The sequence below is a fragment of the Sarcophilus harrisii genome, chromosome 5 (genome assembly GCF_902635505.1).
Source record: "Sarcophilus harrisii chromosome 5, mSarHar1.11, whole genome shotgun sequence".
In the NCBI taxonomy this organism is placed as follows: Eukaryota; Metazoa; Chordata; class Mammalia; order Dasyuromorphia; family Dasyuridae; genus Sarcophilus; species Sarcophilus harrisii.
Window position 1 is genome coordinate 83,612,208 of NC_045430.1, and position 104,728 is coordinate 83,716,935.

At 38.4% G+C, this 104,728-nt stretch overlaps 4 protein-coding genes across 6 annotated transcripts; 3 read left to right on the forward strand and 1 right to left on the reverse strand.

Annotated features, from left to right (window-relative positions):
* Positions 1 to 808: 808 nt before the first annotated feature.
* ZBTB39 (zinc finger and BTB domain containing 39) lies at positions 809 to 10,603 on the forward strand. The gene is made up of 2 exons (XM_031941137.1): positions 809 to 840; positions 2,270 to 10,603. The coding sequence occupies exon 2, from the start codon at positions 2,366 to 2,368 to the stop codon at positions 4,508 to 4,510; it is 2,145 nt and encodes a 714-aa protein (XP_031796997.1). The 5' UTR covers positions 809 to 840; positions 2,270 to 2,365; the 3' UTR covers positions 4,511 to 10,603.
* Positions 10,604 to 10,941: 338 nt separating this feature from the next.
* GPR182 (G protein-coupled receptor 182) lies at positions 10,942 to 13,270 on the reverse strand. The gene is made up of 2 exons (XM_023505414.2): positions 13,159 to 13,270; positions 10,942 to 12,080 (listed from the first exon to the last, which is right to left on the reverse strand). The coding sequence occupies exon 2, from the start codon at positions 12,070 to 12,072 to the stop codon at positions 10,954 to 10,956; it is 1,119 nt and encodes a 372-aa protein (XP_023361182.1). The 5' UTR covers positions 12,073 to 12,080; positions 13,159 to 13,270; the 3' UTR covers positions 10,942 to 10,953.
* Positions 13,271 to 33,721: 20,451 nt separating this feature from the next.
* Positions 33,722 to 44,357, forward strand: RDH16 (retinol dehydrogenase 16). 3 transcript variants are annotated; one of them, XM_031941139.1, is made up of 5 exons: positions 33,722 to 33,841; positions 35,249 to 35,565; positions 39,620 to 39,878; positions 40,425 to 40,588; positions 41,653 to 44,357. In XM_031941139.1, exons 2-5 carry the CDS (start codon positions 35,253 to 35,255, stop codon positions 41,868 to 41,870), a joined length of 954 nt encoding a protein of 317 aa, XP_031796999.1. In that variant the 5' UTR covers positions 33,722 to 33,841; positions 35,249 to 35,252; the 3' UTR covers positions 41,871 to 44,357. The 3 variants fall into 3 exon arrangements, with proteins under 3 accessions (XP_031796999.1, XP_031797000.1, XP_031796998.1); XM_031941140.1 differs by lacking the exon at positions 33,722 to 33,841 and adding an exon at positions 34,790 to 35,144; XM_031941138.1 differs by lacking the exon at positions 33,722 to 33,841 and having other exon boundaries at positions 35,162 to 35,565.
* Positions 44,358 to 63,936: 19,579 nt separating this feature from the next.
* SDR9C7 (short chain dehydrogenase/reductase family 9C member 7) lies at positions 63,937 to 84,352 on the forward strand. The gene is made up of 4 exons (XM_003772358.2): positions 63,937 to 64,604; positions 68,746 to 69,004; positions 70,478 to 70,641; positions 79,903 to 84,352. The coding sequence occupies exons 1-4, from the start codon at positions 64,304 to 64,306 to the stop codon at positions 80,121 to 80,123; spliced, it is 945 nt and encodes a 314-aa protein (XP_003772406.1). The 5' UTR covers positions 63,937 to 64,303; the 3' UTR covers positions 80,124 to 84,352.
* Positions 84,353 to 104,728: the final 20,376 nt, after the last annotated feature.

Below are 104,728 nucleotides of genomic sequence, written 5' to 3' on the forward strand. Positions count from 1 at the left end.
CACACGGTTCCGTGCACACACACACCCTCATCGTGAGAGGTGAAGAAGTTGGGAGGGGGAGGATGCGGGCCGCAAAGCAAATCAAAACGGAATTAAATAAAAACAAAAATGCATTTCTCCTCCTCTCAGTTAGACTTTAAAGATGGGACTGCTGCGGAAAATGCGGCTCCTCGTATCTTCATCAAGGATACCACCAACGCACACATAGACCATCCCCGTAATGATTCTGTTGCAGCTAGAAAGCAGGCAAACGCGAAGGTAACGCTTTTTAAGAGAGGGGGCGAGCGCAGCGCCGAGCCCGGGGGTGGTTCCGTCGGCGCATGCGCGAGGGGAGAGGACGCCAGACCTAGGAAAGGCCTTCGCCTCGGGCCGGGCCTGGAGGGCGGGAGGAGCGGCGGCGCTGAGTCTCTGGGCTTCCGGGGAGGGGCGCGGTGGAGGGGGTAGCTGGTGCTGGAGCGTCCCTCTTCCCCCTCCCTCTCCGCCTCGGGCCAGGCCTTTGGTGCGGAAGGGGGCGCTCTCTCCTCCGGTACAGCTGGGGGCGCTGCGGGCCTGGCGGCGGGCGCCTGCCGCTGCTGTGGTCGCTGCGGCCGCGGGGGCTGAGCAGGGGGGAGGGGGCGCTGCCTCCTCCGGAGCGGCGGGGGGCGCTGCGGGCCGGGCGGCTGGGGTGGCCCGGGCCGGCACCGAGCTCGGCGAGGCGGATGGAGAGTCTGGCCGAGGCCGGCGGTGCCGCCTCCTCGTCGGGCTGGGTACGGCGGGCCGAGGCCTTTGTGTGAGGAGGCGGCGGCGGCGGCGGCGGCGGCGGCGGCGGCGGCGATGGTGCACTGGGACCCCCGGAGCCAGGTAAGCGAGTCTGGGCCGAGGCCCAGCCCCGACCCCGCTCCCGCCGGGGCCTCCCTTCCCACTCGTGCCCAGCTCCTTGGGTGCTGAGAACGGCCGCCCCCGACCCCCTTCTCAGCCGGAACTCTGCCCCCCGGACCCGTGACCCACGCCCCCCCTCCCCCGCCCCCCGCTGCTTTGTGCCTCCGCTGGGCCGGTCGCGGCCGCGGTTCGTTTTGTTAGTGTCCTTTAGAGAAGGTGCGCCCCCCCCCCCTCCCGCCCATCTCCCTCTCCCTCCCCTCCCCCCTGTGGGGCTCCCCAGGAAGATGCTCGGGCCGGCGCCGCTGCATCACGCTTGGGCCCAGGAAAAGTTGGGAGCCCCCCCCAGCTGCGGGCACGGGGAATATCGGTGGGAAGAGCTTCCTCGGGAGAGATGAGGCTGCTCTGCGAAGTGAGCGGTAAAGGGAGGTTCTGGTGAACAAATACAAAGAGCGCATCCTTCGGGGCCGGGGGGATGCACGCAGGAGAGGAGGAAGGATGTGGGAAAAGTTTTTTCTAGACCGTCTCTTCTGCTAAACTGAGATGTGTATGCGTGTTAACGGCGGCTCGGAAACCCGCTGGACATGCCCCGGGAATGAGGCTGTAAAGAGGGAGATTAAGTCTCTATTTTTTACCAAACGGAGATGATGCTGAAGTTAAGTCAAACACCCAACTCCATTCTGGTTTTGTTTGTTTTCTGCCCAATATTGGTCTTAGTTTTAACAACATCCACAAAAGGCAAGGAGATTAGTGTCCAGATGGTAGAGAGAAACAGAAGTTTTAATAGTTGTTAGAAGTTTAGCATGGTGGGAAGAGCGAAAGGAATTCAGGAACTAGGAGGAGCTTATCATAGGGGCTGAAGGGACACAGCTGAGACAAATCCAATAGAAGTAGTTTTCCTTAAATAATAACTTATTGTGCTAAAGTTTTTTTAAGGTAGTAAGTAATATTAGAAATAAAGTAGTTTAGTGAAACAAAAAAAAACCTTCTTTAGGAGAATATGGGATGAATTAATAAGAAAAATGTGAACTTAATGATCTGGGATGAAATTAAATATTGTTTTAGAAGGATATTCTTGATTGATTCTTATGAGATAGTTACCTGAGAATCTTCAGTCTTGGCCTTTATTTGACTAAGCCTGATAGACTTGCCTTAACAACTCTATAAGGTATACTTCCTATATCTTTCCCAACAATTGTTGGATTTTTGTCATGGCAAGCAGCATCATAGCAGTCTTTTGTCATTTTCACCATCCCTTTTTCTCTAGTGGACTGCATTCCCCTCCATCGCCCTGCCAACACTTCATACACAACACACACACACACACACACACACACACAATCTCTCTCTCTCTCTCTCTCTCTCTCACTTGCTTTGAAGTGATGAGATTGATTTGTGATATTTTCTTCTCCAGAGTCTATTGCCCTGCAGAGGTTTGGAAATCTATCTTCTCATGCTGTCCACAGATTAATGGTGCTGATAAGATCGAAACTTTATAGGATCTGCTAAGATGGGCATGAGGATCAAACTGCACAGCACGAATCACCCCAACAATCTACTGAAGGAGCTCAATAAGTGCAGGCTCTCAGAGACCATGTGTGATGTTACCATTGTGGTAGGAAGCCGCTCATTCCCAGCTCACAAGGCTGTGCTTGCCTGTGCAGCAGGTTACTTCCAGAACCTTTTCCTGAATGCAGGGCTAGATGCTGCCAGGACCTATGTAGTAGACTTTATCACCCCCGCCAACTTTGAGAAGATCTTGAGCTTTGTGTACACATCTGAACTCTTCACTGACTTGATCAATGTGGGTGTCATCTATGAGGTAGCTGAGCGCTTGGGCATGGAAGATCTCCTCAAGGCTTGCCACTCTACTTTCCCTGACTTGGAGAGCACAGTTGTGACGAAGCCCCCAACTAGTTCCAGTGAGGGCCGCTCTAGCACCCAAAGCAGCACATCTGCGGAACCAGCTCATTCCCTTGGAGAACTCCGAAGTGTTGGAGACCAGTTTGGTCCAGATAGGAGCTATATCTTGCATAGTGATGTTGGGATAAGCTACAAGGAGGAGAGAAACCCTTCCAGTGACAGCAACCACAGCCTGCCTCTGTTGCACCAGCCACCACCGTGCAAGACAGATGAACATGATGCCCCCATCCCGTTCCCTTCAGTTACTAGCATGGTAGCTCAGCCAGGCCTTGGTACTCTCGGTATAGGCACACCAGCTAATTCAGGCTCCTTCCAGCCTTTCAAGGTTCAGAGCAATGGGGACTTTGGCAAAAACAGCTACTTTCCTCCTGATAACCCATTGGATATCTCCACAGGGAGTAACTCCTGCCCAAGCAACAGCGACCACTCCAAAGATCAGGGGTTTGGGCAGATGGATGAGCTGCAGTTGGAGGAGCTGGGAGAAGATGACCTGCAATTTGAAGACCCTGGAGAAGACCTCGTTCCCACAGATGAAGTGATAGAGTTGAGTGATGACAGTGAGGAAGAACTAACATTTGGGGAAAATGACAACCGAGAGAGTAAGGCCATGCCCTGCCAGGTTTGTAAAAAAGTGCTAGAGCCCAACATTCAGCTGATCCGGCAGCATGCTCGGGACCACGTGGACCTGCTGACAGGCAATTGCAAAGTCTGTGAGACCCACTTTCAGGACCGAAACTCAAGGGTTACCCATGTTCTGTCTCACATTGGTATTTTTCTTTTCTCCTGTGATATGTGTGAAACCAAATTCTTCACCCAGTGGCAGCTGACCCTTCACCGCAGGGATGGAGTATTTGACAACAACATTATTGTTCATCCCAGTGATCCACTACCTGGGAAGCTTGGTCTCTTTGTGGGGGGAACTAGCCCAGAGCTAAAATGTGCTGCTTGTGGAAAGATTCTGGTCAGAGATTTTCACATGGTCCGGGGTCACATACTGGACCACTTAAACTTGAAGGGCCAAGCCTGTAGTGTTTGTGACCAGCGCCACCTTAGCCTCTGCAGCCTAATGTGGCACACTCTTTCCCACTTGGGCATTTCTGTCTTCTCGTGCTCTGTCTGTGCCAATAGCTTTGTAGACCGCCACCTCTTAGAGAAGCACATGGCTGTTCACCAGAGCCTGGAAGATACGCTCTTCCACTGCCACTACTGCAGCCAGAGCTTCAAGTCAGAGGCCGCATACCGATACCACGTCAGCCAACATAAATGCAGTGGAGGGAGCAGCCTTGACTCAAGATCTAGTTTTGGAGATCGATTACAGCATCCAGCTTTTCAGAAGCGGAAGTTGCCCTCAGATGAGTTCCTGAGTGAGGAGCTGGCTCTGCAGAGTCAATCTGGGAATAGCAAGTATAGTTGCAAAGTTTGTGGCAAGAGGTTTGCCCACACGAGTGAGTTCAACTACCATCGGCGGATACACACAGGAGAAAAGCCCTACCAGTGCAAGGTGTGCCATAAGTTCTTCCGTGGCCGTTCGACCATTAAGTGCCACCTGAAGACACACTCGGGTGCCCTCATGTACCGCTGTACAGTCTGTGGCCACTACAGCTCCACCCTCAATCTCATGAGCAAGCACATAACTGTGCATAAGGGCAGCCTTCCACCCGATTTCACCATTGAACAGACATTTATGTACATTATCCATTCCAAAGAGGCGGAGAAGAACCTGGACAGCTGATTGGGCTACATTGGACCTGAGGGTCTGGTCCCAAAAAAGTAGCCAGGATGATGCTTTTCCAATGGCCTGTTGGCCCTTGACTGAAGTTAAAATTTGCCTTGCTAGGAATTCCAATTCACGTGTTAAAGGAAGAAAGGAAAGAAATAGCACACAAACTGAGAAATCATTTTTGAGAAGCAATGACCCTACCATGTTTACCTCCACACCTGCTCGTGGCCAGCAGTGGCCATGTTTTTGGTTCTTTGGGGAGCTGGGATTGTGATCTAGTAACAGAGACAGGAATTGATTTCAACTAGGTCCTTATTCCCCAGACTCTCTAGTTTTAGTTCACTGTTAGATTTTTTGCTGCTAAGAATCCAACCCACAGCCTCAATGAAAAGGGGAGGTGAGAAGAAGTCTTCAAACTGCTATTTAGTTTCACTGTAGGCATTACCACAGCTCTGTGGCTTCCAGCAGGATTAACCAGTTCCAAAGATGATCACAGTAATATGATCATTCAGAGTCCAATTAGTCAGGGCAGCCCACTTCACGTTCTGAGTTCTAGTTTTTAAGGTGTTGGTGCTAGCCTGCCACACAGATTTACCCAAAGTTCCCCTATAAGTGTTAAAAAGTAATTGGATAAGGTAAAGATCCTTTGAATTGAAGTGAGGGCTTTGTATTTAGAAAAAGGAGGAAGGCAGAAAATTTAGAGATGGTGAAGCCTAGCCCAGAAGTAGTTATCCTGCAGAGCCATTTGAAATTGGGTGTAGGTGTAGGCAGTAAGGTGGATTTCTTCCCTACTCATTTCCAAAGAAAAATGTTTTGAGGGCACGCCAGCCAAGACTTTTAGGACTTCCCCAAGGGGACAGGGATAGTGAACCACCCTATTTTAGACATATCTTACCCTGGGGGTCCCCTCTATCCAACCACAGGTATGAGAGGATGAACCTTGGGCACCCTGGGAGAGAGGTTGCAACATTTCTGTCAGCAGTAACCTTGCCTTAATTTTCACCCAGTCTCCTGCCCATAACTGTATGTCTTGGCCCATAATTAAGATGGGAAAGAAACCCTGTTTTGATGAAGTGGTTGGTCCTATAAGTCCTTCAGAGTTGATGGAACCAGTTAATAATAGTGATGGGGTGTAAGTTTTTACTGTCTGTTTTAATCAGGTGACACATTTTTTGTTTTGTTTCTTTTTACATGCACTAACAGGCAGAAGGCAAGCTGTGCTTTAGCAGCCTACCTTTTACTTGCTGGAATTCATCCTGATCTGTCCTTGTGTCACCCCTAGGGGGTACTATTGGATGGACCTAAGCAGTCCACACACAGGAACAGGCTGATCCTCTTTTTATTTTGTTTATGAAAGGATCATGCCCAAAGAAAGAGGAGGGAGGAAGAAAGGGAGGGATCCCTCAGAACTTGATCTTGCATGTTCACAAGGTAGCACCCTCATCCAGAGTTGCCCTCAGTAACTCATACTACCTCACCCAGAGCAAATGCACTGGGAGTTCACAGCCACAGCCCCACACACTGCCATCTGTGTGAACTTGGCAACGCCCAGTGCCATTTCACAAGCAAGTGATTTTCATTAACCCTCAAAGCCTTTTTAAAGTTTAATATTTATTATTTTTGTATACAGATCATCCGGCATCTGCTTTATATGACAGATTTCAGGAAAATGAGGTTCCCAGCAGTGAGTGACCACATCCCAGGAAAATAGTTCTGATCCAGGGATGTTGGTGACAGGCACAATCCAGGAGAGTACAAGCCAAATAGGTCCTAACCTAACTTAAATTGTACTGAGAGGTGCCCTCCTCCCACAAATAGGGGAAATCATTTCCCATTCCCCAAATAGATTCCTCACTAGGGTTATGATCCTAGAGAGCACTTTCAATAATGGCCTAATCTTCTAGGAGACTGGGAACAAAGAACACCTTAATAATGGAAACTTGTGAACTCCCTAATTCTTTCATCTCTCTTCCCAAGTCCCCAGACAGCTACTTGAGAGGATTTTAAGGAAGTCAAGGGACCAGAGTTATTAGGCCAGTGATTTCTTGGTGGAAAGCTTTGAACCTCTTCCTAAATTAGGAAATTGTCATTTCTCTTTTAATAAATAGCAAGATGGGCAAGCCAAAGTTCCTTATTGACTTGCTGATTCTTTGCTTCAAGGTGCTATTTGTTTATATGTGGAGCCCCTTTTCTATCACCAAAACAGCAAAAGCTGTATCCTACTCAGAAATAGTACAGTTGTGCTATGAAGATACTATGGTATCTTCAGGCAGATGTGGTGCTGAGGGGACATGAATAGGAGCCATTGTAGGTCCACTATCTGCCATCTACCATCATCCTGCTAGAGTCTTACTTGACAGACTGTGAAAATTGTACTGATCCTAAGACAATGGTGCCCCTTTGTTATTGACTGACCATTCCTTTCCCTCTTTTCCATCATTATAAATATAAAAGATTAACGTGATATAAAAGGATGATAAGGCATCCACCAAACTTGCCTATATTGAGTTTCTTTCCCTGGAGTGTCCTACCTCTTTCCCCAGCCCCACTCCTAACTCCCAGCCTAAATTGGAAAGTAGGTGATTAATAGATGGCAGGATTTAGAAGAAGCAATACTAAGTAGGGCCTAGTCAAAGGGACATGTTAGAGAAATCCATTTTTTTTTTTTTTTGTCTAAGCTCTTTGGGTGCTGAGTGTTCTGTGAATTTAATAAGCTGTGAAGTTGTTTGTTTGTTTTTTTAGTAAACCAAATAAAAACACACCCCAGAAGCTTTTCTCCTAAAACACTAAGCAAAAGACTGTAGTCCCTTTTTCCTGGCCTCAAGCTAGGAGGAAAACCATCCCCACAGCATTCCTCCCCTATTGAAAAGGTGGTATGTGTGTGCTCAGCCCCAGTCAGACATGTAGCAGCACCAGTAGCTAGTGAGGCTTCTTAACCAAATCCCTGTGCTCTATACTTACCCATGTTCATTCTTGGACCTCTTCTTTTTATGTTGGGGCTTTGTATTTCCTCTGCCTTTCAACTCGCCTTGTTCTAAACTGGTTCTCTCATAACACTATAGTCTTGTAGCAAGTGATACTGTAGTAGACATTTTTTTTTTAAATTTGGTGTCTGTTTTACAGCTTTCTAATTAATTTGCCTTTTTTATTCCTCCCTCTCCTCCCTTTCTTGTAACACAGTATTCTACCCTCATGTGCTGTCTAGTCTCTCCTTGACACTAAGTCTTCTCTGTTGTTCTTATCCCTGTCCTGCCAACCCAGAGTCTGTATTCAGAATTTAAGAAGTCTCCTCAGTCCCCAGAGCTGGTTGGGAATAGAGGCCCGGCTGAATCAGGCCCTTTTCTGGGAGAAAGAGGCCTCTGGAGAGTTTGGAAGAGGATCAGCATTCTTCTTGACTTTCCTGAAATGTGAACCTATGCTCCTGTTCTTGAGATAAAGCTTATAATACCAGGTACCTTCCCATCAACAGTTTTTTTTTGTTTTGTTTTGTTTTTTTTGCTACTGATAAATCTCCCCCTGCTATTTTGCCTGGCCTCTGGTTTCCTATTCCATGGGTGCTCAGCTTTAGAAGTTAAACATGTTATTTAAAGTTATTTATGTAGATGGACACACTGAATTTTCTAGATGGGGGCAAGGGATCCCAAATGACATGGAAACCCCCACAACAGTTCTTCTGGCTCTGTCCCTAAATCCTGTATGGAAAGGAGCACAGATAGGAAATAGCAACTCAGTGTTAGTTTCCATGTAATTATCCATTTTAAAGTCAACATCAGGATGAAAATGAAATTGAGTTTTGATTTTGATGTTTCCTTAAAATCTTTCCCTTTCCCAATCCATCCTTCCTTTCTCCTATATCTGAAGGCTCTTATAAAACAGAGAAGAGTTGTCATTGACATCTAACCCCTTTCATTAAATTAATTGTAGGTACTGACCTTCTAATATTTAAGTGTTTACTATCTATTGCTGTAAAGTTTTGTATATTTTGTAAACTTTTTTTCCCAAATAGTAGATGTCTAAAATCGTTGTACATCTGATTCTTTTATACTCCATTGTTCAGCACAAAGTGTGGTTTTTATTTAGAATAAAAAAAAGAGAAAATTTGGGATGTACTTGTGTCTTTCCCTTAATGTTTGAGAATATTCCCATACTTCTGAACTTGGATTTTGTGGGCTGGATACTTCACCACTGCAGTCATACTTCCCTAGATGAAAAGCTAAAGTGTTTTCAAGTCACATGTTTCCTTTTCTGGGATTTCCTATTCGGTACTGGGATGAACTTGCTATGTTAACCAAATGAGAAATGAAACAAACCAGTTTTGCCTTCAAGGGATCCTTAATTATATCTTTTACCGGACCAGAGTTAGAATTTGTATCTAGAAAGTTAGCTGCATTACACAAGATCAAGTAATGACTGGGGAGAAAATTAGTACTGTTTAATTCTCTATGGTCTTGAGTTATATGCAGAAATAGAAATTAAACACACAGGAAATAGAGATTAAACAGGAGCAGTAAGTGTAAAATTCCATGAAGTTAGTAAAAATGAATTTCTATTAACAAGGAAACTTGTACCTTCCCTTTTGGTGTTAAAGTATATCTTGGACAACTTGGGATCAAAACTAGAGAAATTTAAGCAAAATGAGCCTTTCTTGTATCTGCTATCCCATAAAATGGAAAGATTACCCTAATTAATCATGTTATCTGAATGACAGCCAGTTGCTATTGGTGCTGTTAGACTAGCAAGGTCTTGAGAAATAGTCTGTGTTGATAACCTTAAAAAGGATTGAGAGGTGTTTATTGGGTCAGCCAGCAGGACCCCAACTTAGAGAAGTAATGACATTTTCTAAGAGACCAGAAGTCTTTTTCTGGAAATATGATTTGATCAAATCCTAAGCATTTGGCCTATAACCCGAGATCATTTTGGGCAAACACAAAGTACACTTATTATAAAGTCCTGGCTACAGATTATCAACCATCCTTCTGGGATGAGACTTAAGTATATTTAATCACATTGGGGTACATGTTTAATTCATCTGGTTCAGCTTTCTAGGAGTTAGGATACAAATCCAAAATACAAGGATGGTTATTTTAGATAACAGATTCTTAACCTTTTTTGTGTCATGGACCCCTTTGGCAATCTCTGAAACCTCTGAACCCTTTCTCATAATAACATTTTTAAATGCATAAAAAAATACATAGTTACAAAGGCAATCAATGATATTAAAATACATTTATCAAAATACTTTAGAAAACAAGTTCATGGACTTCAGAATACAAACTCTTGTTCTGGAAGAGATATTCTATGCCTACTGATTGCTTTAATCAGGGGGAATAGGTGTGTAAATAGGGTATGTACCAGACATTAAGTTTCCCATTTGCTTACTCTTTCCTGAGGAGAATTATGAATCCAGGACTTGCCAAAGGCAACAGAGACAGTCTTATAGTTTCGATTAGCCTAAAAATCGCCCATTAATGCTGAAACGGTTCCTCAACTAGCCTTTTCCCCAGGCTAACTGCATATATAAGTTATTGATACATCTACATAGAAAAGTAAAATGTACATTTGATTCAAAAGAAATACAAAAAGGAGAACAGAATTGAAATGGATGTTATAACTGGCCAGTAGGTCCCAATACTGAACTTTTCAAAGCCATGTCAGGGGAAGGCTATTTCCAGTAGTATTGGGAGTAGAAGTGCAATCTTGATCCAGCTTCTTATCTCTCCTACCTCTGCCTTACTTACACTTACACTAAAGATATATACTCTTGAGTTCAAAACACCGGGGCCTTAGGGATATCCTGCTTGTGGCCTCCCAGCCCCTTGGCCTCTAGCATCCTGTCCTCAGATCAGGACAATTCAGGGAGTTCAATATATATGGGGGGAAAAAAATCTGAGGCTACTGCCAAGTTTGTCCTGGTCAGGGTGATTTATGATGTTTCTAGCTTGCTTTGCTGAATCTCCATCTCCCTGTCCTTCCCTCCTTCCCCTTCTGAAGTGTCAGTTATTCCAAGCTAAGGTGTCCAGATGATGGCCACTTTTGTTCTCTTCTCTCTGACCTTTAAATAGATACTTCTGAAGAATCTTTCCTGATTTCAAATTCACAGACAAATTGAATTGGAAAAATAGTCATAATTCTGTGTGTCTGCTCACAATTTCAATATGTACTACAATTAACATGCTGCTAATCACTGGTCATAAGCGTCTCATCTTTTGCCTTCTCCTTCTTTGTTTTTTAGTGTTGTGTCCACCTTTTTGTCATCCGATTTGCTTTTTTGCATTCCTTTTAAGTCTGGAAAACTATCACTTTTCAGTAGGAAAGTCTGAAACACAAATCCATGAGGGCTGGACATATGAGATTGAGGGATGGGGAGAAATGGGGTGTTTAGGATTAAGGAAGATGAGACAAATTTTTGGAAGTTGTCGACTCAGGTTTGGGGGGTTGGGAGGAGAGGGTCCTGTCTAGTTGACTTGGGCTCCCTCCTTAGTAATGATGATCGAATGCTTGGTGGTAGAGGAGGAGGAGGAAGCCCTGTCTTTTCTGGTCTGGTCCTTAGGAATATAGTGGACCACTGCACCCATCAGCCGGCTACGGAAGCTGGGACTAAGAAAGTTGTAGAGGATAGGGTTAGCCACACAGTGCAGCATCGATAAACAATCGATGACATCATAGAAGAAGTAGAGGACGTGGACCAGGTAGCAGTGGAGGAAGATGTGGTTCCCATGTAATGTGAGCAGCAACAATGTGACATGGTAGGGCACCCAGCAGACCACAAAAACAGCCACATAGGCACAAACCAACAGGCCGTGGCGCCGAGCCTCTGGCCGTCCTGCCTGATGGAGCTTGTAAACAGTCAGTGCATTAAAAACTATCATAAGCGGAAAGGGTAGTAGGAAGCCCAGGACTATGGTGGAGAGGGTGACCGCCAATGCCCAGGAACTGTATGTCTCAAATGGGGCCAAGAACAGACACATTGGATCCATGGCTTCCACCAGATGGATGTGAGCCACCTCCGGCAGTGGGATGAGGGCAGAAAGGACCCAAATGGCTGCACAGAGACCTTTCCGTACCCGGTGCTGATGGTGCTGCCAGAAAAGGGATGAGGAGGTGAGTGTGATGTAGCGGTCTATGCTGAGGCAGGTTAGGAAAAAGATGCTGCTGTACATGTTGGCAAAATAAAAGTAGTGTGTGAAGCGGCAGAAGAAGCTACCCCACAACCAGGTGTAGTCCAGGGTGACTTCTAGCATCCACACGGGCAAAGACAGGATGATACCCAGGTCGGCCACAGCCATGTTGAAGACATAGAGATTGAGCAGTCTCCCTTGGCCCAAGCTTCGCCAGTTGACATAGATAACTAGCAGATTCTCCACTAGTCCAACCACAAAGATGGCCAGGTAGAGTACAAAAAGGACCACCCGCTTGGCATTTTCATTGAGCTTGACTTCACATTCAGAAAAGGTTTGATTGAAGAAATGTATCAGTTCTGTCCAGTTATGGAGGTCGTCCAGATCACTGAAGAGCATTGAGGAAGGGGTCTCAGAGGGGCTAGGCCCCATCATGGAATTGGGACTGGTTGACATAGAGGTACCTATAGGGAGTGTGGTGGAGAGAAAAGGGAGAAGATCTTAAGGGTAAAATCAAACAGGATAAAAACAGTAGGGACAGAGCAGAGATGGGGAACTTTTTTTCCTAAGGGCCATTTGGGATATTTATAGCATCATTCACCAGGGCCATGCAAAATTATCAACTGGTAGAACTCAAGCAGCAGGAGGTTGTTCTACCTAGCTTTTAGCTCTCCAAAGCCTGTGGTTGATTATGCAAATGATTTTCGTGGGCCTTATAGTGCCTGCCAGCTGGAGGTTCCCCTCCCCTGACAAAGAGGATCGGAGTTGGTAGGATTTCAGAGTTTAAGAGAGGAGAAAGGGAAGGAGGAACCAGAAGAAGGGAAGAATCACACGCTATAATACGTTATTATTTTAAATTATTTGATTTTGTTCCAAAAGCTAAGATGCTTTCATTAACAGGGCTATAAGGCTAGGAGTTCCCAAGGATAATGTGTGTCCCAAAAAACAGTGTACTCTTCCCATAACCTTCCCTTTTTAACACCCCTCTGGCCTCCCTGGATTCCTATTAATTTGAAGTGCCCTTAAATGCTGTTGCCCTTTCAAACATCACCCCATCGCTAATCTGTTCCAGGACAAACATGAATTATTGAATGAAAGCAGGGCTATTTAAAAGCCTTGAAAAGGGGTTAAGAAATTTTTTTGTGAATTTTGGATCGGTTTGGTAGTCTCTGAAGCCTCTCAACCCCTTGTCAGAATAATGTTTTTTTTTTTTTTTTAAATCATAATGAAAAGAAATGTTAAATTTCAGTTAGATCTTAATAAAAATAAAAGGCTAATTTTTTTCCTATCGAATTCATAAATCTCCTGAAATCACTCTGTGGATCCCAAGTTAAAAACCACTGGCCCAATAGACTCTCAGAATATTAGAATCTAAAGATCATCTAGTTTAACTTTCTCATTTTACAAATAAAACAACTGAGGCCCAGAGCAGGGAAATGACTTATCAAAACTGAGCTAGTATCTGGTTATCCTGTTTCCCTAGTTCAGGGCGCTTTCCACTTTCTCCCTCTTCCAGAAGGGCCCGATTTGGGGGTCACTTACCTAAACCTTAGCTTGTTTATCTGGGGCTGCAAGGGTGTGTCCTGTTCGGAGAGTCCGAGAAGAGCCAGAGAGGTTATGGTAATGGGGGTGTGGGCTTAGCCGATCTGCTGCTCTTCTCAGTGCCGCCCTCCGTACTCAGGAAACAGACCTCACTGGCTGACATTCTGTGGGAGGGGGCCAGGGGCTTTCCTGCATTCATCCATTCAACCCGAGGGGGGAAGAGATGGATAAAAGATAGCAAAAGGATCAGGCCCTTTTGTGGCTTCTTTCACTTCCCTAATCTTTTTTTTTTTTTTTTTTTTTTTCACAAATGTACGTGGAATCCCCATTCTTAACTGCCTGCTAACATGGAGGCTGAAAAGAAATCAGATTGTGGGAAAATCAGTTGTTTTTTAATGTTTCTGGTTCTCTTTCACACTCGCCCTTCAGTGTCTCCCAGAATTGTAACAGCTGGGATCCCTGCTCTTTTCTCCCTCTTTACTAAAATATAGACTTTGTTTTTTGATCTGAGGATGGGAAAAAGGCCATAGTTGAGGCAGGAAACAGGGCAAGAAGGACGTTAGACCTAAGGGTGGCCACAGGATGTCTTTTTTCTCTGGAGATTAGCATTGTGGGATGGAGGAAGGGTATTTGATAGGAAGGTCCAGATGTCTGTGATTTGCTTTTTCAGCACTTTTCTTTAGGCTATCTGCATACCAGAAGTGGATTGAGTGCTTTAACTTACATTAAGATCATAGGATTTAGCGCTGGGAGGAATCTGAGGTGCCTCAGCTCTGGAAAAGGCCAAATGCCCCTTACAGTTTTTAAAAACAGAGACAACAGAGTTGGCAAACTACTGTCTGCTGAGCTTTCCTTTGGATCCTTGGCATAATCCATTTCAACAAACATTTATCAAGTGTTTGTTTTATGTGAAGCATAGATGAATGACTTGAAAAGTACAGCAGTAAAAATAATTTTGATGATATTGTGGTTAGAAGTATCAGGCAAGGCATATAATAAAGAGATGTATTAACTTGCCAAAGAAATTTGCCACTATAACAACCGATTGCAACAAGCCCTTAAATGTTGCCAAGTGATCTAAATTCATAATTACTCAAAAGAGTCTGGCCTAAATATCTACACTGGAAAAACCAAGCGATTGAAGGTTTGTTTTCTGGACTTTGATATGCAATTGTATTGGCAGAATATATTAACAGAAAGCTAATCCATCAACATACATATCTTGGAGATATATTACATATGGAAAATTAACTGAATTTCAAAGGAATAAGAGATGTATTGTATTATAAAAGCTATATAAATACTTTTATTGACCCATTTTAGCTGGGAGGAAAAAAGATACAACAAAGGCCAAGTAGATCCCCTGAGAAAAAAGCAGCGTTGGGGAGTACAGGGCACAGAAAATTGTCAACTATAAGTACTCTGAGCCTTGGAACCCAGCAGAAAGCTGTATCTGTACCCAAATGAAACATTACAAGGGGACCCTATGAAGGAAGAAGAGGATTTCAATAATCAAGAGCTATGGTCTCCCTTTATGGCATGTTCTCTATACATGTACCTCACTACATTTCTACTTTACATTTGAGTCCCCTCTCCCCAGTAACTTGTGTATTCAGAGAGATGGTATATTCTGATTTGGGTTGCATATTTTGTCCTGCCTATCTTTCTATACATGCATAGTAAATTGCATTTATAATAGTTATTTGACACTACTAACTGATAATCAGTAGGATAGTTCAGTAGTAGGAGTTCTTGAGTAACAGGACAGAAAGCCCAGTCTGTCAAAGTTGCCTTAAATCCCTGAAGGGTAGTAACATCTGTCTCATTGGGGACCCCATACTCTTAAAGTAAGTGAGAATTAAATGAGTAAAGCCCAGAGGCGGTGTTACATAAAAAATAAAGATTCTAGGAGGAGATCTAGAGGGAGTACATGGGGCAATAGCTTGTGAAAAATTCACAAAGATTGCATACCAAGGTCAAGAAATAGCTAATAATACAGAATAATACGAAATGAGTCTAAGATGGTAGTTTGGAGTCAGATAGTGAAGGGATGATCAATATATGTTAGGCTGAGGAGTTTGTATTTTTTTTTCAGAGACAGAGCCACCAAAAATGACTAATGAAGCTTTTGACAAAATCTCTGATATTTTTCTTTTGGCCAAGGTGGAGAGATATGGGCCACACTGTAGTATAGTTTAAGTAGATTTAGAAGGGATTGGATAATGGGACCTAAAGAGTAGTTATTAATGGGTCAGTGTGATTTTGGGGGAAAGTTCTAGTGGAGAGCCCTTTGATCCTTTGCTATTTCAAAATAATCTATTTGCCTCTTTAAAAAAAACAGATACCTTTTTTAAAAACATATTTCACCTTCAAGAGATCCATCCCTTATAACAAAGAAAGGGGTAAAAAGTTACTCTAAACTAAAAATGCATCAACCAATTTGACATTATGTGCAGAATTCCTTATCTAGTATAGAATAGGCCTAACCCAGATTGGGTACTTTATAGGACAACCAACACTTGACAAAAAGATAACCTAGTAAAAAAATAACCTAAAAAGATACTCAAGGATACAACACTGATTTTATTCAATAGAGTTAAATATAAAGTCCTACCCTTGGATTTTAAGAAATCAAATTTGCAATCATAGAATGGAGAAGTGATGACTAGTAAAAAGTTTGTGTGCAAGAGATCTAGGAGATTTTAATGGACTGCTAACTCAGTGTGAGTCAACTATCTGACATGGGAGGGAGAAAAGCTTCACTGAGAGACAAAGTATCCAAAATAAGGGAGATAATAATTGATATTTTATTCTGATTCTCCTCTTCATATTCGCCCTCCAGTGTCTTCCAGAAATGCAACAGCAGGGATCTCTACTCTTCTCTTCTTCTTTACTAAAAATCTAGATTTTGTTTTCTTATCTGTGGAGATCATTTTTCATATTTCATCTGGAGGATTATGTAGTGGTCTGGATGCTGCATTTTAGGACAGACATTGATAAGCTGAGGCATTTTTGGAGAAGGCTGATCAGAACTAGGAGACGACTTGAAAAACAGCCCATATGAAAGAAGGACTGCAGGAACTGAGGATGTTTAACCTAGAGGAAGAAAAAACAACAACCAGCTTTTTCTAAGTATTTGAACTATTATCATCTGGAAGAGTCATTAGACTTGCTCCAGATAAAGCTAAAGGGTAGCTAATGAGCATTTGTTATTTGCCAGAAACTGTGCTAAACACCAAGGAAAGACAAAACCAGTCCCTGAACTCAAGAAGCTCATATTCTAATGGGGAGGCAAGATGCAATAATTTCTCTCTCTCTCTCTTTTTTTTTTTAATTAAAGCTTTTTATTTACAAAGCATATGCATGGGTAATTTTTCCAACATTGACCCTTGCTAAACCTTTTGTTCCAAATTTTCCCCTCCTTCCCCCCACCCCCTCCCCTAGCTAGCAGGTACTCCAATACATGTTAAATATGTTGAAATACATGTTAAATCCAATATATGTATACATATTTATACAGTTATGTTGCTGCACAAGCAAAATCAGATCAAGAAGGAAGAAAAAGAAAAACTGAGAAAGAAAACGAAATGCAAGCAAATAACAGAGAGAGTGAGAATGCTATGTTGTGTCAAGATAAAGTAATCTCAAAAGGGAAGGCTCTCACATTAAGGGATACTGGGAAAGGCTTTTTGGAAAAGCTGAGATTTTTTTGCTCAGAATTGAAGGAAGCAATGGAGGTGAGAAGGGAGAGAGCATTCCAGACAAGGACGGACAATGAAAAACAGGGTGTCACTGGATCTCAGAGTATGTACAAGGGAGTAAGAAAGCTGAAAAGTTAGGAAGGGGGCAGGTTATTATATAGGGCTTTAAATGCCAAACCAAATTTTACTTTGATTCTGGACATAAGTCATTGGGATATATTGAATTAAGTTGGGAAGGGGAGAATTTAATAGGGCCAGACTTATACTTTAGGAAAATTGGTAGCTTAATGAAAGGCAGAACAATGTTCCACACAAATAGATTTAACAGAAACTGCTTTCCACAAGGGAGAGCTATCCAAAAGTGGAATGGGTGGTCTTGGTTGATAGAGTGCTTTAATGCAAAGTCTGGAGGAACTCTTATTTATCGGGGATCATAGGTCTAAAGCCGCCCAGGGGGGTGTCACAGGGGCAGGATTTGAACCTGGCTATCTAATTCTAGAGCCAGCCCCTTTTTCCATTGTACCCTAATAAATATTATGGAAGGGCTGCATGCTCAGATTGGAATTGGACTAAATGGTAGGTGAAGCCCATTCTAATTCTAAGATTCTCTAGTCTAATTCCCCCCACCATTTTAACAATGAGAAAACTGGGGTCTGCTAAAAGGAAGTCCACAGCAGGAACAGCACAGTCAGGATTCAAACTCATATCCTTTCCTCCACACCAGGCCAGGCTACCTTAGTAATCCTTGTGTAGTGGAACTGGCCAAGGTTGGGGGGCAAAGCGGGAACCAAGTCCTTCCAGCCACACAGTTTTCTCTCTGCCAAGCAAAAGGGCATTCTTACTTAAGTGAGCTTACTTATGGGAGTATGCAATGCCACCTAATGGAGGGCCCTGGCCCTAATTCAGTTGATATACACGTATTCTGGCTTTTCTGTTTCCTGTCTGTGTACTGCATCTTCCTCACAGGGCTGAGCCAATGTGTGAAGTACTTTGCAAACCTTAAAACTCTATTTTAAAAATGCTAGCCATTGTTATCATCCCAGAAGTGGGCCCATCAAGTTCCTTATATGGGTGGCAGCAGGCAGAACCACAAAGCCAGAAAGCCCGGCCTTATTGTCCAGTCCTCCATTCCACTTGCACTGTGGAACCCAGAGGGCAAACTGGTGGATGGCAGCCGGACCCTAGAGACCAGCCAACCCACCCCTCTTATTTTTATGATGATAAAAGTGAGCCCAGAGAAGGAATGATTTCTTTAGCTTTTGTTTCCATGATCTCATTTCATCCTTATGATATCCCTGAGATGGGATGACAGAGGTTGTTATCCCTGTTTGGCTAGTGAGGAAACTAAAAGCCACAGAGGTTCCTGCCTCACACTCAGTGCACACAAACCACATCTGAAAGTTGCTGGCTTTGATTCTGGGATCCCTTAAACCTCCCCATTTTCCCTCTAGTGCCATATGGGCCATTAGTGATGAGAAATGATGATGATGTCTCCTTGGGCTTTTTCACAAAGATTCCCACATTGTTTGGAGGAGGGGAATGAGACCTCTCCCTTACTCATTCCCATCCCTCCGATGGCCCGTTCCTCAGTACTCCTCTTCATAAGAAACCGTAACTCTGGCTTTCCTTGGTCCTTCATGTCCCATCCCTTTCCAGAGGAGGGAAGATCTTTGGATCTGACCATTTTAGCTGTTTGCAACGTCTGGGTCTTCTGACCTATCTTAGGGATTCTTCCCTTCTATTTGGAAATCCACTATATCCATGGTCCTGTCTGGGTATATCAACAGAGGTGCCTGATGGAGTCCTTTAGACAGCCAGCTACAGAGTTTGCTCCATCAGCAGAAGATAAGTGATGGCAATGCAGTTTTTTTCTTTTTTTTTGGGGGGGGGGAGGGATGAGGGGAAATGTAGGAAGAGGGGGAGGGGGTGGAGGAAGAGCAGATTGGCTCCTCACCAACCAGGAGGGGCAAGCAACTTTGCCCCAAGCAGTGACTGCGAAACAATTCCTGGAACTCTCCCATCTTTTTTCCCTTTTTGTCAAAGTGGACAAGACATTCTGATCAACAATTACAAAGGAAGGAAGGTACCAGGGAGGAGGGAGTGAGAGGTACAGATAAAGGCAGTCAGTTTTAGGAGGTGGGGGAAGGGAATGGGAAATTCCTGTTCTGGAGCTCTGGAGAATCCCAAGAGAAGAAAGGATTTATCTAAAGAGACACCCCCTACCATCACATATGAGAGACAACCCAACGGGAGAGGAAATGGGGAAAGACACAGGAGTCAGACCCCTCCCCCACCAAGAGCTCAGATTCATCCAGATGACCCGAGGTTAGAGAATCTGAGTCAGTACTAACTGTAGGATGTCCAGGTGTGGGAACACCAAAGATGCTGCCCGGTTCATTCTGTCCCACACAATAAGGGTCTCTCCAGTGCCCCATAAAGAACATTCTACAGGTGTCCCCAAATCACTCTTGTGTACCCTCATCGCATTCCTAATTACAGAAGGAGGCATCTTCCTCTTCCTCATCCTCTTCACAGGTCTCTGTGCTAGGTACCAAGCTAAATACCTCACAGATATGCTTATTGGATCCTCACGGTCCTGGGAAATTATTAACCTATTTTACAGTTGAGAAAACTGAGCCAGGATTTTAAGTGGCTTGCCCAGGGTTGCACAAGAGTTAAGTGTTTGAGGCTGGATTTGAACTCAGCTTTTCCTGATTCCAGACCCAGCACTCTACCCATCACAGCTTTATGGAAGGCAGGAATGGGACAAATAAAAGAAGGTGGAGGCATTTACTTCTCTATTTTAGAAAAAAAAATCTCTTAACAGCATAGATGGAGGAGCCAGGGTACTAGAAAATGATAGCCTGTGGGAGATCGGGGGAGAGGGAGGAAGAAGAGATGGGAGGAAGGGAGGTGTGGGGAGGAGGGGCTTGGATTCTCTTGCCATGCTTCTAGCTCTTCCACAGACAAGCTCAGCTGAGGTAGCTTTCAAGCCCCCGCCTTATTCCCATGTCTGCTGAGACCCTGAACCTCTCCTTTCTGCTACTTTGTGAAAGAGAGATCCAGGAAGTAAGAAGTGATACTTTTCTGCTGGTCCTAGCTGTTCTGTCTAGATTTCCTTACTCTTCAGGTTTTAGAAGTTCTGATACTCTGCCACTCCTGTGATTGGCCACTAGGAGCTGCACTAATTCACTGTTGCTAATTATCTTTTATTTTGATTTCATTCACCACCACCAATTTTCTTTCTCCTTTTTTCTCTTCCTTCCCTTCTTTTTTTTCCCCTTCCTTCCTTCCTTCCTCCCTCCCCTTCTCTCTCCTTTCCTTCCTCCCTCTTTCCTCTTCTTTACCTCTCCCTTTCTCTCTCTCCCTCCCTCCTCTCTGTCTTTCTGCAATTTTTAAAATTTTAAACTTAAATACAAAATGAGAAAAGAAAAGAAAAACATTGTCTTGTACACAGCAGATTATAAGAGAGAATTCAATATAAAACAATACATTTCTATTTCAAGAAAACCTATATAAGAAATACCTACCCATTGTTTTCAAAGCTGCCTAGCTTTTCTTCGAATTCCTGTTGGTTGTCTTTTGTTCTCTGCTGTGCAGTTTTTACTTTATTTTTTTTCTCCTCCACCCTAAAGGAGGCTATAATTAAAGTGAATATACATACACACACACACATATATACATATATACACGTATATAGATATCTATAAACAGTTATACAAATATGTGTAAGACCATACTTATTTCCTCTTGTCATCTGTCTGATAGCATCTTCCTTCATAAGTCTTTCCATGTTTTTCCAAATCATCCAATTCATTATTTCCTACATCACAGCAATATTCCAAGCCAATTACATCGTGTCTGAGAGATTGTATGAAAATTCTCCCCCCCTCTCCCAGCAATTTTCTATAGTCCTTTTATTCTTGGCTACATGGGTTTTGTTAATACAAAAAGATTTTAATTTAAAATAATCGAAATTATCCTTTTAAGCTTCTACAATGCTCTTACCTTATAATAGAGTTTAAGTCTGATACTGTTAAATCTACTTCCTTTACATCTTTTTCCCCTGGTTTCTTTGAAATTCCTGACCTTTTGTTCTTCCAAATGAATTTTGTTATTTTTGCCTAACTCAGTAAAATCATTGTTAGCAATTTAATAGGAATGACATTTAATAAATTGGTAAAATGTCATTTTAAAACATATTGGTTTTACGTGCCCATGAACAATAAATATTTATTTCAATTTTTTAATATCAATTATTTAAATCTGAGTTTATTTGTATAAAAAGTGTTTTATATTTATGTTCATATGTTTACCATGTATTTTGATAGGCATATGCTCAAAGCACTTTGCACTGTCTAGTTATTTCAAAAGGGTTAAAACAATACTGAATAATATTTCTGACAGTATAATTTCTTTATTTTTCACTTCTGATTACATTTATTTTAACTTTGAGATTGTGATTACTATCTCTGCTTTTTTTTTTTAACATATTAAATTCTATTCCTGTCCTATAGTTTATCTTTATGTGTCTCTCAGTTTTATATTTCCTGAAAACAGCATATTGTTGAATTCAAATTCTTAATTTGCTATTCGTCTCCATTCACTATTCATCCCATTCACATTTTAAACTACAATTACTTTCTGTCTTTTCCTTCTTCCTATTTTTCCTCACTATCCTTCTTACCCTATTTACCTTGTCCCTTTTCACTCTTCTGTTTACTTCTACCCATCCTCCTATTTCTTAACCTACCTACCCTTCTAAGAATGCTTCTCTTATTCTCTCCCCCTACTTTATCCCTTTCCTTTCTTATTTCTTTCTGAATTTAGAAGTTTTTTTATACTCTTCTAGATATTTATATCTATGTCTATCTATATAGATTATACATGTGTGAACAACAGTTCCCTTTTTAACCTATTCCCAATGACAGTAAGGTTCCAACACTACCTACCCTCTCCTCTATAGCTTCTTTTTTTTTTTTTAATTAAGCAGTAAATTTCTTTTTTTTCTTTTTTTCTTTTTTTTTCCTTTTTTTATTTTTATTTTTTAATTTAATAGCCTTTTATTTACAGATTATATGTATAGGTAATTTTACAGCATTGACAATTGCCAAACCTCTTGTTCCAATTTTTCACCTCTTACCCCCCACCCCCTCCCCTAGATGGCAGGATGACCAGTAGATGTTAAATACATTAAAATATAAATTAGATACACAATAAGTATACATGACCAAAACATTATTTTGCTGTATAAAAAGAATCAGACTCTGAAATATTGTACAATTAGCTTGTGAAGGAAATAAAAAATGCAGGTGGGCATAAATATAGGGATTGGGAATTCCAATGTAATGGTTTTTAGTCATCTCCCAGAGTTCTTTTTCTGGGCATAGCTGGTTCAGTTCATTACTGCTCCATTGGAAATGATTTGGTTGATCTCGTTGCTGAGGATGGCCAGGTCCATCAGAACTGGTCATCATATAGTATTGTTGTTGAAGTATATAATGATATCCTGGTCAAGCAGTAAATTTATTTAGATTTTTACTTAATTTGGTACAGGAAAAACAAAGGAAGGCAAAATCATTTTTGCCCTCAGTGATCTCACACTATAATGAGTAAAATTACATATAAACAGGTAGAAATGTACCTCTAATATTACAAAGGTAAAACACTGCCAACTTTAAGTTATGTATGTAACTTGAAAGTAGAAAGAGCATTATTTTAATTGTTGGGTCTCTTTCCTCACCTTTTGCCTAGCATAATACCTGGCACATAGTAGACATTTGACAAAATCTGTATGTTGGTAAGTTTATACACTTTTAAATTTATATTTGTTTATATGCATATAGCATTATATCTACATATGTGAGTAGCTACAATATGTATATATATGTAGCTGCGGGTGGTATAGCTTCTTTTGTATCAATTTTTTTTCATGCCTCTTTGTTTTTTTTATTTTTTTATTTTTTTTATTTAATAGCCTTTTATTTACAGGATATATGCATGGGTAACTTTACAGCATTAACAATTGCCAAACCTCTTGTTCCAATTTTTCACCTCTTACCCCCCCACACCCCCTCCCCTAGATGGCAGGATGACCAGTAGATGTTAAATATATTAAAATATAAATTAGATACACAATAAGTATACATTTCATGCCTCTTTGTATGAAATAATCACTCCATTTTATCTCTCCCTACACAGTTTTACTTTTTTAGAATCAACTATCATACTCAGCTCAGTCCATGCCTTTCTTTCAAATTATCCAAATAATGCTAACAATCATAAATTTGCTAATGTTTTCACTATATGAAGTAAATAGTTTTGACCTTATTGAGTCTCATAATTAGTCTTTAATTTTTACCTTATTTCTCCTAGATACTATTTGTCTAATTTTTCCTTAAGTTCTGAGGTCTTTGTCACAAAAACCTGAAAGTCTTTGAGTTTGTTAACTATCCATTTTCTTCATTTAGAATTATACTTAACTCTGCTGGGTAAGTCATCCTTGATTTTAACTCATTTATTTTAGTCTACAGAATATAGTATTTTAAGACCTTCAGTCTTTCAGCATAATAGTTGCTAGATCTTATATGATCCTTTTTTGTAGCTCCACGATATTTAAATTGGTTTTTTTTCTTGTTACTTCCAATATTTTCTCCTTAACCTGGGAGCTTTGAAATTTGTCTGTGATATTCCTATAAGTTTTCATTCTGGAATCTCTTTCAGATAGTGATCAGTAGATATTTTCTGTTTCTACTTTGCCTTATTGTTCTAGAACTTCATGAAAATTTTCCTTGATAATTTCTTGTAATATTACTTCAATATTAGTTTTTTAATTGTAATTTTCAGGTAGGCCAGCTATTCTTATATTATTTCTCCTTGATCTATTCTCCAGATCAGTTGTTTTTCTGATGAAATGTTTTACTTTCTCTTCTATTTTTCAATTTTTAAAATTTTGTTCATAATTCCTTGCTGTTTTAGAATGTCATTAGCTTCCCCTTGCCCAATTCTAGTTTTCAAAAAATATTTTCTTCTTTAAGTTTTTTATTATCTCTAATTGGTTGATTTTCTTTTCATGATTTTCTTGGATTGCTCTCTTTTTTTCTGATTTTCCCTTAATCTCTCTTTGCTTTTTTAAAGAAGATTTTTAAAATTCTTTCAAGAACTCTTTTGGGCTTGGGACCATTTGATGTTTTCCACTGAAAAAGGAATAACTTTTTTTTAGCTTCAATATCTTCCTTTGAATATGATCCCAGATCTTCTCTATCCTCATAGTAGCTATGTGTCATTGGGTTCTTTCTCCTTTGCTTACTCATTTTTATTTATTTATTTATTTAACAGCTATTAGCATAATCTAGTTGTAATCCTGAGACATAGGATTGATACTCCCAGCCTCAGGTCCTTTTTACCATTATCTTCTGCGGTTCATCTGGAGCCCAACCTTGGGCTCTCCGTTTTACTCCCAAGCCACAGCTAAGGCCCCCAGCCACAATGTCCTGCAAATGATCTTGCTCCTTCTGGTAGCTGCAAAGTACAGCTGTCCTCTGTGCCCTAGAACTGAAACCAGGGATTCTGCTTTCCTGCAAGTGCCCATGGCCAACAGGGTCCCTGGCCCTTGATCACTACCAGTTTTCAAAATATTCAAAAGGAATTTTTACTAAGAAACACAATAATAGCAACAATAATATCAATAACTGACATTTCTATGGCACTTTAAGATTTTTATCTCCTGGTCTATTCATACATGTCCTTGAATATCTTTTAAGGCACTTCATGTCCATAAATCAAGATTGGTCACATTTCTACTTAAACCTCATCTAGTATATCTTCTTTGTCCTTTGGTCACTAAGTTTTGATTCTGCTGAGATCGACTTATTCTTTGACTTGCAAATATATGGCTATCCATACAAAAATACAAATGTTCTCATAAGATGGCTTTTTTATCAATGATCAGCTTAAAATGACTAAAAATTCTATATTAAGAAAATAAGGAAGGGGTAGGCAACTTGAGTAAAGAAAGAAATGGAAGAGTTTACAGAATTCAGTTATCTGTTTCTAATTTAATAAATGTCTAACCTTAGATGGACTTGGAAGATGAGGGTGGATCTTTACTAACTCTTCAATCTTGTCCCTAACTCTTTTTTTTTAATTTATTTTTATTTTTTTTTAAAGATTATTGATATACTGAAGCACCGAGCAGAGAATTTATTCTCTACATGTGATTAGGATTAAGCATTTGGTGGGAAGGGAGTTAGGTCTTTCTTCCCTACTAAGGGATAGCATTCAAGAGAACAACTTGAACCTAGAAATGATTTCTTGTAAACTAATGATATTTAGTTTACATCTGTAAACACTGTTACACCTGTACAACTTAGCCCAGTATCCTCTCTCTTTGAGAACAGCCTTATGGTTCTAATCTTTTGCTTCCTTTCTAGTGGGAATCAACGGCTCCCTTAGAGAAGGGACAGTGAAAAGAGTCTCTAGGACTAATCTATTCATGCTTCTTTGCAAGCAGAGTCTAGCTAAACCAGTGTGGACTCTTTTGGATAACACATATTCCCTTTATTGACCATGGTCTCTACACTGGCACCCTTATCCAGACTGTCACCTTTTTTCAGTGTCACTCCTCCAACCTGAACTCTCAGAAACAGTTTGGGTCCTGAGATGGCAACTGCTACCTCAGATTGGAGGAGAGGAGAGGAAATGACCCTCTGGTCAGCTACCTCCAAAACTAACTCTTGAGTTCCCTTCCCCTTTGCTCTCCATTAAATGATCAGCTAGTAACCTCATTTAGAGTTTTTTGTTGGTTTTACCCATGTCACCAAAAAACCCCAACCAGTAATCAATAATCAATAAAGATTAAGCACCTTCTGTGTCTCAGTCACTGTGCTAAACAGTAGTTAGAAAATAATACTCCGATTCTGCACTTTCCCACCAATAACACTGGGACTTGATGAAAATGCTCATAAACTTGGAAATGGTAGTGAGGCGCATAAGTGGAGATTGCCTGTGGCAGTGGAATACCTCCCAATTCCTGGCCCTTGGAAGTCTTTTTCTCTTTTTGAGGAGCCCTTTTGCAACTCTTCTTCTCTTGAACATCTGTTGTGCCCCAGGGATTAATGCTCTTCCACTCCTCTTCACCACAAGCATCACTCTACCTGAAAGCCATCATCCGGATCTCTCAACTTCTGCCTCTGCCTCTTGCACTGTAATGGTAGCAGGAAAACCGCTAGATGGCAAATTGGATAGCAGAGTGCTGGGCCTAGTCAGAGAGACCTGGGTTCGAATGTAGTTTCGCTCAACTCTTCCTTAGAAGCCCCTGAGTTATTACTTTTGGCTCAGCAGCCAATTAGGGAACTTTAAAAAATTATTATAGTATAAGCCCCTGACTCACACATGACCAAAAGACATGAACAAAAATTTAGGAAAGGAGACTGAGAAAGAATAGATCGATAGGTAGCAGGAGACAGGATAGAGTAGTGTCATGGAAACCTAGAAAGTAGAGAATATCAACAGCCTCAAAGCCTGCAGAGAAGATGAGCAGAATGAGGATGGAAAAAAGCCATTAAAATTGGCATTTAAGAGATATCATTGATAGTTTTGGAGAGGGCAGTTTCTGTTCAATGATGAGGTTGGAAGCTAGCCAGTAGAGTTATAGAGTGAAGAGCAAGGAAGTTTGGGTTTAACATTCCAGAAGACTCACCTCTCAGTTCCTTCTTGGACCGTTTCCCCACCAATGAACAATATTTTACCTTGAATTTCAAAAGGAAGACTTGATCCATAGATGGGTCATGAAACCAATCATTTTAGGTGGGGAGGCAATGATCTTATAGACCAGAGTAAAGTTTGATTATCACCATAACCCCTTTTCAAAGGACAGTTTTGGGTTTTGTTTTGTTCTTTCTACTTTTCTAAAGGAAAGAGTCTGGTATCTGTTTTAGATTAGAGAAAAACAATTCCTAATTATTTCTCAAGAAACTAAAAAGGAAATTTTTAAATATGCTTCCATATATCCTTGGAAAGAATGGGCACAAATTTAAAAGATATTTAGAAGACAAGACACAAGGCACATAGGGAGGGAAACACAGGTTGGGTAGGCAATCCACTTCTCCAACACTGCAGGACCTTGGAGTCATTTTTTTTTACTGTGAGGTGTGAGAATGAGAAGAATAGCCATACTTTTTTTTTTCCTAAGCAAAGACTGGGGATGGGAACTAGAAGTCTGAAAACTCTGAGAGATAGAGACAGAAACACACAGAGAGAATAATTTCTAAAATTAACAATCTTCCAGAGTGCATAAGCAGAATACATACCTATAGATGTGTAACTCTGAAACTTTTCCTTTTGAATCCAGTATGGAAACTCACTAATGGCAACTTGATGTAAATTACCTGAGGGTATCTTTTGATATTATATACTGTGGCAGTTTTAGTTTGTAGCCTTGTCCCTGGCACTCAGAGACTTTTTATTTTTATATTCTTAAGAACTGATGCTCAATTGGTGACATACTACCCCTTGTAGTGGACCACCTTTCACCTCCAAATATGTTCAAATTCATTGTTATGATGTAGTGACATCTCATTACATTGACTGCCACAATATTTAACTATTACCAAATCTTATCTCTTCAGCCCCCTTTGCCCCTGGAATCTCTCCTTCCTTCTGATTGGAGAGAGATTCTGATTCTCCACTATTTAAGAAGGGCTTTCAGGGAATTCACTTCATTATTTTCCACCCTGTTGCTTTCCTTGAACTTAAAGATGTCCAGAAATTCATCATTCTGAAAGATGATATCAACTCTGAAATACTCACCTCCTCAGATCATTTCCCTCCCTAATATTAGTTCTTCATCATGTCCCTGTGATAGATAAATTCCTTTCCCAATACTTAGGACAGTGCTTAACACACAGTAAGTGCTAATAAATATTTACCACCATTACTAATAGCTAATATATGTATAGTAGTTACTGTATGCTAGATTCTGTGCTAAGTGCTTTATAGTTATCATCTTACTTGATTCTGACAATGCTAGGAAGTAGGTGCTATTATTATTCCCATTTTACAGATAGAGAGACTGATGCAAAAAACTGCCTTGTTCAGGGTTATGTAGTAATAGGTGCCTGAGGCTGGATTTGAATTAAATTCTTCCTGACTCGGGCTCAATATTCTCCAAATGGAGAATTTGGAGAATGAACAATTAAGAGTTTAACAAATAGAAAAAGAAGAGCATTTTCTATTATAACATCAATATTATAAAAGCAAACAAAATTTAAAACTTCCATAAACTGATAAAGAATGAAATGAGCTGAATCAAAACAATTTATTCATATACATACACACATATGACAACTTTAAAAATTGAAAGAATTCTGAATGAATCCTGTGACCAGCTATAAATTGCAGAGGTCCAAGGAAATGTATTAGTACCACCAGACACTGAGGTACAGAAATATAAATTTCTGTAGACATACAATGAAGGAAGTTTTGCTTAACTACATATTTGTTACAAGGAATCAGTTTTAATTTTCTCTTTACTTTCCTGATTGAATAGAAGAGAAAATAGACTTTGGTTAATTAAAAATCTTTTTTAAAAGTAGAGAAGTGGGGAGAGGTTGCTACAGATGAAATGTTGCATGTACTTTCAAATTCATATAATTGTTTTACTTTGTGATACTAGCCTTCTCATGGAGTAGGATAATCTGTAAATGGAAAACAAAATTCAAAATACTCACAAAACTTTTTTTTTTGATTCAATAAATGGGTGGAGTAATGAGGCATAAATGAACTGATCTTTAAAGTTCCTTCCCTCTTAAAAATTATTTAGCTATACATTTATGAATACTCAAGCCCTACAAGATTCCATTTTATATAGTTCCTTTCCTTGATCCCTTTATTTCCATACTCCTACAGATTTTCCCTTCAGTATCCAATACTTCTGGGCTTAGCTATTCTTAAACTTTTCAACTTTCAGAGAAAGTTTTAAACTTTATTTTTCTTGTCTCTTTCTAAACTTGGCTAATATAGAAATATGTTTTCCATGACTGTACATTTATAATCTATATCAAATTGTTTGCTTTCTCAAGAAGAAAGGGATGGAAGGAGATAATTTGGAACTCAAAAAATGTATGTTTATTTTTTTTTTTTTTTTTTTTTTTTTTTTTTTTATTTAATAGCCTTTAATTTACAGGATATATATACATGGGTAACTTTACAGCATTAACAATTGCCAAACCTCTTGTTCCAATTTTTCACCTCTTACCGCCCCCCCCACCCCCTCCCCTAAATGGCAGGATGACCAGTAGATGTTAAATATATTAAAATATAACTTAGATACACAATAAGTATACATGACCAAACCATTATTTTGCTGTACAAAAAGAATCAGACTCTGAATTATTGTACAATTAGCTTGTGAAGGAAATCAAAGATGCAGGTGTGCATAAATATAGGGACTGGGAATTCAATGTAATGGTTTTTAGTCATCTCCCAGAGTTCTTTTTCTGGGTATAGCTAGTTCAGTTCATTACTGCTCCATTAGAAATGATTTGGTTGATCTCGTTGCTGAGGATGGCCTGATCCATCAGGACTGGTCATCATCTAGTATTGTTGTTGAAGTATATAATGATCTCCTGGTCCTGCTCATTTCACTTAGCATCAGTTCGTGTAAGTCTCTCCAGGCCTTTCTGAAATCATCCTGTTGGTCATTTCTTACAGAACAGTAATATTCCATAATTTTCATATACCACAATTTATTCAGCCATTCTCCAACTGATGGACATCCATTCAGTTTCCAGTTTCTAGCCACTACAAAAAGGGCTGCCACAAACATTCGTGCACATACAGGTCCCTTTCCCTTCTTTATAATCTCTTTGGGATATAATCCCAGTAGTAACACTGCTGGATCAAAGGGTATGCACAGTTTGATAACTTTTTATGGAACTCAAAAAATGTATGTTTAAAATTGTTATTAGGTAGCAGAGCCAAGATAGTGGATTAAGGTAGCCAGCCAGCCGAATTTTCCCCACATTCCCCTTCAAACAACTTTAAAATAATGCTTCAAATCAATTTTGGAACAACAGAGTCAACAAAAAGTTGAAACAAGATATTTTTCCAGACTAAAAAAACTTAAAAGCTAGGCAGGAGAAATCTGTAACATAGAATGGAGGTTTGATGGCACCTGTCTGGAGCCCATATATGCTTCTGTAGCAAGTGTCCACAACAACAGCAGCAACTTTAGGTGCTTTCAGCCCAGGGATAGTAAGGAGGTTGGACAACTGCTCACAAAGAGATTATAAAGAACCTCTTGCAGGCACCTGGTTCTAGTTGGCAGTGTTTGGCAACTCAATTGCTCACATGTAGTTAAAGGTCAACTTTCCAGCGTAGAGAAGAATGCTAGGCATTGGTCACAAGGGAGCAGGGGTCCTGGTCACAGTGCCAAAGCAGAGAGGAGTGCTAGTAAGTATATCTTCAGGAGACCAGAGATCTTTCCTTGGTAAAGACCAGAGGGCAAACCAGGAGAGCAATGACCACACCTGTCCCAAGATCACACATCTTAGAATCTCCAACTAGTTCTGAAAATAGCATCATGAAAAAACCTGAAGCTTGGGACAGTATCTCCCACCTCCAGGTGAGCTGTCTAACTTTAACATAAAGTTTCAAATCAAGAAATAGGTTGGAAAAATGATCAAACAAACATTAAAAAAAAAGAATTTAACCATAAATAGCTATATAGTAGCAGAGAAAATCAAGACACAAACTCAGAAGGACACAACAATGTGAAAGCACTTATCCAAAAAAAAAAAAAAAAAGCCTCAAAGAAAAGTTCTAATTGAACCCAAACCCAGTAACAATTTCTGGAAAAGTTAAAGAGATCAGAATGATAGAGGGAAAACTGGGAAAAGACATGAAAGTGATTCAAGAAAATTATGAAAAGTAATTTAAAAGTTGGTAAATAAACACCCAAAATACTGAAGAAAATAAATTCTTAAAAAGCAGAATTGACCTATGTAGGTGAAAGAGGCACAAAAATTCACTGATAAAGATTCCTTAGAGAACAAAATAGAACAAATGGAAAAGGAAATACTGAATGTCACTGAAGAAAAGAATTCCATAAAAATGCAGAATTGGCCAAAAAGAAAAAGAGATACAAAAGCTCACAGAAGAAAATAATTCCTGAAAAATTGAAATTGGTCAAGTGGAAGCTAATGACTCCATTAGACATCAAGAAACAAAACAAAATCAAAAGAATGGAAAAAAACTGAAAAAAAAGAGAAATATCTCATCAGGAAAACAACTGGTCTGGAAGAATAGATTGAGGAGAGAGCATTTAAGAATTATTGGACTAACTGAAAGTCATGATCAAAAAAAGAGATCATATTTCAAGAAATTTTCAAATTTCCGTGATATTTTAGAATTAGAGAGTAAAATAGAAAATTTAAAAATCTACTACTCACTTCCTGAAAAAGACCCCAAAATGATAACCCCAAGAATAATATAGCCAAATTCCAGAAATCCCAGGTCAAAGAGTAAATACTTCAACCAGCAAGAAAGAAACAATTCAAATATTGTGGAGATATGGGATCACACCAAATTTAGAAGTTTCACTTTAAAGGAGTGGAGGGCTTATAATATGATATTCTAGAAGGCAAAACAGCTAGGATTATAACTAAGAATCACCTACCTATCAAAACCGAGTATAATCTTTTGGGGGGAAATATATATTTAATGGAGTAGAAGACTTTCAGATATTCCTGATGAAAAGACCTGAGCTAAATAGAAAATCTGACATTTAAAAATAAAAGAGGGATGCACTGGGAGAAAAGAAAGGGAGAGGCTAAGTGGGGAATTTTTTTTTTTTTAATCTAAAAGGAATATGCAAGGAAGTTTTTATCAATGGAGGGAAAGATGGAGAAAGTGTGTGGCAAGCAGTGCTTGAACATCATTCTCTTTTAATTGTTTTAAAGAGGGAATAATATACAACCTCAGATGGGTATAGAATTGAAACTTGCCCAAAGGGAAATAGGAAGGGAAGGTGATAAGAGAAAAGGAAGGATAATAAAGGGGAGTATGGATTAAGGAGCAGTGGTTAGAAGTAAAATAGACTTTTGAGAAGGAGAAAAGAGAGGAAGAAACAAAATAAAATAAGAGGAAGGAAAATACACTGTAATCATAACCGAATGTGAATGGAATGAGCTTACCCATAAAACAGATTCAGATAGCAGAATAAATTAGAAACCAGAATTGAACAATATGTTGTTTACAAGAGACACACTTGAAACAGAAAGACATATACACAGAGTTAAAATAATGTGCAGAATCAGTTATGTTTTGGATAAGCTAAAAAAGAGATAGGGGTTGTGGTCATGCTTTCAGACAGCAAAAATAGACCTAATTAAAAGGGATAATCCTAATTCTTATTAATGAGACATTACAATTTATCAAAAGGTATTATAGACAATGAATACAAAAGAATTTACAGTAAATTTCTCTGGTGAAGACCTCATTTCTCAAATACATATATCTCAAATTTATAAAAATAAGAGCCATTCCCCAACTGATAAAAATCAAAGAATATGAAGACAGTTTTCAGGAGAAGACATCAAAGCTACTTATAGTTATATGGAAAATAAATACTCTAAATCACTATAGATTAAAAAATTCAAATTAAAACAAGTATCTGAGAGAATCACCTCACACCTATCAAAGTAACAAATGCTGGAAAGGATGAGAGGAAAAATAGATACACTAATAAATTGTTGATGGAGTTGTGAAATGGTTCAACCTTTTTGGGAAATAAGTTGGAACTAGGCCCAAAAGGCTAATAAACTTTTTGACCCAATAATACCACTACTAGGTCTGTATCCCAAAAAGATAAAAGGAAAAGAAAAACGATCTATATATACAAAACATTTAGAGTGGCTCTTTTTGTGGTGGCAAAGAATTGGAAATCAAGGGGATGCTCATCATTCGGGGAATGGTTGAACAAATTGTAGCATGTAATTGTTATGGAATACTATTGTGCTTTGAGAAATGATGAATGGCTTCAGAAAAACATGACAAGACCTATGTGAATTTATGCAAAGTGAAATTAGAACAGCCGGAACATCTTTGGGCACAATTAACAGCAATGTTGTAATAATGTTCAGTTGTGAAAGACTTAGCATATTCTGATCAATACAATGATCCAAGAGAACTTCAAAGGATTCATGATGAAAAAAAATGCTTACCCATCTCCAGAGATATAGAGAGTTGATTAAATAACTTTGAGTGCAAATTGAAGTATGTTTTTCTTGCTTTTTTGCAATATGGTTCAATGTTGTAATAATGTTCAGTTGTGAAAGACTTGGCTTATTCTGCTCAATACAGTGATCCAACACAATTTCAAAGAATTCATGATGAAAAAAAAAACTGCTATCCACCTTCAGAGACATAGAAAACGGATGAACTTTGGTTGGAAATTGAAGTATAGTTTTCTCATTTTATTTTTCTTGCTTTTTTGCAATATGAGCTAATATGAAAATGTTTGGATAATATATATGTATAATTGATATATTGCTTGCTTTCTTAGTGAGTGGGAGAAGGAATGGGAGGAAGGGAAAGAATTTGAATCTCAAAATTTTAAAAGAAAATGTTAAAATAAGTTAGTCTTTTAAAAGTGGTTATTTGGGAAAAATAAAATATTCACTTTTTCATTTTAAAAATGAACTCCTGCATCTCAGACTACTTCCCTTCATTCTACTGAAATGTTTTTCTCCACTGCAGGACTTTGTTCCATCTCACCCCCACTGCACTCCTCCCTACCCCCCAGTCGGAATCTCTTTCCCAATCACTACTTGATTTCCTTTCCCCCATCCCTTCCCCCCAAGTTCAAGGCAGAGATCATCAGGGCAACTGCTCCAGGAAAGAGGAGGGGCTTCAGTTCTTCTGGGAGGATCGATCTTAAATTCAGATAATTGCAGATCCAGACCCGGACACTTTTAAATCAGGTAATGTTTCTTCCCTGGGATTGGTAGAACAATTGATTAATTAGCCCTTCCAGTCCTTGATCTCCCCCCTTTTCCCCATCCCCAATTCCTCTGGTCACCCTCCAGCCTGAAGAGCTGCGGTTTGGAACAAAAAGACTTTTCTCCTGCTTACCCACCATTTTTCACACACTACGTCTCTAGAGGACCGGGAGACTAGCACTGACATGGAAAAGAGAGGCTACTGCTGAGAAACTTCTCCGTTTCTCTGATTTGCATCTGACAAGTTCTGCCTCTTCTGCGGTCCCGCAAGAAACGGAAGAGCAGTTGCCATCTTCTAATACTCTTTAAAAAACAAAACCACAAAACCCTAATTCTTTTTAAATTCTTAAAAAAATCCTTTATCAACAACAATAACTACTGTTTTTATCTGCATTTGAATGAATATCAAAGGAGAACAAAATTGCAGGAGAATTAACAGCAGCAGCTGGGAACATTTTATAAAATACTTTAACGGCTGCAAAAAAAATTGTCCTCAAAGGATCCCAGGGAAGTTACCCTCCTTACTCTCCCACTCTTTTCTTCCTATTTTTTCCTTTTTTCCTCCCCCTTTTCCAGGAGAATTCTTATCTCAAGTTGAAGGGTGGTACTATGGAGAATTTAAGAGGACTGAGTTAATTGGGAAGGAGTGAATGGGACTTCTAGCTTTAGAGTAGAATTCCTCAGAATTCATTTAGACCAGTGTGTTGATTTTATTATAAAAGAACCAAGGAGCTGATATGGATGAAGATCAAGGTCACTTAGTTGTGGGATGTCATAAGTAGTAGGAGTGGTTAGCATTTGAATGCAGGTCCTCCGATTTAAGTTGGCATCCTTCCACCAGCTTACCACAAAATAGAGAGGGAGACAATGCTCAAAGGATAAAGTGCAGCCAATTCATTTTTATACTTTTTCCCTAGATCTGGGTAATGGGTATTTATTCCTTGCCACTGAAAAGTCAGTTTCTGTTGAGCAAAAATTTACCAAGTCCTACAGTGCAGAGTGTTGGAGATTCAAAGCTGAGAAAACACTCCTCTCCTTGAAGAACTTTTCAAACTGACAATTTAAGGGAAGTCTGTTGTATGTTGCAGTATTTAGTAACCTAAGTTATGGCATAGGAATGAATTTTCAGAGAGGATTTTAGTCAAGAGAGATTACTGTGGGGGAGAAGAGGAGAGGGTGGGGTTTTCTCTCTGGATGGTTGTCAGGAGACTTGACTTTGAGTAGAGATAACAAATCACAGAAGGAATAATCAGGTCAATGAAGCCAGCCTGTTTTATAAAAAAAGGTTAGTGTCTCATGGCAAGGAATACAACCAGAGCTACTCAGAGGGATAAATGTTGCACTCCTTCACTGACCCTGTTTCATGGTGTTCTGCTTTCTGTCTCTTAGAAACATGTGGCTCTACCTGGCCTGCCTCATTGGTCTTTACCATCTCTTTCGCCGGTACCAGGAGAGGCAGGTGGTGAGCAATCTGGAGGACAAATATGTCTTCATCACCGGCTGCGACTCTGGATTTGGGAAACTGCTGGCCAAGCAGCTGGACCTTCGAGGTCTGAGGGTGCTGGCAGCCTGTCTGTCAGAGAAAGGAGCTGAGCAGCTGAGGCATGAGACTTCAGACAGAGTAGAGACAGTGATCTTGGATGTAACCAAGACGGAGAGCATCACAGCAGCTGCCCAGTGGGTGAAGGAGCATGTGGGAAATAAAGGTATAACCTAGATTTCTTCATTCAGTTTGTTTCTGGAGAAAAATTCAATTTGACATTTGAAAACTGCCTATTATGTGTAAAGTACTATGCTGAGTAAAATAAGATGCAATTTTACTTTTAATGAGCTTTTACAATCTCCTATGGAGATTACAAAAACTCAAATAATTTATTATAAAAAGAATCATGAAATAAGTTCAACGGAGAGAACCAAAATCTCTTTAGGAAATGTTTAAGAGGCTGTAATCATTTTTAGCTAGGGTAATCAAATAAGTTTTCATTAGGGAGAGATTTCAACAGGAAGATGTTGGGAAGGAGGTAGTCCATTTCAGATATGGATGGGCAAAAGTAGTATGAGCTAAACAGATAACTGGACATAGTTGGATGAGAATGAAGACTCAGTAGTCAAGGTGAGCTAGAAAGTTGAGTTCCCAAGATAGAAGTGTGGGGGGCAATACTGTGGAGAAACTTGATGAATAGGATCAGTAGTTTATATTTGTTTTGAAGGCAATGGGGAACGGCTAAAGATTCTTAAGCAGAGGAATAACTTGATTAGATTGTTGCTTTGGGGAGGGAAAAATCGAAGGGAGACTTTTTTTTTTTTTTTAAATAACCTTTTATTTACAGGTTATATGTATGGGTAACTTTACAGCATTGACAGTTGCCAAACCTCTTGTTCCAATTTTTCCCCTCCTTTCCCCACCCCCTCTCCCAGATGGCAGGATGACCAGTAGATGTTAAATATATTAAAATATAAATTAGATACACAATAAGTATACATGACCAAACCGTTATTTTGCTGTACAAAAGGAATCAGACTCTCAAATAGTGTACAATTAGCCTGTGAAAGAAATCCAAAATACAGATTGGCAAAAATATAGGGATTGGGAATTCAATGTAATGGTTTTCAGTCATCTCCCAAGACTTCTTTCACTAGGCGTAGCTGGTTCAGTTCATTACTGCTCCATTAGAACTGGTTTGGTTCATCTCATTGCTGAGGATGGCCAGGTCCATCAGAATTGGTCATCATATAGTATTGTTGTTGAAGTATATAATGATCTCCTGGCCCTGCTCGTTTCACTCAGCATCAGTTCGTGTAAGTCTCTCCAGGCCTTTCTAAAATCATGCTGTTGGTCATTTCTTACAGAACAATAATATTCCATAATATTCATATACCACAATTTATTCAGCCATTCTCCAGTTGATGGGCATCCACTCAGTTTCCAGTTTCTGGCCACTACAAAGAGGGCTGCCACAAACATTTGTGCACATACAGGTCCCTTTCCCAAAGGGAGACTTCTTATGAAGCTATTTTGTTAGTCCATCAACAAGAGTGGTAGCAGAAGAAAGGTGGAAGCATATCTAAGAGATGGACCCTATTCAGATAATTAGGATGATTTTCTTTATGTTCTGATCTTTCACTTTACTTTCTGCTTTTTTTCATTTCTATAAATTGGAAAGTACAGAAATTTAAGTTGCTCCTGAATTTGGACAATGGTAGCAAGTCAAAGAATAGAAAATCAGGTGACATCAGTATGATAGGGCCAATTAATTCAGTTCTTGAATTGGCAGAAATTTTGTATCATGTAAATTGACCATCTAGCAAATACTCCATTGCCTATTATTTAATCCTAGATTGGGCCTGTTTTTTTGAATCCAACCCTTAGAAATTTGCATTTATACTGATGGTGTGTCTTTTTTGATACTCCCCTCCTGCAGAAAATTGTTCTGCTGCCACAAGCACATTTTCAAGGAGCTTACAATATAGTGAGAGAGACAATAATATGTACAAACTTCTCTCAAGGATTCCTTTCCTGACCACTCTTAAATAGTTCCTTTCCCCAAACATCCTCTGCTCCCTGAAAACTTCTGTTTTGAATTGAGCTGGGGGGGAGGGGGAAGGAGAAGGAGGAAGTTAACACAATTACTATCTCCCAACAGAAAACCTTTAAATGTTCCTTAACAACAATAATGATGTCCATTAATATGGGATCTTTTGGTTTCCATTGTGGTTTCACATGTATGATTTCAGTACATTTGGTACTTTCTGATTGATGAGACCTCACTATCCTTCGCTGCTGCAAATATGATTATACAGTTTAATAGATAGAGAAACTGAGATTAGCCCAGTTACACAGCTGCTAGAAAATAGAACCCAGATCTTCCTGATTCCAATAAAAAGATTCCACTTCACCAAGATCACATTTTCTAGGTGCCCTGAACAGTGCTAGATAGGGTGGGTGACAAAAAGTCCATAAGCCATGATTCTCACATTCCAGAGGAGCTTGGAATGGGAAATAGCAGAAAGTTTGGGGATGGAAATGGGGATTGACATGTTTTAGGAATGGTGAGGAAACTGGGTTGGATGGACAGGGCACTCCTTAGTAGAAGCTAAGGTTGAGTCAATAGTGGGTCACCTGCCAAGTCTTTCAGAAAGCTTTGGTTAGCAGTAGGAAAACAAATTCCTATGGAGAGAGGAGGGACAGAACTAACTTCTCAGGGCTCAGTTTTGCCAGAAGCCTCAAGGACCAGTCCTACCCTCAATCTCACTAATTTCTTTTCCCTCACTCACTTCTATCTCTTGTCTCTGTTGATCCTCTGCTTGGGCCTAATGGGCCTTCTCCTTATCTAAATCTCTAGAATCCTGTAAACAAAACAAGACCCCACAGCTCCTGGTGCTACTTGAAAAGAGTAAAGGCTAAAAGAGGTAGAGCAGGGAAGGCCAAATGGTGGTAGAAGTAAAGACTCCAGACTTCGCAGACTTCTATGTTTGAAGGGTAGTTATCTTATCAGGTCTAAGGAGGTGGCTTTTCAAAGATTTGACTTTGCTAAAGGAGGGAGAAGGTATCCTCTTCTTTAGAAATCTTCATTTGAGAGATCAATTGCACTGGAAAAGGTGGTCAGACATTTGGAAAGACCTTCTATTTCCTAGGGAATAAAGGGACCACAGGTGATTTCAAGAGCAGTGGAATGTTTTTCCTGGACATCATGGAAAAATAATATTTAGAGCTATAAAGGACCTTGAAGATCATTTAGCAAGAGTTCTTAGCCTAGACACTGTATTTTTAATTTGTTCTTTTTCTAGCTTTCTTAGTTGCATGCCCAATTCATTGATCTTCTCTTTCTCTATGTAAGTAAGCATCTAGAGATATAAAACTTCCCCTAAGAACTGCTTTGGCTACATCTCATAAATTTTGGTATGTTATCTCTTTTATTGGGTCTTAGGTATTTTTTTTAAAATTTGGATAACCATTAATATTGATTTCCTTTGTATTTTATTTTATATGTTTAAAAACGTCACTTTGAAAAGTGGTCCATAGGTGTAATCCAAAGGGCTCATGGTGCAAGAAAAATCAAGATCCTCTGATAGTCCAACCCCTTCATTTATAAATGACAAAACTAAGGCCAGAAGGGTGAGCTCCATTTCCTAGCTAATAAACTATAGTCAGGATTTCACAGGCGCATAGATTAATCAATCAGCAGGCTTTTATTAAGTGTCTATCCTGTGAGGTTACACATACAAATGAGATGATCCCTTCTTTCAAGGAATTTACACAAGTCTTTTGAGGTTTCTTTGAAATCATTCCCTTCATCATATTAGCATGATCGTATTCCACCATTTCAATGGACTCTCCTCCTCTATGGAGTCTCCCCTAGTTAAGCCCTTCATAGCTTGTCCTTGCTTCTGAATTTACATGGGACTTTCAGTAAGTCCCCATGCTCCCCTCAGAATTGTTTTATGTGGAAGCATGTTTAAGGAGAGGCAACAAACCATTTTTGTGACCGTGGATGAGCCTGTATTATTCTCAGTCTTGATTTCCTTATCTGAAAAATGAGGAGTTTACAGATGATGATTTCCCAGGGGTTTTTTTAGGCTTGTGATTTCAAATCTTCTCTTTCCCAACTGGAGTGCAAGCTCTTAGAAGGGAAGAGAACTGACTCCTCCTTCCCAGAATCTAGAAAAATGCCCAAGATGGGTTTCCGGCAGGTGTGAACTGAAGCGAATTATGGTGCTGGTGCTTGCTAACCCCTCAGTAGAGACTTCTGCTCTTCTCAGGGCTCTGGGGCCTGGTGAACAATGCCGGCGTCTCCTTGCCCTCGGCCCCCAACGAGTGGCTGAACATAGAGGACTTCCTGAAAGTGCTCAATGTGAACCTCATTGGACTGATTGAGGTGACCCTGAGTCTGCTTCCTCTGGTGAGGAAGGCCCGGGGCAGGATTGTCAGCATGTCCAGCGTGATGGGCCGCCTGTCTGTCTTTGGGGGTGGCTACTGCATTTCCAAGTATGGGGTGGAAGCTTTCTCCGACAGTCTCAGGTAAGGCCCTTCTCCAGCTGAAACCTTCCCCCGAGCCAGAGGGGGCTTACAGGCCCTTCTCCTTTACACTCCCTTCTCCATGGTTTCCCCAAGTCCTTGTATCATTCCTTTTGTCCTAGTCACCTCCCACTGCTAATAAAATCATAAAAATGGTGATAGTGTTAATAATATGTTTGTATATTTCTTTTGAGCTATTCAGAGTACTTTCCTCATAGTGACCCTGTAAAATATGATAAACATTATTCAGAAGCGGTCAGGGGATGTGACAACAGTGCACCGGGTGCTCAGAGCCCTTTGGCAGACAAGATTTTTCCAGCTTTCCCATCACAGAGGCAGTTTAAAGGGTATGTGAGTCTGAGCAAGTCACAAACTCTCAGAGCCTTGGTAGCATCATCTGTAGAATGGGGCCAACAATATTTATAAGATCTACCTTACAGAGGAAAGTACTCATAAACATCCCAACCTCTCCCATCCCCTCCCTCCTTGGTCCCCAGCTTCTTCTTTCAGAGCCGTTCAGATCATGCTCTGGTTCTGTCCCTCCCATAGACGGGAACTCTACCACTTTGGGGTGAAGGTGGCCATGGTAGAGCCTGGCTTCTTCAAGACCAACATCACCAACGAGAAGATTTTTTCCCAGAGCTACCACAAGCTGTGGGATCGCTTGGACCCTGAAGTCAGGCAGTGTTACGGCCAGAAGTTCTTGGATGCCTGTGAGTTGTCCCCTTCCATGAAGGGCCCTGGACTGGCTGGAGGAGGGAGAGAGAAAGGGAGATCATCTCCCTCCATACCAGCAAGCCCCATGGGCACCAGAGCTAGAGGAACTGAGCCATGTGAAGCCAGAAGAAATGAAACAGGGGGGCTTAAAGGAGGAATATCAGAGGTGTCGTGGAAACCATGGAATCCAATGTTTTATAGATGGGGGAAAGGAGGCTCTCTAAGAGACTAGGTGGCTCCCAGTTATAAACAGAGGTAGGATTAGAATACAGCACTCCTGACCTCTCGTATAATCACACAGAAGTGCTCCATCAGGCAACAAGCATTTATCAAGCACCTGCTGTGTGCTAGGCACTGTTAAGAGGAGCAGAAAAGGGAATAAGCATTTATATGGTACCTATTACTTACCAGCTCTGCGCTGAGAGGATTTTTTTTGCTTTTTTGTTTTTTGTTTTTTACAAATACTAAATCCTCACAACACCCCTGCAAGGTAATAGCTAACTTCTCCCATTTATATCTCATTTACTGTTTGCTAAGCACTTTATCATTATCATCCCTTTGTGTGCTTACAGTCACCCTGGGAGATGAGTGCTACTGTGATATTCATTTTCTAGTTGAGGAGACTGAAGCAAACAGAAGTTACTAGCCCAAGCTTGCAGAGCCAGAGAGAGTCTGTAACCAAACATGAACTCCGGACTTGCTGGCTCATAACTCAGGATTAGATTGTGAACTCCTCATGGCATATAGATATAGATATATAGATAATGAGATATATATAAAATGATAGTGAAAATTATCATTATATAAGAGAAGCTTTCCCCTTCTCTTGGTTGCACACCAAGGAAGCTGAGTGTTAAGTACACAGTCTGGGGAATGCGGGTTCACTTCTGGGCCTGAGCTATGGGAGGGAATGTGACTTCTGCCAATCTAAACAAGGACTAGGATTTTGTCACCTTATTCCAAAGGTCATGCAAAAGCAGAGTGAAGGGAGAAGAAGAATGCTGGGTGGTACAATCCAAACAGAGTTAACCATCCCCTTTTCATTCTCTTTCTCTCACAGTTCTCCAATCTACTCATGACATACAGAATTTCTGCCAACCAGACCTCTCCCTGGTGACCAACTGTCTGGAGCATGCCTTGACTTCTCGTCATCCACGTACCCGCTACTCAGCCGGCTGGGATGCCACTCTGTTCTTTATTCCCCTATCCTACTTGCCCACTAGACTAGTGGATTACATTATTTCGTGGAATTATCCCAAGCCTGCCTGTGCCTTGTGATGACATGGGGAGACGGAAGGAGTAGCAAATGATAAGGCAAGAGGAGAAGCAGTTTGTAAGTCAGAGTTTGGTGTGCAGGAGGCAGAGGAGGAGTCCTAGAGAGAATAAAATCCAGTAAGCATCTGTTGAGTACCTATTATGCACAAGATTCTATGCTAGGCACTGGTGGGAATGCAAAGATGCATAAGACCTGGTTCCTACCCTTAGTAATAATACTACTAATAAAATAGCATTTGCAAAATACAAATATTATCTCATTTAATCATCACAACAACCGGGGGGAGAGATAGATTGTATTATTATCCCCACTTTATAGATGAAGAAACTGAGACTAGGTGATTTTCCCAGGCCACACAGTTTACAAGCTCCTGAAGCTTGATTTGAATGTCGATCTTTCAGACTTGGGTCCAACACCTGATACACTGAGCCATCTAGCAGCCTTGAGGAGATTAGCAGAATAGGAAAGACACTGACATAAATAACTGTGATACAAGGCGGAATGATGGTAGAATCCCAGAGGAGGAGGAAGTGGATGAATGTTCCCAGAAGAGAAAGCACAGGTGTTTAGAGAGCAGAGTGGGATAGCCTATCTGAGACCGACTAATAACTTGTTATTGGTGGTTCTCCCCCTCAAGAATATGCCTTCTCTTTTTCCTTCTCTTCCTACATTCTCTTACTTGGGAACCTCATTTACTCAGAGTGGCTGTTGTCCTCTCTGTCCAGCTGACTTGCAATGCTCAGAGACTCTCTCCACTGATCTTTCACATGACCAATTTACTGGGATGACCTAATAGCACCTCAGATTTAGCCGCTCTAAAATGGAATGAATCACCTTGCTCCCTGAAGGCAGATCTCCAAACTTAGTTCAGTGTCTCACAAATAGTGTGGGTGCTTACTAAGTACTAAGTGATTGACTGATTGATTGGAGCTTTCCTGTAGACATCTAGTACTGAATGTCCTGTGGGCTGTCCAGTTGTTTTTCAGTAGTATCTGACTGTGACATAAATGTCAGAAGCTATATTATCCTTTAAGGTTTGCAAAGCATTTTACTTACTGATATTATTTAGCCCATGATTCAAGGACCCTTAAAGCCTTGAATTCAGACAGGCTGGGTTTATTCATCATGGGGATTAACCCCTACCCACTACTAACATCAAGAAAATGGTGATTCCATCTTCAACCCAGGGCTTTCCCCAGCACTCAAGAATTGATTTATATCCAGGCTACCCAACTCCAGCACTTCATCTACTCCAGGTCTTCCCTAGTCCTGGCAGAGACCATAAACCCCCAGCCAGACCTAGACCCCAACAACTACGTGGGGACTTGAGCCTTGAGAGACAACTATGAACAGTCTAATCTTCTGTTTCTGGACTCATTCTCACAGGTTCAAGTGATTCTCTAGTCCAGTGATTCTAAATCCATGACTGCCTATGTAGAAACTCTTTTCCCCATCTCTAACTACCTACTTCCTTATTCCCATCCTCCTATTCTGTTCTCTTCTTTCACATATTTATATAACATCTGACTCTAGACCTTCCTGGATTCTGCTGAGACCTGTGGAATGCCTGTTCCATAATTAGCTAACTTCCTTTCATCATTCTTTCTCTTTCTATCTTCTGTCAATCATTGAAATTTAGCTCCTTTCTGATGGCATTCGATCCTTGCCAATACTGGTTTCACTTTAACTAATGTTCCCTGAGTCATTTAGTTGGAAAACTCCTTGCTTCCCATTGTCACTTTCAAATTCTCTACCACAATTCCAAATCAGCTTCCCTCCTTTGAGGTTTATGCTGTCCAAATTTGTCAGATTCTAATAGCCTTTATCTAATGACCACTTCCAGGATAATCTTCTTTCCTGGCTCATAGTTTTTTTGTTCTCAACTGTCCTCACACTAGGAGAGTGTCAGCTCTCCTTAGTGCCTCAATTTCCTCAGCTGCCTTAATTTCCAAGACCTTCCATCTCATAGCCTACTTTTCCACTGGGCCTCACAGAGATAGTCATGCCTTTAATTTTAGTATTAATTACAAATATTGCACTTCCTTGTTCACGAGCTCCTCATTCCTTTATTTGCTCATAATCTTTTATCATTCTTTTCTTCCCTCCAGGTTCTTAGCAAATCTTTTTTGTACCCCTAAACCCAGGCTTGCATCTTTCCCTATGCCTTAAGATCCTAACTTTGTTCTTCATTGTCACTGTGACCTGAAATCCTTCTGTCCCTCAGTTCTTTCCAGTCCATCACTCCTTGGTAAATCAGGTCATTAGTTTGACTTTACATTATTCTCTGCACTTGTATTCCTTGACTTCCTGTCCTTTTACTGATCATACCTTGCCAAATCCTAACCTTCAGTTAGTCCCACCATTCACCACTTTTTCTTCTCTTTAAATGCTGTTGAATGGAGTTTACAAAAATAACAAAACCATGTTAATTGTGGTCCACTAAAATTTTATGTTACTTAACCAGGCTTTTTTTTTATCAGATGGGCCAATAATTTTTAAATTGTCTCTTCTGGATCTATTTTCCAGATCAGCTATTTTTCCAGTGAGGTATTTCATATTTTCTTCCATTTTTTCATTCTTTTTAGTTTGACTGAATTGTACTGTCTGAGTCATTACTTTCCATATGTCCCATTCTAGTTTCTAATGTGTGATTTCCTTCAGTTAGCTTTCGTATCTCTTTTTTCCATTTGGTTAATTTTATTTTTGAAAGTGTTGTTTCTTCAATAGATTTTTTTTTTTTTTTTTGCATTTGGCCAATTATATTTTAAGGGGTTGTTTTCTTCAGTTTTTTCCCCTTCTTTTCCCAAGCTGACTCTCTCATTCATACCTCTCATTTCTTTTTAGCCTTTTAAAGTCTTTAATGAGCACTTCCAAGAAGCCTCTTTGGGCTTGAGACCAATTCATATCACTTTTTGAGATTTCTCCTATGAACATGTCCTCATCTGAGTTGGTGTTTTGGTCTTCTCTGTCACCATAGTAGCTTTCTATGGTCAAGGTTCTTTTCTGTTTCTTGCTCGTTTTCTTTCCTTTTTTTGGTATTTCCTCTTTTACTTTTATAGTTGACCTCTGCTCCTGAGGTATAGGGAGCGCCATCCCAAGCTTCCTAGCTTTGGCTTTGAGCACAATGCCTTCTTGTGTTTGCAAGGGATAGCTTTGCCTGCTCTGTTCAGGAAACAGCCTGGTTACCCAGAGTTTGCTTTCTGAGCTGGGACTAGAGGCTGCCCCACTGACTTTCTGCTCTACTGAGCCAGGACTGAGGGTCTTCTGGGTCTATATCCAAAGAGATCATAAAAGATGGGGAAAGGACCCACATGCGCAAAAATGTTTATAGTAATTCTTTTTTTGTAGTGGTTAGAAACTGGAAATTGAGGGATTCCCCAACTATTAGGGAATGGTTGAATAAGTTATGGTATATATATGTAATGGATTATTATTATTCTATAAGAAATAATTGTGATGACCGCATTAGCACCCTGGATACCTTAGAATCAGCCAGAGTCAGGATAAGCAAAAGTCCTTGGTCTTTATTCTTGATCTTTAAAGGTAGAAGTGAATTGGATGGATGCAGAATCTCCACAACCTCCTTCTTCCTTGTCTACTGCCAAAGTGACTCTGGCTAGTCTTACTCCACCTCCTAGATCCTGCTACAATTCTCTGTATACACCAATTATTGAGCCGGCACAGAACAGTGAGAAGGGCCATTTTCCAAGCATATGCTAATAGAGTATTGTCCAGTCGGTAGTTAGCCTTAAGTGCTCGGTTGTCCGAACCTCAGTGCATGAACTCAAGAGTTTCAGCCCTTTACAAATAATAATTTCAGAAAAGCCTAGAAAGACTAAATGAACTGATGCAAGTGATGTGAACAGAACAAAGAGAATATTGTGCATAGTAACAACAAGATCAACTCTGATGGACTTGGTTCTTTTCAGCAATGAGGTAATTCCAGACAAGTACCATTACTGAGTCTATCCCAAGGAAAATTTTTTTTTTTTTTTTTTTTTTTTTGCTGAGGCAGTTAATTTGCATCTCTCCAATCAATAGTGATTTAGAACATTTTTTCATATGACAAGAAATGGCTTCAGTTTCTGCATCATACCATTTCATATATTTGACCATTTATCAATTCTTATAAATTTGACTCAGTCCTGTAGTCCTTTCTAAAAGCACTAGCTGTAAAAATTTTTATTTTATTTTTAAAAAACAGAATAAGAAAAAAGAAAAACAGAAAAGGCATATAAAACAAAAGAGAACATTGTTATATGCCCAGTAGAATACTGAGGAGGATTCAAAATATAAACAATAAGTTACCAGTTCAAGAAAGTATATATATATATATATATATATATATATATATATATATATATATATTAGTAGAAGAAATTTTATTCATGAGTGTCCATCTTTTCTTTACTTCCTTGTAAATTGTTCTTTTGTTCTCTGCTGCATACCTTTTTTACTTTATTCTTTTTTGCTCCTGTCATCACCTCCTCCAAGCAGGTGATAGTTAAGAAAGGATATATTTATGTATACATATGTATATATATACACACATACATACATACATACACACATCCCTCTCTCTCTCTCTCTCTCTCTCTCTCTCTCACACACACACACACACACACACACACACACACACACCTTTCCTATCCTTATTGACTATGCTTTAATTTTGACCCTTAACTTGCCTTACTATTATTTAACTTCCCTCATCCATGGGTCCCTCCCTTGTCTTCTTCACTCATCTATTGTTTCCCTGTCTACCTATCCCTCTCCCGTTATTTCTTTATAGATTTTGGAGAGTGCTATATCCTTAATGGTATACATATAGGGTTCTTTATTTAACCCATTCCAGATGTGAGTAGGTTTTCATAACTACAAACCCTCCTTCCCCCTCTAATGGCTCTGTGTCTATTCTTCATTTGCACCTCATTTGTATAACCTGATTAGTATTTTTACCTCAACTCTGCCTCAGTTTTTGTTTTGAGCTACCCTATTATTGATGTCAATTTTGGTATACATTTCCCATGTCAAAAAACATAAACAATATGTCTATATTGAATTCCTTGAAATTGATTTTGATATTGGCTCTTATATGTTAAATTTTCTATTAAGTTCAGGTTTGGTTGATAGAAAGTCCTAAAAATCTGCAAGTTCATGTCTCTTTTTTTCTCATTCCATATTATAGATAATTTTGCTAGAAATGATAATTTTGGCCACAGGCCTAGCTTTTTTGTCAATAGATATGATTTCAGGACCTGTGGTCTTTTATTGTGGCTGCTGCTAAGTTTTATACAATTCTAATTGTAGCTCCAGCATATATGAATTGTTTTTTCTTGTTTCTTGCAAAACTTTCTGTTTGATCTGGGGATTTAGAAATTTGGTAATAATATACCAATACCAATAATATACCAATACCAATATTGGTAATATACCAGAGTTAGCCCAGAGGGGTTTGCACTTCATACTGGGTAATCTCCTGCCCCCAGTCTTTCTTCAGATCTTTTCAAGGTACAACAGTACCTGGACAATCCCAGTTCTGCTCCAAGTCGTCTTGATTTTTCACCAGTCTGTGTTTGCTCTGCAAATTTGTTCTATTTGTGAGGGAAATCTGGAGCGCTTGAAATTTACCAACCTACTCTGCCATCTTCCCAGAATCCTCCCCTCTCCTTGTGTCCTTTTAACAAGGAATCAGTGCATATGTTTACCTTGAGTGTGGGAGTAGAGGAGGTAGATACTTCCAAACAAAGGACACCATTTCTTTTAATTTCATCAAACTGATTGAAGAAACTCAGAACAATCCAATGAAATTTATTCCCATTTAACAGATAAGGAAACTGAGACTCAGAGAAGTTAAATGACTTGCCCATAGCCACATAGGTATTCTTAGAGATTGTCTTTCTGATTCCATGTCCTTCATTCTTTCTATTTGCTATACTACATGGTTAAAACATAAATAATTTTTTATTTGTTATGACCAAATGATATCCAATGTATAATCAAATTAATTTAAAATGACATTGCATCAAATCACCTTTCAAAAAATATTGTAGCCTGTGACAAGGACGAAAGAGGAGTCATAATAATAGGTATTTATAATTAACTAGCATTTTTAAATTAAGGTTGGCATAGGATTCCAAATTCCTTTGAAATTTTTCAAGTTTGGCATTCCAAACTACTTCTAATAATGCTCTAACCCTCCCCGCCCCAACATCTTCCTTCATTTTCTTTTTAGAGTTTTTTTTTTTTAATTTTGAACTTAAACACCCAATAAAATGGGTATTTTCATATACATAATGGAATACAAAAGATAGTGAATGAAACTGAAAAATCTCTTAAAGCTTGTTTTTCTTTTTAAAATACATAAGAAATCCAATTGGCAACTTTTAAAACTATTCTGCTTTTCTGAGATTCACACAGATTAATCAGAATTTATCCGATGACCTCATATTATAATGAGAAGAAAACAATTTATATTAGAAAGCACTATGATACTAAAAATATATCCAATAATGTGAACTACATGATATGTAACCATAATTATCATTTCAAATCTCTTCTTCCCACGATTCCCATTTTTACTTGTAGCACTTAAGTAAATATGGCTACAAGTCCATAGTCTCTAACTGTAATACTATAACTATACTATATACATACACAAATATTTTTATATACATATATAAAATAGAACTATTTGTAATATATTTATATAACTATATTTACATATATGTGTACATATATAAATATATATATATATATATATATATATATATGAATTATTTTCAACCTATGGAGATAGAGATAGATGTATTGGGACTTGCCACATTTTCTTCATCCTAATATCTGGGCTAGTGGCATTCCAGGGGCCCTGCACTTACATGAGCTTTGGATGGTATCATTGAGGTTCTAACATTACACCTGATGTCAGTAGAAGGGTCTAAGTCTCATTGGATTACCAGTCAGTTCTAGAATTTATTGTAATTAGAATAATTGTAATTGTAAAAAATGTAATTTATTATAATTATAATTGGGAGATAATCAAGAATTCCAGTATAAAATGAAAACTTCCCTTTTTTCACCCTACTCCTATCTCCTTACTGTTTTCTCCCTTCATCTTGACTCTTCTCATTCTTGACCATGTCACATTTCTATTCAGTCAACTCCAATTTACAACTTGAAGGATCAAATATCACATCCTCTCTTTAGTGTTCAAAGCCCTTTGTAACATTCTCCCTAACCTTTTACCTTTTCAGTCTTACATATATTCTTTAATCCAATAACACTGGTCTTGCACAATACACTCCATCTCTTGACTCTGGGCCTTTTCACTGGCTACCTTCCGTGCCTAGAATGCCCTTCTAGTTATTTCCATTTCTTGGTTTCCCTGCTTCTTTGAATACCCAGCTTCTTTCTGCAATTCAGTAAAACCTCAGAGATGTGCTAATCACATTTAGCTCTTCTAAGGAAACATTACAAATTATTATTCCTATTTGTAAATGAGAGAATTGAGGCTCAGATATTAAACAATTTACAGCTAGTAAATTATCTGAGAAGGTTTCATCTGACTCCAAGTTCAGCAGTCTATCTACTATATTAGGCTGCCCTTAAACAGAATGAGACTGAAGACTGAAGGGTCTGAAAGGTAGAAGTGTTCCCAGGGGAAGGAGGTTGCCAGGGGAAGAAGAGAGGCTTTGAAAGAAAAAGTAGCATGGCCCTCCAGATTGATTTCACTTTTATAAGATTTTGGGGGGAGGTTATGTCACTTAAAAGCATTGTATAGCATCCCCTTGTGCATCCATGATGGGCGACTTCCCTTCTTGCTCCCTCACTTCAGAACAAGCACAAATATTCAGTGACTATTCCATGTCTTTCATAAGAACATTTCTAATTTGCTCCTAGGTCAGAACTCTCTCTATATATACACAAGAGAATCTCCTATTCCTCCATCCCCTATTTCCTGTTGACCTTGAAGTATAAAGATGTCTCTCTGAGCTCTGGATGTCTTGTAGACTCTTTTCTTTCAAATGGTTTCTCTCCCAAGGGGCAGGTTTTTTTTCCCTCCAAAGACCGATTTACTCAAGAGCTCAGGGGACACCAGCTGCCTTTTGAGATCTTACAAAATGCTATCTAATGGAAAGAGGGGACTAACAGAAGGTATACATACACATGCACGCCACATAAAATTGCATGCATGTAAATTCTAACATGCAATGTATGTGCATGTACATGCATGTATTTATATGATATATGTTCATATGTGTAGATATATACTTGCATATAGCTTCAATGCTCACACACTATGGAATATTTATGTACACACCATGTCTACTAGTCGTACTAGCTAGAAAAGGTAGTTTCATTTGGGTGTGAACCCCAGCTATGGAGGAGGCTTGAGGAGGGTAAATCTTTTGAGCTCAGGAGTTCTGAACTGCAGTGGTCTAAGCCATTCTGTGTGCTCACTAAATTAGGCACCTAGAAGGGTGTGTGTGTGTGTGTGTGTGTGTGTGTGTGTGTGTGTGTATGGTAGAAACTAGGCTGTCTAAGGAGGAGCAAAATGACTTAGCTGGGAAATGGAGCTGGTCAGAGTTTCTGATCCAATCAATATTGGGACCAAGCCATGAGCAACCCCTGCATTCCCAGTTAGAACAAGATGAAGAGACTCAGTCTTTAAAAAAAAAAATAATTGCAGGGGTAATAAGAATGCCATTAACGCCACTATTATTGGATGTAGTGTTGGAAATGCTAGTTATCCCAAAAAAGCTAGATAAAAAAAAATTGAGCAAGTAAGAATAGACAAAGAGAAAATTGTAAATTTTTGCAAATGATGTAATCGTTTACCTAAAAACCCTTAACCAGCCAACTAAAATTAATTGAAACAATGAATAATTTCCAGAAAATAACAGGACACAAGATAAACCCCCCAAATCATCATCCTTTCTATTTATTACCAACAAAGCCTAGAAGGAAGAGATTGTTTTTAAATGAATTACTTTAAAAAAAAAAAAAAAACCAACCAAACTACAGAATGTTTAAAATATCTGGAAGTCCATTTACCAAGACAGATATAAGAATTATATCAATACAGGTACAAACATTCTTTACAAAAATAAACAAATAATTAGACATTAATTGTTCATTGTTGGGTCAAGTCAATATTATAAAACAAAAATTAATATCTAGATTAGTTAATAAATTGTGATAGGAACAATGAAAATTTGGCTAGTAAAAGGAATTGAGATCATCTTAAGACTTGGTTGGATGGCCATTACTTTCTTATCTTTTGAGTAGCTCTGAATCTCCTCCAGAATGCTTAGCACCAGCATTGTATGCTACTCAGGGAAGCTAGCTTCACTCAGGGGAAGTGTGTCCTCAAAAACTATTCTTATTGGGTATCTCTCTCCTGCTCTAGTGAAATAACTCTTCCGTTAACTGTTGAATGATCTATGGGTTTCATTTTATTCTAATATCAAACTTAAACTACCAGGTAGCCAACTTGACTGAGGTCTTCCTTTACAAGTTGTGAGTCTTTTAGGACTGAAATATAATCAGCTCACTGAAGTGGACCATACCACAGGAGATAAGCCTGGTTGGACCTTCATATTTCAGGGGGTGCTTTGGTGATGGTGGTTAGTGTGTGCTTCATTCTGAGGTACCCTGTGATAGGACCACTATCCTCTCAATTCAGATTAGTTTTCCTTAAAAGGCAACAAAGCTAGGGACCAGATTGACTTATACCTTCCTTCCAGAGCTAAATGCATTAAGGGGGAAAAAAGGTCCCCTAAAAGCATAAAAAGTCCCATCTATGTAAGTCAGGGGACCATGTGACTTGATAGATCTCTGAAGGCCTTTAAAATCACCATGTCCTGCTTTGATGACCACACAACATTTTCATATGGAGACTAGGGACGAGGAGAATAGACAAATTCAGAGATGTTAGATAGTGTTCTTATTGTATATCTTTATTGCATGTTGTAAAATCAACTTTTTGTTAACTACTTAATGACATGTAAGTACCACATTTCTTTCCAAGGTCAACTTCAGCTCCCAGGATGCATCTGGCCAATTCCTAACACACTTCTAGGAAGTTAGAGAGTAAACTGCTTATAACCATCTAGCAAGTAGAAACTGATACGCCTAAGCTTTGGGGTGGATTTCATCAGAATTCGATTCATCTTCAAAGCAGCTCAGAGGGATTATATATATATATATATATGATATAATATATATATATATATATATATATATATAAAATATATAAATATATATATATATATATATTTAGGTTGAGATTTTTCCCTGATTAGAAAAGGGCAAATTTAACATTTGGTTTTTTAAAACTTCTTTAAAATATTTTCTTTTTTGGGAGGTGAGGTAATCGAAATTAAGTGACTTGCCCAAGGTCATACAATTAGTAAGAAGCAAATATCTGAGGCTGAATTTGAACTGAGGTCCTTTTGACTCCAGAGCCAGTGCTCTATTCACTAGTTTTTTTCCCCAATTACATGTAAAAATCATTTTTAATATTTTTGTTGTTCAATCATATCAATCATGCCTGACTCTTTGTGTCCCTATTTGGGGTTTTCATGACAAAGATAGTAGTTTGTTATTTATTTCTTCAGTTCATTTTACAGATGGGGAAACTGAGGCAAACAGAGTTAAGTGACTTGCTCAGGGTCATATAACTAGTAAGTATCTAAGACTTGATTTGAACTCAGATCTTCCTGACTCCAAGCCCAACACTCTTTACTTTGGACCACCTAACTATTTTGTTTTTAAGGTTTTTTTTTTTTTTTTTCAAATTTTGAGTTCTAAATTCTCTCCCTGAGAAGGCAAGCAATTTTATATCCATTATTCATGTTCAGTCATGTAAAACTCATTTCCATATTAGTCATATTGTGAAAGAAAACTGACAAGAAATGAAAAATAAAGTTTTTAAAAGTATGCTTCAATCTACATTCAGACTCCAACACTACATTTTCTGGGAGAATTTTTTCATTTTGTATCCTTTGGAATTATCTAGGATCATAGAATTTTTGAAAAGAGTTAAGTCATTCACAGTTGATCATTTCACTTTCCATATTTTTTCTGAAAGTATTCTGATCATGGTTTCTTATAGCACAATAGTATTTCATCACTATCATTCATATGTTACAACTGTTTCAGCCATTCCCCATGTATGAAATGGAGGTAAAGTGAAGAACTTTCAGAAATGTTTAAATTCCTTTTCTATATTTTTGTTTTTCCTTATTTCTATGTCTCTGTGACCTGCATAAGTATGTTGTGTATTAGCCAATATTTACTAAAACTTTAGATATATTTACTTAGCCTGAACTGATGACATTTATCACTATTCAGTGTCATCAATATTTAGACTATCAGTTGAATGTTGCTAGCTTAGTAATCTAAATTTTGAAGGTCTGTTGGCACCCATGTCTAATATTCAATTAAGGGGAGAGGGCACCTATTTTCTTAATGCTCCCCAACCTATGATGTAATCCTTTGTAATCAAACCTATAAAAACTGTATATCTTTCCTAAACCTTTAGCCCTTCTACCATGAGCTTTCTCCCTTTCCCTCCTCACGGTGGAATTCCTCATTCTCATGAGAATTTATTAATAAACAACAACTTTTCTGCTTTTTACTTCGAGAAGTCTCTGAGTAGTCATTTTGGGTAAGGGTCTTCTATATCCCTCACACCCAGTTGATGAGCATTTCCTCCATTTCCAATTTTTTGACTCCACAAAAAGAGCTGCTATATTTTTGTACATATACATCCTTTAGAAAAGGACAACTTTACTCTGAACTGAGAATGGATATTTTTGTGTTGCTCATGGATAGTATCATCCAATTGCCCTTGAATGTTTTTTTTGGGGAAAAAAGTAGCTGAGATATGAATCAACAAATATTAAGCTTCTACCATACACACTAAGTCCTGGGGATGCAAAGAAAGGCAAAAAACAATCTCTGCTTTCTAGGAGACAGTAGCTGCTCTTGTGGTTTAATGGGGAAGACTACATTCAAATGACTAGATACAAAACAAACCCAGTCTTTGTCAACTTTTGACACCCTAATATGTTTTACCACAAATCTCTTGATATCCTATCTCTATCATTCAAGCCAGAAAGCTGAGATAATAAATGAGAACATTCCAGTGAGCCTACTCAAGTCACCCTGTTTGTCTCAGTTTCCTCATCTGTAAAATGAGCTGGAGAAGGGGAAATGGCAAAGACTCTAGTATCTTTGCCAAGAAAACCCCCAAATGGGGTCATAGAGGCAGATATGGCCATACAACATGGGATGTTCAGTTCAGATATCTAATTGACAGAGATGGAAGATTGAAGGTAGGCAGGAAAATTAGGGCTGGAGAAGTACATTCAATAATTACCTTCATAGAGATAAATGAATCTATAAAAGGTGATGAGATCACCAAGTGAAATAGTAGAGAGAAGAGAAGAGGTTCCAGGAAAGAGTTCTGTAGAAGATATGACCTGGATGAAGATCCAGCAAAGGAGACAGAGAAGAAGCAATTAGAGAAGCAGGAGATCTGAAAATGTCAAAAAGGGAGAATTAAGGAGGACTGACGATGTTAATGGCTTCAGAAATGTTGAGAATGATGAAGACTGAGAAATTACCGGTCATTGAGAGTTTTTTCAGTTGTGTGACTATAGCAAATTAAGAAAAGAATGAGCAGAAAGGAAATGAAGACATTGGTTTAACATGGCCTTTTCAAGGAATTTAATCATGAAATTAAGGAATGATACAGGATGGTCACTAGTGAGGATCACCTCAGCGGTTTTTGAGAATGAAGGCAACATGAGCATGTTTGTAATAATATAGTAGCTAGCATTTGTAAAATGCCCACTATGTGCCAGGCACTTTACAATTTTATTTCATTTTATAGCAACTCTGAGAGATAAGTGTATTATTCTCCCCAATTTACAGATGAGGAAACAGAGGCAATCAGTGCCTAGGGCCACGTAGCCAGTGAGTGTTTGAGACCAGATTTGAACTGGAAACCTCCTGACTCCAAGCCCAGCTCTCTTTCTATTGCACCACCTGGAAGTAGAGAAAAGCCCAGTAGACAAGAATGAAAGAAGAGGAAAGCTTCTGGAGAAGATGGAACAAAATGGAGTCATTTCTTCATGGAGAGAAGCTTACCTTGGTGAAGAGAAAGGCATCTCTTGTTGCAGGCAAAGGCACAGACAATGTCAGATGGGATCTGGGTGATTTGAGATGAAGAGAAAGGGAGAAAAGGGACTTCTCAGTGAATGACCTCATGTTTTTTTTTTAGTGAACCATGAACCAAGTTTTTCCATTCTGGGGTGGGGGGAGATGTGAGAGGTTTAAGGATAAAAAGATTCGAAAAAATTTTTGTGGTGAGTGGGATAATGAGTCATTTAGGGAGATGTAATGGGATTATCTTGTTGCAGTGAGGGCCCAGGTGAGGTATGTAATAAAAATCTGTAGTGAATCCACTCAGCATAGTTTTGTGATTTTCTCTAGCTCATCCAGAAGTACAAGCATAGGAAAGAATCAGGGGGATGATGGGAGCACCAGGGCTAAGACTTAGTGGGCAAAATCAGCAATACAATAAAGGAGTGAGAGACTCGAGAAAATAATAGCATCAAGTAGAAATGGTTCACCAGTGGGCAGCTAGGTGGCTTGGTGAATAGAGCACCAGCTGCGATGTCAGGAGGACCTGAGTTCATATCCAACCTCAAACTTTCCAGCTGTGTGACCCTGGGGAAGTCATTTAACCCCAATTGCCTCAGCAAAAAATAAAAAATAAAAAAGTTTACCAAAGAGTTAGGATGGGTAAGGGAGGAGAGTGTAACTGGTACAGCAATGGTGGTCTGCCAAAGAACTAAGGGACAGGAATGAAAGTCATGGTAAGGATCAACAAGAGGGGACACGCATTGTGAAGTAGAGGGAGAGATGAAATGATAACAGATTGCAATCAGATAAGGGAATTTCAGAGTACACAAACATGGAAGTCGTGCATTTGTGCGTCATGGCATAATTAAGCATTCCTGAGTCCCACATTTGTGCTAAGTAAAGTCAGCCATTATGGTCTGAATGATCTCAGCAGTGACAGAACAAATTCTGATTGCATAACAACCTAACTGAAAGAATCTTTTGAGTATCATGTGTTTGTTTTAATTTGGCATTTGAGAGACCAATCTCTATTTGCTAGACTTTATTATACTTATTTGGTGCAAGTCATTGGGGAGGGCACTTGAAAGAACACCGCTTATCTCTGCCCCAGATCCTCAGAGACATTCCAAGAATTGGGGATATGGACAAACATGCCAATTGTACCCTGATCTAGTTAGCTGAAAACAAGCAGGGATACTATATCAGTTCCACAAGTTTCTACTCCCATTCCAAGTCATGAAGCGCTCTCTCTCTCTCTCTCTCTCTCTCTCTCTCTCTCTCTCTCTCTCTCTTTTTCTCCCTCCCTCTCTCCTTGGAGCTTCCAGGAAGGCTTCTGGGAGCTCAAACCCCAAGTTCATTCCTCTAAGAGACTAGAAGTTTCTATTGCTTGGACATAGAAAATAAATCCATTCACTGGCCTAGAGAAGTCCCTGGTTTTGTGGTGTTTGTGTTGCTTTGCTTTTGAGCACAGGAGCCTAATCTTGGCAGCAGTCTTGTGAATTTGAGATGGGTTCCTCAATGGAGAGTGACCAGAGACAGGAGGAATTTACTGCCCCTTATAGGAAGGGAACCAAGTCCTGGTATGACTGGCCAGTTTGCTAAACTCTTCTATGTGGTGATCCCTGATCTCATCAATTCTGTGGAACCAATCAGGAGCTAGGGAACTTTGTCCTTAAGTGTCCAGCCCCAGAAGAGGAGAGCAGTCAGCAGCATCCAAAATACTCTATTGGGTGCAGGAAGGCAGTAGCAACACAGGAGACTGCGTAGGGTGGAGAGTGGATGTAATGGGCTGAGGTTTGAGTTGATGCACTGAGGTCCCAAGTACGTGAGGCTAAATAGTAATTGGGCTATACTCTATTAATATACATGACTGGATAAAGAATGGTCCCTGCCCACTCTCAGTGCAAGTCCTGATGTGTTGTATAGGAAATGACGATTTTGGTGGGTGGAGGCAGAGAGAGGAGAGGAAGAGAAGCTGGGAGAGATTGGGCCTGGGTTCCATACTCCTAGCTGCTGGTCGTGTGGCTGCGGGTCTAGCTAGCTTCTTGACTCAGCTGCACACATTGCTATCGCCGATTCTCTTCCACCTCCGATCCTTCTTCACTGAGAATAAAGACTGACAGTTTTCCCCTAACCTGAATTCCTGACTTCTGCTGATTTAAAAACACACGATCTTCACAAGCGGAGGCCACAATGGCAGCACAGCTCAGGCCTTTGGGAACATTGTCCCAGTGTAGGACAGAAGAGCTCAGATCCTAGAATGGGTATGAGTATTTATTAAGTGCCTGATGTGTTCTGGGCACTGTGCTTAGTGTTTTACAAATATTATCTCACTTGGTGCTCATAGCAACTATGGGAACAAGTTTTGTTATTAGCCTTATTTTACAAATGAGTAAACTGAGGCAGACAGATTATTGACTTGCCCAGAATAACTGAACTAATAACTGAGACTGGATTTGAATTCAGATCTTCCTCATTCTAAGCTCAGAGCTCTGACTATTGATCCACCTAGCTGTCCATTTCTCTAGCCATGAATAAAAAGTCAAGAATATCAAGGCAGCTACAGGAAAACAAAGTAGGAAGGAAGCATAGTCTATTAGTACTAGGACTTCACTACAAAGCACAATCATCAAAACTCTCTGGTTTTAAAAAAATTCAAAAATGAAAGAGATCAGTGGAATAGATTAGTTACACAAGGCCCAGAGTCAAACACAGTAGTAGTAGTAGTAGTAGTAGTAGTAGTAGTAGTAGTAGTAGTAGTAGTAGTAGTGATAATGTTGTAGTAATAGTAGTAGTAGTAGTAGTAGTGATAATATTGTAGTAATAGTAGTAGTAGTGACAATGTTGTAGTAATAGTAGTAGTAGTAGTAATAGTAGTGATAATGTTGTAGTAATAGTAGGAGTAGTGACAATGTAGTAGTAGTAGTAGTAGTAGTAATAATGTTGTAGTAATAGTATCAGTAGTGACAATGTTGTAGTAATAATAGTAGTAGTAGTAGTGACAATGTTGTAGTTATAGTAGTGATAATGTTGTAGTAATACCAGTAGTAGTAGTAGTGATAATGTAGTAATAGTAGTAGTGATAATATTGTAATAATAGTAGTGATAATGTTGTAGTAATTGTAGTAGTATTAGTAGTAATGATAATGTTGTAGTAATAGTAGTAGTAGTAGTGATAATGTTGTAGTAGTAGTAGTAATAGTAGTAGTAGTAGTAGTAGTAGTAGTAGTAGTAGTAGTGATAATATAGTAGTAGTAGTAGTAGTAGTGATAATGTAGTAGTAGTAGTAGTAATAGTAGTGGTAGTAGTAGTAGTAGTAGTATATAGTAAAAACAGAGATTCCAACTAGTCATTCATTCATTTAATTAGGCAGCAAGTCTTTATTAAAACTCATTAGATAGAGAATCATTATTTAATACAATCTTTTGGGAAACTGGAAAGCAGTCTGACAGAAACTAGATCAGACCAGAATTTCACACAGTATGCCATTATGATCTTCAAGTGGATGCAGAACTTAGATTTAAAAGATTATATCATACACTAACTAGGAGTAAGGAAGAAAGTACTTTTCACAACTCTAGACAGTAGAAGAGAGCTTGACTAAACAAGGAAAAATTTAGGAGATAAAATGGACAATTTTGATTGCATAAAATAGACATTTTTTTTCACCAAAAAAGAGTTAAAACTAAATGGGGGAAAGTGGTATAAATTAGTGGATGAAGGTCTGATTCCAAAATAGATTGAGAATTGAGTAAATGAACAAAAACAATAGGCGATAATGGTGTCATTATACAAAATCCACAGAGCATAACCAAGTCCCTCAATTAGTCTCAACAAACTTTCTATTATATCACTCCAGTTCATACAATGGCCTTCAAGGATTTTTAAACTGATGAAGGATTTTCTAACGCCAGAAACTGAGTGATTCAAAAGAGAAATATATAAACCTAGTTCAGGCATCTATACTAGTTAGCTGTAACCTGGGGGGGGGAAATTATCTGAGAAGGATCTGATTCCAAAATATATTGGTAATTGACATAAAAGCACAGAAACAGTAGCCCTTTTTATAATACATAAATGCTCAAAGCACATGAATAGCCATTTTGCAAAAGAAAACCAAAATATCAACAATCATATGAAAATTGCTTCAATCCAATTATAGTCACAACAATAGAAATTCAAATTTAAACAACCCACAGTTCTACATATTAGATTGGCAAAATGCCAAAAGAGGAAAATGACTATTGTTGGAGGGCCTTGAGAATGTTGTTATCATACTGGTCCCCTATAATCTTTCTGACCATTCTTTCTTTGTCTCCTTTGCTAATTGTCTTTTTATTTGTAGCTCAGTAGATGTCGTAGTATGTCTCTTCCTCAAAGATCTTCTCCATGATCCTCCTTTCAGTGGTCACCTAAAATCACAGAATCTCAGCATTGATAGAAACCTCAGAATCATCTAGCCATTTATATAAGGATATGGGTCCATCATGCCAATCAGTTTGCATTATAGCTTTATTGTAAGAACACATCTAGATTGAATCAATCAATCAGATATTGGAACTAGTTATGAACAAGGCCTGTACATTTTTCTTTTGTATCAATCATCCTTTAGGTTTAGATTTGTTTAATTTAGAAGTCCTTGAAGACCATTGTATGAACTTGATATTTTCATGTTGAGACTGATTGATGGACTTGTTTTTGCCTTGTGGGTTTTGAATAATAAAATCAGAGATTACTTTGGCATCCTCCTCACCTTCTTTGAAAAGAGGAGGACCTTATGAATTTTGGGGTTAATCATCAACTCTCTCTTTCCATTCTGGAGAAGTAAAGTGTAAAGTCTCTTCAAACCTTTCCCTGTAGATATGAGAAATTCCTCTCCCTACCAGTACAAATGTTGAACTATGAACACATGTAGTTGTTACTAAAGTATGTGTTTTGACTTTGCCTGGGCCTTGGACCCATAATCAACTTTTCTAATTTCTGTTTCTTTGCCAAGTATAGATAACTGAACAGCCATCCTGAAATGGAATTTTCCAGTCTTTCAGGCAACCTCCTGAGTCTGAGAGATCAAGAAATCCTGAGTTCTTTGCCTGGCAGCAGGAAGAATTTCTTCTTTCAAAAAGATGGGCTCAATCTCTGGCCTATTATGCTAGAAGATATGAATTTGAAGGAAACCATTTGGACTGTCCAGAATCAAGGAGAAAGTGAACTGATGATTCAATAGTCCCACAAAATGCTTCATGGTTTGACATATTAAGAATCAGTCTCCTAGAATAGTATAACAATAATTATTTCTGGTGTTTGTTGTCATCCACATGCTTATGAATATCTTATGTATGTATGTGTATATTTGGTGAGGAAAAAGATAAGTGTCCTAAACTTGATTTACACAGTACAATTATCCCTTTTACATAGCAGGCATTAGGGATACCATGTTCTGTGATCTGGATAATATGTGTAAAATTTTTTGGTTCTCCCTTCATACCTGAGAAGAAATATGAATTATTATGGTATTAAAAGATAAAATATGTTGATATTATACAATACTATACATATACTTCATATATTTCTGAGTTTCTAAACTTTTTCTATGTAGTCTGGCCTTCAATATCATCTGTGGCTTCCCCAAAAATTCCCATTTAATTTCTTGGGATGGCCTACAATATATTGAAGCTGCAATGGTTCCCTATTGCATTGTGAAAGGGGTTGATGTACAATGAATTTCTCTTTACATTCTTTTTTTGGATACTCTAAATAGGAACTAAGCTTTAAATCATTCTTCCTAGAACCCTAAAGTTAAGCCAGAGAAAAAAGATTTTGACCTCATTTTCTGAGTGGCAAAGCTGGGCCTAGCAGCAGTTATGTGTTACATAGAATAATTTGTTACATAAAATAATATACTTATGTTTTCATAATTATTTATAATTTATATACAGGTATGACTGTACATCCATAATTATGCACATTAGAAAACACCCAAAACCATAATTTTTAAAGGGATGCTATTATTGAGACATTTCAATTATATCTGACTTTCTGTGATTCCATTTGGAGTTTTCTTGGCAAAGATACTGAAGTGTTTTGTCATTTTCTTCTTCAACTCATTTTTCAGATGTAGAAACTGAGGCAAATAGGATTACTTTCCCAGGGTCTTAGTAAATGTAGTAATAAATGTCTAAGGTTGGATTTGAATTCAGGTACTCCTGACTTCAGGGCCAGCTCTCTATCCACTTCCCCATTTATCTCAAAGGGATGAGTTGTAGATAAAGCAATATTTGATCCTAGAATTAATTGGAAACCATTGGAGTTTATTGAAAAGAAACAAGTGACATAGACTTTTGCTTTAGAAAAAAAATACTTTGCTGTTGGATGGAAAAAGGGAGAAATTTGAGGTAGGGAGATCAATTAGGAAGATATTGAAATAGTTACCATAATATATTGCTCATATTCTCGAAGAGAATCATGACCTTAGGGAGGTAATGCTATGGCCCACAATTGAATTGGATTTAAGGGAGGGAGGGCTGTGCAAAATCACCTCCCTTACTTTCCCTCCAGAGCCATCTGGGTCCAGTGGCCAGACATAGATCAGGATGACTGGAGATGGCTCTCGATGAAATGGGAGAAATTGGCCTTTTTAAGCCAAGGTCTTTAACAGTTCTTAGTTTGACTGGGGCTGCACATATTCAGTGATTAAGTCTAGGTAGCAATTAAGGCCCCAATGAGGGAAGTATCTTTGTGAAGGAGATAAACGTGAGAGATGTAGTATAAAACCGTTCAAGACTTCACAACTGCTTGTAGGTGTGAGGTGAGAGAGATCAGTGGAGTGGAAGATAACACGGAACTTGTGAATTCATGTAGAAAGATGGTAGTGTACTTGATAGGAAAGGGGATATTTAGAAAAGTGGTGAATTTAGAGGAAAGATAGTGTAATGAGACCTGTCATAAAGACTGCAATCCATTCATACTCATACTGTTCGTTCATACTGCTCATCCTGTGCAACTCTGTCCCACCCAGAATAAAAAGTGGGGAGGCAGGATTCTTAATTATCAGTCATTGCCCCAGCTCTTAGAGTCTGCCCTCCAAAAGGGGCCTCTCATAGACTCAAGGAATACTTGAGGACAAGAGATAGGTATACCAGGACAGAATTACCCCAACATCCCCTGCCCAATTGTACATTTCTTGTACATAAGTGAGTTTTCATATGTTGTCCATCTTCCCTCCTAGAGGAAGCTCCTGGAGGGCCGATGTTCTGGTCTGGCTATGAATTAGAGCAATCCCTTGCTATTATCAAATCCCATAATCATCAAAGTCCAGTGGCAGGACAAAAAAAATCAAGAGATTGGTGAGGGCCTGGGATGCAGTGATTAACCTTGGTTTCTTTGCAGTCTGACCATGCTCTTGGTAGCCACAGAGCTTGCTTCAACCACTTTAATGGCTATTGGAACAAATTAATCTCATCTACCCATTTGATTGGAGAAATTTTTCATGTATTTGGGGTAGACATCCCTTTAATTCAACAATAGGTTTGAATCTGGTGGTTACTCATCTGCCATGACAATTTTATCTAGGTGTGACCACTGTACAAGCTACAGCTTCTTGCAGTCCCAGGTGAGAGTTGAGTGAAAGGGGGATGCCAAAAATGGATAAAGACCCAGCAAACCATCATGCCAGAAGTATCAGGTTTTACTTGGACAACTTATATAGTTGCCTAAAAAATGCTTAGGGATTGATTACTTTAGACTTGATTTAAAAAAAAAAAAAAAAGACCTTTCTGACAGTTAGAACTAGGCAAAAAGGGAATGGGCTGTCTTTGGAAGACTTAATTATGTAGTAAAGAAGAATATCTTGATGTTGTAAGGAAATATATCTTATTCAGATATATGTTGAATTATATAGCCACTGAGTCCTCTTCTGACTTTCTGATTCTGTAATCATTATCTTTCCCTTAATGGGGAAAATTTGTTGGCCCTGATGATTTTCCCCCTATTTCCTCCTTTTTATTAATGGATTTGTCTTCTCCCAATCACCTAGGCTAGAAACCTGACTCACCTTTAATTCTTTCCTTTCCCCTAACTTCCCTTCTCCACTCCTCCCTACTTTATTCAGTTAGTCACAAATTCCAACTTTCCTTCCTGTTGCCTGCCAGCACCCTAATTAAACTCATTAATAAAAAATTATTTGACAATGTACCATGTGCCATCTCTTCTACTAACAAGGAGGACTTATCTCCAAGGCAATGGAGAGAGAACAGTAGTGGCTGAAGTCCCTGGAAAGTGATTCATTCTTGGTCTCCTTAGAGAGCCTTAATCTATCCAGAATGTGGCTACAAAGATCCAGTACAGGCCCATTGAGACCTTTTATCTGATCATTAGCTCTTTTCCCTTTAATAGGAACAAGGGTAATTTCACTCAGTCACTATGAACTTCTGTCTCTCAGCCCTACATCTTCTATTTCCAACTGGACCAGAAGAGTGAGCCAGAATGACATAAATACAATTATTCTTCTATTGTTTTGTAATAGAGGAGAACTAATGCATAAGTAAGTCTAGAGAGCAGATGATCCAAAAATACTTTCAAATGGACCTTGGGATGTACAATTTAAATCTTCTTTTCACTAGTAGATTGACTTTGATAATTACTTGCTCATGATGATGGTACCGAGGTCACACCAGCTGGATGTGGCAAACTTTATGCACACTTTTGCTCTAGTCATTCCACAAGGGTAGAAAGCCTATACCAGGGGTCCTCAAACTACAGGCGCGCAGGCCAGATGCAGCAGCTGAGGACGTTTATCCCCCTCACCCAGGGCTATGAAGTTTATTTAAAGGCCCACAAAACAAAGGTTTTGTTTTTACTATAGTCCGGCCCTCCAACAGTCTGAGAGACAGTGAACTGGCCCCCTATTTAAAAAGTTTGAGGACCCCTGGCCTATACATTCATGGCGTAACCCAAGCTGCCTGTCATCACTAATGTCCCAATGAGGACAGATAGAGAGAGATAGAGATAAGGAGGAAGCTGCTATTAGAAGTGACAGGGCTTCAAGTCAGACTTGAATTTCTTGCATCAAAGTTAATTATCAATGGTACCCGCCTATTAAAAAAAAAACCCAACCATGTTTGGTCCTGCCCAGTAGTACCTGTTGCAAGGAAGTGAAAGAGAGGGTAATTTTTTGTCTTCTCAGTTTTTTGTCTTCTCAGAGAGCTTGGGGTGAGCCTCCCTGGGTCAGAGCCTCCAGCTGTCTCAAGAGCCTGGGGTCCCCTCTCCTTCAAACCCTGGCACCATGGGTGGCATTATGGACATTTCCTTCATGTACCGATGGTTTAAGAATCTTAATCTGGTCCCAAACCTCTCCGACAAGTATGTATTCATCACTGGCTGTGATTCTGGCTTTGGGAACCTCCTAGCTCGGAAACTGGATCAGCGAGGGATGCGAGTGCTGGCTACCTGCTTCACTGAGGAGGGAGCCCAGGAACTTCGAAGGGCATGCTCCCACCGGCTTCAGATCACCTTTTTGGATGTCACCAAGACAGAGAGCATCAAGGCAGCGGCCCAATGGGTGAATGCCCAAGTGGGAGATCGAGGTGTGAAGGGCTCCAACTTCTATTTTTCATCCCTCTTTTCCCCTCCTCTCTCTTCTCCTCTCTCCCCCTCTTCTCTTCACATTAGGAATCCTTTTAGCAGCTCTGTGGGGAAAGGGAGGGTCATCAAGTGAAGGGAGGAATCAGTATGGACATTCAAACTTTGGTTCTTATAGAAATATTTCTAGAGCTTTCAAGGGACTGGTTTTTAGTTATGTTCTTGGTAGCAGAAGCAGAGGGAAACCTGAAGAGAATAAATCACCTTTCCTTGTGCTTCAGGCTGGGCTCTGGTTCAGGAGGTAAAAGAGGTGCTATGTGGGGCAGGATGAAGGGACTTTAGAGATCATTTACCTCATTTTACACATTTTACATTGAGGTCCAAAGAACTGAAAGATCTTATCCAAACCAATGGCTCACGAGTTCCAGAGTAGGTACTCCTCCCATCCCTGAGACTCTGACAGCCTTGACTGTGAAATACTTTTTTCTGGGTGGCTAATCCCATTTTCTTCCTACAGTTGCAAACATAATTCTTTTTCTGGTGGAATTGAGCAGCAGCCAGAGAGGCAAGTTCTGTGTGCCTCGGATGAGAGGACTGATGGAGTTTTATTTCTTCTTATCCATACAGAGAGAGAAGGAAAGCCTTGTTCTGGATGTAGGTCAAAAGGAACAGATACTTGGCCCGGTTTAGAAATTAAGTGTTTTAGGGTTAGGGTAGTGGTTAGAGCTCTCTATGGGGAGTCAAGAAGATCTGAATTCAAATCCAGCCTCAAGCACTTACTAGCTGGGGGACCCTAAGCAAGTTACTTAACTTTTAACTGCCTCAATTTCCTCAACTGTAAAATGGAGATCAGGATAGCATCTATCTCCCAAGATTGTGAGGATCATGAGATAACACTTGTAAAGTGCTTAATACTGTTCTTGGTACACAAAAGGCACTTCTTCCTTTCCTTCCTGTCCCTCCTGGAGGAACAAGGAAGGCAATTATCAGGTTTGAGTTGCCCAAGAAGGAGCATCCTGTGTGAAAGCAGGGGGAGAGGTGACAGCTTCCTGAGTCTCAGAAGCTAGAAGGCTAAGGGGGCAATGTGCCATGTGCCACCCTGCCCCTCCAAGAGGCCGGTACGACTCTGCTGGTGGTTAGCACTAGTGTCGAATGACCAACAAACAAGACTTGGAAGCCTTGCTTTCTGGGTGCTTCTTCTACCTCTGCTTGTGACTCATGACTAGACAAACCTCTGTCACCCTCAAATTAAATAAGGTCTCGTCAGCCTGCTCCCACCCTGCCTCCTGGCACTTACAGTAATGCTTAACTCTGTCAAGTCTGAGAAATATTATGTACCCCTTAAGTCTCACTATGCTTTCTTCTTATCACTGTGGGGGAGAAAATAAGGCTTGCTGATGACAGGCTGGCTCCCTTAGCCCCAGAGATTAGGAGAGGGCAGCTGAAAATGAGGATCTCTTATAACCTGAAATAAGCCAGTCAAAAGAAATGTGGTTCATTTTCCAGACTGGTCTTTCTAGGACTCTCTCCCTTGGAGACTCTCAGAGAGAGAAAAGTATATGTTAGAGATGGGATAGTTTAAGAGGAATGAAGTTTATGTGGGAACAGGCACACTGTCCCACACAGCAAGCTAATTCACCTCTCAAAGTTCCTTTACCTGAAAAGTAAGAATTATTTGCTATTAACTTCACAGGGTTATTAGGAAAGCATTTTGCAAATGTTAAGGCAATACCTAAAACAGATTTTTTATTTTTTTAAGGAGGCATCTAGGTGGCTCAGTGGATAGAGCACTAGACCTGGACTTGGGAAAATCTGAGTTCAAATCCAGCCTCATATACTGGCTGTGTGACTCTGGACAAATCATTTAATTTCCATTTGCTTTCAATATCTCTGCCAAGAAACTCTACAGACAATATGGTACATGGGGGTCCATGAAGACACAATTGAACAACAACAAAAACATATTTTTCACATAAATTATTTTGTTTTGTATCTGTGTTTTTCATTGATGCAAAGGATTTCCCATGAGGAAATGGCTTCTCTCAAAGCAGATCTCCACTTATTCTAAATGCAAGTATCCTAAAAAAATTATCTTGATTTCAAGAACCAGTTGTCTCTTCAACTCTGCCACAGTCTCTCATTAACATGACTGTGTCATCCATTACATTAACAATAATGATGACATCTGCATCCTCAAAGGGACCTAGTAGGACTTAGCCACTTTTCTGCCTAATCAGTGAGACAGTAGAAATCATCCTAAGTGGGAACACTCACTCTGTCCCCCAAGCATAGATTCCCTTCTCCTCAATAGGTGGGCTGAGGTGTTAGGAACCAAGTGGGAGGTGGAGGAGGCCTTATTCATTTTCCTGTAGGTGTGAAATCAAGAAGTGGGAACAAAAGACCCAAAGTCTTGGTTCTACCAAGTGTGATCCTAGAGACCTTTATTCTATCTCCTTCCCTGTCCCAAAAAAGTGGCCTTTCATTTAATATAAAGTTCAGTCCCAAAGTTCTGGTATCTCTGCAATAACAGTAATAATAATTCAATGTTAATAAACTTTCCTTATAATAATCAGTTAAATCATTTAAATTTGTATCATGAAATTTAAAAAAAAAATTTATTTTCATTTTCTTGAGGAGGAAATGACTCCCATAGTCAGACAGCCAAGATGTGAGAAAGTCAAGATTTATACTTATATCTTCTGACACTAAGTTCAGTCCTCTTTCCTCTAAGCTTGCTTAGTCTCCATTGCTTTAATTTTAAAAATATTTATCTTTAGATTTAAAAAATATATTTCCTCCTGCTTCCATTAAAAGCAACAAAAATTAAAATCTTTATTACAAATATGCAAAATACATTCCCACATCGGCCATGTCCAAAAAGTAGGTTTCTCATTCTGCACCTTGACTTTTTCAGTTTTCAGTCAGGAAATAGATAGAATGGTTTCTCATGAGTCCTCTGGAATCATGATGGTTCATTGCATTGATAAAGAGTTCTTAAGTCTCTCAAAGTAGTTGGTCTTATGTTGTTGCTAATTTTTGTTTGTTGGTTTGGTTTTGTTGGTTTTATTTTATTTTGAGGAGGCAGAGTTAAGTGATTTTCCCAGAATCACACAGCTAGTAAGTATCTGAGACTAGATTTGAATTCAGGTCCTCCTGAGTCCAGGACCAGTTTTATATTGTTGTTACTATGTAAATTGCTGACCTGGCTTCTCTCAGTTCATTCTGCATCAGTTCATTCAAATCTTCTCAGGTTTCTCTAAAACTGCCTCTTTTCCATTCATATGCCAGAATTTTTAAGCCATTTCTTAACTGATGGGCAGCCATTTTCAGTGGGATGCCCATAGTTACTATGCACTGTTGAACTTCTAGGTAGTGCAATGGACAGAATACTAGGCTTGGAATTAGGAACACTCCTCTTCCTGAATTCAGATCTGACCTCAGACACTTACTAGTGTCTACTAGTCACACTACTACTAGTTTGTGTGACTCTGGGCAAATCAACTGTTTGCCTCAGTTTCCTCATCTGTAAAATGAGCTGGAGAAGGAAATGGCAAACCACTCCAAAATCTTTGCCACTAAAATGGGGTCACAGCAGATACTGCTGAAATGACTGATTAATTCATGTCACAGAATTATGGCAAAGAACAAATAAGATATTGTTTGAGGAAGTCTTTTATAACCCTAAAGTAGTAAAAATGTGAGTTTTTGTGGGGAGCTGCTAGAGATCAGAGAGTCATGAGATATTAATTTATTAGTGTACAAATTCATATCTACTAGGAAGAGCATGGCCTCTGGGGCTGGGATCTGGATTTAAATCCCCAGGCTGCAATTTTCTCATTTGTAAAATGTAGATATAAAAAGGTAATCTTAGAAGTCCTGTTCGCTCTAGATTACAGTTCTATGATGCATTAAGAAAGAATCTTGGGCTAGGAATCAGGAAGATCTGGATTCAGATCTTCCCTCCTATATGAGCCATATAACTCTAGGCAAATAATTTAATCTTTATGCATTGCGGGTGACTCCCTACACTAATCTATTAAGTAATAGCACAGATTGCTAAGAATTTCCTTATACTGATGAAATCACGGCTCTGTTTGCATTTTCCATAAACATTTTTCTTCTCTTTTTATTTCTCCCTTCCCTCAGGGCTCTGGGGCCTGGTGAATAATGCTGGAGTGGGCCTACCCAGTGGCCCCAATGAGTGGCTGACCAAGGAGGACTTTGCAAAAGTGATAAATGTGAACCTGATAGGAATGATTGAGGTGACTCTGAACATGCTTCCAATGATCAAGAGAGCCCGGGGCAGGGTCGTCAACATGTCCAGCAGTGGGGGCCGCGTGGCAGTCATTGGCGGTGGTTACTGCGTCTCCAAGTTTGGTGTGGAAGCCTTCTCTGATAGCATCAGGTGAAGGGACCCCATTCCTTTTACCCAACCTAGTTTATCCCCTGCTCTGTCCTTCATTAAGTGGAAAAAAGCAAGTTCCCCTCAGGGTTGTCAGTCCCAAACTGAGGAAAGCTTTCCAGTCTGGAAAGCTCTGAAAGATGAATGTGGTTCATTGTTTTCTCCTTGTATAGGACGATGTCAGAAGGGGAAGGCTTGCATTTGGATCTTTCTTTTTAAGAAATAGATCTTTATTGATTTTTCTTGTGCAGCAAAATAATTGTATAAATATGTATGCCTATATTTGATTTATGTATATTTTACCATGTTTAACATAAAAAACCACATGTGAAGTTATGCAAAACATTTCCATAAAAGTCAATTCTGAAAGAAAAAAAAATAGATCTTTATTGAATATCTCTTGTTTTGTTTTATTTTTTCATCACTTAGATTTCACCCTGTATCCTTTCTCAGTAAAGAATTTTTCAATGTTTATTTAGGAACAGAAATAGGAATAGGAAGTTGAGGAGACTTGAACTATCTTTTTCTCTATAGATGCTCCAGAATAGAAAAGAACTCCATCTGATAGAAGGTCTAGCCACCATATTGAGAAGATCAAGCTTCAGTCAATTAGTAAGCACTGATTTAGCAACGATTTAGTGCAGATACTAGTGATTCAAAAATCAAAATGAAACAGTCCCTGCTTTCAAGGAACATACATTCTACCAGACAATATAACACATATGATAATGGTCCTTAGGGAAAGTTTGGTAAGTCATTATGAGGGGGAGCCATATATAATAACGTTTCATATATTTTCCAGTAGTAATGGTGATAATGATTGTTACTTTTTTTCCTGAGAAAGAGATAAAATGCTAAAGAATAGGAGGGCACTGTGGTATGAAACTAAGGGGCACAGACCCAGATGCCCATGCTGGCTAAGCCCTGGCATCCTGGCAGATGGCTAAAAGGGAGGAAGCATAGTAGGAGAATCTGGTGATAGCTAGATAAAGTGGGGGTGTGGAGTAAGGATTGTCTGACTGATCCTTAAATAGGTGCTTTGGAAGGTGAGCATTTAAGGTCTCTGAAGATCTTATTCCTATAAGGACCTAAGAAAGAACACTCCCACAATTCTGTCTTTTCCCAATCATCTCTTTCTAAACTCTGAAACTGGAAGGAAGTTGGGTGTAGGAGGCCTACTGTGGGTGGCTGGATGCAGTAGCTAATTCTTATTCCTGATGGCCCTACCCATTCTAATTGCTAGTAATGGTTAAGCACGGAAAGGATCATTTACATGAGTTTCTTCCTGTGTCTGTGTGTCTATGTATGTGTGTGTTTGTTAGGAAGTTCCCCAGGTACAAATTCTGCTGATTGGAGAACATGGGTATCAGGAAGTAGATGAGACACCCCTCTCCCACACACAATTGTCCCTGTTAAAATCTAGAAAGTCTTTGGAACTGGGAGTATATTAAACTAAGTTTATGACTTTCCTAGTAGGAGGGAGCTCTATTATTTTGGCGTGAAAGTCTGCATCATTGAGCCTGGAAACTACCGGACCGCCATTCTGGGCACGGAAGACATAGAACAACGCATGAGATACCTGTGGGAGCGGCTCCCGCAGGAGACAAGAAATAGCTATGGAGAGCAGTACTACTACCTTTGTAAGTGTCCCCTCCCTACATGGTGGGGGGAAGAGGGAGGAGCTGGGGCAGGACTGGAAGGAAGGTGAGCAGGGTCATCTCCAGGGGCTTCTGAACAGTACCAATCACTCAGCTCTCCCCCACCATTTTTAAACAAGTATAGGAGAGAGGGATGGAAAGAACTTGACACAATGGCCTTGAAGAGGAAAGGAAGTTATAAATGGGTAGCCTGTGTTGCTCACATGTAATCTTGTCCCTGGACTTCATGTTTGTCTATTGTTTATATCAGGATATAAACTGGCTGATATAAACAACCAGGGGATCCTTCGTACTCCATAAAGAGAAAGCATGATATAGTCATTTTAATTATCTGTCTTCCCTCCCCCCCTCATCCCCTTCTGGGAGGGCTTGATTATAGGATGAAGATAGAGCTGAGGAAATAGTTCAGTGCTCCCAGGACATGAACACATAATAGGTGCTTATTGACTGACTAGTCAGATGGTCTAACAAAATCATTGATTGAGGATGTCTTGTGGGAAAAAGATCTATTCTATAAGTGAGGGAAAGTTACAAAGAGGTAATTTAGGCTCTATGGTCTGCACAAACTTAATAATAATTAGTTCTCCAAAAGGGGAGTTAGCTGTCTCCAAGAAATGTTAGGATCCACTTTCTTGGAAATTTTCAAGCAGAGAGTCAAGTCAACAAATACTTATAAAGCACCTACTAATTGCCACGCACCTGTACCCAGCTCTGACAAAAAACAGTCCCCACTCTTAAGGAACTCACAGTCTAATAAAAGAGGGGGAGAAACAAGCAAATAGTTATATACATATAAGATATATGTGGAATAGATGGAATAAGATAATAGGAATTTGGGGAGGGGAAAACTAGGAAAGGCTTATTGCAGAAGGCAGGTTTTGAGCAGTCTTAAAGGGAACCAGGTAAACCAGGAGGCAGGTGACAAGAGAGAGAGCACATACCAACAATATGGGATGACGATGTCAAAGGCATGGAGTTGAGATACAGAGGGTTTTGTATGCCTAGGCTAGTGTCCGTGGAGGTGAGTGAAGTATGAGATGGCTAGAAAGCAGGAATGGAGGCAGGGTGGGAAGGATTTAAAATGCCAAATGGAGAGTTTTGTATTTAATCCTGTAGGTAATAGTCACTGGGATTTATGGAGTTGGAGGAAGATGTGATCAGATCTAAGCTTTAGAAAAACCACTGGCTACTGAGTGGAAGATAGATCAGAATGAAGAGAGATGAAGCAGGGGACTAATGAGAAGGTCATGATAGTGGTTCTAATGGGAGATGATGGAGGACATGTCCCAGGGTTATAACTCTGTGAGTGACGAGATAGGGAAATAAATGAAAAAAGTTCGAAAGGTAGAAATGACCGTATCTGACAACAGATTGGTTATGTCAGGTTAATGAGTATTAGACACTGAGGATGCCATCCTGAGTCAATGAGAGCAATAGGAAAGTTGGGAAGAGAGAAGGGTTTGGGGGGAAATATTTTGTTTTGAACTTGTTGAATTCAAAATTGAAATGTTCAGATGGTGGCTGGTGATACAGGACTATAGCTCCAGAGCAAGAGGATTGGCCATATGGATTAGTGAATCATTTGCATGGAGGTGATAATTGAACACCCGAGAGCTGATGAGATCAAGTGAGGCAGTATAGAAAAAAGTAAGAAAGCCCCAGAAGAGCCTTGGCAATTCAAACAAAAACAAAATCCAATACACACACTCTCTCTCTCTCTCTCTCTCTTTCTCTCTCTCTCTCTCTTTCTCTCTCTCTCTCTCAACAAGACTCATATATTTAAAATACTGTGGTTGCATAATTTGTTGAACATAGCAGAAATCAAAGGAAATAGGTCAAGTATTCCTCTATGGAGCTATCCGCCTACAACCATATCTGATAACATTTCCTAATTGTACTTTGGGATATGTATGGGGAGGAGGAAGATTCCTTGCAAGATAAGCAGCCCAAAAAGATCCAGAAAGGGGATCTATGCAGAATCACAGACTATAGCAAGAGAAAAGTAGAGGGAGAAACCAGTCCCCATGCCCAACCCCAGCTTACCAGCCCAACAAGAATCACGAGAGCTGCCAGTCTCAAGACTTGGAATCTTCCAGCAAAGTGGTTAAGTGATTAGAGAGCCAGGCTTGGAGTCAAGAAGATGTGAATTCAAATTTAACCTTACTTAATCTTACTACCTGTGTGACTGTGGGAAAATCTGTTTGCCTTAGTTTCCTCACTTATAAAATGGAGGTAAAATTAATACCTATCTTCCAATATTGTTGTGAGAATGAAATGAGATAATAATTATAAAGCACTTAGTATGGTATCTAGCACATAGTAGGAGCTATATAAGTATTAGCTAGTATTATTAATCTACTATAGTCATGTTTTTGCTCCAGTATCTGGACCACTTGGGTAGTGTTTAGCTTCACCTGTCACATTGCAGGCTATTCTGGTCTTAGGGAAAAGAAGCAAGATCAAAACCAAGGGTAATCGTAGCCCACCCTCTGTCACCTGCCTGGTCACAAGGGAGTCCCATTCCCAAGGGCAGGAAGCTGCAAACCTTGGTCAAAGCAGACAGAGCTTATCATTTTCTACTCCAGAGCATACTTGAGGCAATACAGCTTCCCTGTCATCTCCTTGGCCTGGAGAATATGGTGTGAAGTCTCATTTCTCTTTTGTCTGTTTCCCTCTGTGGAAGACTCTGGGGCTCTCAGCTTCCCACAGAGATGAAACCAAAGTGAGAAAGAGACCCAGTGATTCCCATTTAGAATTGAAAGACACTTCTGATGTCACAGCATCAGAGAATCCCAGAGGCCCCTCATTTTATACATACTCAGATCAAGGTCACACAAGTCATAAAGAATAGACAGGATTTAAACCAGGTCCTCCTAATGAGCTACAGTGTCTCAACTCAGGTGATTCTATATTCTAAATATTTATTTTAATAAGACACTCTCCTACATATTCCATGTTATTCTCTCTCTGTACCAAATATGAAAATGACTGCCACTCACACAAATGAAATGAGTCATAGAGATTCGATAGCACAAAAGCACTTTTCCATTATACAGAAATGGTCTCCCTTCTTTGTGGAACAAGCCCCAGGTTATAAATCTGAATAGCTTGATAACAAATTGGAGGATGGGAAGGACTCTTGCTAAAACTAGAGATGCTGTATTGAAATTCAACAACACAAAGGCACTTTTCCATAAAGTGACAAAAGGGCAATCTTGGAACACCAGACAGATTACAAGTGTGAAGCATGAACAAAAGAGATTTCATAAAAAGAGATGTTCTGCCCCTTTCCTGCCTCAATCTCCTACCATTTTCATTGCATCAAGAACTCTAATCCCAGGATAGATTGGATTCTATTCAACTAGGTTCCAAGTGCAATATTTTTAGAATTTAGATTTCCTCTGAAAGTCATCTATCATCATGTCATGTTCAATTATAGCACAGTAAATATCTTCAATGAAGGAAGGAATGCTTTATCTCTAAGCCATGTATTCACAGGCTATTCTAAAGCAGAAACTCATCAGATTAATGATCAGAATCATTGAATCACAGAATTTTAGTAGGAAAGAACTTCAGCTATTAGTCCCATCCATACCTGAGAGGAAAATTTAATAATATAATCATAATAACATTTATATAGTGATTTAAGTTTTGCAAAAGTTTTAAGCTTTGCAAAAATTAAATCGCTATCTAAATACTATGTCCCTAGGAAATAAGGTGTTATTTTTATCCCCATTTTACAGATGTATAAACTGAGTCAGACAGAGGTGAAGTGATTTGTCAAGAGAGCCACATAGGAAACATCCGAAGTGAAATTTGAACTTAAAGTCTCTCTGATGCAAAGTCTAGAACTCTGCCCACTTTATCTACTCTTGTCCCTACCAAATGTTCTTATAGCCTCTGCTTGAAGACTTGCAACGAGGTCGAACCTTGCCACATCCTAAGACATTCCCTGTCCCATTTTGGGGGAGGATAAGTGATTTGCACAGAATCTGGGGCCAAATAGAACAAGTCAAATCTTACAGGAGAACTCTTTTTAAGCTTCAGTGTTCCCCAATGTTCCCCAGCCTGACATCACTCCCCCATCCCTGTCTTTTCTCCTTTTGGCTTAAACCCTTCAACTTCTCCACCATCCCATCATCCCCCTCTACTTATCTCCAGTTTAAACCATGGTGCTAGAAATCGAGGCAATGCTCCAGAAGAAATCTGACCATGGCAGCAGACAGAGGAACTGACATGACCTCCTTTTTCCTGGGATTTCTGCCTCTCAATGAAGCTCATGGTTATATTTACTTAAGTAACTACTACTAAAACCTTAGAACTTTTTCAAACGGTATAGCATCCATCTGTGCCTTTCCCATCTTATGCAGTTGAATTTTTTAACCCAAGACCAGGATTTTTCATTTTTCCATATTGTTTTTTGTTGTTGTTGTTGTTAGATTCAGCCCAATACTCTAGCCTATCAAGATCTTTTTGGATTGTAGCTATCATTAATCCCAGCTCATCCCTGGCTTTGATCAGCACAATTTTCTTTTATTTATTCCTGTCCCTGACAAAAACATTAAACGGCATGAAGCAAATCACAGAATCAAGAGGCTAAAAAACTCTCTAGTAACCTCCCATCAAAATGACATTAAAAATTATTGCTTAAGTCTAGCCTTTAGACTTATTTGGAATCCAGCTATCTTCTTATCTGTTTTATCTTTTCCCCCATAAAAAATAACATTGATAGTACATTTTGTCATGTATTAAAAAAAATCTAGGTAAATTAATTGCAGCATACTAGCAGCAATTGCAGCAATTATAAGTGCTCTACAATTAAGTAACATTGTTATTGTGGTTTTTAAATTAAATATTAGTCTTGTATGATCTCTTCTTACTTCTTCTTCTGTAATGTTTGACTCTTCATGACTCCATTTGGGGTTTTCTTGGCAAAGATACTGGATTGGTTTGCCATTTCTTTCTCCAGTTCATTTTGAAGATGAGGACCTGAAGCCAGCATTTGTCCAAGGTTATATAACAAGTAAATATCTGAGGTTAGATTTGAACTCAAGAAGAAGATTCTTCCTGATTCCCAGCCCAGCCCTCCATGTACTTAACTGCCACCACTTAGCTGCCCTTCTCCTCACCAGAAATTCCTTAACTACCTCGTTAAAATTCTAATTTTGGATTTTCAAAGGAAATCGAATTGAACTCACTGGTTTGTAATTTTCATGTCTTCCTTCCAAAGGTTGAGTCAAGATTTGTTCTTCTTTCATCTTTTGGAACCTCTTCTATTTTCCAAGATTTTTCTTCAGATATCACTGACAGTGGCTTAGCTATCAAATCTATGAATTCTTTTTTTAAAAATTTATTTATTTTAAACTTAAATACAAAATAGGAAAAGAAAAAGCATATTGCCATGTGTACAATAGACCAAAAGAGCAGATTCAGTATAAAACAATAAATATCCATTTCAAGAAAGCCTATATAATAAATACTATACAGTGTGTTCAAAGCTGTCTATCTTTTCTTTGTAGATTTTCTTTTGTTCTCGGCTGTGCACTTTTTACTTTATGATTTTTTAATTTACTTTATTCTTATTTTATTTTGTTCTTATTTTACTTTTCTTTTTTAACTTTACTTTTATTTTATTCTTTTTTCCCCTTTCCTCTCTAGAAGAATAGATAGAAAGATAGAGATTTTACATATTATATACATACACATATATACACATATATGTGAGTACATACACATACATATATATCTACACACAAACATATACACATACACAGATGATAAATATCTATAATCATACACATATGCATTCATATGCATCTATACTTTGCTTTTTTGTCCTCTTGTTTCTCTGAAGGTAGATAACATCTTTCTTCATAAGTGCAATCTTCCCTTATTTTTTCAATTCCACCAACTCATCATTTTATACACCATAGCAATATTCCAACCATATGCTGTTTATTTTACATAGTTCTAAACAATATTAACTAATATGGCTGACATATAGTGTAATTTCCCTGTTTTTCTTTTTTGATTAAATCTATTTTAGCTTTAATTTTGTCTGAGATCATGAGTACTACTTCAGCTTTTTTTACATAATAAATTCTAATCCTGATCTTTATTTTATGTTTGCATATATTTATTTCCTATTCCTCCTGACTCATCTGCTTTACTGCTATCTGTCACCTTGTCCTCCTATTACTTAACATACCCTCCCTTTTCCCTTGCCTCCTTTGTTTCTATATAAATTTAGAAGACTTTTATAGCCTTCCAAATTTACATGTTCTTCCCTCTTTGTCCTATTCCTGCTAATCTACATACCCTTCTTTACCCCACTTTATCCTGTTCCTCATCCTCTTATTTCTTTATTAATTTAGAAGACTTTTAATTCCCCTCTAAATGTATATGTTGTTCTTTCTTTGATCCAGATGTGATGAGAGAAGGGTTCCCTTTAAAAATCCCTTCTTTTTCTCTCTCTCCTCCCTATTCCTTATCCCCTTATTTCTTTCTCAATTTAGAAGACTTTTATATCCTTCTAAATATGTATATATTGTTCCCTCTTTAACCCATTCCAGTTGAGAGTCAGTTCCAGAACCACCAGCTCTTCCTTCCCATCAGATTCCTCGGTGTCAGTTCTTTCTCTCATACCTCATTTGTATAAGATAATTATTCTTTTTATTTTTTCCTACACAGTTTTGCTTTTTAGAATCACATCGTATTCAGCTCTACTCCAGAATTTCTAAATACCCAATTACTACATATATGATTTATATTTTCATGTATAAAAAGTAAACAGTCTATCCTTATTAAGTCCTCTGTAATTAGTCTTTGATGTTTATTTTATATTTCTCTTGGATCTTATATGGCAAATTAATATATTAATTATATTAAAATGTTATTATTAATATAATTAATATATATTAGCAGCACAGCTGGGATTGGCATCCCTTCTCAGCAAGAGGTTTCATCAGTCTTCTTCAGATATCTGATTCCCCACATTGTCCAAGAGGTGAAAATTCCTGTGGCTGAGGTGAAAGCTACTACTAAATCCTAGTAGCTCCAGGGATTGCAATTTTCTGTTTTCCAGAGCTATATAATTGATTATCATTAATATTAATATATTTGATATATTAATAATATTAAGTTTAGGCCTTTTTCAACAAAATCCTGAAAGTCTAGCAATCACTGTATATCAATTTTTTTTCTTCATTCGGGATTATGCTTAAATTTCCTGGGCATAATATTTTTGGCCACAATCCTAGTTCTTTTGCTCCTTTATATACAGTGTCTCAAGACACTCTTTTAATGTAGCTGCTGCTAGGTGTTGTGTGATTCTAATTGTGGCTTCTCTTTATTTAAATTGTTTCTTCTTGTTGCTCATAGTATTTTTTCCTTGAGCTGGGAGTTTTAGAATGTGGCTATGATATTCCTGTAAGTTTTCCTTGTAGGATCTCCTTCAGGTGATAATTAATGGATTTTTTTCTATTTCTAATTTTCCTTCTTGTTTAACACTTCAAAGCAATTTTCTTTAATTATTTTTTGTATTATATAAAGATTTTTTAAATCATAGCTTTCAGATAGTCTGGTCATTCTTTTTTTTTTTTTCCTTGATCTGTTCTCCATATCAGTTGCTAAGATGTTTCACATTCTTTTCTATTTTTTAATTCTTTCTATTTTGTTTTTATTATTTTTGGTACCTTATGACTTTGCTGGCTTCCCTTTGCACAATTCTGATTTTCAAATAGTTTTTTTCCTCCTTAAAATTTTGGATCTCATTTACCCAGTTGATTGACTTTCTTTTCATAATCTTTTTGGTTTTCTTGGATTGCTCTTTTAAAAAAATTTTTACTCAATATCTCTCATTTGATTTTTAAACCTTTTTTGAGTTTTATGAATTCTTTTTTGTGCAGGTAATCATTTAACATTACTCTCTGAGGTAGGAGAGACTTTCTAAAAATTTCAGTATCTCTTGTTATCTCTCCACTTTTTAACTCCCCAATATCCCTTTTTATCTCATCATTTCTACTGTAAAAATCTTCTTGGCAGGGAAAACAGAAGAATAAAAACAAATGGACATTATGCTTACTCTTACTGTATTGCCAGCTATTATGGTCCCATCTACTTCAAGCAATTCCTTCTTTGTTCCTTCTCTTTCTCTCTATAGAGCCTAAAAAAAAAATCTTTCTTGAATTCAACTTACCTAGCCAACTTCAGCCCATTCTAAGCTTTAGCACTCCTGAGTGCTAAATTAAGTAAGTCTGGCAAATCTCTATTTGGTGAGTCTTCCTCATGACCTTTTATTCTGTCCTATACATTTGGAACCTTAGCAGAAGGAGCAAGGCTTCTTGGTGCAATGATTTTCACTAGTATTTGTTAAAGGTTGCAAGGCAGCCTTTGCTGACACAGGTGTTGTGGACTGGGAATGAGATAAATTGGAGGCGGAGGGAAGAGGAGAGAGGTCAGACAATGCAACGGCCTCTCAGTCAGAGAAGTCAGAGAAGAGCAACTGCCTCTCAGTCTCCTTGTATCATCCTCTCACAAGAGGAGATCCATTCTGAGTTGGATCTCCAGTAGCCACTGTCAGGTGGTTCCCTGGTATTCCAACAGCTCTCCCATGTATTCCAACAAGTATTCACTCTAGAACAATAATAGGAAAATTACTTACTATTTGACTTGAATACACTCATAATTTTCAAATTACACTATATGTCAGCCATATGGACTATGTAAAAGAAACAGCATAAGGTTGGAATATTGCTGTGGTGTATAAAATGATGAGTTGGTGGAATTGAAAAAATAAGAGAAGATTGCATTTATGAAGGAAGATGTTATCCACTTTCAGAGAAAAAAGAGGACAAAAAAGCAAAGTATAGATGCATATGAGTGTATATATGTGTATGATTATAAATATTTATCATCTGTGTATGTGTATATGTTTGTGTGTAGATATATATGTATGTGTATGTCCAGTTTCTTCCAATGGATTATAATCTCCTAAAGACAGGAGTCATTTTTTAAAAATTTCCTTTGTGTTTTTGTCAGCATCTCTGCACATAACTGGGATGCAATTAATGTTATTTGAATGAATGAATGAAATAATAATGAGACATGGGGGAGTAATTGGCAGAGAGTTGTAGAATCTCATAGAAGAATTAGAAGAGATAAGCATCAGAGGACAAATCAGGAAAGGGAGACAATTTTATGCAGAATCACTGAACTTTTAATTTTCTTTTTCCCCTAATACAGACACGAAAAACTTAAAAAATATAACCAGACTGGCAGAACCGAAAATCAGTGAGGTCACAGACTGCTTAGAGCACGCCCTTACCTCTCGAAATCCCCGGATCCGCTATAATCCTGGCCTGGACGCCAAACTCCTCTACCTCCCACTGGCCAAGTTTCCCACAGCGCTGACGGACTTCATTCTGAGCCGATACCTCCCAAAGCCAGCAGACAGTGTCCTCTGAGGCACTGAGAAGGGGTATTGGGATCTGGTAAAGTGCACGGGAGTCTCAGTGTGGCTGAGTGTGAGGAGCCATTTTTTTCATCTGAAACCTCCCTCCCCAGGATTTTTTATGTCTTTCATAAGGAGCATCTCTCACCATGCCAATGCTTAACGCAAACCTAAGGTAATGTTCCCAGAGTCAGAACCCCTCTATAGTGCTGGGAAACCACAAAGAGTATAAGAAGAAGAACAACCTACATACATAGTATTTTCTTGGTTTTTACAAAACATTTTGTCACAATAACTCTGTGAGATAGGTGGGAAAGTATTATTCTTTCAGTTTTACAGATAAGCAAACTGAGATCCAGAAAATTGAAGTGATTTTTCCAACGTTGCACATATAAGTTTGTAGCAGAGGTGGGATCCAAACCTAGGTCTTCAGATTCTTCAACTAATGGTCTTTCCATTACACCCAGTTGCATTGCTTTCTCAGGAGAGCCAATGACACAGTCTCCTCAGTTTTTTGCTGAAATGTAATGCCAAAATCAAGAAAAGGACAAGTTCCTCCCAAATATTTACCCAATAAATATAATCAGTTCCCAATTCTCCAAACTGAAGAATGATGAGGAAGTTGTTGGGAGTAATTTGCAATAGGATATAATTTTTTAGAATGTCTATTTTCTATTTTCAGTCTTTGAATATAAGGAAAAATTTCAGCTTCTAACCCTCCAAATTGGAAGTTGTGAAACAACACTACAATCATGTTATTCAAGTAAAAACCTTGAAATGATTTCCCTAAAATTTTTCAGTGTTTTATTCAGTAGATGGATGCTGTACATACTAATAAACATTTACAATCTCTTCCTTTAAGGATCTTATTGTCTAGGGGAATTGATGTTGAAAGAACACCGAATTAATAAAAATAATGAATTAAAATGTTTCAGAAAGAAGGGACCTTCTCACTGCTAATATTTATATATCACTTTAAGATTCAGAAAAGGTTTCTCACATTTGTCTTATGATCTGTGATCATTCCCATTTCATAAATGAAGAAACTGAAGTAGAGAAAGATTAAGTGATTTGCCTGAAAATCACAGAGTCAGTCAGTGTCTGAGGCAGCATTTAAACTCAGTTCTTCTTAACTCCAGTCCAGCTCTCCATTTCACCACCTAGGTGCCTTATAAATACTTTAGGAACCAAATTTCAGAACTGGAAAGTATTTCTGTGGCCAAATCCCTCAATAAAACAATGAGGGGCAACTAGCTGACCCTGCACAATCACCAATGGGCTTCTAAGGATTAATCTGAACATCTTTAGTGAGGGATCTAATGGCTATATTCTCTCTGGAGTCCTTGTCCCTCTTCCAGATTCATGGTGATTGTGACTAATGGAGCTCAGTGGAGAGGATATAGATACAGAGAACCCTCTTCTTTCCTGTCCCCAACTTCCTCTTCCCCAACTAGGAAGCTTGCCTCTTTACTACAGCAAAGTCAGGGCAAAATCAACTTAAGCATTTTCCCCCTGTGATTCCTCTACTCGATTTATTTTCTGTTGCATGTGAATTGGGGTTCAGGCTGGTGCAGGATAGGAAGGCCAAAAGGAATTTAAACTCTGCTACCAGTTTAACTGTACAAATGCAGGGGTAAGGGAGCATGATCCAGGTAGGAAGATGACAATGTTTTCTATTTTAGAATAAAGGGAAAGATTTGATTACATAAAACAAAGGTTCTTAATCTTTAGGGGGATTATGGACCATTTAGTCCATGTTTGAGGAAAACCAACAGACTCCTCAGAATAATATTTTTTAATAATTGAAGGAAACAATAAATTTCATTTGGAGGTTAATGAAAATAACAATTTTTCCCCATCCAAGTCTATAGATACCCTAAAATCTGTACATAGACTCTTTTAGAGGTTTCTGCATCCCAAATTATGAAACATTATATTAAAAAGAGTTCTTTGCAAAGGCTGCATTTTTGAAGGTAAATTTTAGCTGTTAAATTAACAATTAAGTTAATTAAGTTTGTTTAATGGATAAAAATGTCCTTTATGATTGAGTATTCAAAAACTACTCTTCTGGGAAAAAAAATCCCTGGGGTGCACACTCTAATGAAAAGTGCTGATAAAGTTTTATGTTTCTGGGATAAGCAGAAAAGGACAAATACTTAAAGAGAAATTTCATGGCAATCTTTTCCCTTTTCTCCCCCACCCCATCTTTATCTTCTCCCCAGAATAAACTACTTTAATTGCTTTAACCAATTCTCATATGGCCTAGTTTCATCCTTCTGCTTGCTCTTCTATGGGTTCTCAGGGACTGGCCAACGTCTTTTTAAAAATGGAATGGAACCCTAAGGAAGTATTTTAAAGAAGGTCTGCTAAGTGTAGATTATAATGGGATGACCATTACCTCTCACTTTTCTAACACTGTCTTAATGCAAAATGACCCCCTCACATTTAGTTTAAAAGGTTAGAGAAGTTTGATTTTTTTTTCTGTTAACTGTCTCCAGTATGGATTTGCCAGAGTAACTTTATTATAGAGGTTTCTATAAAAATAAATTTGTATTCTCTGGGTACCCACTGACTGAGAGCAATGGGAAGATGGCTCAGAAGCCTCTTGGGTGGTGATGGGAGTAGGATATTGCTGAGAATCAATCAGTCCCTGTTCTGATGCGGAGCATTCACACACACACAAAAAAATGAAAATAACAGCTGAATAGTATACATTCTTTGAATCTGGTCATCTCTCTGGAGATCATTACATTGCATTTGAAAAAGAGACTTTACAACACAAAGGTTATTTTTTTGTGTCATTGACCCTTTTGGGCAGTCTGGCAAAGCCCTTCTCAATATTTGAGGGAAATATTTCAGTTTGCGATAAGGAAAATAAATATGTAATTTTCCCCCAACATTCAAATTCAAGGATGCCCTTGAAATCGATCTTGTGAACCCAGGTAAAGAACTTCTGCTTTAGGGAGGAAAGAGAGGAGTCTGTCCTTCATCCTAACATAGAGACCTCTACCTCTTCTACCACATGGGGTGAGTTAAGGGATGTCTGCTCCCAGCAAGTGAAGACTTCCCCCCAGTGGAATGGGTGGATGAGAATAATTTTTTCTAATAATCATGGAGGCAACTGGAAACTGTGGAACACATAGAGCTTGGTTAGACAATGCACAGTCATCCACTGCATCCTAGGCCATCACTGGATATGATTCTGGAAGAGAGAATGAGGTTGATGACTCTGCCTCACTTAAATCCCATTCATATGTGATGTCAACCTATTATGTCATTGGTCCTTTTTGAAAATGAAGAAAGAACAACAAGATGGGTATATCCAACCCTGAATGACTGCTTTTGTCTTTAAACCTGGTTAGAATTGGTTGCTCTTTTTTCTTTTCCAATTGTTTTTAAACCATATTTATTTGCTGCATCCAGAGGGTTAAGATCACAGTTCACCCATAGCATGGATGCCATGAACTGAATTATAACTATAAGGAATAACTTTCTCTGCTCCCTCTCTTTTACTCCAGGTCTGAGAAATGGGCCTGGAGATGTTAGGGGCTGGAGCTTTGCAAATGCAAAAAGCATTTAACTCTTAGACAATGAGGAACATGGTAACTAGCATTATCTGTGATGCTTTGCCCAGAATAAAATTGGGCCTTTTGCGTTGTAGGGAACCCTTAAAGACTTTTGAGGAGAACTGTGCCTTTTTTATTTTGAGATGCTCTATATTGCAAAATCCTAGAGAAATAGAGCAAAAAAAATAGACTATAAATGTACAGTTGATTTTTTTCTGATTAGTATTTCCTTACAAGTCAGTTCCATTGATATAATTTAGCAAAAGTTGCTCGATTGTCTAAAAATGGATAGGTTTGGTGCTATTGAATTCTTTATGAGATTTGATTTACTAATAAGTTCTGTTTTATCATGTCCTGTATAAATACTAATATTAAGTTTAATGTGAGAAACCTGGAATCAATAGATTGCTTCTGTCAAATAGAAATACTCATATTTTTCATTTTTTTATTTTAAGCAGACCTAGATTGTTTGCTTTTTGTGAAAGCACAATACCCTATAATTTCTTAGGGTGAGAATGTCTGAGCAGTCCCATGAGGGACTTTTGTACCATGCCCAAGTTGCTTAACATGGAGGCCTTTACAACCCCTACTATGTAAGTGGATATAACCTCCTTTGATTGACTGCCTTCTTCTTTAAAACTGATGAGATTACAGGAACACTAATGTACCATTGGTGGAGTTGTGAACTCATCCAGCCATTCTGTAGAGCAATTTGGAATGTCTAAAGGGCTATAAAACTGTGTATATTCTTTGACCCAGCAATACTACTCAAAAAGTTTTTTTTAAAAAGGAAAAAAACCACAAGTAATTCTTATTCTTTGCTTTTTCTCTAATTAAACCTACTTGTCTGCTTGTCATAAAGGTGAGTTTGCAATTCCATTTGGCTTACTCTGGCAGAAACAAGGATCCAAAGGAATTTGGGGTAACTCTTAGAATAAGATTCCTGAAGGAAATTGTTTAGTCCTCTATACCCCATGCTACAGGGACTTCCATCTACGAAAGGCACACTTTGTGTTTTGTTGTTCCCTGTAGAAAGGAACACTGTTTTTGCAGATCCCAGTTAAATGGCTTTAGATACTGAGGGACTTATTGAAAGAATTTTTACCTAAGTCAGTTGCTTCATTTGAGAAAGAGGCAATACCAAATTGACCCCAGGTCCCAAATTCCTGCAAAGAAAGCTCTATATGGTTTGAAAAGCTCATTGTAGATCAGGTTTCTGCTCAAAGCAGAAGACATTTTTCTTTGTTTTTGTTCTTTTTTTGCTGAGAAGTTGAAAAAGATCCTATAAGACTACACAGGCAGAGATATTTGGTAAATCTTATAAAGTCCTTATTTTGTTGTCTTACTTGGGGAAGTCTATGAAATGTTCCCTGTTCTGTGAATTTACCAAAACTTAATATTTGGAGGTAATTGTGATTTTCATCTGTATATATGAAATTGCATAAGATATTATATTGGCTGTTTTAAGACTTTTCTGTTTGGCACTAGGGAAGCAAGTAAATGGGCATTGCTTATACCTCCCCAGAGGTTACAGAAAATTGAACTGAATTTGGAATAAAGATTGTTCTTTTTTAAGTACTGCATATTTGCCTGGGACAACTAATTTCAAATGGGAAAATATATAACTTAGACTGGTCTGAGCTTGTCCAGTTCTCCTAATGTAGAGGTGCCCATGAGGGACCTTTATATCATGTCCCAGTTCCTTAATGTGGATGCCTTTACAATCCCTACAAGTAGATATAGCCTCCTTTGATTGACTGCCTTCTTCTTTTAAACTGATGAGAGTATAGGGACACTAATGCACCATTGGTGAAGTTGTGAACTCATCCAACTATTCTGTAGAGCTATTTGGAATAATGTCCATTTGACCCATCAATACTACTCAAAGAGATTTTTTTTTTAAAGGAAAAGAATCTATATATACAAAAAAATTTTATAGCAGCTCTTTTTGTGGTGGCAAAGAAATAGACATTGAGAGGATGCCCATCATTGGAGAATGACTATATAAGATTATGATTGTGATGGAGTACTATTGTGTTATAAGAAATGATAAGCAGGAGGGCAGCTAGATGGTGCAGTGGATAGAGTACCAGCTCTGAAGTCGAGGACCCGAGTTCAAATCTGACCTCAGACACTTAACACTTCCTAACTGTGTGACCACACTGTCATACTTAATCCCAATTGCCTCAGCCAAAAAAAAAAAAAAAAGAAGAAGAAAGAAAGAAAGAAAATAAACGATAAGCAGGATACTTTCAGAAAAACCTGGAAAGACTTAAATAAACTTATGCAAAGTGAAATGAACTGAACTAAGAGCATATTGTACACAGTAACAGCAATATTGTATGATGATCAACTGTGAATGATTTAGCTATTCTAAACAATACAATAAATGGATACAAATCTGAAGGACTTATGATAAAAAAAAATGCTATCTCTAGAAAAAAAACTAATAAGAGTCTGATTACAGATTGGAGCACACTTTTTAAGTTATATTATTCTTGGTTTGTGTTAGTCCGTGTTTTGCAACATGCCTCATTATGAAAGTGTTTTGGGTGACTTTATATGTGTAATCTATATTAAATTGCTTTCCTTATTAAAGAGAAGGGAAGGGAAGCAAGAAAGAAGAGAATTTTGAATTCAAAATTCTTTTAAAAGGTCAAATGCCAAAAAATATGTATTTATATGGAATTGAGGAGAAAAAAATTTTATAAGAATTTGAACTATGTCATATTCTGATAACTTCATGATCAACACTATTTCCACTATACCATACTTCATCTTTATAAAATATTGTATATTATATATCTTTATATAATATAATATTATAAACAGAAAATATGAATGCGTTTCCCCAGCATTGTCCCTGAGATTTTTAAAATTTATTCATTTTTAAAACACATTGCTTTATGAATCATGTTGGAAGAAAAAAATCAGAACAAAAGGGAAAAACCATGGGAGAAGGAAAAAAAGCAGAAAAGGGAAGTGAACATAGCATGTATTGATTTATATTCAATCTCCATAGTTCTTTTTCTGGATTCAAATGGCATTTTCTTTCCAAAGTCTATTGGGATTCCTTGGATGTCCCTGAGATTTCTAAAGTGATGTAATTATTTTTACAATTAGGTAGTTGAAGACAGTTGTAACTTGATATATTTATGTGGATGTCCCACAGGTACAGATTTAGTACTTTTGTCTGTTTAATAATTAAAATAAAATACAGGTTCCTTATCCTGGTATATGAATAAACGTGATATTATCAAGCCTTTATGCTAGAATCTCATAAAATCACATGATTCACTCCTCTTCCTTGGTTTATATCATAAATCTTGGTTATGTAAAATAAGACTACAAAAAATTGATTAAGAAAGTCTGCTTTATGTCATTAATCATTTTTTTTTTTTTTGGAACTCAGAATCTTATTTATTTATTTTATTTATTTATTTATTTTATTTGATAGCCTTTTATTTATAGGTTATATGCATGGGTAACTTTATAGCGTTAACAATTGCCAAACCTCTTGTTCCAATTTTTCACCTCTTACCCCCCACCCCCTCCCCAAGATGACTAGTAGATGTTAAATACATTAAAATATAAATTAGATACACAATAAGTATACATGACCAAAACATTATTTTGCTGTATAAAAAGAATCAGACTCTGAAATATTGTACAATTAGCTTGTGAAGGAAATCAAAAATGCAGGTGGGGATAAATATAGGGATTGGGAATTCAATGTAATGGTTTTTAGTCATCTCCCAAAGTTCTTTCTCTGGGCATAGTTGGTTCAGTTCATTACTGCTCCATTGGAAATGATTTGGTTGATCTCATTGCTGAGGATGGCCAGGTCCATCAGAATTGGTCATCATATAGTGTTGTTGTTGAAGTATGTAATGATCTCCTGGTCCTGCTCATTTCACTCAGCATCAGTTCGTGTAAGTCTCTCCAGGCCTTTCTGAAATCATCCTGTTGGTCATTTCTTACAGAACAGTAATATTCCATAATATTCATATACCACAATTTATTCAGCCATTCTCCAACTGATGGACATCCATTCAGTTTCCAGTTTCTAGCCACTACAAAAAGGGCTGCCACAAACATTCGTGCACATACAGATCCCTTTCCCTTCTTTATAATCTCTTTGGGATATAAGCCCAGTAGTAACACTGCTGGATCAAAGGGTATGCACAGTTTGATAACTTTTTGACCATAGTTCCAAACTACTCTCCAAAATGGTTGGATTTGTTCACAACTCCACCAACAATGCATCAATGTCCCAGTTTTCCCACATCCCCTCCAACAATCATCATTATTTTTTCCTGTCATCTTAGCCAATCTGACAGGTGTGTAATGGTATCTTAGAGTTGTCTTAATTTGCATTTCTCTGATTAATAATGACTGGGAGCATCTTTTCATATGACTAGAAATAGTTTCAATTTCTTCATCTGAGAATTGTCTGTTCATATCCTTTGTATGTCATTAATCATAAAGAATAGATAAAATTCTAATGGTCTGTGAGCTTATCATCAATACTGATTTAATCAAGTACTCTCCCATTTAATTCACATATCTCTGTTAATAAGTTACTTGCTTGTAACACATCAGTAAAAGAATGTGAAATTATTTGCGGGGGGAAAACTGTCAATATTGAACTGATCATTCACATTTGACCGTGTCCAGAGGTTGAAAATCACAGTTCATTCATAGCATGGATGCCATGAACTTTACAGGTGCTATTTTCTTGTTCTTCTTTTACCCTGGTTCCAAGAAATGGTCCTGGCCTAATAGAAAGGGAGGTGGGAGGAAGGGATTTGTTTGCTTTCTGTCTTGTTCTCCTCACCTTCAGGTGCTGGGAGTTGGAACCACAAAGAGTTGGAGCCAGGATTGCAGATGCCATGGTTCAGCAGTCATTCATCTCAACATGAAGTTCCTAAAACCAGGTGCAAGTCTAGGACTCGAGGGTGAGGTTTCGACTTTGAACTGGGACTGTGCTTTGTGGAAACTGAGCCAAACTATAAACCCTAACTCCTCCCCTTCCTGATACAGAGTGGGAAGAGGATTATGCTTCCCATATGTTGGGGGAATAAATTTGCATATTTGTGATTAATTTTTTTTACTTAATAATATTTTTCCAATTGTATGTGAATATAGTTTACAACATTCATTTTTATAAGATTTTAATATAATTATACAATCATATTAAATATATTTCCAAAATAGTCATGTTGTAAAGAAAAATCAGAATAAAAGGGGAAAATCATGAGAAAGAAAAAAGAAAACAAACAAATGAACAAAAAAAGATGAGAATAGTGTGCTTCCCTGTCAGATTGGCTAAGATGACAGGAAAAAATAATGATGATTGTTGGAGGGGATGTGGGAAAACTGGGACATTGATGCATTGTTGGTGGAGTTGTGAACGAATCCAACCATTCTGGAGAGTAGTTTGGAACTATGCTCAAAAAGTTATAAACTGTGCATACCCTTTGATCCAACAGTGTTACTACTGGGATTATATCCCAAAGAGATTATAAAGAAGGGAAAGGGACCTGTATGTGCACGAATGTTTGTGGCAGCCCTTTTTGTAGTGGCTAAAAACTGGAAACTGAATGGATGTCCATCAGTTGGAGAATGGCTGAATAAATTGTGGTATATGAATATTATGGAATATTACTGTTCTGTAAGAAATAACCAACAGGATGATTTCAGAAAGGCCTGGAGAGACTTACACGAACTGATGCTGAGTGAAATGAGCAGGACCAGGAGATCATTATATACTTCAACAACAATACTATATGATGACCAGTTCTGGTGGACCAGGCCATTCTCAGCAACGAGATCAACCAAATCATTTCCAATGGAGCAGTAATGAACTGAACCAGCTATGCCCAGAAAAAGAACTCTGGGAGATGGCTAAAAACCATTACATTGAATTCCCAATCCCTATATTTATGCCCACCTGCATTTTTGATTTCCTTCACAAGCTAATTGTACAATATTTCAGAGTCTGATTCTTTTTGTACAGCAAAATAACATTTTGGTCATGTATACTTATTGTGCATCTAATTTATATTTTAATATATTTAACATCTATTGGTCATCCTGCTATCTAGGGGAGAGGGTGGGGGGCTAAGAGGTGAAAAATTGGAACAAGAGGTTTGGCAATTGTTAATGCTGTAAAGTTACCCATGCATATATCCTGTAAATAAAGGGCTATAAAATAAAATAAAACTATGAAAAAAAAAAAAAGAGAATAGTGTGCTTCAATCTGCATTCAGTGTACAAAGTTCATTCTCTGGATGTAGACAGCATTATCCATCCCAAGTCTACTGGAATTGTCTTAGATCACTATATTGTTGAGAAGAGCTAAGTCTATCATAATTGATCATCACATAATTTTGCTATCGCTGTGAACAATGTTCTCCTGGTTTTGCTCACTTTGCCTAACATCAATTCATATGAGTCCAGGTTTTTCTGAAATTTGCTTGCTCATCTTTATAAAACATTAGTATTCCATACATAAACTACAACTTGCTTAATGGGCATCTCATCAATTTCTAATTCTTTGCCACCATAAAATATCTTTATACAGGTGAGTCCTTTTCCCTTTTTTAGTAATCTCTTTGGGATAGAGAACCAGTAGTGGTATTGTTGGATCAAAGGTTATGAACAGTTCTATAAACCTCTGGGCATAATTCCAAATTGCTCTCCAGAATGGTTGGCTCAGATATTTGAGATTTTTAAAAACAGAACAAATGCAACCTTTTCCTACATGATATGTCTTCATGTAGTTGAAATCCATTATCATGTCTTTTCTCCCATCACTATGTTTCATGTTTTCAACATCTTTTCTTCACTAGCATTTCCATGATTTTCCATAAGCAATATAACCAATCTTTTGGAGCTGAGCCAAAAGGTGTGGATAAGGAGCAAAAGGGGAGGAGGAAGAGGAAGGAAAGCATGTGTGTCAGACATTTTTTTCCTAGCATTTTCTGAGAATCCAAAGTGCCTCAGACTTGAATTACAGGCAAATTGCCTAATGACAGATTCCAATTCTGGGAAGCCTCAAGGGGGAAGAGAAACAGAAGATAATATTATCAAGTGAGACTGAGAGGACTGAAACTTTGACCTTGATAGAAATGATGAGGGTTGAAGCCAGAACATTGTCAAAACCAAAAACTATATGCTGAACTTTGCTGTTGATTGAAATGACAGCTATTTCAAGATTAGGATCAGAAGTATTCTGCACAAGATGACGTCTGAGACGTCTTTCATCTCTGATTCAGTGAAATAACTGAAGAGTGGGAGAAAATCAGACTTTTTTCCCCAAAGAGGAGAATCAGGTCCATTAATAATTAGGTAAACATTTATTTTTTTTAATTTAATTTAATTTTTTTTATTTAATAGCCTTTTATTTACAGGTTATATGTATGGGTAACTTTACAGCATTAACAGTTGCCAAACCTCTTGTTCCAGTTTTTCACCTCTTACCTCCTACCCCCTCCCCCAGATGGCAGGATGACCAGTAGATGTTAAATATATTAAAATATAAATTAGATACACAATAAGCATACATGATTAGGTAAACATTTAGAGGAATTTCTATAAGATTCTATGAGAAAAGGGGATGCAATGGAATGTCATGGTAGTATTCTAAAGCAATTTAACAAGTTTGGTTCTGATGGATGGAACCAATGGGCCTTATGTCTACTTGCCTTAACTCCAAAAGCATTTTAGCAGAGAGAGAAAGAGCAGCCAAACATTGACACAGACATAAAAGGTAAGCTTCTTGAGGATATTGTCTTTATGTTCTCACTGCCTACCTGATATAGAGCATAGTGTCTAGCATACAGCAGGCACTTAATAAATGTCAGTTGACTGACTGACATTTGTACACAGTACACAGATATACATGACATTCACATCCATAGCATAAGTACATACTTTCATACACATACACATAGACCTATAGATACCCAACTATGATCTGTGCGTGCATGGTTGTCCATCTATTTCCTCACTCTTTAGCCCCTCAAAACAATATCTCTCTGAGTGGACCTCCAGTTTACAGCTACTATACCCCAGGAAATGACAATTCATCCCTCTGTTCAAAGATATGTCCCTGGGAGAAAGGTGTGTGTCTATGTGTGTGTGTGTGTGTGTGTGTGTGTGTGAAGGGATTGTTGCTAGGTTTGTGTTTTGTTTTTACTTTTTCTGACAGTTTACAGTTTTACTATCCCTATCACTTTTCAACAGAGTTCCAAGATCTGGGGCAAATGTCAGAGGCAAGCATACTTTATAAAGGTCCTGAAAGTAAACTGGGCTGATTAGGCTAATTAAATGGACACTGCGTTTATTCCTTTTAGTGCAGGAAGCCTGAAGGAAACTAATCGATATACCCCCAAACAGGGAGCAGAATTTTCTCAAGTGGAGACAGTTGCTGTATTTGCAAACATAACTGGGTTTTATATATCCCAGATTACTTAACATGGAGGCATCATGTGGGAGAGATCAGAAATTATCTTTTAGGAAAAGACCTTCTTCCTTGCCCTACCACATGGATAGAAGTACCCTCTTGATATTCTGCAAAATAGGAACAGGGTGCATCTTTAAAAATGATGGGGCAGACTACTGGGTCTGTATTCCAAGGAAATCATAAAAGAGGGAAAAGGGCCCATATGTACAAAAATGTTTGTAGCAGCTCTTTTTGTGGTAGCAAAGAATTAGAAAATAAGTAGATGCTCAAAAATTGGGTAGTGGCTGAATAAGCTGTGGTATATGAAGGTAGTGGAATATTATTGTTCTATTAAAAAAATAATGGACAACTGATTTTAAAAAGGCCTGGAAAAATTTACATGAACTGATGCTGAATGAAATAAGTAGAACTAGACATACATTGTACAAAATAACGGCAAGAATGTGCAATGATCAACTATAAAAGATCCAGTTTTTCTCAGTGGTTCAGTGCTCCAAAGCAATCCCAATAGATATTAGACAGAAAATGGCATGTGCATCCAGAAAAAGAACTAAGGAGATTGAATGAAATCAACACGTGCTATGTTCACTTCTTTTTTCTGTTGTTTTTTCTCTCTCATAATTTTTCCCTTTTGTTCTAATTTTTCTCTCCCAATATGATTCATGAAGCAATGTATATGAAAATAAATAAATAAATAATTTTTTTAAATGGCTGGGCAGGGACACATTTTCTTTTCCACCATGTCCAGAGGGGGTGAAGGTTCTGTTTATTCATAGCATGGGAACCATGAACTGAATCTGGGTGAAAGGAAGCCTTACCTTCCCCTAACCCTCCCCGCCCCCCTCGCCACCTCTTCCACTGCTCCCTTTTAGGCCCTGTGGCCCCAAGAAATGGGCTTAGGGTTATTTTCTGGTCTATTCGGTTTGTTCTTTTTAGATCTAAGTGCAGGCAGTAGAATTCACAGACCTGGCAACATTGGAGGACAAATTCCAGGCCAGATGTTGTAGCCAGCCCCACAGGGAACCCTGGAAAAGCCAAGGACTTTGGATGAAAGCTTTGGATGAGGAACTCAATGGACCTGAGTTATATGGGAACTAAGCTAAAATGTGAACCAAATCCCATCCCTCTCCTCAAAGACTGAGGTAGTACATAAAGGAATTTCCCTGTTGCTTTCCCCTGGATAGGTACAGAGCATGCTTATATGTTTATTCTTGCCATATTTTGGGTATAAGCATTCCTTTGTAAGTGCAAGTGATTGTTAATTGGCTAAGTGGAACTAGAGTACAGGAACTTTGGTAGGAGCTAGAACCAATGGCAGAGAGATTGGCTATCCCTCAACTCCCCTAAGGGTAAAGAACAACTCGAAATACTTAGAGGAGGAACAAACTATATCAAATCTGGCTCTAGGGCAGTTGGAACCAAAGTAATTCCTGTTTATGCAATTATGGCTTGATAAATTTTTCTGACAACCTTAGTCAAGGTCTACATAGAGCTTAGATTAAGGAATTTTTTCTAATAATGCACCATTTTTGCTTGTATCAAAAATAACTTATTTCTCAGAGAAGCAAATAGCAGATAGAGGAGGCAGTTAGTTGGCTTAGTAGATAGATAGAGCACTGGGCCTAGAGTAAGGAAAATCTGAGTTCAAATCTAGCTTTAGACACTGACTAGCTGTGTGACCCTGGGAAAGCTATTTAACTACTGTTTACCTTAATCCATGGAGAAGGAAATGGCAAATCACTCCAGTATCTTTGTCAAGAAACTTCATGGACTGTATTTTAGTCAAGCTATGGTTTACAAGGTCTCAGAGACTTGAACATGATGACAGAACAACAACAGCAATACTAGATAGAAGGCTGATCCTGAACCCAAGAAAACTTATGTTGTTGTATCAGTGAAGGAAGTTTCCATGCCAGAAATTCCATACACGGATTAAAAAAAAATAGACATTAACCAAACCAAAAATGCCATCTTGCTGAATCTCAGTCTGTGAAATCCTTGGGATATGACATTTTTAGGTCTTCCTATCTTACAGTGCAGTGAAAAGTAGCCTAGATTTGGCATTAGAAAGCCTGGTTTTGAGTCTTTGCTCTGACTCTGAATGACCTTGCATACATGCTCCAAGCTTCTAAACTCATTCATAAAATGAGGAAATTGGACTACATGGATTCTAAGCACTCTTGAAAGTCTAAATCAATGATTCTAGGATCCCTTCTCTTTCTTCAGAGACTACTGAAAGTATTCCCCAAACTCAGCTTTCCAAGGTAAATCTATCCTCTATTGATCCTCTTGTTCAAATTTTCTGTGTTCTAATTTCTCCTCACAAACTTTGCTGATGACACAGTATGATGGATTGCTCAGTTCAATGTAAAAAAATCCTTCAGGTGCTTTAGAACAGTAATTTCCAAATCAATCTACTTGTTTACTGAACAAATATGTTTTAATTTAGGATGACCTAATGAGAGTTTTAAGTAGATCAGGGTCAGAGAACATGGAGAATGTTTAAGGTTCAGGAACATAATGTTCATGGAAGATTGTATAAACTTTAACCTCTGGCATTGTCTTTTTCACAATTATTTTTAAGCGACTAGCTCCAGGCTCCATAACTCTTATCAACTCTATTCACAGATCAAAGTGGTGTCAGTCTTAGTAAATTTTATTATTCATGTATATTTGTGGGCACAGTGACTTCTCCCTTCTCCCTCTGCCTCCACTTCTGCTAGTTACCCTGATAATCGGCCAGATGACTGAATCCATGCACCCTGCTTTATCGAGGAGAAAAGATATTTGATGAAATAACTAAAGAATAAAATACTTCATTTATTCAAGAGAATATGACTCAGAGAAGTGATGGCATGACTTGCAAGTGAATTGGATTGCAGTGAGGGAGGGCTGTGCAAAATCACCATTCTCACTTTCTCTTATCTGGATACAGTGACCAGATATAGATGTGAAAAACCTCAGTTTCCCTGAATTGTTCTGCCTCAGTTTCCCTAATGGCAACCGCCCCCTTCCTTGTCCCATTGGGCCTGAGAGAATAGGGGCCTCTGGCCACTGTCATATTCCAAAGAACCATAAAACTCCAGATGGCTTATCTCAAATGCTTAGTTAGGTATCTCCTAGTCTCAGAGTTCCTGTCTCCTGTTCAACTGCCTTCTTGACCCCCAACCTGTCAGAATTCAAAAGTTATGGTTCTTTTTGGAATTTCCACTCTGCCAGTGCTCTGTACCTCCCCCCTCCCCTTGCCTTTATTTCCCTGATAGCTGGAATCCTATAAAACTCTCGAATTACTTGCTGGTTGCTGGATGCTTTGAGACAAGAGTCCCATCCAAGCTGGCTGGCTATGCTAGTCCAAATTTTCCACTATTGAAATATTAAAAACCCTAATCTCTGTCTTGCCTCAGTTTCTCCAGCATTACATTTCTGGGGGCCCCATCGAAATATGAGATCTGAGAGCAAAATTAGAGATTAGCAAACAGGTTTCTGCTGGGAGTCTTGTGCCGTCTGGACCTGGACTCTTTTTAGGGAAGCCTTTCCAGAATCCCATGGAGAGAGCAGTTCCAGCCACAGCAAGAACTCACCACAGACATCTCTATTTCAGCCGCAGTGCAGTAACTGGTTTGAAACCCCTGCAGGGTAAGTATTCTGTCTGGTCTGACTGCTAGCAAATCTGGATTCCCAGGATAAGTTGAGCTGACGAAGTGCCAAAGAGGCTTGTGGTACAATCTGGTCTGGGTGCCTTCCAAAACAAATTTGGGTGCTTTAGTGCACAATTCTGGGTGGTTTTAAGGTATTTAAACCCTACTGGTCTGAGTGCCTCCAGGCACAAATCTGGGTGCTGGGTAATTTTTTTTACATCTAGATACTCTCTGTAAAGGCAGAGAATGCACCAAACTGGAGTTTTGAAGTCTATTTAAAGCTCAATTTGGGTTCAGTGAGGGAGAGATAGTCAACCTGAAAACTTCCCTCAAGGCACTCCTGAGATATCAGGAGTTTGCCCCTATCCTGTATATGTTAAATGTTGTGTCTGTGTGGTCTGTGTTTGTGATTTGTCTATCTGTTGGGTTGATTTAAGAAGTTGTGTTAAGTTTTAAGAACAATGATTAAGAAGTTGGGCAATTGGTCATTTCAGTGTTACCAACGTGCTTAGCATAAAAAAATGCTTGTGGTTTTTAACTTCTTATTGGACTTAATTGTAACCTGTCTACACTAATTTGGAAAAAAAGAAGAACAAAGAAAAGCTTGACTGCTTTTAAAACCTGGCAGAAAAACGGTTTTTCGAAAAGCTTGCTAAGGAAAAAAGGGGGACAATAAAATCTTGTCTGATTCAAATTTCAGCTCTGCCTGAGAGGAGGTAAGAGAAAGGGAAAAAAACTTTGGCGAAAAAAAAAAAAAACTTTACTAGTCAAACTTCTGAGAGACAGTTTAAAAAATATATGTGTGTGTGTGTGTGTGTGTGTGTGTGTGTGTGTATAAAACCAAATGGTAATTCAGTTTGTCTGCAACAATTGATTGGAATTTAGGGGAACTTATTTAAGGGGGAAAAAGCCATATCCTTTTGGCTTATTGGCCTATTGAATTTTGGAGACTTAGTTTTTAAAGTGGTACTATGTTCTGGAAATTGTGGGAGATAATCCTATGCCTTGTGCATGCTAAATCTGTTTATTCTGGGTATAACATTTTAGGAATTTGTTTGAATATTGAACCATTACTACTGAAAGACAAAATTTTTTAAGGCTGTATTTGATTTGATTAACTTTAACAATAGCTTGTTAAAACAAAGTCCTGATACCTTACCTGAAGAGGTCACACACCCCCTAATTAGATGAAGTACTTTACCTTCTAAAACATATATTAGGTAATTTGTAAACATTATAAGTTATGCTTTAAAATTTTGTTAGCTCTTTTGAGCATGTGTATGATCTTTATGAAGTTATTTAGCAGTTAACTGTATTGTGAATCTTAAAAGTTTAGAAGGAAAAGAAAAGTAAGGAAAGGAGAAAAGAGGTGATTTTTACATAAATGGGATAAGAAAGATTGATTTGCAGAAACAATTGATAGTTTGAATGAAAATCTGGTTAGAATATCACAGGGAAAAATATTGATTTTGTTTAAATAATTTTAATTGGTGTGTATATTAAGATTTGAAATGACATAAATTACATGAGATTCCTATCCATTTTGTGATGAGTTTATTTGGCTATCATTTGTTGAAAATTATGAAATTGATAATTAAGCAGGGATTATTATAATATTGTAACCTAAAAAAAATTCAAAATTATTGATTTGATAGGTTGTTGGAGAGAGAGAGAGGAATAGTATAGGCAGGAAGAAAAAGAGATGGAACTTGTTGGAAAGGGAGATAAAGGACAGTATTAGGAAGGAATTGGGAGGAAAAAGAGAAGGAAAGCATGTAAGAGAAAAAGGGGAGAAAGTTGGACATAAAGAGGCAAGTCTTGTAATGGAAGGAACTTGCCATTTGTTTGGGAAATACACTGGTTGGGTAAATCCTGAGTGGGATTTGGCATCCTAAAAGTTAATTATAAAAAGAAATAGAATGGGGGAGGGAGAAATGGGAAGGGATCTTTTGGCTTCAAAGGTAAAAATTTAACTCACCTTCCTCCCCACTGACTTGTGACTGTCTTTTTAGAAGTGAAGAGAAACTCAGCTGACTCTCTGCTGCAGAGAGCATTTTATTGCTTAAAGGAACAGCCTAGTTTTACATGGTGTTAATTACTGAATGTTTGTCTATTTAGGTGCATAATGGTCTCCTTGCTTAAGGCATGTGATAACAAATGTGATATATATATTTTATAGGGTTATTTCCAAAGGTTTAATTGATATTTTTTAAGAATTAAGAAATTATTGATGTTAAATCTGAAAGGGTTTTTTATATGAAATTAGGATATTTTGTATGAGTTTTAATTGATTGTATTGAATCATCTTGAGGTTATGCCCATTATTTAAAGGGACTCTGAGAATAATTGTTTTTACCTTTGTCCCTTTAAACATGTTTCTGTTAACGAGCAGGACCAGGAGATCATTATATACTTCAACAACAATACTATATGATGACCAGTTCTGATGGACCTGGCCATCCTCAGCAAGGAGATCAACCAAATCATTTCCAATGGAGCAGTAATGAACTGAACCAGCTATGCCCAGAGAAAGAACTCTGGGAGATGACTAAAAACCATTACATTGACTTCCCAATCCCTATATTCATGCCCACCTGCATTTTTGATTTCCTTCACAAGCTAATTGTACAATATTTCAGAGTCTGATTCTTTTTGTACAGCAAAATAACAGTTTGGTCATGTATACTTATTGTGCATCTAATTTATATTTTAATATATTTAACATCTATTGGTCATCCTGCCATCTAGGGGAGGGGGTGGGAGGTAAGAGGTGAAAAATTGGAACAAGAGGTTTGGCAATTGTTAATGCTGTAAAGTTACCCATACATACCTGTAAATAAAAAGCTATTTAAAAAAATAAATAAATAAACATGTTTCTGTTATGGACAATAGACAATTTAGAGTTTTTTCTATATATTGGTCATTTTAAAAGCAAAATGGTTTGTATAATATTGACCTTAAAAAACATTTACTTAGATACGAAAGATAAACTGTGAACTCTCTGGGACAAATCTCTTACTGTTATCAATATAAGGTTATGGTAAATACCTATTTAGGACTCATCTGAAGCTTTGGTTAATGAGATTTGTTATTGGAGGTAAAATTTCTTGGGCCTGTAACAAATACTATTTGGGAGTTTTAAAGTTCCACCATTTGAAAGTTACTGGGATGATTATTTGGAGTAAAACTGAGTGAAGACTACTTTATCCTGTATGACAGGATCATGTATATACTGAAGAATCAACATTGACCGATTATATTATGTTATAGCCATGTCCTTGCTTTTCCCTCCTGTGGCTGATTTCTATGATCAGAACAAATAGTAAAAATCATTAATACAATTCAATTATGTTATACCTTGCTGTTTCCAATCTGACTGTATGTGGTCATTATATCCTGAATACTTAGGCAAATGAGTATTTAGCCTAGTCATCTATTAGTTACTAGATATTTGTGTCTGTAGATATTCAGGTCCTTAGAGGTTTCTAAAATAATGAGAAGACAATTAGCATAGTTGTCTGTGAGACCTAGCTGCTGTTTTGTTTATTGGGAATACAGCTGTGTCCTGTGTGGCAAACTTGTTTCCTTATATGGGAAGCTGTTGGCCAGTCTATATTGGCCTTTCCACATTTTGTAGGAGTCCTTGTGAACTAGTCCCCTCTATCTCAGATTATTCTAACCTTTATTTGTTAGATTTGTTTTTTGTTCTAAATTTTGGTCATGTTACAGCTGTACTGACCTGCTTCTAGGACCTAGATCAGCCCATTGGATGTTTCCAGCACACCATATCATAATCCCCCTCCCTGGAATAGGATTTAGCTCTGTGCCCATTCTCATCAGGAAGCAGTTTCAGAAGATGAGACCATCACCCTTGCCCATAATGGACTTTGAGCCTCATTGAATTGGGGGGAACTTAAGTGGTTGATGAATGAATGAATGCCAAGTTCTAACTGGATCCTCTATTACAATGTATTTAGGATTTAGGATGAAAATGTTGAGTTAAGATTTGGGTAACTGTTGCTGTAAATGATGCTTATAATATGTATCTGCATTATCTAATTTAACACAATGTTCCCTTCAGACCATGTAATTATTTGAGGGATCTTTGAATAAATTCCAGGGCAGAAAATCCCTACTGTACTAGTCTGTTATGTATAGGAACCTTAATTCACTTTCAGGACTTATATGTGGGATGGCTATTCGACAATTGGAACTTTTTTTACTCCCCCTTGAATAATTCCTGCAATAAAACAAAAGGGGAGGATAAGAGATAAGGGACCAGGAAAGCTGGTAGATTTTTCTCAAAAGTACTTGAAAGAATGGGATCCCCAAGTGCCAGGAATGCCTGTCCCTCTTAACCCACCAGTTCAAAATGGAAGCCCTTCCAGCAGTCCTTTTTTTGTCTTTACTGCCTGCTTGGCTTATTATTTGTAACCCCAGCTGGACTGTAATTGCTGATTCTGCTTTAACTTTGAACCCCCTTATTCTGCTGGAATTGTCCTGGCAGACTCAATTTCTGGGACCAGTTTCTGGTTAATATTAATATGCTAAAGAATGTGTTAAATATAATATATGCATACATATTTATATAGTTATCTTGTTGCACAAGAAAAATTGGATTTAGAAAGAAAGTAAAAATAACCTGAGAAGAAAAATAAAAAGCAAGCAAACAACAACAGAAAGAGTATAAATGCTATGTTGTGGGCCATACTCATTTCCCAGTGTTCTTTCACTGGGTGTAGCTGGTTCTGTTCATTACTGATCAATTGGAACTGATTTGGATCCTCTCATCATCAAAGATAGCCACTTCCATCAGAATATATTCTCATACAGTATTTTTGTTCTCTGTATAATGATCTCCTGGTTATGCTCATTTCATTTGGCATGAGTTCATGTAAGCCTCTCCAAGCTTCTCTGTATTCATCCTATTGGTCATTTCTTACAGAACGATAATATTCCATAACATTCATATTCCACAATTTACTCAGCATTTCTCCAATTGATGGGCATCCCTTCAATTTCCAGTTTCTAGTTCCTACAAAAAGGGCTGTGTGGCCATACATTCTAATGAAATGAACATCTTCTGTTTTCTGTTGATGCTTTGAAAATAAATCAGTTTTTAACAATGGCTTTAAAACAACAGGTTTCTAGATAGTAAATCTAACATTAAAAGATAAAATATGACATAATATTGCAAAATCCAAAGACTGAATATATTTGAGGTTATCTGGTTTTTTTTATTAGACTGAGGGAGTTGTTTGTACCAATATCAGTCCTGTGAGAAGCTATGATTCTAGGGCTGATTTCTTCACAGGGAGAAGCCCTATGATTTTCAAAGTCATACATAAAACGAGGTGATCTCAAGAAGAATGGGAGACAAATGGGTAAAGCCTACCTGATAAGCTGTGCTAGTATACTTTTGGATGTATATTCTGGCTGGGTCGCTTTTCATGGTTTAGGGAGCTTGTGCCTTGGTCCCTTTTAAAGAAATGTGCTCAGATCTGAAATACTTTAATGTGATGTAAGACTGAGGCAAGCAGTGACTGGATGAAACTGCTTTAGGGAGGAATGGGCATTGAGATATTTCTCGGAGGACAAGATGTCAATAGAAGGAAGAGCACAAGCCACGCATGAAGAAGACTTGGACCTTAAAGAAGTCATCAGACCACATAGAGTCAAAGGGAAAGCAAAAATGGCTGCTTAGTACTCCTGGCAACTTTGACATTTTAAGTAAAGTCAGTAGTCAACATTCACGCATCTAACTTTCATGACTTCAAGCATTTACATGATTTTATTAGTAACCTCATTTTCACTTTCATATTGGCAACTGTGCACATTTATAGGCTATGTAGAATAAAGAAAAAGAAATAAGAAGTGCAATGCGCACAAATTTGTGGAGCAACTAGTATCCTGCTCCCAATGTGTGAGAATTGGTGGGGAGAAGGAGATGGGTATAGTCTTTTGAGTGTAAGTCCAAATGTGCAAAGTCAGTGATGCAGCTGAGTAAGAAAATGATAGATAATTTTTTTTGCCACTCAGGAATATCTGAGTTCAAATATGGCCTCAGATTCTTAATAGTTATGTGATTCTGGGAACATTATTTAATCTCCTTCTGCCTCAGTTTCCTCAATTGTAAAATGGGCTGGCACTTAGCTCCCAATGCAACCAATAAATTTGGTATTAATGAATGACAAAAAGGAGTAAAGTATTTCAAGCTGGTATGGTCTTCATGATCTCCAATGCCATCCAGCAGCTTTGAAAGACAGAGTGTCAGAAGCAATGTTGAGACCTTGCTAGTCCAAGCGTATTCTGATAGCAGAATCTAATGAAACAGCAACTTTTTCCTTGGTTTTCAGAGGGCACCAAGGTAGAAAGGTTTATAGCAATATAATGTACAGTACAATATGCTCACCCAACCACCTGACTCAGTGGAATGTAAGATTCAAGGTTAAAAATGTTTTCATTTTTCATTTCATTTTAAAATTTTCATTTGCTGCACAATATTTATGGTACTATAGATTTCATATATTATGAAAAGTGAATGTTGTGTGAAATTAATGTTTTTTTTTAACAAGATAGGACAAAAGGTCACAGAATTCTAGGAAATTATTAGTGAGAAAAAATGTTTTACATGTTACCAATTTTATTTTGTGTACCAAAGTACATAATATCAGAATTAATGTTTTGTTTTAAAGAAATATATGCAGAAAAGTGTATTTTCAAAACTTTAACAAAAGATTACAATTTTTTGAAGGTAACAAAAACCTAATCCCCTAATTCCAATATGGTCAATGTATCAATATTTGCATTTCTTATCCTCAAAGCCATTTTCTAGAAATGTCTATCTCTCATACACACATACACATACCCTGCCTTGTGAACATTGAAAATTGATTGTATTAATCTTCTAGGACACTAGGACAATATGAGTTTTTGCTTTTTTGCTCAAGGGTTGTCCATACACATTTCTGAATTTTATGAGAACTTTTTCTATTTCCTTGAAGGGTAACAAGGTATTAACATTTCTTTGTAAATGCTTGGTACATCAGCTTGATTACGTAGAAGCATAAGATCCTGCTTGTGTTCATACTCAGTAAATGTCTTGAGACTACACAAAATTGCTACACTTTTCCCTACTGACCAGACATATTTCTACATGGAGATGAAAGGAAATGCATCTTACCTGAGCAGATTATCCCTATTAAGTGTCCTTTTTTTCAGATTAGGAACCTAAGTGGCACAATGGATAGAACACTGGGCATGTAGTCAGGAAGACCTGAGTTCAAATACTATCTCAGATTCTTTCTAGCTGTGTGATCTTGGGCTGGTGACTTTATCTATCTCTATTTCCTCAACTACAAAATGAATAAAAAATAGCACTTACTTCCCAGGGTCATTATGAGAATCAAATTAAATAATGTTTACAATGTACTTAGCACAGTGCCTAGTGCCTAATAAATATTTGCTGGAGAATGATGTGTATTTTATTTCATTTTACTTTAGAACCTGAGCTACCAACCCAGCCGGAATCACACCTATATCTGTTTATTTCCCTCTCCACCTCTCACTATGAGTCATAGTTTAACATCTTCTGAATCAGAATAAATAAGGTAAGGACAAAATAAGTAGCAAGGGGAAACATCATAAAACATATTTTGAAACAGTTGTGTGACCTTGTAAACTTCACTTCATTTCTCTGGATTGCAGTTCCCCCACCTGTCAAATTAGTTAGACTAGAAAATTTCAATGGTCACTTTCAATATTAACATTTTATATATTGAGAAAGAATTCTATTGTACAAGTATATGGAAAGAATTTTTTTTATTATTGTATTTTTTGCTGTAGCCCCCTCCAACTTGAACTCATACTCATTAAGTCCCCCAACTCTAGTGAGCTAGAGTTCACTAGCTCAAAAGAAGTATTAGATACGTGAATGTAGACACATCTCTATTCCAAATGTTCATATGGGCTTTTTGTGCATGATCTGTGGTAGAGCCTTCTAAGCTCATATTAGTCTGATCAGACATACTCAGACACGTGATCAGATCCAGACATCGTGATGTCATTTTGATCCCCTTCAAGCATGAAGGACAACCATAAAATGTTTGTTGAATTACTGATCTTATTGTCTTTCTAGTCTTATTTTACTTTATTCCTCTTCTTACATTATGTATTTATTTCCATCAAACTAATGTCTTTGGTCTTCTCTGTCCATTTCCTATGTTCATGTGTTCTGCACAGAGTTCCTCACCCCAATGCCCAGGCTGTGATTCTTCAGCTTTTCTCAGAATTTTGACCAGTCCGCTTAGGTAACTTTATGAAATTTTTCCCATACCATTAGGTGTTAGTTTGTCTCATCCCTTGATTTAACCTTATATTTACTTATTGATGTATCATAGATCTTTCAAGAGAATATAAGCTTATTGATGTCAAAGAATGGTTAGCTTTTGTCTTTGTATCTCTAGACTTTGGCATAATATTTTGCATGGAGGATAAGTCCTAAGCAAACGTTTGTTGGATGAGGTAGAAGAGATTAAATGGCTTGCCCAGGATCACACCACTAATAAGTGTCTGAAGTCAAATTTGAATTCAGGTCTCCTTAACTACAAGCCTAGTATTTTGACTCCTGTGCTACCTACTGACCTCTTATATAGCACTTCATGTTTACAGAGCATTTAAGCTCATAAAAAAACTCTAAAAAGTTTTTTATATTCATTTTGAAGGAGAGGAAAGTGAATCTCAGAGTGGATAAATGTCCTGTCTTTAAATATATTGGGGGAATTTTTAGGAGTGTATGCCTTCAGCTGTTTCTCATTGTGAAGCTCCCATGATATCCTGAAGCAATAAATTAAAGCCAATCAATCAACAAGAATTTATTAAACACCTACTAAATGTCTGGCACTGCTCTAGTAGCTGGAGATAATAAGGGAAAGAAAATAATCCT

Bases quoted from the DNA above. Each gene is read 5' to 3' on its own strand.
- ZBTB39 (XM_031941137.1), top strand. From the start codon at position 2,366: ATGGGCATGAGGATCAAACTGCACAGCACGAATCACCCCAACAATCTA.
- GPR182 (XM_023505414.2), bottom strand. From the start codon at position 12,072: ATGTCAACCAGTCCCAATTCCATGATGGGGCCTAGCCCCTCTGAGACC.
- RDH16 (XM_031941138.1), top strand. From the start codon at position 35,223: ATGGTGTTCTGCTTTCTGTCTCTTAGAAACATGTGGCTCTACCTGGCC. The intron at 39,879-40,424 runs GTAAGGCCCTTC...TCCCTCCCATAG, and splicing joins GCTTTCTCCGACAGTCTCAG to ACGGGAACTCTACCACTTTG. The intron at 40,589-41,652 runs GTGAGTTGTCCC...TTTCTCTCACAG, and splicing joins CCAGAAGTTCTTGGATGCCT to TTCTCCAATCTACTCATGAC.
- SDR9C7 (XM_003772358.2), top strand. From the start codon at position 64,304: ATGGGTGGCATTATGGACATTTCCTTCATGTACCGATGGTTTAAGAAT. The intron at 64,605-68,745 runs GTGTGAAGGGCT...CCCTTCCCTCAG, and splicing joins TGCCCAAGTGGGAGATCGAG to GGCTCTGGGGCCTGGTGAAT. The intron at 70,642-79,902 runs GTAAGTGTCCCC...CCCCTAATACAG, and splicing joins AGAGCAGTACTACTACCTTT to ACACGAAAAACTTAAAAAAT.